The sequence below is a fragment of the Ipomoea nil genome, unplaced genomic scaffold (assembly GCF_001879475.1).
Source record: "Ipomoea nil cultivar Tokyo-kokei standard unplaced genomic scaffold, Asagao_1.1 scaffold1407, whole genome shotgun sequence".
In the NCBI taxonomy this organism is placed as follows: Eukaryota; Viridiplantae; Streptophyta; class Magnoliopsida; order Solanales; family Convolvulaceae; genus Ipomoea; species Ipomoea nil.
The window spans coordinates 5,784,741-5,922,155 of record NW_017617835.1 but is presented as its reverse complement, the minus strand read 5'-3'; the positions used below and the strand labels follow the sequence as shown (position 1 = coordinate 5,922,155).

General features: G+C 35.5%; 23 protein-coding genes across 35 annotated transcripts in view; 8 read left to right on the top strand and 15 right to left on the bottom strand.

The window, feature by feature from the left end:
* The window catches only part of LOC109186520 (60S ribosomal protein L15-like), a 19,064-nt gene extending 1,674 nt beyond the window's left edge, over nucleotides 1-17,390 (bottom strand). Inside the window, exons 1-3 of the mRNA XM_019336532.1 lie at nucleotides 17,382-17,390; nucleotides 609-641; nucleotides 333-499 (exon numbers count right to left, since the gene is read on the bottom strand). Coding sequence (XP_019192077.1) covers nucleotides 333-499; nucleotides 609-612 — 171 coding nt within the window. The 5' untranslated portion in view covers nucleotides 613-641; nucleotides 17,382-17,390. The remainder of the gene's footprint in view (nucleotides 1-332; nucleotides 500-608; nucleotides 642-17,381) is intronic.
* Nucleotides 4,415-6,279, top strand: LOC109186517. 2 transcript variants are annotated; one of them, XM_019336527.1, is made up of 4 exons: nucleotides 4,415-4,952; nucleotides 5,359-5,590; nucleotides 5,680-5,773; nucleotides 5,899-6,279. In XM_019336527.1, exons 1-4 carry the CDS (start codon nucleotides 4,543-4,545, stop codon nucleotides 6,162-6,164), a joined length of 1,002 nt encoding a protein of 333 aa, XP_019192072.1. In that variant the 5' UTR covers nucleotides 4,415-4,542; the 3' UTR covers nucleotides 6,165-6,279. The 2 variants fall into 2 exon arrangements, with proteins under 2 accessions (XP_019192072.1, XP_019192071.1); XM_019336526.1 differs by having other exon boundaries at nucleotides 5,872-6,279.
* LOC109186516 lies at nucleotides 6,375-9,939 on the bottom strand. 2 transcript variants are annotated; one of them, XM_019336523.1, is made up of 10 exons: nucleotides 9,816-9,939; nucleotides 9,668-9,741; nucleotides 9,504-9,562; nucleotides 9,319-9,385; nucleotides 8,157-8,196; nucleotides 7,679-7,905; nucleotides 7,526-7,589; nucleotides 7,166-7,257; nucleotides 6,768-7,073; nucleotides 6,375-6,692 (listed from the first exon to the last, which is right to left on the bottom strand). In XM_019336523.1, exons 2-10 carry the CDS (start codon nucleotides 9,707-9,709, stop codon nucleotides 6,546-6,548), a joined length of 1,044 nt encoding a protein of 347 aa, XP_019192068.1. In that variant the 5' UTR covers nucleotides 9,710-9,741; nucleotides 9,816-9,939; the 3' UTR covers nucleotides 6,375-6,545. The 2 variants fall into 2 exon arrangements, with proteins under 2 accessions (XP_019192068.1, XP_019192069.1); XM_019336524.1 differs by having other exon boundaries at nucleotides 9,668-9,939.
* On the bottom strand, nucleotides 10,927-11,927 carry LOC109186521 (PLAT domain-containing protein 3-like). Its single transcript, XM_019336533.1, has 2 exons — nucleotides 11,639-11,927; nucleotides 10,927-11,517 (listed from the first exon to the last, which is right to left on the bottom strand). The coding sequence occupies exons 1-2, from the start codon at nucleotides 11,708-11,710 to the stop codon at nucleotides 11,074-11,076; spliced, it is 516 nt and encodes a 171-aa protein (XP_019192078.1). The 5' UTR covers nucleotides 11,711-11,927; the 3' UTR covers nucleotides 10,927-11,073.
* LOC109186518 (autophagy-related protein 3) lies at nucleotides 12,489-16,020 on the bottom strand. 3 transcript variants are annotated; one of them, XM_019336530.1, is made up of 10 exons: nucleotides 15,691-16,020; nucleotides 14,667-14,737; nucleotides 14,441-14,557; nucleotides 14,185-14,351; nucleotides 13,925-14,010; nucleotides 13,793-13,844; nucleotides 13,509-13,574; nucleotides 13,068-13,195; nucleotides 12,796-12,906; nucleotides 12,489-12,719 (listed from the first exon to the last, which is right to left on the bottom strand). In XM_019336530.1, the coding sequence occupies exons 1-9, from the start codon at nucleotides 15,849-15,851 to the stop codon at nucleotides 12,810-12,812; spliced, it is 945 nt and encodes a 314-aa protein (XP_019192075.1). In that variant the 5' UTR covers nucleotides 15,852-16,020; the 3' UTR covers nucleotides 12,489-12,719; nucleotides 12,796-12,809. The 3 variants fall into 3 exon arrangements, with proteins under 3 accessions (XP_019192075.1, XP_019192074.1, XP_019192073.1); XM_019336529.1 differs by having other exon boundaries at nucleotides 12,489-12,715; nucleotides 12,803-12,906; nucleotides 15,691-16,019; XM_019336528.1 differs by having other exon boundaries at nucleotides 12,489-12,685; nucleotides 12,803-12,906; nucleotides 15,691-16,019.
* LOC109186515 (8-amino-7-oxononanoate synthase) lies at nucleotides 16,973-20,594 on the top strand. The gene is made up of 11 exons (XM_019336522.1): nucleotides 16,973-17,358; nucleotides 17,572-17,714; nucleotides 17,812-17,919; nucleotides 18,077-18,315; nucleotides 18,402-18,443; nucleotides 18,573-18,660; nucleotides 18,787-18,920; nucleotides 19,309-19,397; nucleotides 19,581-19,731; nucleotides 19,821-19,889; nucleotides 20,330-20,594. Exons 1-11 carry the CDS (start codon nucleotides 17,103-17,105, stop codon nucleotides 20,460-20,462), a joined length of 1,452 nt encoding a protein of 483 aa, XP_019192067.1. The 5' UTR covers nucleotides 16,973-17,102; the 3' UTR covers nucleotides 20,463-20,594.
* A 1,308-nt stretch (nucleotides 20,595-21,902) lies between these two features.
* On the bottom strand, nucleotides 21,903-22,654 carry LOC109186522 (oleosin 1-like). Its single transcript, XM_019336534.1, has one exon. The coding sequence runs from the start codon at nucleotides 22,583-22,585 to the stop codon at nucleotides 22,133-22,135; it is 453 nt and encodes a 150-aa protein (XP_019192079.1). The 5' UTR covers nucleotides 22,586-22,654; the 3' UTR covers nucleotides 21,903-22,132.
* A 4,759-nt stretch (nucleotides 22,655-27,413) lies between these two features.
* Nucleotides 27,414-28,550, bottom strand: LOC109186519 (ethylene-responsive transcription factor 2-like). Its single transcript, XM_019336531.1, has one exon. The coding sequence runs from the start codon at nucleotides 28,404-28,406 to the stop codon at nucleotides 27,633-27,635; it is 774 nt and encodes a 257-aa protein (XP_019192076.1). The 5' UTR covers nucleotides 28,407-28,550; the 3' UTR covers nucleotides 27,414-27,632.
* Nucleotides 28,551-53,025: 24,475 nt separating this feature from the next.
* On the top strand, nucleotides 53,026-54,094 carry LOC109186932 (ethylene-responsive transcription factor 5-like). Its single transcript, XM_019337129.1, has one exon. The coding sequence runs from the start codon at nucleotides 53,111-53,113 to the stop codon at nucleotides 53,936-53,938; it is 828 nt and encodes a 275-aa protein (XP_019192674.1). The 5' UTR covers nucleotides 53,026-53,110; the 3' UTR covers nucleotides 53,939-54,094.
* A 7,748-nt stretch (nucleotides 54,095-61,842) lies between these two features.
* On the bottom strand, nucleotides 61,843-65,302 carry LOC109186272 (protein FAR-RED IMPAIRED RESPONSE 1-like). The gene is made up of 6 exons (XM_019336198.1): nucleotides 65,245-65,302; nucleotides 64,859-64,942; nucleotides 63,789-64,387; nucleotides 63,316-63,416; nucleotides 62,638-62,950; nucleotides 61,843-62,544 (listed from the first exon to the last, which is right to left on the bottom strand). The coding sequence occupies exons 1-6, from the start codon at nucleotides 65,300-65,302 to the stop codon at nucleotides 61,843-61,845; spliced, it is 1,857 nt and encodes a 618-aa protein (XP_019191743.1).
* A 7,518-nt stretch (nucleotides 65,303-72,820) lies between these two features.
* Nucleotides 72,821-73,846, top strand: LOC109186934 (ethylene-responsive transcription factor 5-like). The gene has a single exon (XM_019337130.1). It carries the CDS (start codon nucleotides 72,868-72,870, stop codon nucleotides 73,621-73,623), a length of 756 nt encoding a protein of 251 aa, XP_019192675.1. The 5' UTR covers nucleotides 72,821-72,867; the 3' UTR covers nucleotides 73,624-73,846.
* A 631-nt stretch (nucleotides 73,847-74,477) lies between these two features.
* Nucleotides 74,478-78,035, bottom strand: LOC109186081 (WD repeat-containing protein WRAP73). Its single transcript, XM_019335979.1, has 6 exons — nucleotides 77,687-78,035; nucleotides 76,236-76,724; nucleotides 75,746-75,967; nucleotides 75,590-75,662; nucleotides 75,326-75,436; nucleotides 74,478-75,204 (listed from the first exon to the last, which is right to left on the bottom strand). Exons 1-6 carry the CDS (start codon nucleotides 77,801-77,803, stop codon nucleotides 74,837-74,839), a joined length of 1,380 nt encoding a protein of 459 aa, XP_019191524.1. The 5' UTR covers nucleotides 77,804-78,035; the 3' UTR covers nucleotides 74,478-74,836.
* Nucleotides 78,036-78,867: 832 nt separating this feature from the next.
* On the top strand, nucleotides 78,868-82,704 carry LOC109186102 (ubiquinol-cytochrome-c reductase complex assembly factor 1). 2 transcript variants are annotated; one of them, XM_019336009.1, is made up of 8 exons: nucleotides 78,868-78,993; nucleotides 79,109-79,279; nucleotides 80,000-80,213; nucleotides 80,646-80,812; nucleotides 81,042-81,166; nucleotides 81,430-81,490; nucleotides 81,806-81,854; nucleotides 82,268-82,704. In XM_019336009.1, the coding sequence occupies exons 2-8, from the start codon at nucleotides 79,112-79,114 to the stop codon at nucleotides 82,327-82,329; spliced, it is 846 nt and encodes a 281-aa protein (XP_019191554.1). In that variant the 5' UTR covers nucleotides 78,868-78,993; nucleotides 79,109-79,111; the 3' UTR covers nucleotides 82,330-82,704. The 2 variants fall into 2 exon arrangements, with proteins under 2 accessions (XP_019191554.1, XP_019191553.1); XM_019336008.1 differs by having other exon boundaries at nucleotides 79,102-79,279.
* Nucleotides 82,705-83,179: 475 nt separating this feature from the next.
* On the top strand, nucleotides 83,180-84,566 carry LOC109186346 (F-box protein At5g07610). Its single transcript, XM_019336294.1, has one exon. It carries the CDS (start codon nucleotides 83,272-83,274, stop codon nucleotides 84,508-84,510), a length of 1,239 nt encoding a protein of 412 aa, XP_019191839.1. The 5' UTR covers nucleotides 83,180-83,271; the 3' UTR covers nucleotides 84,511-84,566.
* A 686-nt stretch (nucleotides 84,567-85,252) lies between these two features.
* On the top strand, nucleotides 85,253-87,614 carry LOC109186106 (acid phosphatase 1). Its single transcript, XM_019336011.1, has 3 exons — nucleotides 85,253-86,006; nucleotides 86,211-86,420; nucleotides 87,321-87,614. The coding sequence occupies exons 1-3, from the start codon at nucleotides 85,603-85,605 to the stop codon at nucleotides 87,496-87,498; spliced, it is 792 nt and encodes a 263-aa protein (XP_019191556.1). The 5' UTR covers nucleotides 85,253-85,602; the 3' UTR covers nucleotides 87,499-87,614.
* Nucleotides 87,615-92,911: 5,297 nt separating this feature from the next.
* Nucleotides 92,912-95,672, top strand: LOC109186649 (putative kinase-like protein TMKL1). Its single transcript, XM_019336728.1, has 2 exons — nucleotides 92,912-93,838; nucleotides 94,501-95,672. Exons 1-2 carry the CDS (start codon nucleotides 93,349-93,351, stop codon nucleotides 95,088-95,090), a joined length of 1,080 nt encoding a protein of 359 aa, XP_019192273.1. The 5' UTR covers nucleotides 92,912-93,348; the 3' UTR covers nucleotides 95,091-95,672.
* Nucleotides 95,673-96,192: 520 nt separating this feature from the next.
* Nucleotides 96,193-100,857, bottom strand: LOC109186647 (U-box domain-containing protein 35-like). Of its 3 annotated transcripts, XM_019336726.1 has the most exons (10): nucleotides 100,563-100,854; nucleotides 99,819-100,036; nucleotides 99,571-99,692; nucleotides 99,189-99,504; nucleotides 98,587-98,903; nucleotides 98,417-98,518; nucleotides 97,907-98,335; nucleotides 96,929-97,678; nucleotides 96,517-96,688; nucleotides 96,193-96,333 (listed from the first exon to the last, which is right to left on the bottom strand). In XM_019336726.1, the coding sequence occupies exons 2-10, from the start codon at nucleotides 99,994-99,996 to the stop codon at nucleotides 96,326-96,328; spliced, it is 2,394 nt and encodes a 797-aa protein (XP_019192271.1). In that variant the 5' UTR covers nucleotides 99,997-100,036; nucleotides 100,563-100,854; the 3' UTR covers nucleotides 96,193-96,325. The 3 variants fall into 3 exon arrangements, with proteins under 3 accessions (XP_019192271.1, XP_019192270.1, XP_019192269.1); XM_019336725.1 differs by having other exon boundaries at nucleotides 96,256-96,688; nucleotides 100,778-100,857; XM_019336724.1 differs by having other exon boundaries at nucleotides 96,256-96,688.
* Nucleotides 100,858-104,273: 3,416 nt separating this feature from the next.
* LOC109186648 (probable isoaspartyl peptidase/L-asparaginase 3) lies at nucleotides 104,274-106,721 on the bottom strand. The gene is made up of 7 exons (XM_019336727.1): nucleotides 106,549-106,721; nucleotides 105,846-106,017; nucleotides 105,596-105,660; nucleotides 105,112-105,492; nucleotides 104,966-105,024; nucleotides 104,784-104,888; nucleotides 104,274-104,647 (listed from the first exon to the last, which is right to left on the bottom strand). The coding sequence occupies exons 1-7, from the start codon at nucleotides 106,612-106,614 to the stop codon at nucleotides 104,410-104,412; spliced, it is 1,086 nt and encodes a 361-aa protein (XP_019192272.1). The 5' UTR covers nucleotides 106,615-106,721; the 3' UTR covers nucleotides 104,274-104,409.
* Nucleotides 106,722-108,780: 2,059 nt separating this feature from the next.
* LOC109186091 (hexose carrier protein HEX6-like) lies at nucleotides 108,781-112,932 on the bottom strand. Of its 3 annotated transcripts, none has more exons than XM_019335993.1 (4): nucleotides 111,079-111,155; nucleotides 110,222-110,544; nucleotides 108,971-110,043; nucleotides 108,781-108,936 (listed from the first exon to the last, which is right to left on the bottom strand). In XM_019335993.1, exons 2-4 carry the CDS (start codon nucleotides 110,528-110,530, stop codon nucleotides 108,879-108,881), a joined length of 1,440 nt encoding a protein of 479 aa, XP_019191538.1. In that variant the 5' UTR covers nucleotides 110,531-110,544; nucleotides 111,079-111,155; the 3' UTR covers nucleotides 108,781-108,878. The 3 variants fall into 3 exon arrangements, with proteins under 3 accessions (XP_019191538.1, XP_019191537.1, XP_019191536.1); XM_019335992.1 differs by lacking the exon at nucleotides 111,079-111,155 and adding an exon at nucleotides 110,667-111,066; XM_019335991.1 differs by lacking the exons at nucleotides 108,781-108,936; nucleotides 108,971-110,043 and adding an exon at nucleotides 112,617-112,932 and having other exon boundaries at nucleotides 110,430-110,544; nucleotides 111,079-112,442.
* A 2,248-nt stretch (nucleotides 112,933-115,180) lies between these two features.
* LOC109186135 (hexose carrier protein HEX6) lies at nucleotides 115,181-117,148 on the bottom strand. 2 transcript variants are annotated; one of them, XM_019336051.1, is made up of 3 exons: nucleotides 116,920-117,148; nucleotides 116,096-116,789; nucleotides 115,181-115,933 (listed from the first exon to the last, which is right to left on the bottom strand). In XM_019336051.1, the coding sequence occupies exons 1-3, from the start codon at nucleotides 117,047-117,049 to the stop codon at nucleotides 115,261-115,263; spliced, it is 1,497 nt and encodes a 498-aa protein (XP_019191596.1). In that variant the 5' UTR covers nucleotides 117,050-117,148; the 3' UTR covers nucleotides 115,181-115,260. The 2 variants fall into 2 exon arrangements, with proteins under 2 accessions (XP_019191596.1, XP_019191595.1); XM_019336050.1 differs by having other exon boundaries at nucleotides 115,181-115,923; nucleotides 116,086-116,789; nucleotides 116,920-117,146.
* A 1,597-nt stretch (nucleotides 117,149-118,745) lies between these two features.
* On the bottom strand, nucleotides 118,746-120,728 carry LOC109186486 (cytosolic sulfotransferase 7-like). 2 transcript variants are annotated; one of them, XM_019336483.1, is made up of 2 exons: nucleotides 120,522-120,728; nucleotides 118,746-120,000 (listed from the first exon to the last, which is right to left on the bottom strand). In XM_019336483.1, exon 2 carries the CDS (start codon nucleotides 119,961-119,963, stop codon nucleotides 119,019-119,021), a length of 945 nt encoding a protein of 314 aa, XP_019192028.1. In that variant the 5' UTR covers nucleotides 119,964-120,000; nucleotides 120,522-120,728; the 3' UTR covers nucleotides 118,746-119,018. The 2 variants fall into 2 exon arrangements, with proteins under 2 accessions (XP_019192028.1, XP_019192027.1); XM_019336482.1 differs by having other exon boundaries at nucleotides 120,453-120,528.
* Nucleotides 120,618-122,692, bottom strand: LOC109186484 (pentatricopeptide repeat-containing protein At4g21065-like). The gene has a single exon (XM_019336479.1). The coding sequence runs from the start codon at nucleotides 122,583-122,585 to the stop codon at nucleotides 120,762-120,764; it is 1,824 nt and encodes a 607-aa protein (XP_019192024.1). The 5' UTR covers nucleotides 122,586-122,692; the 3' UTR covers nucleotides 120,618-120,761.
* An 842-nt stretch (nucleotides 122,693-123,534) lies between these two features.
* Nucleotides 123,535-131,950, bottom strand: LOC109186483 (polycomb group protein EMBRYONIC FLOWER 2). Of its 2 annotated transcripts, none has more exons than XM_019336477.1 (22): nucleotides 131,821-131,950; nucleotides 131,436-131,540; nucleotides 131,137-131,284; nucleotides 130,805-130,860; nucleotides 130,088-130,202; nucleotides 129,855-130,011; nucleotides 129,716-129,757; nucleotides 129,309-129,448; nucleotides 128,576-128,638; nucleotides 128,324-128,445; nucleotides 127,891-127,955; nucleotides 127,596-127,648; nucleotides 127,443-127,496; nucleotides 127,301-127,360; nucleotides 126,949-126,995; nucleotides 126,745-126,866; nucleotides 126,221-126,401; nucleotides 125,444-125,492; nucleotides 125,120-125,203; nucleotides 124,701-124,780; nucleotides 124,188-124,277; nucleotides 123,535-124,018 (listed from the first exon to the last, which is right to left on the bottom strand). In XM_019336477.1, the coding sequence occupies exons 2-22, from the start codon at nucleotides 131,468-131,470 to the stop codon at nucleotides 123,895-123,897; spliced, it is 1,887 nt and encodes a 628-aa protein (XP_019192022.1). In that variant the 5' UTR covers nucleotides 131,471-131,540; nucleotides 131,821-131,950; the 3' UTR covers nucleotides 123,535-123,894. The 2 variants fall into 2 exon arrangements, with proteins under 2 accessions (XP_019192022.1, XP_019192023.1); XM_019336478.1 differs by having other exon boundaries at nucleotides 126,221-126,398; nucleotides 131,821-131,948.
* Between the last annotated feature and the right edge of the window lie 5,465 nt (nucleotides 131,951-137,415).

The window sequence follows — 137,415 nt, the reverse complement described above, 5'->3', positions numbered from 1 at the left end:
TCAGTAAGCATGAATTAAACAACACACAATATCAAAATGTATACATAAGCAAGTAAGCAAAAGTTATACTACACTCTACCTTTAAGTTGAGGTCATCCAATTATACACAGCAAGCAAAAATGACATACACATAAGGATTAAGAATGAAGTAAGCAAAAATTAAACGATACACAATATCAAAACAGATATATAATCAACAATATTACATTGCACTCAACCTCACCCACTTTAGATCGCGACATACATAAACATAGAAACTCAACAAAACCGTGCATCACAAATTACATCAAAAAGCCATCACTCAAAATCAACTTCAATCAGTCTAGATATACCTGCTTAGCCTTGTAGCCAAGGCGACGAGCCTTGTCGGGACGAGTGGACCTGGTGACGCGAACTATGGAAGGAAGCTGGCGGTACTCCCAGCACCTCACCCTCAGCAAAAACCTCATCACATCCGATTGCTTCTTCCTCCATAGCTCCGATACGTATGTGTACGCACCTGAAACATTTCAATCGGAACAATACACACTAAGAATGCAGCTCTACCTCATCTCGAAACTCAAAGAACAATCGATTCACGAGCTCAACAAGAGAGAAGCAACACTTACCCATCGCAAATTGCGGAGACGATCTGCTCCCTGCTGGTATCCTCGGCTAGTCGGCTGAAGGAAAGAGCTGTGAGCGCATAAATAAGTTGAGAAGGTGCCGCTGCTAGGTTAGATCAAACAATCAGATTATGGGCTCCAAATGTTGGGCTCGTCATCTTTACGGCCCATTTTCATTTTCTGGGTACTTTAGTCCATTTACACTTCGCTAGCCCATTTATACAAATAAATTTTTATTTTTTATTCTCTCAAAAGGTTAAATCCCCAATCCCGGCCCGATAGAACATTTGAAATGATTTAAATCACGGTCACTCAATTGTTAAGCAGGTAGAGCCAAATGCTGGTGCGTACAAGGGATCTGCATAATTAGGCATAATCCCCAAATATTGTCTATTGAACCAATAAGCTAAACCGGTGCAGACAATAAATTTTTATTTGAGAAAATTTCAATTTTGGTAATATTACTATAGGGGCTTTGTTAATTTCAGCACCTAACTTTCAAAAGTGTCAATTTAGTACCTTGAGTATGTAATTTTTGTCAATTTTGGTCACTCCGGCCAAATTTGACCGAAAAATTTTAATCCAACATTTAGTCTAAAATTTTGGGGGCAAAATAGTTTTTTCTATCATTTTTCCTAATTGCCAGCTACCACAAAGATTTTAGACTAAATGTTGGATTAAATTTTTCCGGCCAAATTTGGCCGGCAATTTGGCTGGAGTGACCAAAATTGACAAAAATTACATAATCAAGGTACTAAATTGACACTTTTGAAAGTTAGGTGCTGAAATTAACAAAGCCCCTATAATCGTATGACTAAAATTAAAATTTTCTCATTTTTATTTCTAAATAGTCGCATCATTTATTTATCGGTGCCCTTACGTAACAAAAAATAACTCTCAACAACAGATATCTCGACTCTTTTACTATATAGTATATACTTTTGTGCATAAAGAATCTAACTTGCGACAACATTGAAAATTTTGTAGAGAAACTAATATTCATAATTTATGTGCATGTGATCTAACGTTTATGGAATTATTTGGAGTTGTTGAGTTAGATGATGGATGAGATTGTAAATTGTTAGGTAATTATTTTGTTACGATTAAGCTTGTGAAATTATGAGTAAATTGATTTTTCAAATAAATCGATAAATGATTTAGTGTCGGAATATTAGAATAATGAAACGTTGAAGTTTATAGCATTTGGTGTATATGTATATGCATGTACAAGTAATTAGTCCAAGTTGGACCTACTAATTGAACCAAATTTAGGACATTCGAAATTGGACAAATTATGTCTTAAACACAATAAACTCCATGCTGCACTTGTTTGAAGGATGAGATTTATGCTTTGAAGTTTGAAGTTTGATTTTTATTTTTTATTTTTAAATTCAAATGGTTGAAATTAAATTTCTTATCTAAATGAAGCTGGCAATTTAACTTCTTCAAACTATGTTAATTTGCCTATAAATAGGCATGCTTACATGCAAAGGTGGACACGACAGAAGTGAGGAAATGATTAAATGATATATTTTCCTTATTTAAGGAAGGAAATGATTAAAGAAAATTATTTTCTTAAACATAATAAACTCCTTGCTGCAATTCAAAAAACTCCCTGCTGCAATTGTTTAAAGGATGAGATTTAATCTTTGAATTAAAGTTTGAATTTGTTTTTCAAATGGTTAAAATTTCTTATCCAAATGAAGTTGGCAATTTAACTTCTTCAAATTGCCATGTTAATTTGGCTATAAATAGGCATGTTTAATGCAAAGGTGGACACGGCAGAAGTGAGGAAATGATTTTCTATTTTTTAACTTCTACCGCCAGTTTGGTTCACAGAAAATATCTATTTGAGGAATGAAATTATGAGAATATTTATTCTATTATTTTGTTAAGTTTAAAATTGTAAGAAAAAATGAATATAAGATAAATATATCCGTACACAACAACAACAATAATAATGATAATTAATAAAGTTTGGTGAAGATAAATTGTCCTACTAATTTTCTATGGAAAACAAAATATCAAGGGTGAACTAAGGAAAAAGTTATCATCATTCTTGAAGAAAATTTTTTTTGATGGAAAATATTTTCCATGAACCAAACAGGGGAAAATTCAATTTTCTTCAATTGTAAGGAAGATTTTTTTCAAAGAATTTTTTTTTTTTTCATCCAACTAAACACCCCTTATTTCATACTTTTGCCAAGCTTGTTATAATCGAAGTCTTAATACTTCTTTGTAAAACACATATTGACAAATATTTTTCTCGTATTTACTATCGTGATTGAATGTGTCAAGCAACCAAATTCAAGTGTTATACCTTCATTGTGCCCCAACAATTTTTTATACGGTTATCATGGTGATTTGGTAAATGATGATACCAAACTGATGGTTTTATTGGGATCAGGTCCACCATAAACCGAGTATAGAAATACGACGGTCCAAGTACAAAAAATAAGGCCTAGAGGGTGGACTATTGCTAACTTAGCACTAATAGGAATTGAACCCAAGTATAAGAGTTAAAAGTATGAGATCAAGACCATCGAACCATAATACTTGTCATGTTTGAGTTGCCCTGCTAAGAATCTAGGGCCCCAATTGATAGCCTGCCTCCTCCCCTCTCCTGACACCCACGTGTCCCACGTACTCAGACGCCACTCCCCGATTTATCGCACGCCAGTCCGCACGTTCACCGCGCCTCCGACACCCCCGCATTCTCTCCCGGGAACCTCACGCACCCCGGGCGGACCGCCACCCCAGTGTCGGTGACCGCACGCCGCCACGCCCAGCCGTGCATCGGGCGCACCATTGCCGGCTGGGCCCAACCGGCGACCTCCCTCGGTCGGCCGCCACCCCGTGGCCTCGCACGGGGGCACTATGTCCGCGCCCAGCGCCCCAACCAGCGATCCCCTCCGACCACCTTCGCCGACCATCCCTCCGGTCCCTCACCGTCGTACCCTCGACCATACCCCCAAGATCCGTCTGGTCGAACCACGTCAGCCCAATAAGTCCTCAGCTCATATCCAATATTCCCATCACAAACTTTTTAGAAAAATGAACCGAGTTCATTCATGGTTTAAAAGTGTTATTCGATTTTTATCATCTTAGTTCTTGTTTTTACTTTTTACCATCCAAATTAATATATCCAATGGATTAATGGTTTAGATGTTGCCTTGTACTCGTATGATTGCTCTATCTTGATTGCTGCTCTTGATGTAAATTTAATTACTCCATCAATTTTTGTATTGTGTGCTTGTTAATGCAGCAAAAAGTTGCTTGGAGAACAGCCCCTAGTGTGACGTATCATTATTTTTGTTTGCAAGGTTTTACAACTTAAACATCCATATAAAATTGTTGAACATTAACAAGCACACAATACATAAATTGATGGAGTCATTATTTTTGTTTGCAAGGTTTTACAACTTAAACATCCATATAAAATTGTTGAACATTAACAAGCACACAATACATAAATTGATGGAGCCCCTAGTGTGACGTATCATTATTGTCAATGTTCATATTCCCAATTGTTGAACTCTGTACTCACAAATCAACAAATCACTGAACTATATGTTCATAATTTGATAACTATACAGTTTAGAAATTATGAATCTATAGTTTAAAAATTATGAATCTACAATATAGAAATTATGAATTTATAGTATAAAAAGTATGAATTTATTGTATATAAGTTATGGACTTATAGTATAGAAATTATGGATGCACATCTGCTTAACGCTTCATTGCTGAATCACTCTAATTTATTTATTTATAATCCTGTTGGGCCGAGCTGCGGTCAAGAATATAAATATGACGTTTCAATCTGCGAAGAAGTTCTAAAGTCCATATTCTCTCGGGAAAACAACGAATCAAAAAATATCTGCTAAATAAATAAACACATAACATAACAGAAGCACAAAAAAGCGATAAGGAGAAGATGCGGAGGTCTCTGAGCGGTGGCAGCGGAGGAGCCGGCGGGAGCATGCTAAAGAACGTTCACAGAGCCGTCAGGGCTGGCGTTGGGAGCGGCGGCGCTGCTCAAGAGCAACCCGTCTCTCCGTTCAAAACACCGAGAAAACACACTCTGAATAATAATCTGCAGCCCCATGCTTCAAACATCTTAACGCTCTCTACCGCCGCTCCTTCATCGCCGCGTTTTCCTCCGTCCGCCGCCGGGCCTTCCCGCTCTTCGTCGCCGGCGTGCAGTGAGGAATTGGAATCTGAGTGGGAATGCTTGGACGGACGTGAAGATGATGAAGAAATGGGGAACTACTTTTACGATGAATATGTTTTTGGTGCTGTTCCTTCGTTGGACGAGGTTCACCATGCATTCTCCTCTCTTCAACAGTGAGTTCTTTCCAAAAATCTTATGATAATAATGTCTTTAGATATAGACAATTGTAGCTATAATGAAATCCTATGTAACAAATTACATATATTATGTCTATGCAATCTATGATGCACAAAAATTTCAATCATTATAAACTCTTAAAGCTAGGATGCACTATAAGAAAACAGTAAAATACTCTTGATCTTGGTGTTTCTCAATCTTACATATTGTATGTTAGATTTGTTGTTTCTCCATATTTTGGGAACATTACCAAACAGAACTTATAGTTTATTAGTAGCTTAAAACAAGCTATAAGCTCCTAAATAAGTTTTGCCAAACAGAGCCATATTGTATGTATGCAATCTATGTTACAGGAAAACTCTCACAGGAAGAGTGTTTTTGTGTTGGTTGTGGTTTTGTTAGGGTGTTTGAGCCTGCAGCCTCCTCACATTCCAGGAACAGTAATACTGCCGCCACCGGGGCACCCAAAGACACGGCGGAGGAAGTTGGTATTCAGGCTAGCTCGACGCCATCAGGGTCGTCGGATTGGATGGAACCATCTTTACATATCTGTAATTCAAGAATGGTGAGGCCTTATGTCCCAAACAGAGTATATGAAGCTTTTCATCTGATGCAGACTGAGCCTGCCATCAAGGTACCATTCAATAATGCCTAAATTTCAATTGCAATTTAAGCCAGGAAATGTTGTAAAGCTCATGTTTTAATCTCCCTTTATCTCCATAGAGAATGGTTGTTTCACTGTCATCTGATAAAGCTGTTTGGGATGCTGTTTTGAACAACGAGGCAGTGCAAGAGCTCCGAGATTCACTCAAGCAAGGTTTATATTGTTTCCAGAAATGCGGCATACATGTTTGCATACATGTTTAAACTGATAGCGAAACTGCATATTTATTATCGTTAGTTGTGTTATGGCAGTGACTGTACCTGACCGGGCTTTCCCAGGGAGCACGTACGAGGAATCTGTGGCGTCGAATGGGGAACCATTCGACATTTGGAGCTGGATTTTCAGCAATGCCAAGGCAAAAATGATGGAGATGATTGACAAGGTGATGACGTTTATAAACGACTTGTTTCAGCCTTCTGAGAGGGAGAAAAAAGCATCAGAAGGCAACACAGCTCCCTTAGATCAACACTTCAGGACTTCTTTCTTCCTCTCGATCCTAGTTTTACTGATAGTAGTTGTGTCTCGAGCCCACAAGGCATCATAATCATCAAAATCTGTCGAAACTACATGAAAAGGCTATTCTTTTCAACAACATTGGATGCTTCTATTTTTTTGTACACAGAATAAAAGAAGTAATGACAGAACATATTTGCGCCTTCTACTTGTGTCTGTTGAGCATATAACCATTAATGTGCAATCCAACTACTACTACTATCAACTTAGGCTTTTAGTTGAGATGGAGCACATGCTTCAATTGTGTCCAAAGCATTCATTCTGCAGATAGAGGGACATTGTTACATAGAAGTTAAATGTATGAAATGATTCTAGGTACAATTAGGCTTCAATATCCAGTGACCATAGGCCATTGTTTTCATGTTATATCCATAGCATAATGGCGGTGATCTCGTACTAGTCTCTACCTTGGTTAGTTAGAATCCGAATCCAGGAGTGAATCGATGTCAGGAAGGACGACAGCATGTTTGTAAATACCTCCCAGCTTACAGCAGTTTTTATCGACGGTGTTGATTGCAACAACTTCCTGAGCTGATGAGAAACCTACCCCAGGCGAGACCTGCAATTTGTTCGCCATTATTACAAAAAGAAGCTTATGTGGAAGTCTAAGACTAGGTAAGGATGTTTTACTTACATCGTACAAGATGTTTCCTAGCTTCAATTTAACTCCTCCACTCTTGTAAACCAGCATCTTCCCCATGTAACCCCCGGGCAATTCTTCCAAACTGCATCCCTTCTTTGGACTGCTTCTCCTTCTCAAAACTGTCGGGGGGTTCTCGACTTTTTCTTTTCCTTTTGCACTAGTTGGAACCTCAATTACCTCTTTTCCCTTCGTCGATGCAGCAGGCAATGTTGTCTGATCTCCGATACTCTTGCACGAAGGCAAATTATTAGGAATCTGAATAAAAAACATTCTTCGTTCATCTTCATCCTGTTCATCCTGTTCATCAAGGGTAACGAGTGGATTAAATTTAAACTGCTTACTCTTATTTTAAGAAACAAAAAGTTCAAGAAAATTGCTAGTTGTGTTACCAGCAAACCAAGCTCAGAAGAAGGATGTATTTTGGTCTCATCATACTCGGCATTTCTTGCTGCCTCTCCGAATTCTGCTTCATCAAGGATTTCTGCAGGGCAGGTAGGCAGGAATAGATGGAATTACAAAGGTTTGAATGCCATTTCCATTGCCAAATAATCCTTTAAACCAATGGCATTATATAGAAATACAGCAAACCACTAATTAAATGCAACTGTTCGGCTCTGTTTGACAGAGCTTATTTAGGAGCTTATAACTTATTTTAAGTTACTAATAAGCTATAAGTTCTGTTTGGTAATGTTCTCAATATAAGCTAGTAGCTTTAAAGAAATGTTATTTAATCACATCTTTGAGAATACCTGGGTCTCCAGAATTAGGCTTCCTTAGAGGAAGAGTGATAGGATAGTAGCTATTCTTGTAATCCTGCCAAGGCATCAAGAAGATCAAAGTCGAGTTGCGACAACCAAGGCTTAGGCATTTACATGTTAGAAAGACGAGAAAAAAATTATTACCCAAGGTTCTCGATACTCTCTTTTTTTCTTCTTTATGCTTTCAGCTTTCGCCAAACTATCTTCATCTACATCAACATTAGTATTTGAAGGTGAGGGCACAAGGTCTCGCGGGTCACCATAACCAGAACCTTTCAATCCTGTACTATCAGCCGTCCCTTCCCTAGGATTTCCATATGTCCTTATAGGAGCTGATGATGCCACTCCATGAGAAAATACAACTTGAACCGCTGATTTATTAGAGAATTTCAAGAATAAGTAGATTGTTGATCCACTTATATATGGTTGACAATGGTCAATTAGGCATTACTTTCAGTTACTAGATCCAAAGATTCATGAACTCAGAGCAGGGGTTAGTAGTAATAGTAGAAAATAGAAATTACTGTGGTATATAATCATACAATAATAGGCACTAAGAAACAAGTGTAATGACAGAACATTGAATTCTTGAATTAAGGAATGCAGTAGAGATGGAAATTACCCTTCTTCTCAGCTTTAGCTTTCCCTCTAGTCAGATGCTCCTGTAAGGAACAAATCCAAGCATATAAGTTTTAAGATGAGAAAGGAAACTAAAGATTATGCATGAATCTTGCAGTTTCTTGATCTGCCCTAGTTTCTTACTTCTTTTTTTTTTTTGGGGTGCAAAGTTTCTTACTTCAATAACAAGCTAGCAAAGCATGGAAAGCAAATTAAAGCATTTTATGTTTAAGAAGAGCTATCTTGAAAGGACCGATCAAGACTCAACTGGATTAGTCTCATCTCATGCAATTTAGATAAAAGAAAATGATAACTATGTTTTCTCATGCTGTTCTTGCAATAAAAGTTGAAAAAAAAACTATCAAAATTGCCCATCCCTTTTTGTCCTTTTATTTTTATTGAAGTAGCTTATAAATATTTCGGTCCAGCTCATGCAGCATTCAAACTTCAAAGAAATATAACAGTTAATAACATCTGGGCCCTCCGACTACAGTGATTTCGTCACATTTAATCCTAAATTTTCAAATTGATCACCCGTGATCCATCGACTTTCAAATCATTACTATTCATGGTCTAAGTACCCATGGTTCTTCAACTATCAAATTTTAACCATGGTCCTTGCAGGAGGACTATAGCTGGTTAAATTTTGAAAATTAAAGGACCATGAATGATTATTAGATACAAATAATAACAATTTTAAAATTAAAGGACCACGAGTTCACTTTAAAAGTTTATAACTAAACATGACATAATCACTATACGCGGAGGACCTTATATTAAATTAACTCTATAAAAATAAGAATTCTACTACATGTACTCCCTAATCTTACTCCCTAAATTTTACTCTCGACAGATTCTGGTAAGTTATTTTTTTTTATGTGAGTCTCAATACAAGTGTCTATATTAAAATTTTGTATTTGGAAGTAGAAGTTGAAAGTACAAAATAGGAGTACATGTAACATTTTCCTAAAAACAAAGACAATACAGTAAAAAAGTGCAGGAGGATAATTCTCTCAAATAAATAGACGGTAAATATTCTTAGTAACCCAGCAAAAATAATTAAATAATCCATATTGGGATGCTCTATCTTAACACATATCGCAGTTGCAACTTCGGAACTTCTAGAGTATGATATACACTGCCAAATCACAGTTCCGGTAACTTACATTGGCTCGCCGGAGAAGACGAGTGTCGGGAGCTTCATCATCAGAAGCATCGTGTCTGTTTGATTCTCTGCAATTTATACATCCAAAACTATAATTAATCATATTATTCACAGAAAAACAGTAACATCAAAAGGAAAACACTAAAAGGAGTTGATAATTCGAGTAAAAATGAAAAGGTCGAGTACGTTTTGAGTTCGACTTTCTTCTTAGCTCTGCGAGGAGGTGGCTTTGGAGCAAACCTAAACTATAAATCATGAAAATTTATATCGAATTAAATTAATTCGTAATTACTGAGTCAGGAATTGAACGGAGAAATGAAGTGGAGCAGAGGAATTTCAGAGCTCAAGACCTTTCTTGACGACGTAGGAGAAGAAGGTAAATTTGGATCCATGGTGTTTGAGAAAAGCTTTCAAATCCGAAATTCTGTTAAGTCAATGAGATATGAGCAACAAAGTATCTGCATAGGAGTGGGAGAGTTCAGCAAAACAGAGACTTACAGGTTGAAGACGATGGAGATGGAGATAGAGCTCACAAAAAACGCAGGGAGGAGAAGTTAGGGGCGGGTTCGACCTGCAGACGTCAAGTTAGAAGAGAAGACAGAATTCCAACTCGACAACACGAGAGTTTTGTTTGGTCTTGGAATAAATTGTACATATACCCAAATATATATATGCGGGTTTCCGTGCAATTGGCTACGTGAGGTGCGATTGTGGGGTGAGATGAGAGCCGTTAATCTTGACAAGATTAACGTCAGGATTAACATGAATTTAAAAAAAAATGTTGTGGTAATTTGGTCTTGTTGCATCTAGGTCAAATTTAAGGTGTGTGGTTTTCCTTCTTAAGGTGCGTGATTTTTGTGTTGTGTTTAACGTCATTTGTTGAAACTTAAGTGTGTCGATTTAAAACTTTAGGTGCATGGTTTTCCTTAGGTATTAGTTTGTGTGCTTAAGGTGTGTCAACTCCTAAGGTTTTTTCATTCTTAAAGTGCGCGATTTGTGTGCTTAAGGTGCGTAAGTTGGTGCGTCTGCCACTTTAGGTGCGTTGTTGCGTCGGTTTAAAGCTTTATGTGCGTAGTTTTCGTTCTTAAAGAGTTAAAGTGAATTTTTCTTTTTTAATTAAGGTGATTTGTTTTCCTTCTTAAGGTGCGTCAACAACCAATATTCTTTATAAGATTTTCTCTACACAATATTAAGTCATATTTATGTTAGTCCATAGCATTGATCACCGCACTTCCGCATAGGAAGTTATTTCCACACCTGAATCATGTGGATGTGCGGATAAACCAGAGAATCGTTAGAGGAGTACCAGAAAAATAATAAAAAGGAAAAATGTGATGATATGTTGGTGCATTTAAACATATTTGATGGTGCTTTAAGTCTAATACACCGTCAAACATTTTCGTGTACACCACAGACCAACACTTAATTAGTACACTACAAAAATAAACTTGATGTAAAAAAATTACAAAAATATCACAACGTTGTCCGCACAATCGAACATGAGTCATGCGCAACAATTTCCTAAATAGCTTGGATAAGGGTGCCAAAGTATGCATGAAGATGGAAGAAGTGGTTTCAACTCTCAAGTGCATATAATTTTAACCACAAGTTGAGCACCGCAACATGAAATGGATTCCTTGGTAAAATAAATAGAAGTCGGTTGTATGGTAGTTAAGCAATAACTTATTTTTCATCAATAAGAGGCCAGGGGAAGATTTACATGCAGAATCCAAATTAATGAATAAAACAACCAAATTCACTGAGAAGGCACAGTGGGTTTCCGCACAACAAGAGGGCGGCCAGGCTTGAGCACCCACTCACACACATCAAAAACCACCGTCAAGTCATCGCCGCTGAGCCAGCGGTTGACATGGAAGATGGACTGGCTACACCCCTGATGCGGCCCCGTCGACGTCACCTCAATAAACTCACAGAACCAGCCGGGGTAGTGGCCGGAGCCGTCGGAGGTGACGTTCAGCCTGCAAAGCGGCTGCTGGAGACACGCACCACTCACCGAGAAAATGTCCAGCTTCCCACCTTCAAAGTAATCGTGATCTCGGTTCATCAATCCCCAGTCCCGGAGCTCCGGGACCCACACTCTATTTCCGGGCTTGTCCCCCATCTCCACGCTGATTTTCGAGTCCGTTCCGGCGGTCACAAACGCGCCCGTCTGGATGTACAGGCTGTACACACACTCATCCTGCACCCAATATGGATCGAAGTTTCAAAAAAGAAAATAATTTTATTATAAGCAAATGCAAGAAATTTATATATATATATATATACAAAGGTGGAAGATCAGATCAGAGATGATGAGTTACAGAGGAGTCTGCCGCGGAGAAGATGAAACTGAAAGCAATGACTAGGAGGAAGTGGCGACTCGTCGCTGTCATTTCCGGCCAGTTTTAATTTTGGGACAGCAGTAGTTTGGTAAGGGTTCGATTCGTAGACACGATTTTACAAAACTATATATAGATCAGAGATGAATGTCCTGTTTTTTGATTCCAGAAAAATGGCGAATGCATGCAACCTTAGCTCTCGTTCGCGCGTGTCTACCTTGTTCCTCATTTTTTGGCTTGTTGGTCGGTTTGATTGTTGCTCCTTTGGACTAATTCTCTCACTGATATGATGCATATATATAAATAATAAGATATTAAGACTTAAAAGAAGGCGTTTGGTAAACATTTTTCCATAACTAATTAGCTATTATTCTCTTCAAACATATTCTTGAAAATATTTTCTCAAAAATTAAGAAAAATTGCACTTTTCATTTCTAAGTTTAGAATAATAGTAAAATTCAGCAGTGTTAATTATACTCACTTTTCATCCCAAAGTTTTTTGGCTTGTTGGTCATGCTTGCACTTATAAATACTTTCGTCCCCTACATAAATGGTATACGTCACTTAATAGACAAAGTTTTTTAAATAATCACTGTCTAATATATTTTATTATATTATGTCACTTAATAACAACAATTTTCTAATAGACAAAATTTTTTAAATAATCACTGTCTAATATATTTTATTATATTATGTCACTTAATAACAATTTTCTAAATATCCGCCATATATACCTTAATTAATTTTTGCCTTGCATGAGCAATTGAACTTCATTCTCTTGGTTTAGTTAAATAGAGTTTTCCCACACAAAGCAATACGAAAATAATGAACAGGAGCGGACAGAGCTAGTAAACATCAAACTGATCATTGCAATTTACACACCAAAAGTCACATTAATTAAGAATTCTTTGTTCAAACCATTTCCTTGTTCCATCTAATAAAAAACTTAAGAATGCTTTTTACAACAATTAGATAAACGGATGAATGCCACACAATCACAAGCTTTGCTATATGCAACATCGACCTGATCTGAAATAGCAAACTCCCCTGCCACCGCTTCTATCAAAATGAAAACAAAAACAAAAATTAAACCACGTCTTTGTGCTTTACTCAGGATTTGGCGAGAATATAGGTCGAGAGAATTACTTCTGAATTAGGAGCTAGAGCTGCCAAGATCAAAGTCCATGGTGTAATCATACTCGATTGTTGGAATCACGGAGGCCATAAATTTCAAGAATAAGAAGAGGTACCTGAAAAATTATCAATAGTGACAATTTTATTAGCCAATTGGAGAGAAATGATCGAGTGATATAGTGAGGCATCGATTCCAATTTCCACACACATATATACAAGGCATGCTCACCCTTCATGACCAATTTAGATGGATAGTAAATAAAAAAAATAAAATTACTTGTCAACTTCAGGTTCAACTCCTCTTGACATCAGAACATCGATAATTTTCTTCATAACAGCTCCATGTCGACATGGATGTATGGAAGCATGTTTCCCAGGTAAATGGGGATGATCTTCAATGGTCACCTGAGTTTAGCAATGTCGAGCAAAAAGATGTACAACACCATTAAGCGAAATGGTAACATTAAGTAGTGTGTGACTGCCAAGCACCTTGTGCTCAAATGGCATGTAATGACCTCTCCCATGTGAGAGGTCATGAGATTGAGCCTCAGTGGAGCCGTTATTGACTCTGTGTGCTTCATTATGTTGAGAAAGTATGTTTGAACAGATACTACAATGTAATAGAGTCAGTAGCATTCAAAAAAAAAAAAAAAAATAGTGTGTGACTAGATTTTCTATGTGTGCCACTAAATCAAAATAACTAGCAATCATGTCTCACCGTCTTGCGAGCATGGTCTTGGCTGACATCTTCAAGTACAAGCTCCGGCTGTAGTAGCATCCTTGACTGTCATATAAAACAAAATGCATATCCTTATGTGGATCAAGATAATAAAAGAAGTAATGCCACCAACTTCATATGCATCGATTAGCTCAAATAAAAAGAGAATATGTAGAATTTATCCATATGAACAATAGGCTAGTGTCCCTGTCATGAGTGTATTATTCTATATATATCACATACAAATCAAGTTCCACAAGCAACAGAACATACGACAAACTCACCTCATCATATCCAGTAAGCCAAACACGAGGAGTCTGATAGTACTTGTCATACCTGAAATTAAGGAAAACTTATGACCACATATATATATACATAGCAAGAGTATGCAGAACCTTCAACTGAATTTGACTTACGTGATGCTGACATCATATGTCCGAGTTCTTAAAATATTATCGTCCTCAGGTTCATTAGCCACAAGATATGTATTTTGAAGTGTACCCTGTGAGACCATATGAAATGACAATCAACATGATATGGGTTGAGATAATTGTTTACAAATAAAGCAAATTAATCCTTTCCCTACAGAATGTGAGAGTTCAAGATATGGGTAGCTGCAAACCAAGAACATAGCAAGTTCAAAAACTTATTGTAAGGATATAAGACAGATTCTTACGGGATCTGATTCAATAAGATTGTCAGCATCCTCAAAGTCTCCCATGTCCGGTATGTCTTCCTCCTCATCACCCCCAAAGTATGAAGGAATTGATTGGATGGCATTCTTCTTACTTATTTCTAATGTCTCTATTGAGGGTAAGTCGTCATCCTCCTCCTTTTTGTTTTCTTGATATAAACAAGGAAAGGAAAATGTCAGACTGGATAAAAGATGAAGCTGCTCCTAAGCAGAAGCAGTGAATGATAATATGATATACCTCTCGGTTTCCCGTGTGTTGCCAGCCAACCGTCATTATCCTCATTATCAAGAAGAACTTCTCCTCCAGCAGCTTCGTATTCTTCCTCTACTGATGCTGCTCTCCTCAGACAAGGAACTGCATAGAGTATTATTATTAATATAAGTTATTGTAGTATACATCATTAGTTGACCAGCATATACAGACAAGAAATCGTTCAGTGTTATAGACCACCAAGACTAATTACCATTTCGAGTGATCAAGTATTGCTTGTCGGCAGGTAAATATGACTTTCTCTTGCTAGGCTCACCTGATTCCCTGCAAGTGAAATGAACCCTAAACTGAGAAAGAGTAGTATTAAGTATTAACAGCAAGTCAGCAATGATCATTGATCACAGCAGTGGTGGCATGTAATAGTATTGGCTAAACAATTTTTTTTAATGGAAAAAATAGAAAACAATTCCAGCAGAGATAGAGAACTCTAAAACCCAACCCACCCACTTTTTCTTTTTTTTTGAAAGATAAAATTATAGAAACTAAATTAGTTAAAGAGCATATTTTACATTCAGTCAAAGTAGGTAAACTAATGTGCAGACTTCAACTACATCTTATCAGCATGCATCCATATGAAGAAGAAGATGATGTAGATTAATCTAAAGAGAATTCCTAGATATCAGATTCTACAGGTAAGCAAAAGTTCAGAACTTGCAACTGATTTTTGAGTCCATAGATCCTAAATGACTAATTTCAAGAAACACACAAAATTTGAAATTCTTAATTCCTATTCTGTTATAATGTATAATTCAAATTTCTGTTGAACACGCCTACAATTCATGACAAAATTTACAGCTACAACTGGCTACACACAATTTAATTTTCAACAAAAATCCACAACCTTGCTCCTAAAAACAAACCAAAACCTACCAATAAAGTCCTACGAATTCTAAAACCCCAAATACTATCAAGTATCAAAGTTCCACTCCACAAGCTTCTCCTGGCTCCATAATCAAAATTCCAATTTTCTAACATTAAATTTGATCAAGATGTGACATTTATGCAAAAAATTACAGCTTGAAACTATACTATCTACCCCAATAAAGGGCACCTTAAAATTTCCACTCCTCGAGCTTATGTTAGCTTCATAACCACAATTATAAATCTCTAACACCAAATTTCATCAAGAAGTAGTATTTATACATAAAAATTATAGCTTTATTGAAAAAACTAACAGCTAATGATATTTGATCAATTGAGGACAAAAAAAGAATTACCAAGACCAGGTGGCGCATTTAGAAACGAGGTTATCGCCGGCGATGATGAACTCGCTGACGCTGAGGACGCCTTTCTCTTTGAACGCAGAGACGGTGCGAGGATTGGTGATTCTCTCCACCGTGCCCTTGAATGCTTCGTGAAGCTTCTGAGAGAGTACCATTCTTCGCAATCCAAATGCCAAGAAGGAATATAGTTAGGCGATTACGATCGGATTTTGGTTCCTTTCCTTGCTCCAACTCCAATTGTGTATTAACCCCCGATTACGTAACCAAACTAACAAAAACCTAAAATCAGGATATATCATATAAATAAAGAGAACTAATAAGAATCTAATGTTAAGAGTCCACCGATTACTAAAACACCGACAAATATGCTGAGAATCCTTGGGGAAAAAGTGTTTTACTTTAATGACAAGTTATTTTTATTATGTAAATGTAAATTTTAAGGAAAATATCAACATTATAGTTTTGAGAAAATAAAAGTTAGGGGAAAAAATTTAAATAGGTCATTGAATTTTACTTGATGTGGTATATACGAGAGATATCACTATGAGATACACTTCTAGACTCTCCGCTTCCGTTTGTTGATTTAAGTTCTAGAACTCGAAAAACGTGACAGTACGTTAGAGATTTCCGAATAAAATAGATAGTATATAGAAATAGCTAAAAATTCCTTCTTCAGTCATAAAATGCGGTACTTATAAGAAAGATGATGAGATAAGTTCCGGTCTAATAGCATGTGCGAGACGTGGAATCTATGCACAGGCTCAGACCGAGGCTCAAGGAGGGCCGACCATGTGCACTAATAGGTCGCAGTGCAAATATCATAAGGGCGTCTGTGTGCACGCCTTTAACGGAGCTCGACAAGCTAGATGGTCGGGAACGTGTAAATACAAGTTTGACGCGGATCGGATCGGATTGTGCTCGCGTAAAGTGTCCGATACTGACCACTGTATAGCACGATTAACTGGGAATAACCTCTATCATTCTCAAAAAGACAATTAAGTTCTAAACTTTCAACCGTTATAATTAAACCTAAAAACAATTGTTGAAAAGTATGAAGTCCAAGAAATTCATTAGTAATCTGTAATTACAAATTACTTAAAATTCGAGTAAAATTTTTCAATCATTTAGAGAAGGCGGCCAACTGATCTATCTTCTCCTTAGGTTGAAAAGGAAATCAATAGACTAATGTCAAGGACCAAACTAGCCATTTTTTCTCTAATTCAATTTACTATAAATACAATGTCCAACTATAACTCTATATAAGTATGTATGACGACGGCGCTACAATGTGCAGCACGCAGGGCTGATAATTGCTCTTCAGTCTATTACAGTTGAACAACACAGGACGCTCAACTCTCCAATCGCTATCTCTTCTCGCCCACCATTCTGGGCTCCAAACCAGGAAGATGAACTCTTGGGATTTATGGGTGGAGCAAGCGCTATCTAGACTGGATTCTCTGAAACTCCTCCGATCTCTCAGGCCCATTCTTCCTTCCAAAGCTAACCAGCCCGGTTCGCAAGAAACTTGCCCTTCAAACGCCTCCTTTTCTGGCGATGACCTCCAAGTTTTCGACGGTTTGCGCCAGTGGGACAGAGCCTCCGTGGAAGTCATGATTTCTGAAACCACGTATCAGAAATGGCTAAAAGACGTCCCCAGTTCCGGTAATTGCTTTTTTCTTTTCCACCCTTTGCCTTCTCGTCACTAAATGTTGCATCTTTCTGGGATTTGCTCTTCATGCATTGTTAAAGTTTGCATTTTTGTTCTCTTGGTTTTGCAATAAAATGCACGGTGTAGTAATGAGCTTTTCCTGGATAATTCACATTTGAGTGGATTTGGACATTGAATTATGTGTTGAGTATTTATGTTGTTGACAGGAGATGACAATGAATGTGACAAAGTTTGGACTGATAATGAAGTGGGGGCTTGTGGTGGAAAATTCAGAAAGTTAATTTTATTCTCCAGTAATGATTACTTGGGTTTGAGTTCTCATCCAACTATTATCAAGGCTGCAACAGAGGTAAGATGGTTACTATACCATAAACTAGTAATTTTTTGTGGACTTTTCATGTGATTGGCTAGAAACTTGGCTAACTTGTTATGGTTTGCATGATTAGGCAGTGCAAAGGCATGGAATGGGTCCAAGAGGATCTGCCTTAATTTGTGGGTATACATATTATCATAGATTACTGGAAACCTCATTGGCAGCCCTAAAAAAGAAGGAGGTAAGGATTTCTAACACACCTGTATCTGGATGTACTTTCACTTATTTCTTGTGTTGCTAGTAGTCTAGTATATATAATTAGATATAAAAGTAACACTTCAATGAGGGAATCGATGTTTTAAAACTGATGTGTTTGTCTTGTAATGTTTACATACTAGGATTGCCTTCTTTGTCCCACAGGCTTTGCAGCCAATATGGCATTTGTCACCGCTGTAGGCAGTATCAGTCTTCTCTTAGCTGCAGGTGGCAAACCATCATTGGATGACAGAATAGCCATATTTTCCGATGCTCTCAACCATGCATCAATTATTGATGGTATACGCCTTGCTGAGAAACAAAAAGGTGTAGCAGTTTATGTCTACCGACACTGTGACATGTTCCACCTTAACGAACTACTGTAGGTTATGGCTTTCGATTTTTTCTCTTTCTGATTGTGTTGAGCAAATTCCGTATCTCACTACCTCTGTACTCGTGTTTTAACAGAACAAATTGCAGAATGAAGAAAAAGGTTGTCATTACAGATAGGTTAGTCATGTTATTGAGTATTATCTGTCATTATCAGCTACATTTTGCACCCCTTATCCCGAAATAAAGAAGGAAACAAGAAAGTTTTCTGTATCTTACAGGGTGTTTAATTTTTTTCCCCTTTACCAGCTTATTTAGTATGGATGGGGACTTTGCACCAATGGTCGAGCTTGTCAAGCTTCGTAAGAAGCATGGATTTTTGTTGGCAATTGATGATGTAAGTTCGAGATTGCAATGGCTTTTCACTCCATATTTTGGCTACAAACCTACCATTATTAAACATGAATTTCCTATTGTTTGTTACTAGAAACTTTATTTTAACCTTTTTCACTTGTTCTTATAGGCTCATGGAACTTTCGTATGTGGTGCAACTGGAGGGGGTGTGGCTGAGAAGTTCAACTGTGAAAAAGATGTGGACATATGTGTAGGCACTCTAAGTAAGGCTGCAGGTTGCCATGGCGGGTTCATAGCATGCAGGTCTTCTTTTCTTCCCATTGTTATCGTGCATTATTACTCTTATCGTTGCCATTTATGCCCTATTTATCCATTCTATTCCTTGCATAATATCGTTATTTCCTATTTTAGCTCTTTTGTAAACCTTAAGTAGCAGCATGCTCTGCAATGAGAGAGAGGTAAGTTGGAATCTGAATAAAATCAAAAGGGAAGTTTCTTCCTCCAACTCTCTTTTCTCATGTTCTGTTTCCCCTTATTCACAATTGGGAAGAACAGAACCGATCGTTCAAACTCTGTCTCTCATAGGCCCATAACGAGGAGTATAACTCGTGATCATATCACATTTGTTGTTGCATTGTATCACGAATTCATTATACATACAAGAATTTTCATTTAAATGCTAAATTATCAGCAAGAAATGGAAGCAGCTTATACAATCAAGGGGGCGCTCCTTCATATTTTCTACATCTACACCAGTGCCCGTCGCTGCTGCTGCACATGGTACATTACTGATCGATCAATCACATTCTTTTCTCGTTTGTCTCAAACTAAAAAGCTTGTGTGTAAAAACCGACGTTCCATATGCATGTGTATGTATATAAAGATGCCATTATCAAGGTAACACGAAGAAAATGTGGAGATTTTTACATTGCTGTAAGTATAATTGTAGTGTAACTTATGCAGCTGCTACTGTTGTGGCTAAAAAGGAGACATGGCGTAGAAGAGCTATCTGGAACAGGGTGCAAGACTTCCGCGATCTGACTGGGATTCCAATCACAAGTAACATCATCTCCTTAATAGTTGGGAGTGAAGCCATGGCATTGCAAGCTAGCCGGTTTGTTTTTCTCGTTTTGTCATCATCTATCTTTCTCTGTTATCTCTCTCTCTCTCAGTGCTCATCAATGTCTCAGTTGTAAACTGCAGGCATCTTCTGGATTTGGGCTTCCACATTAGTGCCATTAGACCCCCAACAGTGCCCCACAACTCCTGCAGGTGTGTAAACTCTGGAGTTTCAAGAGTTTCTCCGGTTAGTTTAAATATAAACAAAAGGAATAATGGTCAAATAAACTATCGAACTGCACACAATAATGTAATTAAGCCACTGAACCTAAAAAATCTACAATTGAGTCCCTAAACTAACCAATAAAAAAAAAAACAGAACTTCTGGCCGAAGACGAAGGCCGGAAGTTCTTTTTATTTTTTTTTAATAATTATTTTTAAAATTTTATTTTTTTAAAATAATTTAATTTGGAATGACCTGTTGGAAACCTGCATTGAAGGAATTGGTTAGTTGAGGAACTCAATTGTAAGTTTTTTAGGTTCAGTGTCCTAATCGCATTATCGTGTGCAGTTCAATGGCCTATTTGACCCTTATTCCTAAACAAAACCTTGAGATTGTTGTGTTGTCTGAGGTTTGGTTTTTGTACTTGTAGGTTAAGGATAACACTAAGTGCAGCTCACACATTGGAAGATATAAGAAAGCTTACAGAAGCACTATCCCAGTGCATCAGTTTCAGGGAGATTGGGTTCTATAGCAGCAGCAGCAGTTGCAGTGCTAAACTATAACTCTATCTTATGTTATTTCTTAGCACATATATGTTTAATTTGTTCTAAAACCTGAAGATAGATCAGATTGGTATTAATTATAATATAAAAATATTATTGATAATGTATTTAGAAGAGATGTTTAATTTGTGATGTGGATCTTGATAATAGAGTTTAATGAAAGCTTGTTTGGTCTTACGTTGTCTGTCGGTGTAGCGTTGTTAGTTATTACTCCCTACATATTTACATTCACTTCACTGCTCCTCCTACCACCAAACTCCATTATCTTTTAATTATGTTCATTAAATATACTTCTTCTCCATTTCCCCATGCCAACATCTTTGCGCAATTACAGAAATCAAAATTGACATTTGGCCTTGTTTCTTTATTATATTATTAAATCACTTCGATTTAATCTTTCCAAATGTTCTGTCGGGTTAAGTCAGGCAAAATATAATGACTCTTGAGCATCCTCTCAATTATACTGTTATCTTTCTAAATATTCTGTCGAGAGCTAAATATAAATTAAAGACTCTTGAGCATCCTCTCAAGTACACTATTGGTTTGAATGTGAAGACTCTTGAGTCATTGAGTCATCGTAATTTATATCTTATCAAATATACTGACATATTTCCAAATGTTCTGTGTAGCTAAATATAAAGACTCTTAAGCATCCTCTGAATGCGAAGACTAGACTCTTGAATCATTGAGTTATCGTAATTTACATCTTCTCAAATATACAGTCACCTTTCTAAATGTTCTGTCGAGCTAAATATAAAAACTCTTGAACATCCTCTCAAATACATTGTTGGACTGAATGTGAAGATTCTTGAGTCATTAAATCATTGTAATTTACATTTTAGATGATCAAGAACCTTAAGATGTGATCAAGAACCTTTTAGTTATAAATCATCGTGATTTGTATCCTCTCAAATAGTAATATACTATTAGACTAAAATGTGCTTAATATAAAGACTCTTGAACATCCTCTCAAATACAATGTTAGACTGAATGTAAAGATTCTTGAGTCATTAACTCATTGTAATTTACATTTTTTGAACTAAGATATGATCAAGAACCTTAAGATGTGATCAAGAACCTTTTAGTCATAAGTCATCGTGATTTATATCCTCTTAAATATATTATTCGACTAAAATGTGCTTATATCGTCTTACATTATCGAGCTAAGGTGTAAAAACTCTTGACTTATTGAGTCATCATAATTTACATCTCTTAATCATGTTTTAAATCCCCTTAAATGTATTATTTGACTAAGGGTACTATTTGACTAAGAGCCCTTGACTCTTTGAGTCACTTTAATTTACTTTAATTTAAATCCTCCAAATGCCCGCCGTCGGGGGTCACCTTAATTTACCTCCTCCAAATGGTCTTTGTCGGGAGGGAGTGTAATATGAAATGTGAGTGCAGGGAGGGTTCTGAACTTTATTTTCAAAGCATGCATTAAGGAAAAGATTATATTACAGATCTGACCAACAACACAAATGATAACGACAAACTTAAACAAAGATGAAAAACATGCATTATTACATTAAATTAAGGTTTTACCATAAAAGAGAAAGAAAGAAAAAGAAACAGATACAACATTAACTTTGAATGCATGATAAACCAATCATGGCTGTAATAAACGAACTGCAGATAGATCTGGCCGGCCGCCGGCAGCGACGGAGAACTTAGCTAGGCGGTGGCACCACCGCCTGCTGCGGCTGAGCATTATAGTTGTCTCCCTTGTCTCTCATCATCTCCCTCGCTCTCATCCCGAGTCTCCCTTTTGCATACTCCAGCTGCTCCGCCCCCGGCGGCCGCTTTCCGGTCATGTACTGGTACATCCACGACAGCACGCTTACCGCCGCCAGCCCGAACCCGCCGGAGGACAGGAACCCGGTGACCAACAGGAACGCCGTGATCGCCGCCGGCAGGAGAACGGGACTGAAGATCACGAACAGCGGAGTCGCCACCGTGAGCGCAATCACCGTCCCGGCCAACGTCAGCCCGGAGAGCACCAACAGCGAGCCCCCAACCGTCACCGCCGTCGCCGTCTTCACGGCGCCGTACGATTTCGGATGCTGCTGCTGTTGCAGCTGCAGGGCGTCGTCTCTGTTCTGCCCGTAACGCTCGGCCGCCATTGATGCAAATTAAAGCTCAGCTCGCGAGATTATAGCTCAGCTCCGCAGTTAGTTGTGTGTATGTATTCCTTGGAGGCGGGGTTGGTGGGGGTTATATAGGCGGAGGAGTGACGCGCCGCGGTGGCACGTGGTGACGGTGAAAGTGTAACGTGTTGAAGAGCTTAGCATGCAGCGGGTGCATGAAAAGGGCAAAGCTTTCTGTGAGGACACGTTGCACTTTTATCTCGTCACGCCAGCTCAACCTCATTTTGGGCCTATTCAATTCGGCCCATTCTTCCTTCATGGGCCATGTTAGAAACAAACATGGGCCGTACACTCATAATCAAACTTGAGTTTAAACAAAAAATGTTTACAAATACAGTTAGGCGTTTTGTTTCTTGAGTTTCCCATTTTCATGCAACCTAGCTAGAAACAAATTTAGGGTGTTTTTGGTTCGCACATGAAAATTGAAATGAGTATCAAATACTTAGTAATGATAATAGGTTTTGGTGAAAGTATTTTGCATGCTTGGTAATAGGGTGGAATGAGAATGATTATCAATAATACTGTTTGGTTATGTATGATCCTATAATAGGAATAAATATTTTAAAAATACAAGAACACAAAATCAAGACAATTGATTCTAATATAAAGACATCCAAAACATCAATATGAACAAAAAAAAATAAAAAAAAAAATCTAAAAGCACTAATCAAAGTAGATAAGAAGGAATAATGGAATGAAAGGGGATGATACCCTTATTTTATTTAGGTATGAGTTTTTCAATTAAGGGGGTATTTGAAACCCATAGTAGTGTTCTAAAGATCTATCAACCAAACAATACCAATCATTTTGATACCCATTCCTTAGAGCTAAACATGTCAACCAAACACACCCTTAGTCTACCTAATATTATAAGTCAGAGCAAATACTAATTTTGGTCCCACGAGTATTAACAAAATGACAGTCTTGGTCCACATGTTTAATTCCTACCAATTTTCATCCACGACTAGTGTTTTAGTACCGATTTTCGTCCACAACTATTGTTTTAGTGCCAAAGTTCATCACGCCAGTCACCCTTTCGTTTAAGACATGCTGATATATGAAATTATTAAGGGTATTTGAGTCCTTTTCAAATTAATTAAGATCACAATTTGAGTATAAATAAAGTGATTTAAGCTCTAAATTCGATCTCAATTCGCAGTTCTCCTCCTCAAATTAAGGTAGGATGATGTGGAGAACTACGAATTGAGATTGATAATAAGGCTTAAATCCCTTTATTTATGCTCAAATTGGGATCTTAAGTTGAAAAGGACGAAAATACTCTTAAATTTTTATTTTTTATTTATTTCAACATGTCTTTAAAAGGTGGAGTGACCATTGTGATGAATTTTGACACTAAAACAATAGTCGTGGATGAAAATTAGTTCTAAATCAATAATCGTGGATAAAAATTGATAAGAATTAAACATGTGGATCAAAACTGTTATTTTGCTAATACTCGTGGGACTAAAGTTGAGATTTGCTCTTATAAGTCATGGCAATTCATGGGTGGTTCATGGTTGTTAGATTTTGTTCAAGGCTATCTTAGTCCACTACTGGAAATTCTGAAATTTCCGACCACCTGAAAGTGATCTTAAATCAAGTCGAAAGCCTTGTTCCGACCACTTTTGGTATCCGAAAAAACTCTTGTTGCTATTTCCGACCACTTTTTACTTTCAACTTGATTTAAGATCACTTTCAGGTGGTCGGAAATTCAATAATTTCCAGTAGTGGTCAAGCTTTATAGGACCTTCTTTTTTTTTTTTTCACTTTTAATTGTTTGGTACAAGTCAAATCATGAATCATGTTTACAATTTTGTTGAGTAAGAGATGAAAAATGAAAATCATGATTTTTAGATAATTTGAGATGTATCACATGGTGACTAAAAGATAAAGATTAAAACGATTATAGTTATACAATTGAGACCAAGAATGCATTTCCCATAATATGATAGTAAAATTGGTTGTTTGTAGTCTGAATCAATAAAGTTATAGAAGATTTTTAGAAGGATCCTATAGATGGTTGTTAAATTTTGTTCATACAATTGACTTTTGTAGTCAACGTTTTTTACCAGAGTTTTTCATCACATTTTCTTTTAATTATTTGATTCAACGTAACTTAGGTTTACCAACCATATAAACACAATTTTTATTTACGAAAAAGTCGGTATCTGCTACCAATTAAAATGTACATTCTAGGTGATGAAAGCTGCTTTGCGACAAGCAACCTAGGTTGCATGTAACATGTCAACTCAAATTAAGAAGGTTAATAGACAGTTTCCTTAGGAGTCGAACTTAAAACGTTGTGGTTACCAAGCTAATTGTTTGAAATCCACCTAGGTACACTCTAGGTGAAGCTAGCCTGCGTTACGACAAGTAGCTTTTGTTGCATATAACTAACAAATTCAAACTAAGAATTCAATGCCAATAGATTGTTCACCAAGGAGTTAAACTTGAAACGTTGTAGTTACCAAGCTAACTCTTTAAAGTTCATCTAAGTGCGCTTTAGGTGAAATCCGTATTGTGACCCTAGCCGACAAAGGATCACTAGAAAATAGAATTACCTAGTTAGGTTACCTATAACTAACCAACTCAAATAATATAAAGACGACCAATAGATATCTCAGTAAATAATTAAATTTAGAATATTTTGATTACCAAGTTAACTGTGTAGGAGTAGCAAATCATATAAACAAAGTTGTGGATACCAATAGTTGTATCTATATTTTCCAATTTGACTTGTATACATAGATGACTTCCTCAATAATTATAGTCATCTTCCAAACAAACATTATTCAGGACTTCCAAACAAAGATGGTGTGTGGACACAAGTCTTTTCATGTCTTTTTAGGGTTTCCATTTTTCCACGGATGAGTCAATGGGGAGTTGAAAGAAACAGCGAGGATTGGAAATTTCTTCCCTCATGCGCATAAGTATCTTGACCATTGTGCAATTTTTCATTCTTCCAAAAAACTTGAATCTCCAACTCCAATCCGATAGAATATTTGAAAGGATGTAAATTACGGCAACTCAATAACTCAACAGACAGTCAAATGCCGGTACATATAAGGAATTTGTCCACTTTGAATATAATTCTTACACTGTTACTATTAAGGTTCGAATATTAGTCTCTTCTTTTAAAAATTGCATAATAAATTAGTGAGCTGGTTGTGTAATTTTTACTTTGATGGAGGGGTGTGAAAGGAATATTACTGCGACAAGGAGGGGCCTATGTGAAAAATGTTTTTGTTTCTGGAAGAACCAACTAACATCCTTCGCTTTCCCAACTAACATTACGTTTTTATGCCACAACGTTTGATAAACTTGGAATTAGGGTCGGAATCTCTTGTCCAACTTGAAGACTTTGGTTTCAGTCCCCTCCAACAAGTTGCAGTTTTAGATATCACCTTAAAATTAATTCCGATTTGGTTTCGATTTCATTTGAATAATAAGTAGAGTTTAACTTTTATTCGAAAAAAGATTGACATCAATTTTTTGGGTTAGATAACGAGAAAAAAAATTTATAATTACTACTTAAAGGTATACACATGGTAAATCTTGTTCATATATATATAACGATCTGCAAATCATACAAGAGAGGTAAATCGTATTAGAAAATTTTATGCGAGTATGCGACAAGTTTGATCGAAAATGTTAGCAAGAATAAAACTTGTGATATTTAGGTACAAGAAGATCTATAACTTTTTAATGTGGCACATCATGCAATTACGTACATTAACATTTTGCTTATCAATTGCCAAAATTGGAAAATAATTACTTGTATAATTTTTTTATTTTTTATTTTGTTAAAAAAAGACCTCTAAAAGAGATAGTCGAGTGGATATATGGAACATGTTTTTCATACCTAAAAATCACGAATTTAATACTTGCAAAACTCTTTTAGTCGAGCCACACTTTTAAAATTTACTTGAATAAACCCAATCTTTTATCATAAATTGTTAATTTTACCTGAATAATCCTAATCTTGTATCATAAATTATTAATTTTATTAGAGAAATACATTTTAATGTTATGAGTGTAATATGATGCCAAGTAGTTCGTTGATGCAGTATATTCACTTTTTTATTTTCACTTTCTTTTACTATATATTACTCCCACCCTCCTAATAGTCTTGTATGTATATCTTCAAGGACTTCCACGCAAATAAAATTTTAGAAAAAAAAATGTTTTTATCGTTTTATGTGTAGGAAATGAAATGTCAAAAGCTTGTTTAGTAATCTTTTATTTTAGAGTGGTAGTTAGGTAAAATAGAAAAGTATTATGAATACAAAAATAACATAAAATTATAATGCACAGTATAACACGGCATCATATACTCAAAAACAAATTAAACTAAGCTAAGTAAACCTTTCAAAAAAAAAAAAAAAAAAACTAAGCTAAGTAAAATGTTTTTATCCTTTTTATTATGCTCTATCACGTAGTTATTTGTAGGAAGAAGTTTGTCCTTAACTTCTAATATAATTGGTACTAAACCGTCCATAGACATCTCTATTACTTTGCAAATAAACAATGACCAATTATTTGAAAAAAATAGGATGATACAATATATACTTAATAAATTTCAAGTTCTTAGACTAAAGATTTTGACCTTAAAATTCTTTTTTTAACGCCATTTTTTTAAAAGACGAAAAGTGTTCACACGTGATATATATACTTTTTTTAAAAAAAAAATTTAAAAATATTATTAAATTTGACTAATTAAAAATTAATTGTTATTAAACTGGTTTAGAGAATTACGTTCCGTTGATATTATCGGTTTCGGTTTAATAATATATAATTTACATATCCAACAACCTAGAATATCTCATAATCTCATATCATAATGTACAAATGTTGTTTTGTAGTTGTAGAAGTGGAAAGACAATAGACAAGGGGGAAAAGTTATCTAGATAGTGCATCATCAAATTAGTTCATTTCTCCACTTGTCATGAATTTTTGTGTGCATTCCTATCCAAACACGCCTTATCATCTCCTAGGTTGACGGCTCAGCAAATAATCTAAAAGCCTAAAACGCCAATTGGCTAACGATTAACTGCTCGCCAATTGGCAATATATTGGCGTGGCACTCGGCTGGAAGGGGATTTGATCGGCTCTCCACATCCGAATCGGCGGCTTGCTCAGCCGCAGCTACTTTTCGTCTTCGCTTCGGCGAGCCACTTTCCGAAGCTGATGACGTGGACAATGCTTCCGGCTCCGGTGACCTTCTCTTGGCCGTCACTCTAACCGGGTCCGGCTCGTTCGACCCGATCCGGTGCGGGAAATTCAACAAAGCCTTGGAGCCGCGCATCCTGTAAGCCGCTTTGTCGTAAGCGATCGCGGCTTCCTCGGCTGTCTCGTATGTCCCGAGCCAAACCCGCGCGCCGTTCTTAGCCGGGTCTCTTATCTCCGCCGCGAACTTCCCCCACGGCCGCTGCCTCACCCCCCTATAGTGCCTCCCTTTCGGCCGCACCGCCGGCGCCGGCGCCGCCGCAGTCTCCACTGGCGCCGCCAGAAACGTCGGCGCCACCGCGGCCACACAAGCCGGCGTCACAGCTGCCTCCTCAATTAATTCCCATGGCTCGGCTTTAACCTCCCCCGCCGTGAAGTTAAACGGCGTCCATCCATCACTAACGGCGTCATGCAACACCCCGTAAATTACCATGTCTTCCGAATCATCCACCTTAAGCGGCAAGTCACCCCACGTCTCCGTTAAACATGACATAAGACTACTAAAGCTTGAACTCCGGTGATACACCGGAAAATTCACCGGCGGCAACTCTGCCGGTACTGGTTGATACATTTTTTCTGGAAATTAAAACTTTTTAAAAATATTTTGGGTTTTTAGAGTGAAGAGCTGAGAGAGCAGAAAGAAGAGGAAGGTTTTGAATTTTTGGAAGAGGAGATTGGAAGGGAGAATATATAGTGGAGAGAGTTAGGGGAGATTCATTGAACCTTGGAATTTAAATTCAGGTTTCAGGTTTCCTTGAAAGTTCATAGTGGGCAAGTGGACAAGTTGGTGGAAATACTTTTATTTTTTCTATGTATCACGTGGAAAAATTAAGGATAAATTTGAAGATTTAATGTGAAGCAATGATGCCACAAATCCTTAACCTTGCTTTTGTCTTTATTATCATTACTGATTAACTTAAACATTTTTTCCCCTTAACAAACGTACAACACTAAGCTAGCTAATATCTGTATTTTGCAAGATATAAATCACATTTACAAATAATAAAAATATATGTTGATATTATATATCACACGTCGACTTCATGTACGTGACATTATTAGTGTCAAACTTTAACTCTTGAACTACTTGTACGATAAAATTAGGGCATTAGTTAAAGTGCCATATTATTGGTACTTGTTAAGGAAACTAATTAGCATTTGTTGCTTCCTATTTTCATCTAACTACATGCTTTAGAAGATGACCTATTCTTTGTAACTATACACTCCTTTATTTGCTATATATGATGTACTATTTATACATTATATTGTTGCTTAATAATAATGTGTACTTCTTTCAGTTTTATATATACTTCACAAGACTTTCATTAAGAGGTCATTGCATTGTGAGAAAGGACTATCCAATGCTTGATAAAGTTAAAAGAAAATCGAGAAGATTTTAAACTGAAAGTCATTTGATGACAACATAGTGAAGGAGACGACCTAAGAAGTGGTAACTTGATGTTGGTGGTGTCAAGAAAAGTTTAAAGTATGAGTCGCGGTGCTAAAAACATGACATGAGATAAGTTAATCGAGAAGCTTTAATATAGGATAAAAGATGTCAGAGAAACATAATAATAATAATAATAATAATAATAATAATAATAATAATAATATATATTTGTAAATAATTTTTATTAAATATAATAAATATTAATTATTTATTAGTAACTAAAAGCAGTACATTATGTCAAGCAATTTGTACTCAATTGCTTAGGAAATGTCACATGATCGAACTCGATGATAGAGTATTGTCTCTTTAGACTGTATGCAACAAACAAATAGAGAAAGTATAATAAAAAAATAATGACCCACCCGTATGCATTAATACGACAAAAAAAAATAGATAAAAGTTCAAATAGTAATGAGAATAGTTTAGTGTTAACATATACAATTCAAAGATTGTGTCTATCCAATGGCATAGTGAGACTACTGTGATGATGCATATCGCGAAAGGTCAAGACAATTTTTTTAAAATAATAATAATTAAAAAATAATTGTCTAACCATCGTGTTTTATAATTAAATATAAAGTGATTAGTTGCTTAACGTTGTACGGCTCTACATATTTAAATGAGGAAATAATATTAATTAAGCAAATCTTTTGTTTTATTTCATAAAATAATCGCAGGTGGTTTGAGTTGCCTCGATTAATGCCGCTTTCACAAATAACGAAGAGCATTGGATTGAATTGCCAGAAGCTAGGAAGAAACATCCCTTATTATTATTATTATTATTATTTTTTTTTTTTGAAAGGAAACATCCCTTATTATCAATTCTATAATAATTTATTTTTTATTTTAATATATAACTGTACAATAAATTTCTTAATGTTTTTAATAAAAACAACAAATATGTTTGTCGTAAATATCGAAAGCTTAATTATTTGAATGAAATAAACAATTCTGACCAAACCGATTAATAGTTAAAATATTCTTTGGCTATTTTCATGACTTAGAGGAAGTTGGTTTAGCTAGATTTCTCTTATATGATTATTTCATATTGTATTACTTTATTGCATTCTTTTAATAATGTGTATTATCAACCAAAGTCTATCTTGTTTGACCAATTTTAGATTATTTGAATGGTCAAACAACTAATATATATGAGTGTTTGGTAAATAATTCTTTCGCTTAGTTTATCACTTTATTGATGTGATGTTAATAAGTTACAAATGAAAAAGTTACTTTGAGTAGCTTATTAACATTAACTTATTGCGTTTTCATTTTAGAAGTCTAATTACCCTTAATAATTGTTGGTTAATGGTTATTGTAATGTTTATATTTAGTCAATTTTTATTTAAATTTACATTTTTAATATCATCAAAATCGCGTAAAACTTGACATTTGAGTTGACTTTTTGCCCACAACACACATAAACAATTGTGTTAACCGTTATTTTGAATTATTAGTAACAACATATGTTTATCATATTTTTATTTGAAATTATATTTTTCATATTGAATTATTATTAATTACTGAATATTTATTTATAATTATAATTATATTAATAGTAAAACAAAAAATAATAGTTAAAAAAAATACTCTGTAATTAAAAATAATACAATGATAACAATAAATTTAAAAATATTTTAAGAGTAAAGTAAATAGTACAATACACTCGTACCCTTATATATAGGTCATTTTACACATAATCATATAAGAGTAAACAACTAATTTATCAAACACGTACTTTTCTATAACAAGTTAATACTATCAGAATATTAATTGGTCAAACCAACTAACACAATTAACTATTAGCTAACAATTAAACTAATCAACTATCAGTTAACAACTAATTGCCAAACACCCCATATATTTGTGGGACAACATGCAATATTATTGATTTTACTCAATTATAAAAAAGTTATACTACAACAATGACCTCTTTCATTTGGTAATTTATCACTATATTTGTGGGCCGAAAATATTGGTGATTGTATGTAATTTTATAAAGAAGTTATACTACAACAAATGACTTCTTTCATTTGCCAAATTATCACTACAGTTGTGAGCAACAAAATTGCTGATTTTATGCACTTTTTAAAAAGAAGTTACACTACAACAAATGTCAACTGTTTTGTTTAATAGCTTACAAATTACACTAGCAATACATTGTGTAATGGACTCTAACTTTAAAGTTCCCATGGTCATTCTTCTGAATGTAATAGATCATAATCTAATCTTCGATCTTTATGGGTTCATAGTCCTTTCTTCAGACTTTTTTTTTTCTTTTACAAGGAGACTTTTTCTCCTGTATCAAAGAAAGATTCACTTCGTGTCATTCTGGCATTAGTTGCACATTTTAATCTTGAGTTGCAACAAATGGATGTGAAAACCGCTTTCCTAAATGGTGATCTAGAAGAGGAGGTTTATATGAAACAACCTGAAGGTTTCTCTTCTAGGGGTGGTGAGCATTTAGTATGTAAGCTTAAGAAATCCATATACGGTTTAAAACAAGCCTCCCGTCAATGGTACATCAAGTTCGATGGGGTAATTTCTTCATTTGGTTTTGTTGAAAATCCCTCAGATAACTGTATATACCAGAAGGTGAGTGGGAGTGAAATTTGCTTCCTTGTTTTATATGTGGATGACATCTTACTTGCCACCAATGATAAGGGGATGCTTCGTGATGTGAAACAATTTCTTTCTAAAAACTTTGATATGAAGGATATGGGTGATGCCTCTTATGTTATTGGCATTAAAATTCAGAGAGATAGGTCCCGAGGTATACTGGGTTTATCTCAAGAAACCTATATAAACAAAGTTTTAGAGAGATTTCATATGCAAAATTGTTCACCGAACGCTGCTCCCATATCTAAGGGGGATAGATTCAGTTTGGACCAATGTCCGAAAAATGATTTGGAGAAGGAATCCATGGAGAACATCCCTTATGCTGCAGCAGTTGGATGTCTTGGATATATCCAAGTCTGTACGAGGCCGGATATTGCTTTTGCGGTTGGAATGCTAGGGCGTTACCAACACAATCCGGGGTTGGACCATTGGAGAGCTGTAAAGAAGGTTCTAAGGTATCTCAAAGGAACCAAAGGTTACAAGCTTGGGTTTAGGCAGACGGACAATTTAGATCTTGTCGGTTATTCAGACGCGGACTTTGCTGGCTGTGTTGATTCTCGAAAATCAACTTCAGGGTGCGTCTTCATTATGGCCGGTGGGGCTATCTCATGGAGAAGTGTTAAACAGTCCTTAATAGCTACTTCTACCATGGAAGCCGAGTTCGTTTCCTGTTTCGAGGCTACTTCACAGGGTGTTTGGCTAAAGAATTTTATCTCTGAGCTTAGAATTATGGATTCTATATCTAAGCCATTGAAAGTCTACTGTGACAACTCAGCTGCAGTCTTCCTAGCTAAGAACGACAAAAGTGGAAGTCGAACTAAGCACATCGACATCAAGTTCTTAGCAATTAGGGAGCGTGTCAAAAATAAAGTTGTATTCATTGAACACATTCATACTGAGTTGATGTTAGTAGATCCCTTGACTAAAGGCATGCCACCATTTAAGTTCAAGGATCTGATTCAGAAAATGGGACTTTCGCCCAATTTGTAATTTGTATATATACATTCAGTTTTAATAAAATTCTTTAGCATTCAGACATTTTCTCAAGAACAAATTGCACTTTTGGTCCTGTGAGTATTAGGGTACTGGCAATTTGAGTACGTGACTTTCAAAACTCCCAATTTAAACCTTTAACTATGCATTTTTTGGCAGATTTGGTCCTCCGGACCAAATTGCCGGCCAATTTTGGCCGGAAAATGATTTAATGGTTCGAATTATTTTGTGATGAGGGTAAAAACGTCATTTCACTCCCTTCTTCTTCATTCTCCCTTTCTTCTTCGTTCTTCTTCTTCTTCTTCACCTAACAAAACCTCTGAGAAATGTAAGGATTTACAGTTATCTCTTCTTCTTTTTAGAAGACTTACCATTACAAAACAAAGAACCTAAGCCAAAAAAAGTAGTTTTTGAGATGTAATTAGGTGGGATGTTTAATACTGGGCTGATTCTCACGCCATGGCCGCCGGAAGATCTACAGCTACTGCTCTTCTTTAATGGCGAACTGTTAGTATTGTTTTTCTTTGAAGAATTCAAATGGCTATGGCTTTGGGTGTTGAATAGTAATGACGAGAGTGAGCGTGATATGAATGGCTCCGACTTTGATCTCTGTTTCCGGCTGGCCCGCGGCGGCGCGTTGGGTTTGGGGTTCGGGGCGGAGCCGGTGGAATTGCTGCGGGATAGGAATTGGAGGGAGCGGACTAGGGTGTTGCCGCTGTTCAGGCTGCTGCTCCGGCGGAACTGCCAGAAGTGTTTCGCCGGCGGCGAGTCGTCGTCGTCGGATTCTGGGTTTGTTGACAGGAACTCCTTCAGCATCTTTCGGTTCTCGTCGGCATTGGAGAGCCTCTGGGGCGTTTTGGGCTCCGGCGAGGCCGCCGGGATTTTCTGATTTCCACCGGGAGGATCTGGCCGTTGGCGAAGAGCTCGTCGGCGGAAAGGGTGTGGTGGGCGGCGGCGGCGGTGGTGCAGAAGTGGAAGTCGAAGTCGATTGTGGGTTCGAAGAGGAAGGGATCGGCGGCTTGGAATTGGATGGGGACGATGTCGTCGGAATCTTGGAGATCATGGGAGAAGGAGATTCTTGGGCTCGCCGTGGAGCTTGAGGCCTCGGAGCACACATCCACGGCCATGGCGGGGGGGGGGGGGGTGGGTGCTTCAAGAAGATTGTTAGGTGAAGAAGAAGAAGAAGAACGAAGAAGAAAGGGAGAATGAAGAAGAAGGGAGTGAAATGACGTTTTTACCCTCGTCACAAAATAATTCGAACCATTAAATCATTCTCCGGCCAAAATTGGCCGGCAATTTGGTCCGGAGGACCAAATCTGCCAAAAAATGCATAGTTAAAGGTTTAAATTGGGAGTTTTGAAAGTCACGTACTCAAATTGCCAGTACCCTAATACTCACAGGACCAAAAGTGCAATTTGTTCTTTTCTCAATTAAGTGTGTACACCTTCATTTACTTTATATTGATGAGAAAATGTACTTCAGGGACTTGGAATAAACATAGGGTTTATTTCGTTGGGTTTTGTTTCCTAATTAAGTGCTCAATGGCAGTTTGCATTTGATCATAATGGGTACTAGTCGTGCTAATGAGAACATATCATTATGGTTGGTGTTTTTCTGTTATTGAGTGGTAGTGCTTGCACCAAGTGGGAGAATGTAACGTTTATCCGTTACTATTATTATAACATTAGGATAAGTTATGATAATATTCAGTATTTGATATGTGGTGCAACACTAATAACCTAATAGCTAGACTACCATTATGATTAGGAGTCTAGTTAGGGTTTAGGAGACCTAAAGACAATCAACCACAATGATGGCCAGTGGTTATATAAGGTCACTAGTCCTCTCACTGCTCACATTACATACCTCATACACCATCTAGAGAGAACTGAGTAAAGTGAGAGACAAAGCACTTATCATCTCTGCAGCAGTCCGGATCGCTCAACCGTAAGAAGAACTATGGCTGGAGGTTAGTACGATCCTATTATCACATATAAGATTATGCATGTGATATTTTAGTCTAACATAGGGTGCTCTTACCATCTTCACTCACAATTCTTTATGCAAATCTTCACAAACAACAACTGTTAAGTTCGATTTCTCTGCAGAGTTTGAAATTGTGATCGATGGCTATGGAGTTTTGAAGCTTTCTTAGAGCTGAGGAGAGATTATTGTACTTACAAAATACTCTTGGATTTAAAAGTAAATTATGGAAATGCAAACGAAGGACTACCTTGAACAAAGACATAAAAATTTGAGACTAATTAATTAGGTCACAAAAGTCAAATAAGATAAAATCAATAAAAATCACCATAATCAAAGATGATTTTGGATATTAACTTATACTATATAGCAATAGTGCACGGGTGGAATATATAATTTGTGATACTTCAAGATTCGAGTAAGTTAGTGATTGTGAGGAAAAATCACAAAGCATTTTAGCACTATCATACTTTACAATAAATGTCGACGGACCAAATTATATATAATAATATCTCGTTTTGTGTTGCTATTACGGCCAGCTATATATGGCGCCGCCTTTCCCTTTCATGCATCTCAATGTTCATTGCTATCAAGAAGTTCATAATATCGGTTCAATCTTAAACTTCAATATTTAAATGAGAAAATAATTTATAAGGTTTTAATTACTTTATCAGTTCAAAGGAAGATTTGATTGTAAAAAAAATTACAAGTTATGATTATAAATTCATAATAATTTTTGATTAAGGCAGAAATTTATGTGAGACCGTCTCATAGATCTTTGTCCATAAGACAGGTCGGGTCAAGATAAAATGTAATACTTATACTAATTCATTACTTGAAAATATAATATTTTTAATAAAAAATGTAATACTTTTACATCAAAATGATTATGTTCTTCCTTATAAGTAATAAATATTTTATTCTTAATTGGTATTATATTTGTTAGTATAAATATTACATTTGCATATTGGCATGATCCGACCCGTCTCACGGATAATAATCCGTGAGACGGTTTCACACATATGTGACCCTTATATTAAAGGTGTAATATATAATTTAGGGACCCACATACTCCCAGACGAGCTTGCGGCTTGCGGCCTCCGCCCTCACTCATTCGCTGAGCACAAGAATCCTAGAGTTCCCGCCTACACAGCTCAGGCCGTTGCTCTGGGAAGACAAAATTGGCGTTAGAGTTCAACGTGGAAGCAGTAAATTATGCTGTGCATCCGTATGCACCATGCATGGTGCATACGGATGCAAAAACAACGTCGTTTTATTAAAAACGTGCGTCTCACCTTAAAAAAAAAAAATTCAGGTTCGATTCCCAGCAACAACATATGAACTAAAATTCCAGAATCGATGAACTATAATTCCATAATCGATGAACTATAATTCCAGAATCTATGAACTAAAATTTCAGAATCTAATCTATGAACTAAAAATTCCAGAATGAATGAACTAAAATTCCAAAATCTATGAATTAAAATTTCAGAATCGATGAACTACAATTCCATAATCGATGAACTATAATTCCAGAATCAATGAACTAAAATTTCATAATCTATGAACTAAAATTCCAGAATGAATGAACGAACATAATGTTATTGCTGGGAATCGAACCTGAATTTTTTTTAAGGGGAGACGTGCGTTTTTAATAAAACGACGTCGTTTTTGCATCCGTATGCACCTTGCATGGTGCATACGGATGCACAACATAACTACTCAAATTGGGCAAATTATGATGTGCATCCGTATGCACCATGCATGGTGCATACGGATGCAAAAACGACGTCGTTTTATTAAAAACGCGCGTCTCACTTAAAAAAAAAAATCACTTTTGATTTTCAGTAACAACATTATGTTCTGAATACACAGCATAACAATATTATGGTGCATACGGATGCACAGCATAACGATCCGCAAAATTGACTATATGCTGTGGAGAGTTTTATTATATGGATTTCCAAATTTTATTCTCTAAATTTTACTTCTCGATATAACGGGTATTGATATTTTTTTTTTTTTAATATATGGATCTGAATATAAGTGTTTACATTAAAATTATGTGTATGAGAATAAAATTGGAAGTAAAATTTGAGAGTAAATATTCGTGTACCGAGCCCCATAATTACTTTTACTTTGACTGAACATGCCAAAGTATGTGTAATGAATAACATAGTTGACAATTGGGGATATAGGCAATCTAGACCGAACGTTAGAAGCTGGCTACCTAGGCTAACTAAAGACTGCTGCTACCTGCTGACATTTGCACTTTCAAAGGTCATTTTTAACATTTAATTGTTCTTTCTATTCACACTTCTTTTCTTACTATACAACCTAACGTGAATGCATCTATCTTTTAATGTTCAATGACACTTATTTGGCAAAAGGATTACCTCATACTTATTTAACATGGTTCACATATAAAATCGGTTATACAACTTTAAAACTATACTGTAGTGTTTGATAAATAGCTTTAGCTAATTGGGTTAATGAGTTTGACTAGTTGATAGCATTAGCTGATTGTAGAAAAATGTTTGGTAAATTAACTATTAGCTATCAGTTGATAGTTGATTACATGTAAAATGACTTTCTCAAAAAGCTAATTTGAGAAGCTTTTTAAATGTTAACATTTTGAATAAGCTAAGTTGTTACAAAGAGCTAATCAATCAAACACTCATAGTGATCAAATAAGTCAAAATTGACTGATATGCTAACTATGATATCAAGCAGTGTCAATACTATCTATTTAGCACGTACTATACAAAAATGATAACTAATAGCGAAGACGTAAATTTTTTTTTTTTTAATACTTGTGTAACAGCCAACATCATGTATATTTTAATAGGAGCCAACTCAGCTGGCCTTTCCAACTGCCGCCCAATAAAATCTATTTATCAATTGCCTAAATTGATGGGTTTAATCTTTTCAATACGGTGTATTAAAAGTTAATAAATAATTGACTAATATTAATGAAGGTTCTAATTACATGGGAAAAAATGATGATCATACCCAATTACAGAAATTTGACAATTTCTAAAGGCATCTGATCTCCAATTAAGTCATGCCAACCCAATTTTGAAGATGTCTTTGGCCGATATATCTAGGGTTTCAATGGATACCGAATACGCAATGCAACATAATCAATTTATTTGAAAAATTGGGACGATTACCTCAAGTTTAGACAATTAATAAGAACAATACTAATGGCTACATTTCAAATTAATAATTAATTTAAAAACCGAAAGCATAATATATTATTTTTGAAATACGCATGATTCTTTACAAGATATAGTATCTGTTCTATTCTATACTTTCTCAATATTTTTCAGCCAAAAGAATCAATGTCCTACCACCGGGATTTGATCTTGTGACGATCCATTTAAAATGTTAATAAATGTATCATCACATTACATAGTATTCTTAATTAATAATTAAGTTGGGGAATAGTACCAAAAAAAAAAAAAAAAGAAGAAGTTAGGAATGAACCTAGATGAAATAGGTAGCATATATAGACGGGTATATGCATGCCTTCAATTTTATTTTAAAATTGAAGGAAGAATTCGCAACCACTACTTAAAGATGTACTTTAATTTGGATAAAATTTGTCTTATGACTTTAGCTCGTAAATGACTACAATGAGATAAACGGACCAATTTAGATTATCCATATAGTTGGCCAGTTGAAACCGAGAATGCCAATAGACATGCATCTTACACGGAAAGTTGAACTTGAAATATTGTGGTTACCAAGACAATTGTTCGACTAATTCGGTTGGGGTTGCTCTAAAAGGTGAACCCCAACCAAATTAATTGGTCGGATAGTTGGTTTGGTAATCATAAATAAAGTTTCAAGTTCAACTCTAAAAGGAGCTGTCTACTAGCCTTCTTAGTTTAAACTGGTCAACTATGAGAAACGAAGTGTGGTTTACCTCCTTGTAGACCTTTGTTGACTAGGGTCACGAGACGAATTTCACTTAAACGACACTTTCAGATAATGATGATGAACTTTCCCATAAATCAAAGGTGAAAACTTTGCAAATAAACAAGGACCAACTATATATCATGTAAAAAAAAATGATCCAATACATACTTAATAAATTAAAGTTCAAGTTCATGACCAAAAATCGAAATAATGCAAATGATTTTTTTTTTTTTTCAAAACTAAAAATTGTGAAGATAGTAAAGTTAAACGACATCATACAAATATTATAAGAAAAAAGTATCAAAGTCGTACATAAATTACTTATGTTGCTTAGCTTGTATATTTTAAAAGAAATGCATTGCACCATGCCACCATATGCAGCCTTGTATCTCGATCTTCTTTCATTATTATATATTTTTCGTTCTACGTTATAATATAATATTGGTGCCAAAAATTCAAAACTCCATGAATATTCAAATATAATTGAGTAAAATATACAGAAGCAATTATAGATTTGTCTTCAAAACTTGTTTTCAAAGTCAAGATTCTACAAACCCTTTATTTAAAAAAAAAAATTATTTTAATTTCACAATAAAAATTAATCTGGAGAATTTTAAGATTAAACACGTGTTAAAAAACAAAATGTTAATCAAACAGTAATCATTAACATGACCTAATCAAATTGACCAAATAATTGACTTCCAATCGCAAGGTTTCAAGTTTTAATTTTCTTCTCCCAAAAAGTTGAATAATATCCAATTCATTAAGGGCTCCTCACACTCCGGCTCGACAGAAACCAAAGCTGCCTATTGATCATTTTAATTTGAGTTTGTCTGTTATGAACTAATTTATCTTATTGTGATCATTTATTAGTCAGAGTAAAAATACGACGACTTTGACCTGAAATACACATTTAAGTAGGGATTGCGAACTTTTCATAAATTAATCATTGCTGGGAGCTAAGAAATCAAAAGGAACGAATTTAAATACTAAGAAAAAACACAAAAGTCGTCGAATATAATGTATTGCATCGGATCAGATGAGAGAGGGAAGAAATGTTTTCAAAGTTCAACGTTTGAAGATTGACGTTAGACCGATTGTCACTGTCGACATGGGTGTTTTTTTTCTCTCTGACGAAGTTTTCTTTTATTTACTTATATGCGCTGCGTGTCTTGTGGTCACACTAGCCAATTCAAACTGGTCTCCGCCTCGTGCCGCCGTGCGCCACCATTTTTACTGCAACGCAACCGTAAAGAGTTGAAAATACTGGCTAGCATGGTTGAATTTTTCTTACTTACCCTTCTGGAAGCTAGCAGTAATTTAATAAGTGACTGCATTTTGCATTGCACTGAAACTTGGAGCGTGTGGTTGAATGGAAGGATTTATCCATCCTTAACTAAAGATTAAGGGTTAGATCTTTGACTTTGTGTATGGAACAACCTCAAATCTTTAGGTCAGTTGTCACATCCAAAAGACGTGTCTATAATTCAGCGAGGGAATTAATCATTGTATCCGACGGTATAAATCCTGGGTACACCCCAAACAAATTGTACATAAACTAAGCTAGCAAATTTAATTCGAGTGCGAGCTTTGAAGACATACAAGTGCTCTCTACTATAATGCAATTTTAACATTTATTATTTTCTAGTAACATATAACACACGTACAAGTGTTCTCTACTATACTACACTTCTAACATTTATTATTTTCCAGTAACATATAACACATATGTAACAACAACTAATTTCCATAGGATTTTTTTTTAAAAAAAATCACATTATGTGTCATATGTTTGGCGAGAAAATTAAGTAATAAACAAAAAAAACGTTTTTGTTCAAGGAAATTCGCAACTGCGGGTCTTGAAAAATTGGAGTTTGTTTCAACGTCGGCGCAATCGATATTCTTACCTTGGCATCACTTCCATCAATGCCAGATTAAAGTCTGAATTCATTCATATATAATTTCGAAATGAAAACATTTCTTTGATTCTTTTATTTATTTAATAATGGGATTAATGCAACCTTATCTCTCACACACACATATAGGGGACACACACACATATAAGGGCACGATCAGGTGCGAAGGACCGCCCATGAGAGAACTGAGAACTATCTAGCGCGTGTCATGTATCCTTCGATGCATGTAAATGTGTTATATATGCAAGTAATTGGTGCATCTATACAAGTAAAAAGTGCAAGTAAAATCACTTACAAGTGCACATACTTTCAACTACAAGTGCATGTAATTTTGTCATCTGTTTGGTTTCGCTTTTGTTCTTGCGGGGGAGTTTAGCGGGTAGTTAGTACCCGTGAAAACCACCCGCAAACATTCTTGCACCTAGGTGCAACTACTTATAAGTTATAACTATAGGTGCACCTAGTTATAACGTCAGGTGCACTTAGTTTTTATGCTTAGTATAAATTTTACTTATACCTGTAATACATTTTACTTGCACTTGCAAGACATTTTACCTTCACTTCGATGTTCAATTATTTACGATAATGTCACCACGTTTTAAAAAAAAAAAATCAGTGTTTCTCATCCCTTAGATCTGAACACGTGGCGCACGCGGATGGGTTCTCAGTTCTCTCCTGGACAAGCCGTTCGCACCTGATCCCAATCATATATATATATATATATATAAAGGAGAGACCGTGTGAGTAGAACATGATTTTTTTCTTTTTTTTTTTTTTTAATTTGAAAGTCGCCCGTTTGATTATTGACAACACTCTCTCAGAGAAGTGAAGCGTGTTGCATAAGGTCTTCTTATTGTGATTTATCTATATTGTGTGTTTTAAAGATTGTATATATCCGTAATAGATATGCAAAATTTAACCTATATATATACAAAATCATTGAGTAGTGATTGCAAATGAATATATGATGATTTACGAGCTATAATATAAAAGTAAAGTTTACTTAATTAATACACACTCTATGATGACCATGAGTATGAATTAAAGTGTAACATTTTTATTTGCCCTTTAATTTAAAGCTTTAACAAATTATATTATATTATATACAAAAGACTTTCTATATACCGACACTGAATTGAAATTGCGAAATAACTTTTTGAAACTGCACTAACAATTTGGTTGATTTAAATATTTAGGAACTAATTAACCTATTAACATTACACAACGTAAATGCTTTTATTATTATAGTCTAAAAAGTGAAACCTCGTATACCAGCTGCACGTATGAATTGAAATTGAAAATTATTATATTTTGAAATTCCATTAGTATATTGAATGATACGCTATTTTGCAATAGAAATTACGAAAAGTTAGGTTTTTGTTGACTTTAGGCACATATTCCAAAGCACATCGAATACGGGAGAGAAATATCACATTCCAAACAGTGATATCTTGGACAAAAACACACAACATGAAAATGACAAATTGGAATATAACGTTGTTAACCTCAAATGACGTTCAAGCTGCTTACAGGTTAGCTTGTTCCAATCACTATTCCACATTCATTACCTCTAGTGGGAGATGAAATTTGTGTGAGATGGTCTCGCAAATTTTTATTCGTCAGATTAATGTGAAATGTAATATTTAATATTGCATTTGTCAGTATAAATATTACATTTGCATATTGACTCGACCCGTCTCACAAATAAAGATATTTGAAACGGTCTCACACAAGTATTACCCTGGTGGTTTTATTTTCCACCACAATTACGTCTTCAGTTTTAATTCCACTTTTAAGTCGAACCATGCATACATACATTATTTGTTTTAATTTGTAGCTATCAAATACAATAGTATAGGTAGTTTCAACCAAATTGATTGAAGAGGAAGTTTCGTGTAAATCGATCAATCAATTAATGTAAGTTATGATTCTTTTAGTATAATTGATTTATGTTATTAGTGTTAGATATAAATGTAACGAGGAACCTGACCTCGTAGTAGCGGAAGATTCAGGATCGTCTGAATATCCCTCGTCATAGTTGTTGGTATTGTCACTGGGATGGTAAACATACAGAATATTGTTATCGTTTTCTCTACCCCTTCTCTCTTGAATACCAGAAGGAGTGTGTATGCTGAATAGGGAGCCGTGGGAGGACTGTTTTGCATAGAAGTCTACATGTCATCAATATTGGCAGATATTCAGTTTAAACTTATAAACTGAATATCCTTAGTTACTTAACATATTAAATCTGACTTAATCACCTACTTGCACCACAGCCACCCAATAATAATACAATATAATATAATATATTATATTGGGAAAAATACTTACAATTAGTTTTTTTTTTTTTTTTTTTTTTTTTTTTTTTTTTTTTTTTAAAAACATCTGCATTTACTATCTAAGGCCGGAGACTCTGAGAGTGTATACATTAGGTAAACTCTGCTCATGAACAATGGTATATACACCACACATGGGAGGTTTGAATTTTGAAATATATATAATACATAATGTAAAAGTTAATAAATCTAGAGTGAAGATATTATGAATCAAATTAATGACGGGTATATATCCTCTACCTAACTGTTCTTCAACTTTCAACTAAAAATTCTGATTTCACTATTTTTCGCAAGTTATTTATAGATCAGACTATATAACCAACAAAATCATCCATTGCAAAAAAGGGCATCAGTCAATATACTAATAATGGAGGTGCATTATACATACGTCACAATATTATATTTCTACAACTCAATAGAAATTAATGGGAAAAATGTCTTATCCAAAATATATTATTTTCAATAACAATTGTAAGTTTTTCTGTAAATCAAATAAATATATTTATCCACCAACTATTATTTAATGTGATAATATCCCGATCACCATTCTAAACAAGTAGTCATAAGTTCAAACCATGATGGTGAGATTTAAATTAACTTTTTTTGACAAAAAAATATTTTTTTAAAATAATATAAAACAGATTGTATCTCGTAAAGAATTATGAATACTTCAAAAAATAAATTTATTCATCCGAAAAATAAAAAATCAGGAATCAATGGCTAATAAACCATCTTAAATAGTTAAATATCTTACCGGACAATAGCAAATCAAATCAAATACAGTAAACGAGAAGAAAAAAACAATTAATTTGCGGCTAGATTAGATACGCTGTTGTCTTGTTAATAATCTTCTTTAGTAAAAAGGTTATCCTGATGTGTACCTCGCTGCACTTTTGTCAAACCTCGTGCTGCATGAGTAAAAAGGAAGAAACACCCAAGAGGTGGTTGAGTGAAAGTATAAATTATATATATATTGTATTATAAAGTTACAAATTTAATTGTTATTTTAATATTTTTTTTGTTCGTTTAATTTAATTGTTGTTATATAAAGTTTGATTTGTGCAGTATTATACAAAAATAAAAATAAAATTTATTTTATATATGCACTTTCATAGTTATTGTGAGTTTATGAAAAAGAAATAAATTTTTAAAAAGAGAATGGTTATACGTTATCAGTGTCAAATTTGCTAGGAAGTCGGTTAAACTTGGCTGCATATACTCATTACTAGAGTGTCGGAGAGTTATATATGCTATAATTGTTTTACTTTTTACTTATTACTCACATAATGTGTTTTATTTTCTTATACTTGTAATAGAATCAATCCAGTGACATGCAATTAGTAAACCCTATGATAGGTAAATCACACATTGCTTCCGTGCAAACCCACATACACGTACGAGAGAGGTAATTAACACGCATTAGAAAGACCATTTGTGGCAAGATCGACAGAGAGAGTGTTGACAAGAATGAAACATGTAACATTTTAATGCAAGAATTATGTTCTACTCACTCAAAATGAGATATTATTATGTATAATAATAAAAGCTTTTAGACTTCTTTCAGTAACGAAAGAAATCCATAATAATTACTTGTAAGTATACACTAGGTAAATCATACTTTTTTGCATTTGGTAAAGATTTTGGACTTTGTTTAGCAATTCAAGTTGATCAACAACTCTTGGTATTTTGTCCCCAAAGTTCTTTGAATCAAAAGTAGATATTGATTAGTTGGCATGACCTTAAAACAATGTCGGCTTAACATTCTGTCAAGGTTAACTTGCGGCTTTCTCCATATAATAATTCAACTTTAATTTAATTTATTCATCAACAATAACAATTATTTTAATACTAATATATGTAGACATCAAACCAATTGATCGATTCATTCCCCCATCCGATCATCCCCAAGCCACCAACCATCACACACACACACACAACATAAAGAAGGAATTAATTTATGAGAATTTATGGTAAGAATAATATAATGTTTAATAAAAAAAATATATAATATAATGTTGTAACTAAAATAGTGGCATTTCAAAATTTGTTATTTTTTTTTTAAAAAAAAGTGACAAGATATATGTTGAATTTTTTAGCATAAAATGGAATAGAAAGTGACTATTATGTGGTACAAATATATGTGGGATTTATTTCTGATTTCTGGGTTGTGTCAAAGTGGATTGCACTCTTCGTAATGAGACGAAGAAATTAATATATAGTAAGCTCAAAATGGATAATAGGTGAATGCATGAGAAGTTGATAATCAAAAAAGACTCATTTGAGTTGGAAAATGAAGGTCGAAATACTTTGATAAAACACTTGTCCAACATTAGTTTGAGAGGTGGGTTTGCACCACTATATATACAAGAGTCTTCTATAAAAAGGTTGAATTGTCTAGCATATAAGTTTTTTTCTCGAAAATATTCTGCCAACAATTTCATAAATTGTACGAAATGCTCACCTGGTGTCGAGTACTTAAATTAACTATTAAAACTTACGATATATACTAAAATTAACTATTTAAATATCCCATATATACAACATAGCGAATATACTACTATCTAAATATCCCATCACTATTAGACACATTACATCAATGTCGACTCATTCCTTTGAAGAACGCAAATGCAAGTTGCATATGAAGATAACTATAAGATATAATTATTAGTGCAAGCACACTATCACAACTATTACATACTCATATATACTTAGCCTATTATAGAGATAGGGAGATTATTGAAAGATGTTGGATTCATTTGATTGGCCTCCGCCATCATCATCAATAGAACATAATGAGTTCTAATAAAAAAAAATCTATTTATTTTATTAGGGTGCGGCGGTTAAATTCTATCAAGATTTTTTTTTTTTAAAGGTGAATTTAGCTTTATTTTGAATGGAAGGAGAGAATAGAAGAAACAGACAAATGATTAAATTGCCCTCAAGATTTTATCCTTTAAAATTTATTGAATCACTTTTTATCGATAATTTGACTGGATAGACTGAAATTGAGAAAATTTGAATAATTACAATACTAAATTAATAATTTTAAAATTTATGGATTGAAATTAATAATACCTTAATAGTCATAAGACCAACAGTGAAATTAACTCTATAATCATTATCGATCCAAAAAAAAAAACTCTATAATTATTATGCAAGTTGACGAGTGGGTAGGGGATGCATGGAAGTCAAGTATTCACGTAAGCGATAGAGACAGCATTAAAAAACACTGAATATTATAGTCTTATAATAATACAAAACCGTTGAAAAGTATTGTCCAGAGAGACAATAAGTCCGTCTGATTGTCCATTTGGTCTTCTCACGTGACGAGGAACCAACATGGAACCACACAAGTACTATACACTCCATTTATTATCTTGTCTATGACAATTTTGATTTTATGGTTCCCAAAAGGCTGAATTCTAATCTTAAGGCTCTTTATGTCCCAACTCAATAGAGTATTAGAGTATATAGAAGGATGTAAATCATGGTAACTTAGTTGAACACAGATACTAGACATTTGCTTACTGCGCATATCACCCCCTAACTTTGAAATGTTGCTCCACACAACTATCAGCTGAATACAGAGGCTAGATTTTTGTTTACTGCGCACAAGGAGCTCCCCCTCACTTTGATAGGTTACTCCCACACTGTAGTTGGTGAGACTCGATTCCGAGTCATTGTTCTTAAACTTCACACATGTGAACAACTGAGCTGCCCATGCGAGTGACAATTTTGATTTACATGCTATTATGGGAATGCAAGATTTGTACTAATTACAATGGTAGATACTAATATCAAAATTAATATAAATTCTTTTAAAAAATATTTGAGAGCAAGAATTTAGATATAATATTTGTATCAAAGAATTCTTATCACTTATATTATTGACCGATTAAAATAAGAAACTATTGTATAAAAAGTAACACATTATACATGTAAGAAAAAACTAACAAAATTCGTAACTTATCACATGCACAGAGCGTTCTTAGTACAGTTTACCTCTCTTATGTGATTTGTAAGTTATTAACAAATGCAATGTATATTTACATAGCTAGTGTTTTTGAGTTGTGACTACAGATTTTCCTCGTCACCTAAAAAACTAATAAAAGAAAGTGCAATATTAGTGTAATTAAGGTATGTGAGATACATGTGCAAGTGCAATATTAGTGTAATTAAGGTATGTAAGATACATGTGCAACTAACATATATACATGCAATAATCATACAACACATTGCATTAAATTAAAGTACAATAATGCTCACACGTTTGATACGTTCAAATCTCAAATGCAAATGGTTCAACTTGTGCTTTTTTTTTTTTTTTTTTTTTTTTTTTTTTTTTTTTTTTTTTAATTTAGACTTTAATTGATGTGAATATGTTATTAATTAGTACTAGTGTATACTAACATACATGCAATATTAGTGTATGTTATTAATTAAATTAATACTAGTGTATACTAACATACATGCACAGTTTGAAAAACTTAATATTTTTTATCAAAAAAATGGTTCAAGACTTACAATTTGTACTTGGAAATTGGGTTTTCCACCAATTTTCCAACTATGGTGGGGGTATTTCCTGCTTGACTGCAGAAATCGTGATTTCACCTAGAGATTATGAGAGAAACCAAGATTTTCTTTTATTTCGAAGAAAAACTTGTAGTTGCTATTTAAAAATACAGTTGGGATGAATAATATTTTATGACTCTACCGACAAAGGACCGCAATAAGCTAATTAAAATAACTAGGTTGCTTATGGTTGATCTGCTCAAATCAAGAAGAGCAATGAATGCCTACCACAGATAGTCAAACTTTAAACTTTATGATTACTAATCGAATTCTTAACTACTACAAACAATGACAAGAAAGTGAATATATATATGTCCGTACAAGCTTAGCTCAATGGTTCATTAAGCAGTATTTGAGAGAAGAGATCAATATTCAAATTTCGATGGCGATAGTGTGGGAATTATGCTCAAAGTAGGTGGATCCCTTGTGCGCACTAGCAGTTGACCTTATCTGTTGAACCATTGAATCACCGTAATTTACATCCTCCCTTATTTTGAGTGGTCAGAAAGCCATGATGCATGTAGTATATACAACGTTGTACTGCTTTTTCTTAGTTATAATATACACATTGGCACACTGCTTGGAGTTTTTTTGTCAAATTAAGAATATTTTTTTCAACTAAAAATTAAATAATTTTTTGCAGCACGTTTGCAAATATGTAAGCTTCCTGGAAAAACCATATATGTAATTAATTGGTTTGGGTCAAAGAAGCAATCATATACGGAGTATTCAGTAAACATAGAAGACGTGCGAAAGTATCGAGTTGAAATTTCTATGAGAAAGTTATTTTAAATAATATTATAATCTAACAATAATAATTTTGTTTAAATTATTAGTTTTAAAAATAATGCTATTTTGCTATTCTCATTTTATCTCACAACGCTCACCATTTGACTGCTTGACAATACAATTCTTTTTTTCTTTTGTCAGATCGCAAGTTTTTTTTTTTTTTTTTTTTTTTTTTTTTTTTTTTTTTAACTAGAGTACACTAAGATTATTAGGATAATATTCACAGAAACTAATAATGTTCATGTCAAGTAAGATCTTAAAGAGTGTCAAAACACTCCATTATGGATTTTAAGGGTGTTAAAACATTTCATTACATCGTGTACCATGATGCACCATGTGCATTGTGAATCTTGACAAATTATATCGTGCACCATGGCGTCCAATGCATTGTGCTCCTTAGCTCAAAACGACGTCATTTTGTTTTTTGTTTTTTTTTTTTTTGAAAATTTCATTTCCTGTTTCTGCGGTTAACTTCTATTAAAAAAAAAAAAATCTCATGTTTCAAACGTACATAATAGAATACACATAAACCCCTAACATAATACACATAATCTTTTTTGAAAGGATATTACACATAATCTAACATAATACATAATACACAATACACATAAACTCTTAACACTTAAAAAACATCTCCTGTTTCGAATGTACATAATTGTATTATAAAATGTATATAATTGTATTATAGAATGTACATAATTGTATAACAGAATACACATAAACTCTTAATATAATACACACAATCTTTTTTGAAAGGATAATATACATAATCTAACATAATACATCTACTATACTAATAAGAGCCCAAGAGACTTAGGCCTATAATGGGTAGAAAAAATGGCGGTCACAGATTTTAATCAAATGAATGGCTCAGATTGATTAAAAGATTGATAAGATTTAAATTTTACACTAAAATTTTCTAAAATACCCACACACCGTTACTAATTCCGTTAAAATTTTAAGAATTGCCGTTAGTTCACCGTTAACTTACTCATTGATTTCAATAAAAAAAAAAAAAAAAAAAGTCTTAGGTTCGAACCTCATCCCAATCAAAGTTGACATAATTAGTACTCTATTTTACTCTTATTAAATTATATAAATAATAATTTAGTAGCTACAACAAAAAATTATAGATATGCATTTCTTTAATTTAGAATTATGTGTCCACAATGCCTTTATTCAAAAAAAAATTATTCATTATCAATAAATTAAATAAGAGAAATAATTGTATTAGTTATATTGTCTTTATTTTTCTACAATATAAAAATTCTTTATATTCAAATTTATTAATTGATTATATTCGCTACATTGTCCTTACAATGTCTTAATTCAGTGAAAAAAAATTATTCATTATTAATAAATTAATTAAGAGAAATATTTTCATTAGTTATATTGTCTTTATTTTTCTCAAATGTAAAAAATTTTATATTTAAATTCATCAATTGATTATATTCACTACATTGTCTATTATCTTTTTTTTGCACTATTTTTCTAATTAAATATCAAAGTTATAATACAAAATAATGTTATATATTTATTTACCAAGTATTTTATTAATACCATGAAAAAATTAAAAAATATATATATAATTAATTAAAGCCAACCATATTAACTACTTGAGAGATTTTGTGACAAAGAGAGTATTCAAATCACACAACAAATTGAAGTGAGAACTACCTCGCAATGTCCTTGTTTGACAATCAGTACTTAGCGGTTAACGTTAGCGGATTATACTAGCGGATTTGACCAGCGAATTTATTTAATTATTAACATTGGGTAGAAAAAATGACCGCCAAATTATTAAATCAAATGAATGGTTCATATTGTTCAGGATTTAATTTTTTTCTTTTAAGATTTTCTAATTTATCCTTAATTATATGATTATCCATTTAACTTTTCCGTTAATTCACCGTTAGTCTAATTCTAATATTAAAGTCTAATATAGAATTATAACTACACCATTAATCTAATTCTAATATTAAAGTCTTAATAGAACTTAACCACAAATCCTAATGTCGGAATCTCCTCAAACAATATTAGTATATATTTAATATTTTATGCCCTAATTTTTATTTGTTCTCCCTTTATGTCCCGTATTTGGTTTCAACTATACCTATACAATTATTTTTATTGACAATTATAATCAATCTTGCCTATATTATCTTGCATTTGTAAACTTAGAATTACCTATTTAACCCGCACGGGCTTAGCTCAATGGTTTAGTGGGTAGTATTTGGGAGAAGAGACCAAGGTTTGAACCTCGGCGGCGGCAGTGCGGGAATTATGTCCAAAGTGGGCAGATTCCTTGTGCGTATCAGCATTTGGTCCTGTCTGCTGAACCATTGAGTCACCGTGATTTACAACTTCCCACAATGCTCTGTCGGGTCAGAGTGTGGGGGCCCTTGGGGTTGGGGACTCAACCTTTGGGAGAAGAATTACCTATTTAAATACGCAAATTCAACCTTCAATTATTTATGCATGAACAATTTCAATATAATCTTGCCTTAATATACTTTAAAGTACTTATTAAAAAAAAAAAAAAAACATTGGGCATTATCCCAATCGCGCAATGCGCGTAAAAAACTAGTAATATATATAAACTCTTAACATAAACACATAATACACATTAACTCTTAACATAATACACATTAACTCTTAACATAATAGACATAAAACGGTGTTTGTCGCGTCAACTCCCGACACAACTTAATAAAACGATGTCATTTTGGGCAAGGCAGGGCGCACAATGCATTGTGACTCCTGGTGCACGATATAACGGTTGGTGAATCTTGCTCCAGATTAAACGTTTGTAGTTGACATATTATGTATAGGGAAAATCAACTGTCAATGTTTAATCTTGGTCCATATTAAACATTTTGATTCCTTAAATGTTTCTCAACTGTCAATGTAGTTTATAGTTTTCAATTTCAGCCAATTTGATTATTGAATTGTTTAAAATTTTGTCAATTAAACCATTTCAGGGAACAAATTGACGAAATTTTAAAATGTAGAAATCACCATTTTGATCCATAAAAAGATTTAATTGACAAAATTTTAAACAATTCGATAATCAAATTGATTAAAATTGAAAAATATAATATACACTACAATTAAGGGACCAAAATAGTAATTAACGCTTATGTATATTTCATTTATTTACTATCAATTCAAATATTATAAACATAGAACAATATTAAAATATGTATATAATTTGTTCACTAAAAATATATACTATATATATTAACTACATATACATAGTTTAGATTAAAATTCACAATACATGATGAGCAACTCAGCATCAACCATCATCATTCCTATAAAGAATGAAAAAAATAAGCAAAAAATAAAAGACCAGCAAAACGACAGCAGACGTAACATCTATATATCATCCATTCGTGGCCACTTATACAATTATATTTGTATAATTAAATCCGCCAATCTTTTTAAATTCTCAACTCCACTACTACTATATATTATAATCCTATCCTTTTTAATGGTATATAAAGGGTATATAAATATATATAATCCTTTTTCAAGGAGTTTTTTTTTACTACTTTTACATCTATCCAGTATTTCTCATCACTGATGCAAAATTAATCTAATCTACGATCTTGACTAATATATACTACGTGTTTATATATATATATATATATATATATATATATATATATATATATATATATATATATATATATATATATATATATATATATATATATAGGTCCAAGACGAGTGAGAATGAGCTCCCATTTGAATTGCTCTCTTAAAAAAAAAAAAAAAAAAAAAAGATTGTAACACTTCTATTTTACAAAAAAGTGCAGTCTAAGGCCTAAAAATTGTGCATTCAGCAGTCAAATTTGTGCACTCGAAGATACAAAGATGTGCAATCAATTAAAATAATTATGGTACCAAAAAGGAATCAGAGTTATTCAACTTCAGTGTTATTAAGTAGTTACCCTCATAAATTCTTTGTACATTTTGATTTTTTCAACACACAAAATTCATATGAAATTTAGTTATTGAAAAGACTAAATTCGATCAACAAATTAAAAGCAAAAGATATGGTAAACACTTCTTATTTTGGTCTACACTTCTTCACCTTTGAGTTGGTATATGAACAGGCCAGTTTGGTGAAAATCATGTTTTATGTGAAATTTGTAAACATGCAATATGCAATAGCTACAATGGCAATCTTTGATATGGTTACATATTAGCAATTGACGATTACTTTAATATCGTTGATCATCCCAATTTAATAATTATAATTGATATGCAATTCTTATTATCTAAGAAATAATTCTCATTTAACCGTAATTGTATTGTATATATATAAAAGTCTATTTATTCTCAAAAATTCCAACCACAACTCGAACTGATGAATTAACTTAAAATAAATTTATAAATTTTGCTTTTTATCAACCACAATCTTTTTAAATTTGAGGTTGTCACTTATAAACTATTATTTCATTCCATTACTCCAAACCCCAATTGTTGAATGATCCTTTCGAGGATACTTCCTCCTTCCACAAAGAAGCCTCGTGCGAATCCTCCTCCGGGTCCCACTGCAATAACTTTTCCAAACTCTTATATAAACCTTATCCCACACTCCCTTTCTTCCACACAAAATTCACTTCAACCTCTAATTCAAATTCCCTTAGCTTCTCTATTGATTTTCATTCTCCATTTGAAAAAAATGGGCTCACCTGCAGAAGTCTCCGCACTTGAGTTCATAAAGCATCATCTTTTCGACGATGGGTTTCCAGAAATTTTCTGTGATAATCAATCCCCATCTAGCTCTGAATCTTGTGTTTCTGAGCTGAAAAACGATGGATTCTTCACTGAATGTGATCAGTTCCTGTTTCCCGCCCCTGCAAACACGACAGCCAGTGATATCACTGGTGAATTTGAGTTTGAATCGAAGCCGCAGGTTGTCAGCAGCCCTCCGAGGAAGTTTAAAGACCGGAAACCGAATCTTAACATCTCCGTTCCTCAGCCGCAGGTGAAGAGCGTTAAAGTGAAGGTGGTTCAGGATTCCGGCGACGAGAACCGGCACTACAGGGGGGTCCGGCAGCGGCCGTGGGGGAAGTTCGCGGCGGAGATCCGCGACCCGAACAAAAAGGGAGCTCGGGTTTGGCTGGGAACGTTCGACACGGCGGTGGAGGCGGCCAAGGCCTATGACAGGGCGGCGTTTAAGCTGAGAGGGAGCAAGGCTATTCTCAACTTCCCTTTGGAAGTTGAGAACTTCCGGCAGGGAAGTGAGTTGCCGTCGGTGAACTCTGACCGGAAAAGGAGAAGAGATTCCGACGCCGACGATGAGGTGGTGATCACAAAGGAGGTGAAAAGGGAATTGTCGGAAGAATCCGATAGCCAAGAAAGACTTTACGCCGCCGTGGCAGCCACCCCATTAACGCCGTCAAGCTGGATGACCGTTTGGGATTATAATGATATAAATGGTATTTTTGAAATGCCGCCGTTATCGCCGTTATCTCCAAATCTGTTTAGTTATGGAATTAAAGTTTAAGAAACTGTATTAATTAATTAGATTTAGATGACTACGGTGCACCTGACTATAATATGTCTGAGGTGAAAATGTTTCTTAATTTCAATCTTTAATATCTTTTATTATTTAAGCTTTAGTTTGTGTAAATATATTATTCCTACTATAAACTTCACTTTTTTAAATCTTAATTTCAAAAAAAAAAATTATTAATCCAATAAATTATCTACTAGTATTAATAAGATAATAATTAAGATAAGTAATTTAAAAACTTCATAATTTCTTGAAACTTATCAAAAATAATGTCAATGATAAGTAACACTCTTTATTAGTACTAAACTTTTTATGGACCACTAGGATGCCTTTCTTTTAAAATGATGGGGTGGTAGGCCTGCTATATATTAATTTGCCTCAATATTGATAGGTCCAAAATATTGTTTGTGTAGCAACTTTAGTAATAGTTATGCTGTGCAATCGTGTGTAAAACGACGTTATTTTGATTAAAAACGCGTGTCTCATTTAAAAAAAAAAAATCAGTTTTGATTTCCCTCAACAGCATTATGTTGTTCATTCATTGTGGATATTTAGTTTATTTGTTGTGGATATTTAGTTCAATCATTGTGGATATTTAGTTCATTCATTGTGGGTATTTAATTCATTCATTGTGGATATTTAGTTCATTCATTCTGAATTTTGTGTCATTCATTCACTGTGGATATATAGTTATGAATTTGTGAATATATAATTCAAATTATGCACAAAAAAATGTTATTACCGAAAATCGAACCTGAATTTTATTTTTTTTAAGTGGGACGCACGTTTTTAATCGAAACCACGTATAGCATAATTTGCGCAACTTTAGGAGTATGAGAATTTTAGTGGGGCTTGCTTTTAAAATTCAGTATAAGTGTTGATTGCGAATACATTAGTAGAGACGTAGAGCAGTTGTTATGCCATGGAACCGTGTTCACCATGGTTGGTGAACACGGTTCCATACGACGCCGTTTTGAGTGAGTGGGACTAACGGTGCCCGTAAGTGGCACCGTTAACTCCCACCACTCATTTTTTTTTTTTTTTTTAAATTAAACGCGCCAATAGCATTTGCAGTTCCCACTACACCATTTCACTTCCTCTCCACGCAACGTCCATCACTCTGCTCTCTGAACTCCACTCTCGAGCTCTCTTCTCTCACTTCGTCTTCCACGGCCATTTCCTTCGATCACTCTCAAACACTCTGCTCCACAGCCATTCCTCTCTGCTCTCGCATTTCTCGTTCTCGCATCTCTCGAACAAAACTTCGCGTTCTCCCATAGCTATCAAAAGAGACAGCCTCTCCATCGCTCATTCTCAACGTTGATTCACTTGTCTTACAGGTATTTTGTATATGGTGTGTTTATGATTTAGGGTTTTTGTATTCCGTGTACATATTTTGAAATTTTAAAATGGGGTTTTGAATGTAATGTTATGAGCTTATGAATGTATATCTGTAGCATTATATATGTGTAGATTAACCATTATGAATTGATTCGTATATGGTTTTTACTGCTGTTTATTCACTTTCTATGCAAGCTTTGAATGTCCATAACGTTTATTCACTTATGTATTTTATGTCATGCAAATATGTATTTTATGTCATGCAAATATGTATTTTATGTCATGCAAATATGTATTTTCTGTGTGAGATTATGAATTTTCTATTGTGCCTATGAAATTACGGTTTTGCTGTTATGAACTTTCTTATATGTGGTTATCTATTTTCTGTTAGAGATTATGAATTTTCTCGTAGGAGAGTATGAATTCTGTATTGTGAGTTGTGAATTTTCTGTTCTGTAGTTATGAATTTTCTGTGTTGCAGTTATGAACTTTCTGTTCTGGGGTTATGAATTTTCTGTTCTGAAGTTATGAATTTTCTTTGTGGGATATTATGAATTGTATGTTACTATACTATGAATTATATGTGACTGTTATTGATGGACAATATGGAATTATGGATTTTCTCATATGAGATTATGAATTCTACAATGTGAGTTGTGAATTTTCTGTTCTGTATTGTAGTTATGAATTTTCTGTGTTGCAGTTATGAACTTTCTGTTCTGGGGTTATGAATTTTCTGTTCTGAGGTTATGAATTTTCTTTGTGGGATATTATGAATTGTATGTTACTATACTATGAATTATATGTGACTGTTATTGATGGACAATATGGAATTATGGATTTTCTCATATGAGATTATGAATTCTACAATGTGAGTTGTGAATTTTCTGTTCTGTATTGTAGTTATGAACTTTCTGTTCTAAGGTTATGAATTTTCTGTTATGATATTATGAATTTTCTTTGTGATATTATGAATTTTATGTTACTATATTATCAATTATGTGTAACTGTTATTTTGATGGACAATATATTCTTTTCGGTAGAGCATGGCTGGATTTATTCGGCACTCCCCATCCCCCCTCTACTGAAATAAGGAATATATTTTCCATCAATCTATATTATATGTTGTATATGAGTTACTTGCTTTCTAACGTTTTTAATAAAAGCAATGGACACTGCTCAACGAAGGAGAACACGCTCACAAACAAAGGCAGTCTTGAGCTCTCAAGCTGCAGAACCATCACAACCCTCACAGACGACAGCTGAACAAAACACTGCAGTCAAACCTACAACAAAAAACAAGAGAAAACGAACAACAAGGGCTGTACTTGACTCACAGGCTGCTCAACCATCCCAGCAGCAGTCTGATGACCTGCTCGAGCAAGAAGTTATTAAAGAAAAGAGATCAAAGCAGATAAATGACAGACATAGGGGCAAAACAGCCATTGGAGGTGATTGTGTAGAAGGGAGTTCTACTCCCTACTTCAGCACACGGATGGGACCAAAGACCATGTTTAGGCTTGTACAACAACTACTGCCAGAACAAAAACAATCTGTCCGTGATATTGGTTTTGGAGCCCTGTTGGACCTTCAATTGTGTGCAAATGAGTCACAATTAGTCCAGTATTTGATAGCCAACTTTGAGGTTTTCCAAACACATTTCAAGTTGGAGAACGACAAGCTCACAGTTGATGAAGAAGACGTTGAGTACACTCTTGGCATTCCAAGAGGAGAAAAGAAGGTTGTTGAGGCCCCAAAATATGATGAACAGGGGACACCGGAATACAGGGCTCTCTTGAAAAGCTGGAGGGAGAGGTGGAATATTAAGCTTGGTTCCCCAATCACTACCCAGATGGGAGATGTCATAGTTCAAAGGGGAGATTCTGGAGATGACTTTAAGAGAGACTTCATGGTCTTGACTGTTTCGTGCATGATGAGGGGATTTCAGACACGCTACTGCAACAACAGAATCCTCAACTCCTTGATTAATGTTGATGAGATAAAGGAGTACAACTGGTGTGGCTACACCTACAACCCTCTGATCAAGTCCATCGAGCAGTACAGGAAGAAAAGTAATAGCTTCTTTACTGGACCAATGACATTCATATTGGTAAGGTCTAGCTCCACTTATGAATCTTATGATATTCAGATTGTAAATTATATGTGTTAGATTATGAATTTTCTTCTATGTGATTATGAATTTTTCTCTATGTGATTAAGAATTTTCCTCTATATGATTATGAATTTTCCTTTATGTCATTATGCATCTTCCTCTATGTGATTATGAATTTAGAGTATGTACTTATGAATCTTATGCTGTTTAGATTTTATGAGAATTATATGTGTCATATTATGAATTTTCCTTTATGTGCTTATGAATTTTCCTTTATGTGCTTATGAATTTTCCTGTATGTGATTATGAATTTACAGTATGTACTTATGAATTTTATGCTATTTAGATTTTGTGAGAATTGTATTTGTCAGGTTATGAATTTTCCTTTATTTGATTATGAATGTTCCTTTATGTAATTATGAATTTTCCTTGTTGTCATTATGAATGTTCTTTTAATATTATGCAATAATGAATCTCATAATAGAAAGTTCATAATTGCATAACATAAAATCCATAATACGATAGTTGAATATAATGTTCATATGGATTATGAATTTTCTATTATGATATTATGAATTTTCTGTAGTGTAATTATGAATTTTGTGATTATAACTTTTTTATTTTACCTTTTTCTTCAACATTGTAGCTATTCTACTTTGATCGGGTCCAATTCAAAGGAATGAGCGTTCAAAGAACATATCCAAGCATTACTGCATGGACAAATAAACTTGCACGGCAAAGGGTTTCCGCTGAGAAAAGGTCGGGCGGATATGGTAAAGGGAAAGTTATCCCTCGTATTGCAAAGCCTACTGCTGATTGTATCGCTTCTACTTCCGCCCAACCAGTCCCAACCATCTCTGTGCCGCCATCTAGTGTTGATAGGGTCACACGGGTTCTACAACGCCTTGCTGCTGATGTCTTGGAATTCGGTGAGGCTATGGCTGAAGTTGGCAAACAAAACGCCCCAGTGGATGTTATGAAGGCTGCATTTTCTGGGATTTCCACCATGATTGGCGTTGCAAGCACGATAGAAAGACCACCATCTCCAACCTCCTCTCAACTTGATGACATCTTCTTTGGCCAAGAGTCTTTCACAAAGGCTGTTGATGCCTTGGTTGAAGCCTTCCAAAAGACCAATCGGCAAATGGAGATTGACCCTCCCTCATTTGATTTAGGGATTTCTTATACCCCGGCACCATTGGTTGATGAACCACGTGAGCAAAGTGCAATGGATGACGATGAATTGGATGCCCTTGTTGAGAACATTGTGAAAGACACTCCTGGTGCTGCTGATGCTGCTACACTCTCTACTACTCCTACCGCTATCCCTGCTACAACCCCTGCTGCTACGCATGGTGCTACGGCTGTTTCTTCCCCTGCTGCTTTCCCTGCTCCTACACATGTTCCTACCACTGCTGCTACCCCTACTGCTTCATCTTCTGAAACATATACTGCTACCCCTGCTACATCAAGTTCTGAAAGACGAGAAATAACTCCATTGATCAAGGTTCCATTCGCCAGAGATGTCCCTGATGCTGCTAATACTTCTACGCCTGCTGCTACACTACCTGCTACCCTCGACGATATTGATAGGTAAACTAATTAGAATATGAAATTGTGTTATGAACTTTCTGATATTATAATATGACTTTTCTTCTGAAATATTATTAATTTTCACATATGAGATTATGAGTTTTCTATTATGAGTATTAAATTACAGTTTTGATATTATGAACTTTCTGATATGCAATTATGTATTTTCTGTTCTGTATTTATGAATTTTCTGTACTGCAGTTATGAACTTTCTGACCTGAAATTGTGCAACTATGATGATATTAACTAGCTTCGTGTGTTTACAGTGCATTTCTGGACAGTGAATCTGATGTCGAGGATGTCACCAAGCGAAAGAGACCAGTCCGGAAATACAAAAACATCCCGTTAAACTTGAGGTCACCTTTTTGGACAAAGAATGTGCCATTTGACCATAATGCCAGTGTGACCGAGAGGGCCGTATCAAACTACGCCTTCATGGATGCTTCTACGGATCATCCAGTGGAGTATGTTTGACTCTAACCATTTAGAAAACTTTTTATTTTCATGAATATTTCACATTTATAACCATATGTTAATTTATTTACCTATTTATCAAAATTTTTTGTTCATGTAGTGAAACTCTGTTTATCTTTGATGATTTCTCAATGACAAGAGGAGATTTCCACACCCTCCGCAGCGGTGAAATTTTTAACACATTCATAGATGTATGGGCGTTGAGGCTTACACTCCTCAACACAAAACGGGCGTTGGGGAAGCCAAAGTGCATCTATTTTAGCACGTTGGTACATGTAAGTTAATAACAACAATTTTTACTCTGCTCACTTCTGAATTTCATGTTAAACCATTCTGTATTTTATGTCATGTAAATATGTATTTTCTGTTTGTGATTATGAATTTTCTATTATGAGTTTATAAAGATACATTTTTGATATTATGAACTTTCTGATGTGAGATTATGTATTTTCTGTGTGAGATTATGAATTTTCCCATATGGCATTATGAATTTTCTATTTGTGAGTTATGAAATTACAACTTTGATATTATGAATTTTCTGTTCTGTGGTTATGTATTTTCTTTGTAATATTATGGATTTTAAGTATTTTCTGTGTGTGATTATGAATTTTCTCATATCATATTATGAATTTTCTATTGTGAGTTTATGAAGTTACATTTTTGATATTATGAACTTTCTAATGTGAGATTATGAATTTTCCCATATGGCATTATGAATTTTCTATTGTGAGTCATGAAATTACAACTTTGATATTATGAATTTTCTGTTTTGTTGTTATGTATTTCCTTTGTAATATTATGGATTTTATGTTATGATATCATGAATTACGTATGACTGCCATAACATATTGCACAACTTATCATTGATACGTATTTTTTTCCCCTTAGCTTCAACTCGACCCATCTGAACAGTGGATGAAGAATCTTCCGCTTCAAAAGCGGAAGGATAATTTCAATGAGCGATTACAGTATGAGATTTCAAAATTTGAAAATCTTGATGTCAATGATGCTGATTTGGTAATTTATAATTACCCACCTTCAACATTTATTCATTAATTACATATTTCTTCTCTATTCTAACTACTTCTTCTTTTGATGTTAGCTATTTTTCCCCGTGCTTCGACACGAACACTACTTTGTTGTCTGCATCAACACCATCTCAAAAAGTGTTGAAATCATTGACAACAAGATGTTGCCTAAGGGTGTTACTGAAGCTGACAAGTATGAAGATTGCCCAAATCTACTGGTAACTTAACCTTAAACTTGACCTTTCAAACGTTTGTTATACATTTCATGTGAATCATTATCACACTAGTTTCATTTTTGTCCAGATGAATGCTTTGAAAGAGTACTTGACTGCAGAAAAATCCCCCCTACTCCGTAAGATACAAAACCTTCCTGTATCATACTTGGCCATTCCTTGGAAGGAGCTTGACAATGTCATTGATTGTGGCATATATGTCATGCGACACATGGAGTCCTACAAGGGGAATGTTCAAGATTGGGACAGTGGATTCAAGATAGGCACCCATGTAAATGTAAGAGTATAAGATATATTAATTTCAACTTAGATTTGTTTTTTTTTTTTTTTTTTGTTTTTTAACATCTTTTTTTTTTGAAGGCTGACTTCATTTGGGAGCTTAGAGCTAAATACGCATCAAACATTATCACATGGGGTAGGAACACTGAAAGATTGCGAGTTATGAAGGCAGCCAAGGATCTTTCAAAAAAGAAATGAAACTATACCGCTTTTTGGTGTTTGAATATGTTGTGAACATGAAGCAAATCTTGACTGTTGGTACCCTAGATTGTGAATCTCTCATTTTGTAATGTGCACAGATATTTTGCACCTATGAATATACAATCTATTGCTCTTAATTCAGATTACATGTGGATCATGTAGAGTTTATGAATTTTCAACTACCATATTATGAATTTTCTATTATGCAATTATGAACTTTCTTTTATGAGATTATGAATGTATACGTGTTAGCTATAACTGAAATTCATTATTACATAACATTAAAATAACATTCATAATGACAACAAGGAAAATTCATAATCACATAAAGTAACATTCATAATCAAATAAAGGAAAATTCATAATCTGAGACATAATTCTCATAAAATCTTAATAGCATAAAATTCATAAGCACATACTCTAAATTCATAATCACATAAAGGAAAATTCATAATCAGATAACTGTAAATTCATAATCACATAGAGGAAAAATCATAAACTGGTAAAGGAAAGTTCATAAACTGGTAAATGAAAGTTCATAAACTGGTAAAGGAAAATTCATAATCTGACACATAATTCTCATCCTATATCTAAAAATCATAAAATTCATAAGTACATACTGTTAACACGATCTCAATCTATAGCTACATCATGGTCTACATTCTTATTAAAATGAACAAATTGTGAACCCCCGGTGCTTGGATGTACAAGATATCCATCACGAGCAATCTCTGAAATATTTTCCAAGACCAATGATTGGACAGAGCCCTTTGTAATTGAAGCAAGCTTGTTTGCAGCACTCTTTTTTCCCCTTGCTGCATTGTACTTCTTCTCAATAACACTACTACTCCTTTTATTTCTCACACCTTTACCCCTCCGGCTTGAGGGGTCTTGGACAATACCACTTGACGAAGACACAGCACCCTCCTCAGTGTTCACATCCCCAATCTCAGCTTCAATGTTTTTCCTTGCATTCTCAACGGCTTCATCACAGAATTGTCTAGCAACACTGTTACCTTGGCTAGAAACAATAAGCCTTTGAAATTTCCTACTAATCTCAACAGCCCAAATTGAAGAAGGGACACCACCATTATAAAACACAGATGCAATGTCCACGTTTCTACCCTCAACAACCTTTTTAGTCCATCTTTTTAGAATGTATTTATCGGGAATACTGGAAACACAGTGCACATGAAGTATACGTAAGCAGTGACAGCAAAGTATTCCCAATTCTGAAAACAGCTTGCAACTACAGCATATATCCAAATTGATTGCCTTAAAGGTTACTTCATGCCTTATGATATCTATGTCTGGTCGCCACACGTGATACTTGCACTTACAACCATCGTTCAACACCATTTCTTGATAACAAGAGCTACCTTTCATAAATTGTTCCTCGAACAAAAAATAAATCTCAATTGTATAAACCTCTCTAGCATGTGAAAGGAGTTTCACATGATCCATCATCATGGCGGGTACTCCTTGAGAACACCGGAAATCCTCGCCATTTTCCTTACTTCTCCATTCAGATATAACACTCACAAAGGATGAATAAAAATCACATAAACCAGCAGTCTTGGACAGCCTCCTAGAAATTGCATGATTTGTGCTTTCACTCCTTTGCGAAGATAAAATACCCCCGGAGAAATAATCCTTGTTGAACGCTGGACACCACTTCTCCCTACAGTCATAAAGCTTCTCTAGCCATGTATTCTTATGACAATTATATTTTGTAACCATCCTGAAAAGGTTAAAACACATGTTTATTACTCATATTCTGAAAATTCATAATCTCATATTAGAAAGTTCATAATCATATAACAGAAAATACATAATGACATAACAGAAAATACATCATTGTATACTGTGAATTCATTATCTCATATTACAAAGTTCATAATCATATAACACAAAATACATAATGACATAACAGAAAATACATAATGACATAACATAAAATCCAGAATTGTATAACTGTGAATTCATAATCTCATATTAGAAAATTCATAAATCATATAACAGAAAATACATAATGACATAACAGAAAATCCATAATGACATAACAGAAAATTCAGAATTATATAATGTAAATTCATAATAACATACCTTGTCCAGTAAACCTCAAATTCAGCTTCAGTCTCGGTGTATTTCAACACACAATTGAACATATCCAGAAAATCCTTATGATTCCTCAATGCCTTGATATGCTTCTTCGAATTCTCACCAATATGCCATATGCAAAGACGGTGGCGTGATGTAGGAAACACCATGGAAATGCCAGCAGCCATAGCTGAACATTGATCCGTCATGATAGTCTGTGGACACTTGCCATCCATGGATCTTAAAAACACTCTAAACAACCACGCAAATGACTCTATCCTCTCATTCATCAAAAAACCACAACCAAACATTACATTCATGCAATGATGGTTCATCCCTACAAAAGGACCACAAATCATATCATATTTGTTAGTGCGGTATGTTGTATCATGCACTAACAGATCACCAAACACCTCATAATCCCTTCTCATTTGACCATCCCTCCAAAAAAAACTACACAATCTTCCATCCAAATCAACTTCGAAATCAAAAAAGAAATCAGCCTCATTAGATTGCCTCCTCCTGAATATCTCAATCAAAGAATTGGAATTAGATCCATCCAAACACTTCAAACTCACAGAAGCCATCGAATTGTAAGCATCGCGGTTGGTAAAGCCAACCAATGGAGAACCCCCTGACTGATGTTTCAAAAACCTCATACCATCCGCCAATGCAACACCACTACTCTTCATGTCTTTTAAATATTCAAGCTGATTGTTTCCCACTCTTCTATGCGACCGAAGCAGATGACTCTTGCCAAATGAACATAACTCGTGATTGTGCTCTTTCAAGTGTTTTGTAACTGTCCACATCCCATCACCCCCCACATCAAATTGAACAAATGCACCACATCCAGTCCTCATATCAATCTTTGAATAAAGCTTAACACCACTGTTTGGTTTCTGCTTATACCCAGCCTTAGCACAGAAGAACCTCTTCATCTGAATTGACTTAGTAGATGCCTTATAACATTGTTGGCCTTTCCTCACACTAAAACCAACTCTGTATGCATATCCATTATATAACTCAAAAGCTTCATCAACATTTCTTACTACAACACCCACCAAGTCTTCATCAACTGCAATTGCAACAAAAATATAACCACACCTATACCAACTACTAAAATATGAATGTGGATTTCACCTATAATGAATATAATATGCTACACTATAGAATTCATAATCTCATGTGAGAACATTCATAATCACAAAGAATAAAATTCATAACATCATATAAGAAAGTTCATAACAAAGACCGGGTATCAATAACATTTGTGACATTATGAGCATTCAAAGTTGCATAGATACTCATGGCATGAAATGCATAAACTCATAACATAAAATTCATAACCTCATATGGAAAATTCATAATCTCATATAGAAAATTCATAATAACATAACGGAAAATTCATAACCTCAAAACTGTAAATTCATAACGTGAACAAATTATTAATACCAATCACAACATTCAATTTGCATATAATCACCATGAATCAGTACCTACACCTACCAGAAACAACATTCATGATACACCAACTAATAAAAAGAACCTGGACTTGAAGACGAGCCATCAATGTCAATGTTTAACTCTGCTTGATCATTGCTTATTGAATCACCAACACAATCTTCATTCACTGAGTATATGCAAGCAGTGTAACATACCAGTTAATATGTTATGGACATAGTACTATTACATTATGAATATTCATATCACATGCATGAACAGAGTATCAAAATTCATAACTCTGTAACAGAAAATACATAATTGCATTATGTAAAATTCATAACAGAAACATGGAACTAATACACATTTACGGCCATTATGAACATTCAAACTGCATAGATACTGAACAAATACCAATAAAAATAACTAAATCTTCAACAATCCATGATCTCATAAATCAAACGAAATCAAACGCATAAAATCGAACGCAACCTGGAATCGCAGAAATCATATCGGTTGAATCTTCTCCTCGAACCGTCGTCTCCTCCATCGCGAATAGGAAAGAATCGCGAATGTCGGATTACAATTGCCTTCAGAGATTTGCGAATAGGAAAGAATCAAACGCAAAGAGTTGTCTGATCATAACTGCCTTCCTAACGCCGTTAATAGAACAATGTTTTTTTTTTTTTTTTTTTTTTTCAAAAACGACGCCAAAAACGACGTCGTTTGGAAGCGTGTTCACCAAGCATGGTGAGCACGTTTCCACGGCATAATTTGCGGACGTAGAGTAACGTTGTGAATACGAGAGATTGACTCTCTAGTTGGGTGTCAAGCCCATCTAACTCGGCAGACTCGGTAAACTTAACTCGTCTAATTCAACCGGCTCGACCTTGCTAATTTTTTTTCATTATATATATAACACACATGCGCGATAAATTTTTTTTTCTAGTTAGCCGCTAGACAATATTTTACCGCCCAACTAACATCTAACTCCTACTGCAACCATGCTAATAAATAATACTACACATAGTCACACTTTTTACTCCATGTTTACATTTTACACTTTGATTCATTAAAAAAATGTAGGTCACATCTTTTATTACTTTCATTTCTTCTTCCTCCATAAAATCAAGACATGTGACATGAAGAGTTTTATTCCCTTGAAATCTATTTATCATTTTCATTTCCTAATATAATTAACCTGAATCTCTTATGAGTCGTTGGACTAGATTCATATACAATAACTCCACCAGTAATATATCTAACAAGACTTTATTATTGACCCTTAGGGTTGGGGTTCAGCCTTGGAAGAACAAGACTTTATTATTATTATTATTATTATTGGGAAAAAAATTTAAATGATAATAAGAAGGTAATGATTCGAAATGGAATTTGTTACTTTTTTTTTTAGTACTAGAAATTTGTTACTTTCAAAATGCATACTTTATCATCAATGCCACACCGGCATTATATCAACCAACCTAAAGTCCAAGCTAAGGCATTTTGGTAAGCTCAGCAATAACCACTGTGGTCAAAGTTGGCTAGAATATTGTGGAAACGGGTGGTCAAGTAGGTGGAGCATAATTCTCGTACTTAAAAATCACGAATGTAATGTTTACAAACACCCTCTTAATTGAATCCCGTCGCAAAAGGCCTTTCTAGTGCATTTAACATCCCTTATGTCATTTGACGACTATTATATATTACAATAATTTGGGTTTACTCAATGTATATTATTGGATGATTAAAATTGACTGAACTAGATGCTTCAACTATGATTGTTTTCGCATTAAATGGCCATACTATATATACCAAACAACCATATACTATAAAATTCTTTTCTTCTTATTATTATTATTTTATTGAATTATGGGATAATATATACGGAGTAATAGTTGTAGAAGTTCAACTATTTGAAAAACGTCAGCGTAATTGACCAACAAGCATTATTAGTGTCATAGTGTGGTTGATAATAGTTTTAACATTAATTTCATTGACATAATTCTTACTGTTAATAGTACCTCTCATTGACATATTTTTTCAATAACTAAAGAGTAATCGATGCTCTCCAATCCCATAATCTTCCAATAACAAAAATTTCTTCATTCATTAATTACATCATTTTTTAAAGAGTAAATATCCAAAATGGTCCCTCAACTATAGCTAAATTTACAAATTGGTCCCCGACGTTCAATTTTAACCAATTAAGTCCTTAACTTTGCAATTTTAAACACGATTTGGTCCTTCGTCTATTTGACCATTTGTTGACCGTGATCTCTGAGGATATATATGTAATTTCACTGCCGCCCGCCCTCATCCGCTGCCGTGACACAGTCTATCGCCCATGTAACACCCCACTTTTCTTAACTCTTCGCTCTGATACGAACTCAACTACATTGAATCCAAAGAGGGGATGAAGAAAGGCGACAGGATTTGGCAGATTGCTTTCAACAGTGGGTTCAAATGTAACAGTGCAGTTTGGAAATGCAACCGGAACCTTAAAAAACCGACGATGGACCTTGAAATTACATATATATTCTCAAAAATCACAGTCAACAAACGATCAAATAGACGGAGGACCAAATCGTGTTAAAATTATAAAGTTAAGGACTTAATTGATTAAAATTAAAAGTCGAGGACCAATTTGTGAATTTAGCTATAGTCAAGGGACCATTTTAGGTATTTACTCTTTTCTAAAAAATAACGAGGCAAATTTGTCATCGTACTATCCGATAGTGTGCACTAGATAAACATCACTGCTAGTAATGGTACGCAAACCTTGTGCAGCAGTCTTGATCGAGAGAGTGTTGACAAGAATTAAACTCGTAATCTTCAATACTAGAATCATGCTTCACACACTCAACCGCCCCTTTGAAAGCATTACATCTTTTTAATTTGTTGGTCATATGGTATTTAATATCTCCAGTATTATGAAACTAATTCAAATTCATTTCAAGTCGCGCTCGTAGATTATTACTCAGAAGGAATAATGATGAAAAACTTTTAATATGATATACAAGTCTTCATCCAACATCACAGTTGCAATAATCCTTTTTTTTATCAATTGTCCCGAACTATTAGGTTAATTACATCATGTACTTATGTCCTTAACAAGTTAAATGACTTTTTTTTTCAATTATATATATATATATATATATATATATAGAGAGAGAGAGAGAGAGAGAGAGAGAGAGAGAGGAAGTGTTCTTACATCTATCTCTTATTTTACTCCAAGAGCCCTTACCTTGCAAGAAAAAGCAACACATTAACTCCATCATCAACTTCCGTACATCTTACATTGATTTGAAAAATCAAAGAGAAAAATATATATGTTTATAAGCTTATCTCAATTACTTAATTGGTTATATTTGTTGTAAATAATTAGATTTGGACATTATTAGAGGTGTTATAGTATGATAATACATCTTCATCTTTTTAATAGTCTTATAGTCATATTAAAATTTTATGTATCTTGTATATATTGGACAGAAAAATGATTAATAAGATGATTGATTAATTCTCTTCGTATTTTTCTGTCTTTCTCTTTATATCATTACTTTTCCGCAATCAAAACCATACAACTATTCCATATATATATATATATATATATATATATATATATATATATATATATATATATATATATATATATCTTTGCCTTTGAATTTGAAATCGTAAATTCTAACAATAGGTTACCATATAGTATGTATATATACACATTATATTCATATATGCATACACTGCACAAACATATATTATTCAAATTTAATTTTTCTTGTCCTGAAATGAGTAGCTGAGTAAAGCTTGAATCTCGTACTAGAAAGTTATTACGACTTCAATTCTTACTAAAATTTTCTCATATGAACTCGTTGCACATTGTGTTCCTAATGAATGTAGTGCACACTTTCAAGTAATGTAATTATAAGTTTCTCCCGTCAATTAAAAAATTATTTTATAGACCAGAAATTCTTCCACTTAATTAAAAGTGCAAGCTGGTTATTATAATGTTTTTTTTTTTGAAGGGCCGGTTATTATAATGATATATACAAAAAAGTCAATTGATAAAATGTATGCATCTTACTTTAGAAGATTTGTTCAATTCATTCGTTAAAGTCTCCAATTGATTGTGAAAATCAAGGAAAAGATATGATCTAGGTTGTCATATTTTCATCTTGGTTGTGAAAATCCAGAAATTTAAAAGATATTATACTTGAAATAGGAAAATATTATGTGTGCCTCCACTTTATATACACTTTCAACTTTTATCTTCATACACAAAATTTTGATGTAGATATTTGTATTAGAATCACAAGGAAAAAATAGCCTAAAATTGAGAGAGTAAGATTTGGAAGTACATGTAATATAACTCCTTCAACTAAATATACATATTCTTTCAATGATCCATCAATGAACATTGGTCTATTATCTTAAATACTGCCTACTGAACAATTGAGTTAAGATCATACAGGCAACTAATATCAAAATTGAAAGCAAACAAAGGTGACATACATGAGAACCTAGCCAATTGTTTTACGTACGATTTAACACAGACGGATGAAAATTATGAAATTTCCGACCACCTGAAAATGATCTTAAATTTAGTCGAAAGTCTTGTTCTGATCACTTTTGGTATCCGAAAAAACCTTTGTTGCTATTTTCGATCACTTTTTGCTTTCAACTTGATATAAGATTATTTTCAGATGGTCGAAAATTCCATAATTTCCAAGAGGGACAAGATTTATTTTTAAAGAAATATGCAATGTTGCATAAAATCCTCAAACTGCCACCTAATACATAATTAAGTCATTAAGTGTGCCATTGAATTATCCTAAAACTATCATCATTTCAATCCATGTATCATGAATTATGAATATATAGTAACGTCATGTTGTTGTATAGGAACAGATTATCTCTATAGGAAACAAAGAAAAATTATCATCGTACATTCAACATGTGATCTCACGCGAAACGAAGTACGAAGAAAATGGACATATATACGTTAGTTTCCTTTAAAAAAAAAAAAAAAATTAATTGGTTGCGCCTACAAATCACAAAATCACACAAGAAAGGTAAATCATTTCAAGAAGATCTTGTGTGACGAGTTCAATCGTGGGCAAGAATCAAACTCATTTCTAGTATAACAATCATATTCCACCCACTCCATCACCGTTTTTCATGGCATATATGTTAGTTTCTTGCTTGAATTAATTCCTGTGTTGAATATATCGGTTTATGATATTTAATATTGTAATGAAAGAAATATTTTGTCATTATTATTACTAGTATGATACCTGTGCGATGCACATGATGAATATTGTTCATCTTATTGTGTAACTGTGTGAAAAATTTAAGAGATGATGTAATATATAAAAAGTTGGATCAGGAATATAAAATGGAAAATAGAAATAATAAAGAAATTACTTTAACATACAATATAGAAAAATAAGAGTGACAAAATTATAAATTATTGAAAACTTCGTGGTATATCACGTTGGTTGTTGATGTAATAGAGGAATTTGAGTTCTTGGCAATCAATATTTTAAGACCACCTGGGTTGTTTACTCGAGAATACATAATAGTAACTTGCTGTTGTACATTTTTGCACGACAAAACTGAATGAGTAGAACAACTGGATTAGGGTTGTCATAGTTGACATGCTGTAATAGTTGATCAACATATTGCTCCCAAAATGTGCAAGGTAAACGTCTCTATCTAAGAAGAGAGAAAAAAAAAAAAAAAAAAGATTGTTATAAGGCGTACACACATTATAAAACACATATGATCCATGATTAAGTGTAAAGTTGATTAATATAACATGACTTACTCATGATCTTGAAGAACAAAGTGGATGAACTTGGTGTCCCGTCCATTAATTATGGTTGTACGTGGAGATTTAATCGAGACAATAGAACCAACCAAATCTATAGAGATTTATCATCATAACAATAACAACTACATTAAATAAATAAATAAATAAATAAATAAATATATATATATATATATATATATATATATATATATATATATATATATATATATATATATATATATATATAATACTTGAAATGGTAAACGAAATGAGGACCGTAAATAAGTATTACCAAATAGTTCGGAAGCATTAATTTGGGTAGGACCAAGTTGATCTAAAGCTTTCAACATGTACTGTCATGTTTGGAAAGTCGTTATTGTTATACTCAAAGACTTTTGTAGAATGCATGAACATGATCTTGTATTTGTGGTGCGTAGTTTTGTATCTCATGTCATTTGTTGCAACGATAAAATTTTGAATGGAGTACAAATGACCCTCAAAAAAGATTTTTTTAAATTCATCAACTTTAGCCTTTTTTTTTATTATTATTATTAAATATTGGACTTTTTTGTAAAGATAGAAAAGATCATGCACACAAATTTCAAACCTGTAGCTATTGCAAATTGAAACCACACCCACCAGTCCAAGGCCAATTAGGTCAAAACAAGACTTACCATTCATGATGTTGAAAATATAGAAAAATCCATCTTACACTGTACAATCCATATACAAATAAAACACTCCTAGGAGACAATAACTTTCCCGGGATCTAAAAAAATAAACAATAATCCTACGACCTTACAACTATATTCGCAACTTGTTTATTACTAAGTAATTACATAGACTTTGCAATTCTTATAATGCCCTCATTTTCAAAATGCAAGTAAATGCATGTCACACATGATGTTCGTTAGTAGGTGGTAGATATATACATGTATTCCATATCCTTAATTAATATATAGGAACGTTTATTGATTTTGAGAATAAATATACAAATATTAAGGAATTGAAGCAACAAAAATGTCTTTTTCCATAGTCACGAGACCAAATTGTACATCCTAACCCAACCCTCCATTGGCTCATATCTCTCGAGGAAAACAACCACTAACCTATTCATTAATTGGAAAATGAGTTGCTCCAAAAGGGTAAACAATTGAGTAAAATATGTCACACATATTAGTATTCTTAGTGTGATCGATTTACTTACAAGACCGAATTGTTTTTTAAATGCAACTTAATTGATTGATGAATTCAAATAAATTAATAAATTAATTTACCAGTAAATAGATGACGCGCACATACACACATATAGGAAAAAGTTCAAATGTGACGACACTCTCCTGTGCGGTCGTGCGGCGATTTTCAGAATACACCAATAGTTTTAACAATATGCACCAATAGTGTAAGAAAAACACACAACAATGAAATGTAAAAATACACCAAAGAATATACAACACACCCAAAAAAAATACACCATATACCTCCCTACCACTAATATAATGGTGTATTTTCAAACATTGTGTGGTGCTTTTAGTCATACCTAATGGTGTGTTGTTGGTGATGCATACCTAATTTGTGTGTGTTTTTGTAGTGCATTTCCTAACGTTGATGGTGTATATTTTGCTTAACTATTGGTGTATTCTGAAAACCGCCACACGACCTCATGGGAAGGGGTCGACGCACCTAAACTCGACTATATATATATATATATATATATATATATATATATATATATATATATATATATATATATATATATATATATATATATATAAGAGATGGTACATATTTTTAGGAAAACTACGGTTAATTGGCTTGTTAACTACAAAGTTTTAAGTTCAATTTTTTGTGGAAGTTGTTTATTGACTTTCTCAATTTGAACCAGTAAGTTATGGACAATGTAGCTTATACTGGTTTATCCGAGAGCAATCCAAACCGATCGAGTTAATCAAACAATTGACCTAGTAACTACAAAGTTCTTAGGACAACTTCAACCGAGTTGATTGATGAACACTTGATAAGTATAAAGTCGTTCCAAGTTCAACTTCTCGTGTTACCTATTAATCTTCTCAATTTAAACTAATCATCTATAGACAATTTATACTAATCACCTTATTAATCATATTTTCAGACAGTTGCTACGGATTTTCACAATTGGGATCCAAAGGCTGCGCTAACATATGTTATTTTCATTCTCCATGTACATAGCCAGCCGCCACCTATAAATATATATATGTCATATCTCTCATTTCTATAGCTACATATACATACAAAGTTACAAACACACATACATACATATATCATATATGCATGAAGGCATGATGATGGGCACTCAAGACGAGGGTATAACGTTGGAGCTGATACGCCAACACCTTCTCGGAGACTTTGCTACCTCGACGGCGACGACGGCGGAGGCCTTCATCGACAACCTTAACTTCTGCTTCCCAGATAATAATGTCTTCACCAATCAACAAACGGTAACGGAATTTTCAACGGAATTTGTTCCATTACAATTTTCTGTTACAGATCAAGATTTTTTTAGTGGGACGAATTTCTTCTCTGTAAAGTTCGAATTTTCTAATTCGGACTTATATCAACCCGACTTGCCTAGTGTCGGTTATTTCAACCCGCAACCCGATTTCCCCCAGTTTTATGAAACCAAACCCGGCATTTTTCTTGACCCGCAAACACCACCGGCTCCGAATCCAATCGCGACGGAACATGTCTCTTCGATTCCCGGCGGCCGGAGAGAATACGGGGCTGGTTTGACGCGTGTTAATCGCGCCGGAAAAGGGAGGTATTACAGAGGGGTTAGGAGGCGGCCGTGGGGGAAATACGCGGCGGAAATCCGAGATCCGAACCGGAAAGGATACCGGATATGGCTCGGGACTTACGATAACGAAGTCGACGCGGCACGCGCTTACGACTGCGCTGCATTCAAGATGAGAGGTAGCAAGGCGATTCTGAACTTCCCGATGGACGCCGGAAAGTCGCTGCCGCCGGCCAAAGTTAACCGGAAACGGAGGAAGGAAAGCAAGAGCAAAATGGCGCTAAAAGATTGACAGTTGATGTTGGAAATACAGTTAATTATGTTCTATCTACGGCCAGAAACTGTAATCTAAAAATGTGAAAACTGTTTAATTTCTTTTACTTTTTTTTTTTTTTTTTTACAACTCGAATGTTTTACTTTCTTTTTATTTTTAGAATATAATTTAACGTCATGGCATTGCAAAGGTTGTATCTATGTGGTTATATATGTTTATATTTAAAGGAAAATGCGTTAATGTATCCAGTATGTTTTTCACACTATGTTTTATATTCATTGAATATCTATAAATTGACTGTCATATTAGAACAAAAAATTTATGACAGATATCTAGTATTACTTTATATATATATATATATATATATATATATATATATATATATATTTATAATAATACACTTGTCACTCATTTATAAATTGACTTATGATAGGATCAGTTTGGTTTTGCAATCCTATAACCTAATTAATAATTATTCTTTAGTCACCTTAGCCCGCAGCCACTAAATCCAAAATGAGTGACTTCATCCAACCAAGATATTTTATCTTTCAACCTCAAAAGATTTTGTCCTAGGATATGGTGATATTTTTTTTATGTTACCCTCCAATAATGACCCATAAAATGGCAGGATTGAATCCCGATAGTGAGATACTTTTTTTTTGTTTTTCTTAGTACTACTTACTCTGTTACAATATAGTATCTGTTCATAATAACTTTCTCACCATAGTATTTGTTCATAATAACTTTCTCACCATTCCTACTGGATTAAACCTATGACCTCCCATTTGAGAGAGTCACTACATCACAATGGGGACAGTGCCCCCCACCCCCAAATACTATCACTCCATTCCATTATACTTCATCGCATGTCATTTTCAAAGTACACATATAAGACATACACAACAACTATAGTCAAAATCAAAGGTATTAATTAGAAAACATAACTTTGGGAATAGCCAATAATTTGTTATGTCATGATAGGACACAGATGTATAAAACATTCCCCATGAAAACTACAGTACATAATAAGCTGCATTTTCACAGGCTAAACATATATCATACAGGTCCTTGCAACATCTGTGCTATAGAGCTTGTACATAAGTTACAGAAGCATAAAATGCATAATACAAATACAATCAGTTTGAAGCCTGGCAAAGAAGCTCTTGATACATCCCTCCTCACCATCCCCGAGAAGAACGAAAATCTCGTAATCCCATTGGTCATTAATACTTTAGTCCTCTGAGCTGTAGTCACTGGATTCTTGTAATAACGGTACAGCAGCACAGCAAAACAGCTCCTTGTCTTTTAGGAGAAGGCAGCTCCCATCCGAACTCCATTTCAGATCGAGGACAGAAAATTGAGGTAGAGGGACGTTAATGCAATAAGCGCCCGAGGGTGTCCACATGTAGAAATGGGGGCTTCCGGTACATAAAACTAGGCGTGTGCAACAAGGGTCCCAAGCTACTGCTCTAACGGGATCTTTTTGTATCAAGATGGCAGCTAGCTCGAGATGATGTATGTCCCATATCCACAGGACGGTTGGCATGCTGTCATTGCGAGTGCATATATATTGACTGTCGTTGCTCCACGACATCAGGCCTGCCCAAAAGAAGAGAAGACTATAGATCCTGCTTAACGGTATAACAAACTTAAATAACTTGAAACAGGATTTGTATGGGTTCGTGACTGAATAAGATATTTGCATCAGAAACAGCCTTACCGATTCCCTGTTTGGGGTTTGGTTTATCCCCAGCAGGTTTTTGAGTAGGGAGTGTAATAGGCACTTCCATAACATCATACCTGACTTGAATTTGTCTTTCGGGAGCATTATCTGGAAAAAAAAATGTTAATGAATTTGTAATTAAATATGTTAATCGGGCAGCAATGTATTTTGCCTTCAAAGGCTTGAGTTGAAATTCGAGATGACAGAAAGGAGTGGAAAAAATAGAGAATATTATATTTTTCTACGGACCCTAATGTTTACCATTATTGTGATGGGAAAAATCATCGCCCAATGATAATTCTGACATATCAAGTTGCAATGGCTCATCTACTTCCTGAAACGTAAAAGAGAACTTTAGAATGCCTTCCAAAACAAAAAATGTCCCGTATCTGCACCAGTAAATGAGAAGGTATTCACCTTAAAAACGGCAGCACAGCAAGGACCTCGAACAGCTGACAAGTGCACAAATTCTGCAAATACTTTCCATGTCAAGTGATTCAAAACTCGTAGCATTTGGTCATAACTACCTACAGCTAAATACTGGCTGCAAGGTGACCATGAAAGACTTTTCACACCCAGACCACTCTCATATGCTTGATATTTGGCCAGACACCGCCCATCTGGTGAATATATCAAAACCTAAAGGAAAGCAGAAGCAGCATACTTATGAAACCCCATACAATAACTGTACTAAATCAGCCACATGTCTAATGGTCAACTTCACTAATAAAAATTAGAAGAATAAAATGAAGCCCTTATAAAGATAATTAGCACAGCAGTCCCACTCTCAGGAAATACGAGGGAAATTATTCTCATAATTCATTTATCAAATCAGTTAAATAATTAGAATGCAAAGTCTTGACAGAAGGAGAATCCATGATCATAAAAAGAGCATTGAAGGTAGCACCTTATATTCAAGAGGAGAATCCCAGATTACTATGGCACTATCATCGGGTGACCATTGTATATCAGCCAAATCCAATGTATCTACAGCGAAAACACCCATTATCTCCCATGTATGGCAAGACAGCAGATTGACATAGTCCTTGCAATCACGTCTTGTGCAAATTGCAGCAAATTTTCCATCCTTGGTGAAGGATACTCCCTTAGAACCATGCTTTGGCCATTGCACATGTATGCATGCAGTGTTGAGTAGTGACCAAACAGTTAACCGTAGTTGGAATTCAGATGTAGTCAATATGTGTCGACTGTCAGGGCTCCACCTAGCATAGGAAATACCAGCAGGACCTTCATCTATCTTACATGTCCATTCAGGTTGCGTCAGTGACCATGCTTGGATCATCGGTCTCTTGTAAAGACCACAAAGGATGTACTGTGAATCAAGTGCCCATTCAATGTATGTAATCTTATCCAAGCATGAAAATAGTTGCACCACCTATTGCACAAACAGAGATAACAACAGCATTTTTTCAGTTCCTAAACCGTAAAACCACATGCAACTTAATAATAGCTTCCTGAAATTTCATTTTTACTTCATTATTATGTCCCTCTCAGAATAGATATTGAAATGTTCTCTAACTTTCAAAAATCACTCCCAAGCAAGACTTTTTACTGATAAAACTCCACCGTGTTTTCTCATTTACTGGATTACAGAAACTGCAGGTAGTTCACAACCAAAATGTGTGCGCGCGCACCCATGTAGTGGCTTGGCTGCGGGTTTACCTCGTCATCCAAATATATATATATATATATATATATATATATATATATATATATATATATATATATGGGCAGGATCAAATGAGAACCAATGTTTACGTGTGAACTGCACAATCAGGCATTACAAAATGCACAATCTTAAAATTATGTATTCCATGATGCATAATAGGTAGTTGAGTAGTTCACACGGGAGAGAACAGCTCAAAAAAAAAAAAAAAAAAAAAACGCTTCAAGGCAAAATGGATGTCAATGATCTTTAAGTGTCTCGAACTGATAAACCTTAAGTGTCGAACTTATGCACTTAAGTCCCGAACTGATGCATTTAAGTGTCAAAAGTATGCACCTTAAGTACTGAACTGATGCAACTTCATTGTCACAGTACAAACCTCTTACCTCAAACCTCAAGGATGTAAAAATTTCTAAAGGTGCCAAATAAAAAGAGCTAGCTTATAATTATTTTTTTTCCAATACATTCTAGCTATACAGTATACATTTTAGTATCAACCCACTGAGCTTAGAACCAATAGTTTCCATACAATTAAACCTTTTTTGCAGAACTCTACTGCCCTTGATACCGAGATAAAATAGTTTATTCAAACGGCAAGCTATGGCTACCAGGAAAAATAAACAAAATGTAAAAGATCAGCATTTTTTATCTTGGGCAGAGAAAGGTCGTACCTTGAGTGAGAGAGCTTCCCGAATTACAAGGCGGTAATCAACGGCGACGGCGAGAAATCGAGCATTTGGGGAGAAAGCACACGGGCCAGATTGTTTAAACGCTTCTGTAAAGTCCATTGAAGCTCAAACCTAAAGGATTGTTTGCTTCAGATGTCTGGGGAATTCACATTGCTAACTCTCTCTTGCTTTCTAAAGGTTTCCAAAGATTTATGATTCGGAACAGTGGATCTGAAGAGGCTTGTGGGATGTGTGATGGGGTTCAAATCATCTTTGGATCTCTGTAAATCTGTAATGGAGAAGTGGACAGTGAAGAGTAAAAAAAATGTGCCCCTATTCAATTTTTGAATTTTACAGTTGCGCTACACTGAACCGGGTCGATTCAAACCCGGAACATTGATACGACATCGGTTTTGAATCGGCCCAAATGTGCTCCAATTCCGGTCATGTAGTACGGAAATGAAAAATGAGAAAATATAAAACCAAAGATGTAAAGAAATGTTTTATGAGATTTTATAAATTTAAGGAGAAACATTTTTGAAACATTAACTTTTAAAATTTTTATGCATTCTATTTGTTTTAAACTAGTTTACTCCATATTGATAAGAGATATATAGAGCATATAATGGTCGTTAGTTTGATCTTGGCTAGATGGTGTGAGTTAAGAAATTGACATTTTCGATTAAGCACTTACATATATTTAGTTATAGTATTAGTCCAAGTCACGTCAGAGTCAACACGTGTTATGACTGACTTGACAACATATTGCATAAGCGCCACATTACATAGACGACGTTATTCACGGACCGTTTAACAAATAAAAAGCTGAATACCAAAGTCTCTAGCTATTTCCTTAATATCATACATAAGAAGATTATAAAATATGTCACCAATTGACTAATTATGTATTTGACTTATTTTTAATATCAAGCCCGTATTATACTCAGGATAATCTTCATTTGCACCAAGTTCGAACTCCCGAATCCCGACGTCCACTCACACCAACCAAGCTCGTTATATTTGACTGTTTTTAAAACTCAATTCAAACTATTTATAAGTAATTTTTTTGTAATATTTTATTTAGTATTAATGCAAGAAAAATATTTTCTATATTCTTAGACATTATTATATTAAAAATATTATTAAATATAAAATTTATAAGGATGGTTAGTTAATTAAACGAATTAATAAGCCGGAGCACGGGATCTCCATTCTTCAGTTAACGGATTTTAGGGTTTAAGATTCTCGCAGTTCACCAAAATCTCAATACTGAAACAACGAGGGAATCTTCCAATAGCTCGAGCCTAAAGGTACGATTTTTAGTGTATATAAACTGAATTAAGCTTCATTAGTTTTTTTTTTTTGTTGTTTTTTATTTATTTATTTTTTAATGTACTAAGCAATGTTGTTTCTGATAGCTTGCAGAAAATGCTGCAGAGATGGAGCAGAGCTGTTACTCATTTGAGTAGGATTAACTCACAGAGGAGCATGGAATTGGGAAAAAATTTATGTGCTTTATCGAGCCGAGGGCATTCGAAGGTTGCAGCGGCGGATGAGCCGGATGCTGTGGATTCCACTCAGAGAAGTAAAAATGAGGTTTTAATTCTAAAAGATCAATACTTTATGAGTTTATGTGGTTGTTGGGTAGATGTATGCATGGTATCGAGGAACTGTTATTTATATGATCTGTTTCAAGAAGTTTGATAATCAATAGGTTTGACAAATTGGCTGTGAAGTGTGTTTAGGTATACCATTGGTTGGATTGTTGATGGGGAGTTAATATTTTGAGTATTTGAGGTCTAATTTTACAATAATAAGTGAAATAAAAAGCTAATTGTTTTGGTTCGCAATAGAATCAAAGGATTTCACTTTGCAGCTTGAGGGTATGAAATCCTTGAAAATATAAGTCGAGGTCTTGTCTACTCTGTCCTCGTCATGCAACTTGAAATGTGAATTTTGAAGTGTGTATCAATTATGTGTCCCTCTGTTGTGAAGAAAGAAGAGAAACAACTCCACGGGCAAGAAGAAGAATGGCGTGTTTGTAAAAAAATTATCATGTGTTTGGCATTTGAATAGGATCGTGGGCATAATCTTCTCTTCAGCAACCTAAACTGTTTCTGGATGATTTTAACAAATTCTGTTTTTTTATGGTTATACCCACGTCAAAACTGACAAGTCATAGAAGTCCTCCAGTGTTGAAATAAGACTTACATGCATTCACATGTACGTGTTTCTTGGGGAATTGGTGATCATTTGCATTGCATCTCTATTGTCCAACTTGCTTGCTAATGCTAATACATAATGTCATTTACGCAGGTAAATTTGAATAAGATGTTTTGGTCTAAACCTTCTTCACTAGCCTTGCCCCTTGATTCGCCACAAAGGATAGAAGAGCCGCAATATGAGGGTATCAAGCATTTTATCCTGAAATTGATGCTGTTTTACAGTAAACAAAGCACAGCCATTCGAGGGGCAAATGTTATTTATCGCCGCGTTACTCATCAAGTTGATAGACCTGCTATATATGATGGTCAGTCTATCTCTGCTCTATTCCCAAACATGAAGCCTTTCATAAAAAGTTGTAATCTTTTGAGTATGGCAACATAGAGAGAAACCAACTTCATGATTTTTTTTTTTTTTCTAAATATTTTCCACATAGCCCTCTTATGGAATTCAGCAACAAGGAGAGTCTGTTACTAGTAAAACTTTATGTAGCTTTGTTCTAATAAAAATCATAAGTGCCAAAGCACCGCAAAAAATCCGTGTCACTTAGTTATGCATAGAATGTGTGCAGTATAGGTAGCCCAACAATTTTCTAACAACCTTTCAATGACTTGATTACCTCTTCATATTTCACAATCAAACAAGTGTTATGAATTGTTTGGTCTGAAAAGGTAAACTCTCTCTTTCTATGCTTTCTTCCTCCATAACCAAAAAACTAACTTGAACCTATATATTGCAGTATTTAGCTTGGAAAAAACATTTAAAACAACATTCTCCTTGCTTGTTCTTCATATGTGGCTATGCTTGCGACGCTTAAAAGAAGAAGGAAAGGATGGTTCTGAGCTGGGACAATATTTGTATGAGATGTACAATCATGATCTGGAGTTGAGAGTTTCTAAAGCTGGGGTAGTTATTGAACTTCTATCCTCTTGGCATTCTATTGTCAATGGTTCTTGTTCTAGATTGATTTTGTTTGTTTGCATGCCAATAGTTTCAAAGGATACTCAGCTTTGAAATAAACTATTCACATTACAAATTTAAGGGCAAAACCTTCATCAGAATGGACATACTCATTCCAAATAAAAACCTTTTCAAGCATCTTTGTTCATGTCCTTTATCCTACTTGAAATTGCAGGTCAACTTATTATTGAGTAAATGGATGAAGGAATTAGAGAAGATATTTTATGGCAACATTGTAGCTTATGATGCTGCCATTCTTCCTGAGGCAAAGCTAGATGAGTTGCAAAATGTGATTTGGAGGTAAAGCATCAGGGTGTTAGTTCAATAAAATATGATCTCTCTCATGTATTTTTGTAATCAACACGCCTTTTTTTGGAACATCAAATTCATATGCACACATCTGAATTATTCCTTCATACTTTAGCAATTTGACTGTTTTCAACAGTTGAGAATTATGACTGTTAAATTTTAGCAAGAAGCATTGATATTTGAGGTTTAGTGTAGATTTCATATATATTATAGTTTAATAATGTTGCCTGAACTAGTTATTATTTTATTTATAGGAATGTATTCTCTGATGATGGCACATTAACACCCGATGGTCCTGCCTTGCTTCCTGTCCAGGCAAGTTCTCATTTTTTGCCACATTCTATGTTACTATCACTATCCCTCAACTTGTATTTGTTATAGTAAGAAATATGCTACTCTTGATCTTAGCTGAAGGTAGAAATGGACTAATTATGTATACCCTGCTTATAATTGTGTACATTTCTTAAGATTCAGAAGATTTTCTTTTCTACTTTTTTTTTTTTTTTTTGTCTTAATACTTTCTTTTTTACCCCCCCCCCCTCCCCCCCCTCCCCCCCCCCCCCCCGCCCCCCCCGGGTATGATTGGAATTTTTTCCGTTTGATTTATTTTCCATTAAATATAAATTGCAGGCTATGTCAAGATATGTTCGTCGAGAAGCCAACTGTCTGTCATTGACAGGTATGTCATGTAATCACATATGTAATGGTGTCTAATTCATTTTTTCGATAAGTAGCAATAGCTTCTGTGGATTTTCTACTTCTTGTCCTTGAGTCCCTGCCTAGGAAGGAAAATATTGAGTGAGGACCTTTTGTGTTTGCATGAATTAGTCTTCCACCATTGATAACACATTAATTTAAACAAGAACCCCACCCACTCAACCACCAAAATGTAGTAGATAAACTATTGAGCAATCATGTAGGGGCAATACGAAGGAAATAAAATAATAAATCTCTTGAAAGACGTTCACATCCCAAGGTGAAACCCTACTTTATTATTCAACGAGGAATGGAAGTTGTCTGTCATTGATTGTTGGATGTGCAAATCTTAAGAAATCTCCCCTTATTTTACTAACGAGGCTCTTGGATGGACAGATAAAGCTGCTGTGTTTTCTGGGAACTTCATGTTCACCCCATTGGAAGGAATAAAAATTTGATTTCGCAAGCAGTTAGCGTTGAAAATGAGATCAGCGTCCAATGAAATGATGCAGCTTAGCCATTGATTCACAGTACATTTCAAGATCCTGTTTACAGCCTATTGAAGTAGGTTACTGAATACATAGGCAAGTAATATAAGGTTCCCTATCCCATATTTTACCTGAAAGATATTTCTCAGTTTTCATTATTTGTGTTGATGGGAATAATCTGTTGGCTTCTTTAACCCAACTCGCAAAGTTTAGCAGAAAATGTAAGACGTTTTTGACAAATATTCATTGTAACGATTCTGCGCGTATACGCCATGAACAATTATACCTATTTGATGTAAATTCTTTACCAGTTTGAGAATGGGAAATGGTCATTCCTTCTGTTGAGCTTTTCTGGGAAAATTATTCCTTGCAATTTTAAGGATGCAACTTTCAAGAAAATCTTTGGTTTTTTTACATTGAATCTATCTGATGTGTTTGATTATATGGTTTCTTGCCTTCTCTTTATATGTAGATACTGTTTTTATGCTTTTTGCAACCAAATTATTTTTATCAAAATCTGATGGGAGGAAACTTCTTGCTCTGCAAGCTGACCCTGAAGCCAAATAGGATGTTAGGGCTCCGAAAGGGGTGACTAAGTGAGTGGAGCATAATTCTTGTACAGGGAGTTACAAGTTCAAATTTTGCCAACACCCTCTTGGTTGAGCCTGTCTGATTTCTCGTGTGTGTGTGTGTGTGTGTGTGTGTGTATATATATATATATATAGAGAGAGAGAGAGAGAGAGAGAGAGAGAGAGAGAGGATGGTAGGTGAAACAAAAGTTCTTCAAATGAATGAAGTCAACTCAACCATTTCACAAGCTTGCAAAGCAATCTTAATACAAAACCATAGCTTAAATAGCCTCCTTTCCCTCAACACAGAATCCAAACCATCTTCTCCTCTTCTACTATTGAAATGAAACTCAGAATCAAGATAACCAAATCAGCCAAGCAAACTGCATCGGCTGAACGAGTTTCCTCCATAGATGACCTCTTACTCGAGATATTGCTACGTCTACCTATCAGATCTCTCATCCGTTTCAAGTGTGTATCTAAACGTTGGCTCTCTCTCATAACCAACCCGAGATTTTCAATACTCAGAAATCCCAATCCTAACCCGGCAGTAGGCTTGTTCTTGCCTCTCCCAACTTTTGGCACCAAACCGGATTATGATTACATCCATTTGGGCACTCATAGCCACACAAATCCTCCATTCAAGAAGCTTAGATTCACTGAGGAGCCTTCTGGCATTTACATTCTCCAGTCCTGCAATGGACTGCTGCTTTGCAGAAGCTTTCTTGCTTCCCAAAGTAAACGCAAGTACTATGTTTACAACCCCACCACAAAACATTTCTCCACTCTCCCAAAAACATGTCCTGTTACTAAAACATCCAACACTGTCCATGAAACGAGCCTGTCTTTTGGATGGTCTCCCCACTACAAGGTTGTCTGTGTTTCCAAGATCATTCGCGGGATGAGCTTAGCTTTTGACCCTGCAAGCTCACCTCACTACAAAGTTGTCTGCATTCGCGATTCTGAGTCTGCTCATGATCATTATGAGATCGAGGTTTTTTCATCAGAAACCAGCCACTGGAGAGCAGTGGGCGATCCATTCCTCTCCAACGTCAATTTCAGAAACAGCGTGTACTGGAATGGCGCGATACATTGGATTAGTACTTGGGAAAATCTTACCATTTTGTCTTTTAACGTTTATCAGGAAACGAGGGGAACAATGCCTGTTCCACCTTCTCGCGAAGGGGGACATGTTGGCTATTTCGGGGAGTCCTGTGGACACTTGCATCTCGTCGCGGTTTATGAGCGTGCAGGAGATAGGTTTGATGTGCATGAGATGAAGAGTGACTGCTCTGAGTGGTTTGTGAAGTACAGAGTTGATGCTAAACAGTTTTTTGCTGACCTTCCTGAGATGATAGACTGGTATTCTTATTATGCATTCTCCATTTTTTGTCTGGTAAGAGGTAAGACAGAAGAAGATGATTCTTTCCTCGTACTGCAAACCCCAGGAAAGGCCATAAGGTTCAATCTTGTGGATGGGAGTTTTGACAAGCTTTGCGATTTGGAGGATTCCCAGGAACATGGCTCTTTAAGATACCTTGAACATGCTTTCCAATATGTTGAGTCTCTTTGTTGTGTTTGAATCCATGACATCTCCTAGTACCTGCAAGAATTGTAATATAAATACTCGTCATTTTTTGTTCTGGATTCGATCGCTTGTGTGCACATAAAGACTAAAATCTGACCAGTGAGCTGATTGCGTAACTCACAGTGGCTCTAGAAAGGTCCTATGGGCTTAAGATTAATCCGACAAAGCTGGGATAGATCACCTAAGTTTTAAAAAAAAAATGTAATATAAATACTCGTCCTTCTTCTATGGAGGGGATCCAATTGGGTCAACTAATTTACCAAAAAGTAAGATATAGTTTAAGAATTATCAAAACGGGTTAAAATTATTAGCCCAACCCACTCGCCATGCTTTGATTACATGGCATTCTTTGTTTTTTTGCCGTCCATCAAAGTGGGGGCCTTGGTAAGTATGAGCATTGCAGGTTGAGTCTTTTTAAACCGAAAAAGTTGGCGGGCTTTAGCGGACCGATGACCCGCTTTAACGGCTTATATTGTTGATTTTTAAAATTTTATTTAATTATGATTAAGAATTTGGTATATAAAGGATAAGACCATAAGACTAATTCCACCAAATATTGTATATTTTGAGTAATTTGTATTTATTTATTATTCTATAAAAATAGTGAATTAGTCGTAGGAGACAAGTGGAGCATTCTTATTGGGTCCAAACCGTTGTTGTGTCTTCTTGTTCAAATGTTCAATCTTAACCAATAAGGCAACAGATATATACGCATAACGTTTTGCATACAAAGGTATATTACAGACTTATTCTGCAAGGTCTCCATTTTCATTTCTCATAAGCGCGGTTAGGTTTCACGGTTTTCTTCTTCTCCCACCAAACTCGACGCCCTTTGCAATAGAAAACCGCAAAAAAGGTTTCCTGTTCAAAGGGTTTCATAATCCAACCAAGAAAAGCATCTGATCTGATCGCTGCAAAAAGGTGGGGAAAGAAAAGAAAAGAAAAAAAAAAGGAATTCCCATTTGACGATTCATTTCTTATTCCTCCTCTTCCTGTACGTATATACGCGGTCTTCTGTGTATATATATATATCTGTACACGATCGGTATACGTACATTCCAAAGGGATTTTCTTGATTCCCGGAAAATGAGTGCTTTGAGAATTTCCCTTTTCTTGATTCTGTTTTCCTTCGCTTTGGCAAATGAAAATCCGGATGCCCATGCTTTTCCGAGGCCTCTGGTTATTGAATACCCGGAGAATATTGAATCCCGTTTTGACGATGAGGTTCGATTGAAGTGTGCGAGCTGGAGATTTGCCGGTGAGGCTAATAATTTGAACCCATGGAAGACCATCCCGGCGGAATGCGCTGGGTATGTGAAGGATTACATGACCGGAAAAGGCTACGAAAGCGATCTTCTGAGAGCCTCAGAGGAGTCTGGAGTTTATGCAAAGAATTTGGAATTGGGAGGGGATGGAAAAGATGTGTGGGTGTTTGATGTGGATGAGACTCTGATTTCAAATCTCCCTTATTATTGTGAGCATGGTTTTGGGTATGTCTCTGATGAACATTGATTCTTTAATTTGATTCCATTTGATTTAATGTTGATTAGATAATTGTGATGGTTTTGTTGATAACATTTGATTTACTGTTCTTATATACTGTTAAAGTTTCGATTTTGTTTGAGGTGGTTGGATGGATTGCTGTTTCAGAATGTTTTGTTGAGCATTTGATCATTGATATGTTCTGTTTTTAGGTTGGAGGTCTTTAATAGTGTGGAGTTCGATAAATGGGTTGAGAAGGGGGCAGCTCCAGCAATAAAGTCAAGTTTGAAGCTTTATCATGAGATTAAGAGGTTGGGGTTCAAAGCTTTCTTGCTGACAGGGCGAAGTGAAAGACACAGAGAAGTTACAGTGGAGAATTTGAAGAATGCTGGATTCCAGGACTGGGATAAGCTCGTTCTGAGGTGAGTTTGAGGTGGTTTTCTCTAACTACTCTTGATAATGTCTGTTAAATGAATGATGTTTGTGTATATTGTTGAAATATGTTGAAGTGTTTGGGCCATAAGATTACGCCCTTAGCCTGTTCCTTGTATTTCATAGCGAGCATGATTCTGAATTTATTTGAGGTTAAACCGATGTGCAAAACATAAGATCAACTAATGAAGAATCTTTTCATGAAATGACTATAAGAGAGAACTTGGTTTCTTTAAACATGTGACTTTTGCGGTTTTGCCCTTCTGTGTTCATAGAATCTGGATACCTTATCGCTATGTAGATTTGCTGATTTGGTTAGATGGATTGTATTGATTCTTCAACCTAGTGACTCTTTGTACTTCAGTAGGTTGAGAAAGTAGTTATGAACAGATATTGCATTGTAACAGAGTCAGTAGTACTCAAAAAATCGAATAATTTTTTTTTAAAAAGAAAACTATTTGCTTTTCAGCAGTCATATAAGCTTTTTTTAAACACCATTCAAGTTAGATTTTTTTTGCTACCGATAGAAAGATTGGCGATAATGTGATATTGAAACTTGATAAACTAGAAAGGGCCATTGCCATTCATCTTTGGGAAGTGGGAAGTACATAGCACAAAAAGCCTTTGATCCACTTATTTACCCATGTGAGCATTTTGCTGCTTTTCATTGTAGCGATCCAGATCTATGATGATGTTTTCTGCTTTATGATTTTGTGAATGATGGCAAGAAATTCCTATCTTTTTGAGCCTTTCAAGTAGGAAATCTTGCCAAAGTTTGGAGTTTTTTTTTAATGTATTCTTAGTACGATGAAAGATGATCCTACATTACCATTGTATTCTTAGCATTCTAGAGCTAGTGACTAAATGTTTTTTTGTCCCGAAACCTACAGGCAACCGGAGGACCATGTTAAATCAGCAACGACCTATAAATCTGAGAAACGGAGTCAGATGGTGGAAGAAGGTTTCAGGATCGTGGGCAACTCAGGCGACCAATGGAGTGATCTTCTAGGTTCATCATTGTCTCAACGGTCTTTTAAACTTCCAAATCCCATGTATTTCATCCCTTGACACTTGCTAATTCGATATTTTTTGAGTAAATTCTTGTAAAAACGTTAGCAATGAAATGGATGTACTGTTGACCGCTTGTAAGAATGGAATGAATTCAAAGATTCATTGACTTGGCTCATTTATGATACAGTTTATACTTCTGTCTTGTATTGCATGCTCGAGTCTCGATTTCCACTTCAGATTTCCTGTTACATAGGAAAAGACAAAACCTTTTTCATGTCAGGTACTTGAAGTTTGTAATTTAAGGTTGCAAATATGAAATAGCTTTCAAGAATTGCTGATCAACTTAAATGCAGTTGAGGTGGTGCTGTTGTCTGTCACAGATCAAAGGTTGTTGTACCAAAATGTCAGTGCTTTCAGTGTGAAAACTGTCAGTAGTTGAATAAAGAAATCTTGAAATCTTTGTGATTTGCAGCTTCCTAAGATGTCTGCTTCTGAAAGTCAACTGTAATCTTGAAATTCTGCAGATTTTACTAAAAAGACATCATTTCCCTAATTGCTCTGTGATCTGATTGTGCTCAAATTCATATCATCCTGATACTGTTTATTCATAGGGGATTGCTTTTGTTGTCGGCACGGGCAACTCCAGGTAGTAGATTGAGGGTAAGGACTTGAAATCGAGTATTTACAGTTGCAGTGTTGAAGTTCATCCAATATGGAATCCATCAGACATTGATCCTCTTATTTAACAGGTCGTTGAGTTATCGTGATTTACCCTTCTACAATTCTGTCGAGTGGAATGTAAGGATCCTGAGAGTGAGAGACTTCGCCTTTTGAGGGTGGGGATTGCTTTTGTTTGAGGTTGTTTTATAGTATAATCTACATGTCAGATCTTCCTTTGTTTATGGGGGTTGGGTGGTTGGGAGTTGACTGGTGTTAGAACAAACTAACCATTACTTTAGGATGGCTGTCTGTCCAATCCATGGCTCAATGAGGAATAAAATAAATAAATAACCACCTAATTAGGTTTCATCTTAAGAGATACTTTCTCCGTCTCCTTTCACATGGTTCGGTTAACGAGACATGACTAAAGTAATTTTAAATTTAATTTTTTATAATATTAAGTTTAGTACACTAAAAGTACTATTGAACATGAAAAATCAAATTTAAAAATAAGTAAACAATACTAAAGAAAATAAACAAAGAATAAATAGTTGGTTTGACCAATAAATAGTAAGTATGACTGATAAAATGGGACAGAGGAAGTATAAATGACTGATAGCACGTTAGGTAACTCCATAAGAATTTGCGGACTAATATCATCTAAGATCATTAATGACTAGAAATTTAAAAAAGAACACAATAGTATTTCCATAATTGACAGTGCACTAAGGATCTATATTAATGCATTCGCTTGTGTATGCCCTATTAGTTATGCGCGAATGTCCTATCATATATTTTTAAATATGATATGGTAATTACAAAAATATCATCAATTAGAACTTTTTATAAATTTATATATTAATTTTATTTGTACAAAAATGAAAAGAAAAAAACTAAATTTAAGTTGATTTTTTTTTTTTTTTTTTTTTTTTGTGACAAGAGAAATATACTTAAGGGTTTGAACTCTACTCATATGTAGTAGTCTGTAAATTATACAAATAAAATAAATTACACTAAGACGACCATATGTGACAAATTCAATCAAAGGATATTTGCATGATTATTTTTATTACAAGGAGTGGTTGCTGTCAATTATGCACTAGTGAAAAGGTAGAATGAAATGCCTTGGATACAAGGGAAAGTCAACCAAAATGATAATAATAATAAAAAATCCATTATGATTTGTTTTTTCTTTTTTCATTTTTCTTTACACAACATCAATTAAGTGGTACATGAAAGAGATGGGCTAATAATTGTATTTCTTGTAATGCAAGTATAGGCAGTAAATTTCATTGAAGATTTTAGTTGATTAATTAATTGAATAAGAGCAAATGGGCCAATCAAAACAAGGGCAATGGTCCATTATTTGGCTGGGCATTTTGGCAAACAATCATTTTCACTTGCCTAAGTGCACTAGTAAAAATCTCCATAGAGAGATTAGACAAATCAGCTTTAATTGTAGGGGCCCCTCTTTCACTACCATTAATAATTATAACACAACCACCACCTTATGCCACATGAAAATGATGTTACTTTGGGTAATAGCACGATTATTATACTTAAAACGTTATGAATTTAATTTTTGTCAATATTTTCTTGGTTAATCTCGTTACATGATCTTCAGACAATAATTGTTGTAATTAATGTATCTTCACAAGGAAAATATACAACCAATACTCAAGGGTGTGTAATAAGTAAACCCTACTCCTATGCTTAGTCCTATGCAAAATATGATTACTTCTATGTACCATTATCCATGTATCTTGTGCTAGCTGTGACACTTCATCTTCGCTCATATTCACTAACTTGTTAGCAGATATTAACGGTGAAAAAGAACTCTTTTACCCTGGTTGGTAACATAGTTAGCTTATTAGTTAATTTTGGCTTATTTGATCACTATTAGCTATTTTGACTTGGTTAAACAATCAATATGAGTGTTTGATTAATTAGTTTTTTTTAACAACTTATTCTTCTAAAATGTTAAAATTCAAAAAGCTGCTCAAAGTAATTTTTTCGATAAGCTTTTTGAGAAAGTCATTTTGCATATGTAATCAGCTATCAATTCAACTAATTAAGAACTAATTTACAAAACACTTTTATACAATCAGCTAATATTATCAGTTAATCAAACCAACTAACAACTATTTACCAAACACACCTTAGTAAAATTTAACCAAGTGCCAAAGTATAGGATTTGTTGCATAATGTAGATGCAACTATTAGTAAATAGTAATAACTATACATGCGCTATCATTGGGAAACAGATAGTCAAACACACAAAGATCAAAACAATTTCTTTTTGGTTTCCAAAGAAAAGGTATATGGTGACATTACCTTCATGTTTCCTTGACTCTTTTTATTATTATTATTATTATTATTATTATTATTATTATTATTACATAATACTTTTTGCATAAACTTTTAAAGTGTCAATTGACACGATAACACTTAATTTATATGCAGTACCATATCAAAATAAATGGTAAAGTTATTGAGTTTGCATCCGGTGAGAAAACAAAAAAAGAAAGAAAAAAATGTGACAAAAATACATTTTATTTTATTTTTTTAACCAAAAAGAAAAAAAAGAAAAAAAAAAAAAAAGAACATTATAGTAAGAGATTATAGAAACCCTACTATCATATTACATGTGCAATTTTTATATTGTTCTTTACCTAATTTTGAAGAAAGTAGACAGAGACAAATATATCCATATCAATCTTCTGGTCCATGCACTGCACATACATCACACTTCCCATTTTCATTATTCATCTATCATTTATTTTGTTTTGTAGAATAATAAGGTTGAGATACATAAAAATCAATAATTATCCCATATTTGAGTGTCACTTATACTTCTAATATTAGTCATTTTAGAGGCAACACACCCGAATTGACTAGACACTTGACTTAGTAATCACAAGGCTCAAAGTTCGACTTTATATATGAGGGAGATGTCTATAAGTCTTCTCGGTTTGAGTTTTGGTCAATTATAAGCATGGTTGCAGTAGGCGCTAGGCGCTAGGCGAGCGCAAAAAAAAAAAAAAAATAGTGGTAGACTTGCCGTTTGACAATTTTAATGAGGTTGTTTTCAACATTCAATCAAATAACACAGCCAAATAAATGAAATAATGATAATTTATAAGTCATAACATCATAATAATATTAAAATCAATAATTAATGAAAGACGACATCAGACAAAATCGGTCAAAAACAGACGAAAATGGTCAAAATCTGATGACTTAGCCGAGTTGGCTGACTCGGCCGATTTTGGCCGCCTAGGCGGCCGGCCCAGGAATGGCCACCTACACACAAAAACGGCAAGGCTTGGTGCCGCCTAACTCCTAGGCGGCCGAATTTTGCGACACTGATTATAAGCAATTTAAATTGATTTACATATTTGTGCCACGCTCATTAATAAATGCACCCATAATACCTAGTATAACTCTAAGAAAAGTTGTTTGAGTTGTACAGAATGTAAGAAGTATCAGCGTCGATTGATACATTACAATTTTAATTTCATAATTTTACATTATAATTTAGCATTGTAATATATATTACAATGCTAAATATAATTTTTTAAAAATTTCTTTCACATTTTTTCCTTTTTAATTTTCAAGATATTATTTATTTCAATAAATAATATTTGGCTAGCATGTATCTAAAAGTGCTGTTATAAATCATTTTCAATTGTACCTAATTTGTCAAATTTTATTATGGGATATATTTTCATATTTATCTATCGATTAAATTATTTTATTGTATCTCAAAAATGGTACAAAAGCCCACAGATTGACCTTTCCTGTCCTCCACTACTTTGTGGGGTCTTCTACTAGTGGCACACCTCCAAGAAAAATGCATTTGGTTTGTTGTTTCAAAGGGATAGAAGTTTCTTCCTTGATTTTCTCTCTTTTTTTTACAATAAAAAAAAATGTCAAAATAATAAATTCCTATATTTTATATAAAAGCTTTTGATTAATATTTTATTTAATTAATTAAATAAACTGTAAGCATAGTTTGTAAAATATAATTAAAAATAAATACAAAAAAAAAAATAAAAGAAAGCTGCACTTAGTTTTTTTTTTTTATTTTTTTTTTTATTTTTAAAAATTATATAGATATCATAATTTGGGTGATTCTTGACAAAATACTTGTCAATTTTTAAACAAAATGCCCTAATCTATCTTTAGCCTATTGGTGAACAGTCCATCTCATTGTTTACTATATGAATGAGAATTCTAACTTTGAATTGAAAAGGCAACAAACTTAAAATAAATCTATGTATAGATACATCCGTAATATGTGTAGATAGAATTAAGCCTAAATTTTTTAAAAGATGCTTCAAAATTTGTAAACCTAATTAATAATGATCATAATGAATTGTCATTTCATCTACGCATAAGTTCAATTAAGGTTATACGTCAAATATTTTGTATCAAATTTTATTATTTACGCAACTCACTTGATTAAATTGTAATAATATCAATTAATCCACACATAGTAAGTATTATAAAAGATGTAATAATGCTTAAAAGCTTGTGGTTGACTGACAACCGCATTGGCGAATTATAACTTTATATTATAATGGTTTGATCCCGACCCTTTCATATTGTAAAATTATAAGTTTGATTTCAATCTACACCTTTCTGCTAGTACTCATTGCACATGATCTTCTTAGTGCGTTTTATCTCTCATGTGTGATTTGTGAACTATTACATATAAATAAGATTGAGGGTTTGATAATAATAATGAAAGATGCCACAATATGTAGGTTATATATGTTAATGATATAAGATTAAGTACATAAATTGATATCAAAAAAATGTACAAACAGTTTATGAATGGAGTTTAATGTTTTCCCAGGAATTCAGTACTACATTAACTTCCAACCTTCCATACCTTAAATACTTAAATTCGTCCCATTCCCCTCTCAACTTTCCCAACTGGCCAACGTCTTCTCTCTGTCTCTCTCTGCGCTACAGTTTTGCTCCATTTCCTTGCTTCCAAACAAAAGCCATCTTCCACCATTTCATCTCCCACCAACTCTCTTTAGATTTTGCTTTTAGAATGGTTTCAGAAATCCCTTGACAGGGTTCCCCCAGAAATCTCTTTAACCCGGAAACATTGAACCCATTTGGTCACATTTCCAGTTCAGCTTCGCATTCTTGAACAATACCCAGATTTGGATCCTCGGTTTCAGCTCAGAACTCGTGTAAAGATTGGAGCTTTACTAGGAAGACACATGAAAAATGGAGCACACGCATTTGGTGATTCTAATCATAGGACTGACCTCGTTTTGTGTTGCAGCTTTGGCGGTTTACATGTGGTGTTACTGTCGGAGGAGGGGAGCTGAGGATGTTCCAAGGGATGTAGAAGGTGGTTTTGAGGTTAAGGAAAGAGATGGGGTGGTGGGTAAGGAGATTTTGATGAGGTTTGAGGGTGGGGAAGATCTGACTGTGCTTGATATCCTTGATGCTCCTGGGGAGGTGATAGGGAAATCTGGGTATGGGACTTTGTATAGGGCTGCTTTGTTGAGGTCTAATAGGCCTGCACTGTTGAGATTCTTCAGGCCACCTTGCACTTTGAGCCTGAAAGAAGTGGTGCCAATCATTGAGCTTCTGGGGTCAATTAGGCATCCCAATTTGGTACCTTTGTATGCATTCTATGCAGGGCCCAGAGGGGAGAAGCTGCTGGTTCATTCCTTTTACCGCAGAGGCAATCTGGCTCAATTTATTAGAGGTAAATTTTTCATTTTTTGCATCTGCCTAGTTTTCTCTACTCTGATTGTGGACACAAAGTTCTATTCTGGTGTGTATAGCTTCTCATATTTTCTCCACAAATCTCAAAGATTTGATATTGGGAATTGGGATTCTTGGATTGGGTCTCAATTATATGATCTGAAATATGGTTGTTTGATCTGTCAAACCTGTCCCTCAAATTAATGTCATGTTTGTCAGCTTTTTTTGTTGTTTTGCTTCTGAACCCGCATCCACTACCCGAGGGTGTCCACGGGCTAAACACTGTCTTGTGAGTCCACGGGCTAAACCCCGTCTTGTGAATTAGCCGTAAAAAGACCACAACTAGGTAAACCAGTTAAACCAGCTTAGGTTGCCCAGTTCAAACCAAGAAGGGAATTTGATGTTTTTAATATCATTTAAGGGTCTTGAGTATAGTTGGGTGTGATTGGGTAGGGGTCAGAAAGAGTTGCTTAAAAGTATTCTTCTGGATTTGGAAGAAATTTGTTTTCTTATGCTTAAGTACTATGTATAACTTTCCCATCTACCTAATAGTTAAGTTACTGCTAGCAAGTTTTAGTCTTTGACAATTTGATTTCTTGTCGTTCTAGTTTTGAATGTTTCATTGTGTAGAACAGTAATGCCCTATTGCCTTGAATGAAACAGATGGCGTTGGCGAGGTTCACAAATGGCCCATCATATGTAGGATCTCGATGGGGATTGCTCGAGGTTTAGATTATCTTCATACAGCCTTTGAGATCCCCATAGTCCATGGAAACCTGAAGTCGAAGAACGTACTTTTGGATGGGCATTTTCGTCCACGAGTGTCAGATTTTGGCCTCCACCTCCTCCTGACTCCAACGGCTGGACAGGAGATGCTTGAAACCGCTGCAGTTCAGGGGTACAAGGTGCCGGAGTTGATTAAGATGAAAGATGCTAGTGAAGAAAGTGATATTTACAGCCTCGGAGTAATCTTGTTAGAGTTGCTTACGGGGAAGGAACCGATTGATGAGTACACATACCCTGCTAAAGACGACATTTTTTTGCCGAATGTGGTCAAGAATGCCATCATTGAGGATCGGATTACAGACTTGTTTCATCCGATGGTTCTTGGCCAAAGCAATGGTAAAAAAGAGGCGGTTGAAGATCATATTCTTGAATTGCTTCGACTTGCAATGGATTGCTGTTCCCCGTCGCCTTCTCTTCGGCCTACCGTTAAGGAGTTCCTCACTAGACTCGAAGAAATTGAAAGGTAACAATAAACGATAATTTTCTGCTGAAATGTGAACCCAGTTTTCTCGACAATCACTCGATCAACTTGTGACACACATTGAGGCAGCCTAGTACAGCAATGACGATGTTGATTAATCTAACATTTGGGGTATACCGTGCTTTGGGGAATCAATCTTGAAACGCCACATTTCACATTTCAATCTGTTCAGTCACTATATTGCAAGATTGAAAGGGAAGCTACAAGAATTATGAAGCTGGCCCTTGATCTTTTCCTGCTCGAAATGAATACCAGATTTCTTTATCATAGGGAGTTTGCTTGCTTGCAAGAAAATTCACGGGGTTATTAGAATGGAGAGGCCGAAAGATTCTTTAGCCAAATTCTTGTAATCTAATGACATTCGATTTTATCAGAATATCTCAGAACTGAAGATGATGACACTCATATCTTGAATCTGCAGGCCATCCTACAGTTCAGAACTACACGGAGTTTGTCAAACTTATAAGAGATTAGATCTTACTGTATACATTTGATGATTATATATAAATCATATGCTAATTTCTTTTCATTCTGGTTGTCCTCTTGAAACTATGGAAAATTTATGACAGTGCATTCCAGTTATTTGCCTTGAATTTTCAGCTGGCAGGCAATGCATTCATGTTCTTTGTCTGGTGGGACCCAATTCTTGTATGAGCCTATGAGAATTTTCCCAATACCATGCTCCAACTCCAAGTTGCTTGCAGGCATGGATTCCATTGCTTCTTGTTAAACAACCACCATTTATCCTACCTTTTCTTGCCCACTTTGCATTGGCATTCCCAGCTTTTGTGATTCCTTATAATAAAACGCCTTTTGGGGTAACCCTAGCCAAATTGATCAGACTGTTGACTTGGTAATCATAAGGTACAAATTCGACTCCCAACGGGAGTGGTCTACCGCCCTACTGGCATTCTTGGTTTGAGCTGATCAGCTATGGGCAACTTATGTTGGTTTACCTTCTTGTTGTTCTTTGCTGGTTAGGGTTACAAGGCGGGGTTTACCCGGTGCACACCATTGGGTAGTGGTTCCGGGTTTCTCTCGTCACCCAAAAAAATGTCTTTGCCCCACAGAAAAAGATGGGACTTTTCTTAAGAACCAGGAAACCAGAAGATCTGGGTAAGTGGTGATTGTTGATTAAAGATAGCTAAATGGAGAAGAAAATCTAGATGCCCAGCATCTAATAGATTGGAGAGTGAGTTGTGTTGATGCAAGAAAGAAACTTTAATGCCCTATACAAAAATGAGGAATACAATCTGTCAACTTTACAGTTCATCAGCATTTGACATTGATGGATCTGAAAATCTAATGGCAAAAACAAATGTCTGCAAGGCACAGCAGTCCCTAAAAGTCACTATCTAGAACTAGAAGAGACACCTATATAGACAATCTGAGAGATCTGAGTTATTGCTTACCAGACTTCCACACTGTAATTGCAGAAAGAATCGTGTAGTTTGGTAGAAGGTTCTTGTGAGGTAATGGTAGGTTTGTCATTGGTGAATTCTCGTTCTCGTTTAGCCAACTTTCTATCGCCTTCCGGTCATAGGTATACCCATCGGCTGCAACACAAGGATCCTCCATTACATCCTGCAATAAGAAGGCAACATCTGTCATTCATCAAGAAACGATTGATCTAAAGAGAATATTAAGTGTTGTATCAAGGTGAGCATCCTATCTAGCGTATCAAGGAAACAATGTTGAAAAAAACACTCGGCGCCTGGAGACCGCCTAGGGCGCCTGGAGGCCGACCGCCTAACACCTAGGCGCGATTTTTGCAACACTGCCAGGAAATACCGAGTGTTACACCTGACAGAAAGGGAAGTGTACCTTGAGAATGGGGCACATGAAGTAGTTAGGTGGAGGGGGCGGGGCGATTGATGCCATTTCTTTAGCTTGATTTGCTACATCTTTCAGCTTCTCGAGAACCGGGAGTATATGATCCTTCAGGTCGGGTCTATCCTTTCGCTTAAGCTCTGTGCATCTTAGAGCTAGTACTGCCAATTCCTTTGTCTCTTCTCGTGGCCATTTACCAGCCTCGGTGTCAAGTATCTCCTCGAGGGTATCAATGTCAATAGCAGTTTCGACAATGTGTGTTAGTCCGATGGCCTGTTTTGCTGTCAACAGCTGCAGAATAACCATTCCGAGTGCATAAACATCGGACTTTGGAGAGATCAAGCCAGTCCTTGTATACTCGGGATCTATATAGCAGACCGTTCCAACGGGGCCCGTTTCCTTGTGTAATGTGGACATTGAAGAGCCCGAATGAATCACAGTTGACAGCCCAACATCGCCGATTTTGCTTACAAGGTTACGGTCAAGCAATATGTTCCCCGGTTTGAGATCACGATGGACAATCGTTTCGGGTTTTGAGTTGTGGAGAAAGACGAGGGCAGATGCCACTTCCCAGGCTATTCGATATCTGTCAAACCATGGAATGGGAGGAGTGCCGTTTTTCCTGAACAATCTGTCGTCCAAGCTCCCGTTCTCCATGAACTCGTAGACTAGGCAACCATGATCGGGGCATGCACCGAGAAGAATTAGCAAGTGTGGATGGCGAATTCTGCTCAATACTTCAATCTGAAAACCGAAAAAAAAAGTGCAGTTTAACCATATAACCATAATGTGCAATTCAACTATCAGCTTAGACTTTTAGTTGAGATGGAGCACATGCTTCAATTTGGTATAGCCATGACAAAGGTCATGGTTTGAATCTCCGCTTCATGAGCATATAACCATAATGTGCAATCCAACTATCACATGCTTCAATTTGATGAATTTAGATTCTCATTCATAAAGTTGCCTTACCTCCTGCTGAAATTGCTTGGTTCTCTGGGCTTCCATGGAGCGGAGAACTTTCACTGCAACAGTCGTGTGATGAAGATTGCATTTATAAACTGTTCCATATGCTCCCATCCCGATTTTAAGATCCTCGGAGAAAGAAGATGTTGCAGACACGATTTCTTCCCACGTAAATTCCTGGTAATGATGCACTCTCCCCATAAACGCGTTCTCGAGCTTCTCTTTTTCTTTGGCTTCTCGAAGCGCATTCATCTCCGCTTCTTTTCTCACAGAAGCCTCTCTTTCAGCACAGTTCTTCACATAATCAGCTTCTGTCCTTGCAGCCTCGTATTTCTCTCTCTCTTTTTCTGCCATGGCTCTTGCTTCCTCCTCGTTAGAGAGGATCTTCTTGAGCCTAATCTCTTCCTCTAATTGCTGTTTTCGAAGATCACTTATCTGATTAAAGTTCAAAATATGAGCATACTAGCAGAAAAACGAACGAGAATCAGTAGTTAATCAGAATGCTTCTAAAAATACCTTCCTCGAAGCATCAACTGCTTCGGTTTGTGCCATTGCATACATTCCTCGAACATGTCTGAGCTCAATTCTTAACTTTTCTAGCTCGAAATTTATGTTCACCTGCATATAAACGTGTTAAAATCGCACAATCTTCACTGCCCGGGAAGCAGAAGTAGATTACCATTTACCTGCTCTCCAGATGAAAAATCCCGAGGCACATCTGAAGTGGAAGCTTGGTCATTCGTCCATGACGAATCGTCTGTCACCATGCTCGGGGTAGACTCGTGCTTCGTTACATTGATAATATCTTCTGGACTTCCATTGTTCTTTCGTTTTTCAGGTTCCACATAAAATTCTGTGGTGGAGGCTACAGAGGCGATTGTTTCAACCGAACCTGATCTTTTATGCAGAAGCGTCTGATTAATATTTGAAAGAGCTTGAAACCGTTGCAGTGGGAGCGAAGGAGAGCAGAACTGTGAGTACGAAGCAGTTGAGTCTGACCGCTCTAAAGAAGAAGAAGATGCAAACGAACAAATCAAGAATGATGACAAGTGAAAAAATGAGCATAGTGTTTGGTAAAACATCATATGACAGCAACAACATAGTACTAAATTGCAGAGAAAAGAAAGAATCATATCTCTACAGGCTCCGTTTGGCAGTGCTTATAGCTTATTTTAAGATACTAATAAGCTATATGCTCTGTTTGGTACTGTTCCTAAAATAAGCTAGTAGCTTAAAATAAGAGCTTATTTTGAAGAGCTACCTTACAGTAAAAACAAGGAACTCATACCAGTTAGCGATCTGGAACCACGGCCCGAGGAAATACTAGTTGAGCAGCTCGTTTCGCTATCTTCAACTGTTGCGACGCTGCCAGTCCTATCCGAGCTAGACGGGCGTATAGAAGACAGTTTCCCTTTAGAAATGGCATACACCGTGCAGAAGCTCGGGATGCCTTCTGAGATTCGTGCAGATAAGGTCTGTCGCCTCGAGAACATGCGACGAGAGGATGCACCTATCACGAGCTTGTCAATGTTGCAGTTCACAACCTCGTTTGCTATTGCATTTACGATGTTGTCTGATTCGATCTGTTGAACTTCAACCTCAACCTGCCACAGGAATCTGTACTTTAGTATCTACAAGGAATCTCTCCAGTTCCAAAGCAAAGCTCATACCTTTCTCCTAGTACACAATGCCTTGTATGGAAGAAGCTTTTGAGAAGTTTGCCATTCGATTTCTTTTATGAAAGCAGCTGCAACATCATCGCGTACTTGTGAAATAGGAATCGAATTCCCCACTGAATGTAAAGACAGATTACAACATTAATTCTCCCAACATTACATAAAACCATGTTTCTTGATCAAGTTTGCAGTCTTTTTATGGTTATGAACTTATGATTACAGATTGCTATGCTACTACTTACTGGGAGTTGGAACTGCAGAAATCACAGGTCGAACGTGTAAGAGCTTGAAGAGAATCTTCCCTTCTGGAACAAATTTGTCCAGTGCCCAGTTCACTGCATATTTGCTTTTCGATTTCCCATTGATAGCTACTGCAACAACCAAAGAGGGCGAAGGGGGCATCGCGTTTAGACCATCCATCTCAGACTGCAAAAACTTCTTCTCTGCAAAACTTTATCCTCTGCAGAAAAGAAAAATGACAGAAAACTAACATTGGATGGAGAATCTAAGGAATAGATCTTATAAACCAAACACAACATACAAAGCCTATGCAGTCCTAGAATGGTTAAGAATATGCTGTCCTAGAATGGTTAAGAATGTTCTTTACTATGATTACCAAGAACTTGCCTAGTTGACAAAAAAGCATGAAAAGATCAAACCTTTTTGTAATTCTGAAGTGAAGCCATGCTAAAAGTCAGATATAGATGCAAACAAGTGAACAACCAAGTAAATTCACAGAACCAAAACAAAGACATCCTTTTTCCTAAAACCTGCTACCCCAATTTAGTATTAAGAAACAAGAATAAAATATAAGGTGAAAAAGGCACATTACATCAAAATTCAAACACCCCCACTACTGCAACAACCCAAAAAGGAAAAAAAATCAAATCTTTAAGCTCTAACCTTTCCTTAAACCTTAAAATGTCCAAGAAAATCATGAAATTACAAACACCCAGAAAAGGATAAATAAAACCAGAAGCTCTTACCAGGTTTTTATGGATGAAAAATGTCAAGAACCAAGGAATTGCCTGGGTTCTACCAGAGGCATTCAAGCAAGAAATGAAGAACACAACATTTTCTCTCTCTAAAAAACAATTCAATGGCAAAAGAACATGAATTCACACAGTACTATGACTCTATGAGTATATTTAAGGTTGGGTAGCTTCCCAGAAAAGGAGTAAATGTGAGACACACCCCCTATCTTAACTCCCCCAAAGGCTTCACTCTTTCAGCTCTCTGAATTCTGATTGGTCTGGAAGGCAAAAACCGTGGCGTAAGACGATTAACTACTTCAGAATATTCCGGGGTTTTATATTTTCATTTGATTTAATCAATTCAGCTGATCATATATTAAATTATTATGAAATAACCAATTTGCTTTAAAATATGTATTTAAAAAAAATAAAGTAATTGTTTGTTTGGTATCTTCTTTTGTTATCTTAGTAATTCAGCATGTCTTTTCTGTGTCAGCAATTCAGCATGTCTTTTCTTTCATTTGGTTTATACGGAATTTTATTCTTATCTTAGTATAAAAATGATTTTTTTTTTTTTAATGTTTTACAGTTGACATAAAACATTGTAAGTCTAACTGTCAGTTTGTTGTGGAAGACCGTTAATCTTGAAAAGCCCCAAGAGATTGAGGACAAACTGTAATGATTTACCCAATCATCATGATGAAACCTAAAGTCCCGTATTGATTTACTCTGTACAATACGAAATAAATAAATAAATATAAATGTACATCATATTATCTTTGATTTACGGAAAAATCAGTCATCGCTACATGTGTACATGCTATTATTGATATTATAAAGTAAAATAAAAAGAAAAAAAAAACAGCTGGTACATTTAGTAGGTGATATTTAATTTCTTCACCAGACACAAACTTCATGAGTAAATGGCTGACTCTGTTGACTTTGACTAGTATACAATTGCAAGTTGGACTAGTTGATTAATTAATTAATGAATAAATAAGAATAAAAAGATTTCTTCATTTGATGCATTGAAGATTACGGGTTTGATTCTTGTCGATCAATACTTTTTTAATTGAGTCAGTTAAGCTTATTGTACAAAATTTTTCTAGTGTAGTTTATTTGTATGGTGTGATTTACGGACTATTATACATGAATGAGTTTACTTTTCAACAACTTTTGTTAGTGGGCAGTGTTTCTGGCTACTTTTGACCGGTAGTTAGTGTTTCCGGCTACAATTGATAGGTGATTAGTAATAGTGACGAGTAATTTTTCACATTTTCAAAGTGGTTGCATTGGTTACAAGAAAGAATTTGGTCGTGTGGATTGGTCTAAACAAGTAGGGATGGCAATGGGGCGGGGCGGGGGCGGGGAGTATACTCCCCGTCCCCGTCCCCGCGACCCTGTCCCCATCCCCGTCCCCGTCCCCGTCCCCGGCGGGGAATTGAAAATATTCCCCATCCCCGTCCACACGGGGAATAGGCGGGGACGGGGATTCCCCATTCCCCGTCTACTATTAGTCAAAATGTTAAACAATTGTAATTTAAAAAATAATAATAATAATTTAAGTTCTAATTTTAAAAATTAAAGTACCAAGTCTACAATAAATATATATATATATATATATATATATATATATATATATATATATATAGCATTACTGTCACTTATATATACTATATACTATAATGGCAACATTAATTATATATATAGCTCATTACAGCATTAATGGTACATATACTACATATATATAGTTCATTACAGCACTGTACAGTACATATATATATATATATATATATATATATATATATATATATATATATATATATATATATATATAATTATTCGGGGACGGGGCGGGGCGGGGAGGGGTATCCCCGTCCCCGGCGGGGAATCACACGTATTCCCCGTCCCCGTCCCCGTTTCTCGAAAATTTTCCCCATCCCCATCTTTGTCGGGGCGGGGATCGGGGATCCCCGTCGGGAACGGGGCACATTACCATCCCTATAAACAAGTGTATGTATGTAGTGGAGTTAAATAGTGATTCCTAAGTTGTCATTAGAAAGATTAAAGAGAATATTGAGATCAGAGATGAGATCCTCATTTATTGGTCCTTAAACTAACTCATCAAAGAGATAACTAGTTAGGATCGTGATAGTTAGATTGTTGATATCCATTGAAATGATGAGATAATTGATGAATGATATATCTGTTGATCATATATATAGACACACACATGCATCATGCATGATGATGATGTGGGGAAGTACGTACAGTGCATGCATATTGCCGGATTTGCTACGCAAAGCTTAGTTTAATTTAAACCAATAAATTAACCATCAATATTGTAACAATAATCTTTTGTTTGTTTTCTTGTGTGATATGAACCTATATACCCTTAATCCTTCATCTAGTCAAACAACAAGTCTCACCCTGGCCTACAATTTCATGTTCAAGACTCAAGAGTCTAAGTCAATATTACTCTTTAATTTCGTGTGTTATCTAATTTTTTGTTTGGCAAAACCATGGGTACCGGTATAGGTATTTGATCGTCTTTTAGTCACTGCTATAAAAATCCCACCTAAGCATCGATTAATCGAAGCTTAGGCACTAAGCGATAACCAGGGTTGTAAAAATCCTACCTAGGCGCTAGGCGCCCCTTGGCCGTGGCGATTTTCCCTCTAGGCGCCCGCCTAGGAAACCGGCCGCCTAAGCGCCCGCCTAGCGCCTAACTCGGCCGGTTACACCGAGTTAACTCGTCAATTTCTGTCGAGTTAGCCGAGTTAACCCGGCCGACTCGACCTTGCTAATTTTTTTTTATTTATATGATATATATATATATATATATATATATATATATATATATATATATATATATATATATATATATATATATATATGTGTGTGTGTGTGTGTGTGTGTGTGTGTGTGTGTGTGTGTGTGTGTATGTATGTATAATATGACATATATGCACCTATACACGTGCATTGTTTCTCTTTTTTTTAGTTAGCCGCCTAGGTGACCACCTAGCCCGCTTAGGCCCCCCCCCCGCCTAGGCCGTCTAGGCGCTACTCTACCTCCTGACTAGCGCCTAGCGCCTATTGCAACCATGTCGATAACTGACCGCCTAACTATCATCATAATCAGTGGTTTAGGTGGTTGACCGGCTAGGCAACCAACTAGACCGCCTAAGCATCGTCTAGGCCTTCTAGGCACCCACTAGGCCGCCTAAGCATCGTCTAGGCCTTCTAGAGTTCTAGGCACCCACTAGGCCGCCTAGAGGCGAACCAACCCGTCTAAGCCTCCTAGCAGGCACCCACTAGGCTGCCTAGAGCCAGCCAGCCGATTAGGCCGCCTAAGTATCGTCTAAGCCTCCTAGGCGCCGGTTAGGCTTCCAGACACTGACTAAGCCGTCTAGTTAACCGATTAGCTATTATTCCCTTTTTTTTTAGGTAGAAGTTGAAGAATGAATGCTGACAACCATACTTTCGAAGGAGTTAATGTGTAAGTTCATGAGACTTTTCTTTGGGTATCGGACACAGCAAAGCCGCGTTTCCCTGGCGAAGACGTTGACGCCCAGAGAAAAGGATGAAACATCATTTGTCCCACATATGAACTCATCTTTTTCCACGACTTTTGGGGGGACCAAAAGGAGTCACTATTAAATTTCTTCCAAGTTTAACTATATCTAATTAAATTAAGTAATTTCAATGGAAAAGACACAAATATCAATCAATACCGTCACTTAATGATTAAGTTGGGAGGTGACAAGAAAATGTTCATCACATTTGTTCTATACTTTGATTTGCAGTAGACTTCACAGACATATACACCATGTTAAGGATACATGAAGCATCGATCTTCATCGAACAGACCTGGTTTCCGGGAGAACAGTGAAAACCTCGACGTCGTTCATCCCAGGTTTCATAACCGAGTACTGAAATGTCCATCCATAGCACGCGCCCGCATGATGGCCGCTCTTGTTGACAGCGAAAATGGCCCCAGTGAAGTCCGGGTATTTCCTTGCTATTCGCGAAATTGCATCCTGAGCAGCAGCTCTCGGTTCCAGGCCTAGCCTCATGCTCTCAACCACTTGATAGCTGTGAGAACAAACGAGTTTATAAGGACATAGGTTAGACTAGCTAATTGGTTGGATTCAATCTTTCATAACAGTAACATAATGAATATGTGAAGAAGTTATGCATTGTGTCATTAACAACGAAAACACTATAATACCATGGAAGGAAGCGCATCATGATGTCACCATCCCCGGTTGCACCACAAGCTCCGACTTCAGAAATGGCATATGCGGAAGACCCAGGGATAGGTCCATCGCCAACCCTGCAATTGCACAAATTCTCAGATAGATTCCTTCAAACATTTACGGGTCATTAAGAAAACCTCGTAAACATCATTACCTCCCAGGAATCTTAAATGTTGCCCCATTGGTAGAGGTGCCAGCTGCAATTTGTCCTTTCTAAAGAGACAAAAATATTTCGTATTTCGTGTTGAGTATACTTGTGGAGGAATTGAAAAACTAAACTACGGTGGAGCTCAAACTTACTTTATCAACAACAGCCATAGATATCGTGTCATGGTTGTTAGGACCTATATGAAACGATCCCGATCCATTAGGTCCAACCGAACATTTTGTCTCGTCCTGGTAGGTATAGCCCTTTGGACGATAAGGACCACAGTTGTCTGTAGGAATGACATTTTTCCTAAAATTAGGCTGGCAATTGTTTTCTTTCCATTTGGTCCATTTTTCTATCGATTCTGTCGAGCTTAGGTTCGTTGGACCTGGAAGCCCCATTGAAATGGCAAAAACCGAAGCTTTCTCCCCAACGAGCATCGTGTGTGTACTATACTCCATCACCAGCCTCGCAGCTTTTATGCCATCTTTCACATACCTCATACCCGCAACAGCTCCAACTTCCATCGTTACCTATGTATGTCTTAGCATATGCAAAATAGATTGTAATTCCGGTTTTCGCTTTTATCAGCAAGGACGAAAAATGCAGGAAATTAAATAGTCGAACAGTTTTTACCCCGTTCATGACCATAGCATCAATCGTGGTTTCTCCATTCTCGTCTGGACTTCCACCAGGCCCAACTGAGCATAGAAATGAAGAATTACACAACCAAAAATGCTGGGAAAGCCTTCACACGGGGAAATTAGAAAGGTCGTATTCTATTAGAAATGAGAATTTGATGTAAATAAACCATTTTCGTTTAAGAAATATGCTAGTACAGCAAGAAGGAACAACATAGAAATGGCAATTATGGGTCCAGTAATACCTGTACCATCACACCGCAATTCCTCGCAAGTTGAACAACCTTCCACCACTGCATCTATAGCTGATGAACCACTATCGGCAGCCCTCCAGGCAGCTCTAACAGCTTCCAGGAATGGCCAGGTGCTTATAACTAAAGGGTACTGTTCTGACTTCTCCAACTCACTTCCACCTGCCTATTTCCACACCCATAATGTTAATAGTATTCTAAAAAAGAACATAGAACATGGAACATCGTTGAGATTAATGAGAACAAGAAACGATATAACTATGGCAGAAAATAAAGAAGACAAGATTTATGTGGTTCGCAATCTGCCTAGCTGTTCTTTTATTAATTCTTGTGGTGATAAAACACCTAGAGATACAATCAACGTACTTATATCCATTCTTGTGGTGACCAAATTCCCCTTTTATTCAACCAAACGGGCAGAAATTTCACAAGGTTTTTTCTTTTACCATTTTTGGTCCCAGCTCCAAATTGATTTTTCAGACAAGCAGACACCAGAGAGACCTAAAGATTCAATCTTTTTCATCCCTACTTCTCAAGAACCAGGTTTGGGGAAAACCCAACAACGAAAATTAATTGCAAAACATTTCCATCACTATAAATCATCAGGAAATTGATGAATTGCATTACTGTAACTATATGCATATAGAGAGGTCAGAATTGTGCATACATAGTATGTAAGCAGAGAGATATGTATTACCAAGATGCAGAGGAGTGTGAAGAGGAGAAGACGAGTGATCGGAAGATGTTTGCCGACGGTCACCATTATCGTTGAAATCAGTCAGTGTCAGTGAGTGAACTTTCCGGAGTTTCAGACTACCCGACCGGAGATTACTAGAGCAACCCCAATAACGAGGTTGTGCACAGGTTTTGAGAGTAAAAGTGTGACATGGAGGAGAGAGGAGAGCAATCATTATACCAGGGTGCATATAGCAATGTGCGCCTCACGTCTTCCAAAACGACGTCGTTTTGATAAATTTTATACTTTCAAGTATAAAATTTTGTACATTCTATTATATAATTTTGTACATTCGAAACATAGCAATTTTCAGTTATAAAATTTGGTGTTTTCAGGTATATAATTCTGTACATTCGAAACATAGCAATTTATAAAATTTGGTGTTTTCAGGTATATAATTCTGTACATTCGAATCATGAGAATTTTCAGTTATAAAATTATGTATTTTTAGGTATAAAATTTTGTGTTTTCAGGTATAAAATTCTGTATTTTCTATTATACAATTCTGTACATTCGAAACATGAATTTTTTTTTTAAGAAGTTAACAGCAAAACGCGAAAAAATACAAAACAATGTCGTTTTGGGCCAGGACACACATTGTGCGCCCTTGTGCACAGTATAATTTGCAGATGGGAGAATGTGTTGCAGGAGTTGGGGCTCTTTGTCCCTTTGTGTGGACCCCACAAAGAAAAGAAGCAAGCAGAAAAGAGAAAGTGGGTTGCACATTCGCGCCCGACATGCAGTGGTTCAATTTTTTTTCTTTTTTATTTTGCTAACATTTTGTTTTTGTTTGTTTTTTTTTTTTCTCTCATTTTCTCTTTCTTAACGACACCTACAAAAACCGCAAATTATGCTGTGCAACCGAATGCACCTTGCAAGGTGCATACGGTTGCAAAACGGCGCCGTTTTGGTTAAAAAACGCGCGTCCCACTTAAAGAAGAAATCAGATTCGATTCCCGGCAATAACATTTTTATATATCCAGAAATTCATAACTATATATCCACAAATTCATAACTATATATCCACAGTGAATGAATGAAGTAAAAATTCACAATGAATGAATGAATGAATGAAGTAAAAATCCACAATGAATGAACTAAATATCCACAATGAATGAACTAAATATCCATAAATTCATAACTATATATCCAGAAATTCATAACTATATATCCATAAATTCATAACTATATATCCACAGTGAATGAATGAAGTAAATATCTACAATGAATGAACTAAATATCCACAATGAATGAACTAAATATCTATAAATTCATAACTATATATCCACAAATTTATAACTATATATCCACAAATTCATAACTATATATCCACAATAATGCTATTGCCGAGAATCGAACCTGAATTTTTTTTTTTTTAAGTGGACGCGCGTTTTTAGTCAAAACGACGTCGTTTTGCAACGTATGCACCATGCGCATGGTACATTCGGTTGCACAGCATAACTATTGTACAAAAACTACACCAAAATTCTCACTATTGAAGATGTCCAATCTGGAGATCAAGGCCCAATAAAGTGAATTTCCAGCCTAGACCACAGCCCAATTAGTCTTGTATACTTAAATTTTCATTTACTTGAAAGTCCACAATTTAAATTAAGCTCGTTATGATCTTAGTCTGTAAAGAATCATAATGTAAATTAACTTAGGTGTTCATAACTTACTAGCTCAAGGAAAAAAAGATCAATAAGTGATTCACTCAAAGAAAGCGTCAATCTCCTATACTAGGATAATCGAGGTCAAGAAAGCAATGATGGATTCAATACAGACAAGAAAGAAGCAAAGCTATGAAGGGAGTTCGGATCAGTGAACCCCGCTTTTAGATGTCAAGACTCCAGATTTCAGCCTATTTTGAGTTATCTTTCTCATCCTAAGTAAGGAAATGAGTTGAACTTAAAACTTTGTGGTTATCAAACTAATTATCTGACCAAATATGTTGCACTCAAATATTTATTCATCTACTCATTTCATACTTGCAACCATGAGGAGACCCTAGCTTTACCGTCATCTACTTTAACATTAATCTTAACTCCGCGAGTATTTAGTATCCCTTAAACCACCCAAGTTAGATTCCCTTAAGAATCATAGTTTTAATCATAGTGCATGTCCCCAACTAATCCTATTAACTCAAGGAATAAGTATATAGAGTGTTTGTTGTTGTAACTTGTAACATCACCATATCAAAATCAATTAACATGACATTGATGTCATACTTTAGACACTACAATTGTAATTTTCATACAAACATAATAAAGTAATGGTACATGGATTTAGGTTCAGCCGGTAATGCACCTAACCTCAAAATATTCGTCGTAGGATTCAACCTCCAACTTAGTATTAGAAGAAAGTTTTAAGTGCAGCTTTTCAATTATTAGACGGAGCAGTCGTCTTCTTGTTAGAACCTTGAAGGACTCTATTCCAAAACCTATGCTCCATCCAAATCTTATCCATTTTCTCCAAGGGAATATTCTTTGTCTCTGGCAATAGGAAGTACACAAAAGCAGTCATTACAGCAACCCAACCTCCATAAAAGAAGAAAATCCCAGATCTGAGGTGACACAACATGGCTAAGAAACTTTGAGCTACAAGAAAGATGAACAGAAAACCAACCCCCACTGTGATACTTTGTGCTGCTGATCTGATCTCCAAAGGGTAGATTTCACTTGGAACAAGGTATCCTAGTGGACCCCAAGATAGACTAAACCCCACAATATAAACACAAATGGCTATCAAAATTGTCACTCCAAACAACTTGGTCAACCCACCATGGTCCCCTAGTTTTGCTGCCATGATTGACCCAACCAACATGTGAGTCACAAACATTAGACCCCCTCCTATGTTAAACAATGTTCTCCTCCCAAGCCTGTCAACAACAAAAGATGAGACCAAGATTGTAACAGCCCCCACAACCCCAACCACCACAGCTGACAGAAGTGATGCGGTTTCGCCTAAGCCAATTGTTCTGAACAACAAAGGTGCATAGAAAGTGACCACATTTATGCCTGTCACTTGTTGGAACACGGGAATCGCGACCGACATTACTAGCTGAGGCCTATATTGTCTTCCTAGGATGTCTGAGAATGGGTGTTTCATTGTTCTGGCAGTCTCACTTGCTCTGATGAGATCAGATAGTTCCGCTTTGACATCAGCCACGCCCCGCAGCCTCTGCAGCAGTCTTTCTGCCTTTTCTTGATCATTTTCTTGGTGGATTACAAAGCCTGGTGTCTCTGCAAGGAAGATTGCCCCCAAAAGTATAACGGATCCCGGGGCGGCTGCCATGGCTAAGGACACTCTCCACCCCCACCCTCCTTTTATTCTTGCAGTGCCATAGTTGATCAAGTTGGCAAACAGAATGCCCAGAGCAACACAGAATTGGAAGGCAAGGTTGAATCCTCCTCTATACCTAGCTGGTGCCATTTCTGAGAGGTATAGTGGAATTGCCTGCAAGAACCCATAGTGGAATATATGGGTTTATAAGGCCATGAGTTAGACTAGCTAATTGGTTAGATTCAATCTTTTTAGTTTGGTTTGGACCAGGTGCATTATAGCCTAATTGAGTGACTCTAGCCCAATCTTAGTTTATAAAAACATCAGAAATCTGATCAAGAATAGGCACTACCTGGTTTGTAAAACCAATGCCAACTCCAAGCAAAACGCGACCAAAGATCAGCATGTAGACATTGTAGGCTGCGCCACCAAGCGCCGCTCCACCGAGATATGCAGCTCCGCCAACGAGGATCGAGAGTCTGTGCCCAAAGTTCCTCGTGATTGGTGAGGCCAAGAAAGTGGCAATTAGGCCTGCAATATAGAGTGAGGAAGTGAAAGCAGTAAGCAGTTGGCTGTCAAATATGCAGTAGTTGCTTGTGCTGGTGTCTTCCTTCATCTTTCTATACACTTTTGGGAAGAATTTCCTCAGAAATGGCTCCATAGATGAGACTCCACCTATATATACATCAAACATGACTTCATTTAGCCCAAAACAACAGGTAAAAACTAATATCTTTACAAATTTCTTGGAAACATCAGATCAGATGTACAGGAAGAAGTGAAAGAAAGAAAGAAACCTGAGATTCCAAGATCAAAGCCAAAGAGAAGCCCTCCCGAAGCGGCCACCATACAAGATAACACCAAAACACATGTAACCCTGCCATTATACTCACTGCCTTGGCCTACTTTTGCCAATCCAAAATCCATAAAAGCTCCCTAAGCTAAAGAAGAAACGGCGGTTGCCTATAAAAACAATGCCTTTCCCCCTAAGACACTATTTATCTTTTGTTCAATACTGTGAAAAAGACGGAAACTTTATAAATTCAGAGAATCGAATGGCTGAGGATTTTTTTTAGTAGTTAATGTTGGTCTTTGGCATTGAAATCAAACAGAAACAAAGAGACAATAACAGTACCATATGCAAACATGTCTTTATTAATCCAATGGATTGGAATAGATTATCATATATTATATTCCTCATCATAGTACTTCTGCAAATTTCTTCCAAAACCAGTGCTCTCTCCAAACTATATCCATTTTCTCGATTGGCATATTTTTGGTCTCGGGCAACAAGAAGTACACGAAGGTCGTCATAACAGAAACCCACCCTCCATAGAAGAAGAAAATCCCATACTTGAAGTGGCAAAGCATTGCCAAAAAGGTTTGGCCAACCAAAAAGGTGAAGAAAAAGTTCACTGCTACTGTGATGCTTTGTCCTGCTGATCTGATTTCGAGTGGAAAGATTTCACTTGGAATCAGCCACCCCAAAGGCCCCCACGAAAAGCCAAAACCGGCATCATAAATGCATATTAGCAGTAAAACCACAACCGCCCAACCTTTGGTTAGTCCTCCATGGTTCCCCAACTTAGCAGCCATCACTCCTCCTACTGCCATTTGGGTGACAAACATTAGTATTCCTCCTATGATTAACACCCGTCGTCTACCTAGTTTATCGACAATCAGCATTGAAACAAAAGTTGTAAATAGGCCTACTGCCCCGGTTACAACAGCTGACATGAGCGAGGCGCTTTCACCTAAGCCGATTGTCCTGAAAAGGACTGGGGCATAGGAAGCTATCACGTTGATTCCCGTGACCTGCTGGAAGAATGGGATAGCGATCGACATCACCAACTGAGGCCTGTACCTTCTCTGCAAGATGTTCTTGAAAGGGCGTTTGATAGTTCTTGAAGCCTCACTAGCAGCAACGAGATCATCCAGCTCTGCCTGCACATCATCAGTCCCGCGAACTCTCTGCAGCCTCCTCTTCGCTCTGTCGTGATCATTGCGACGCTGAATCAGACTGTTGGCTGTTTCGGGCAGAAAAATCCCGCCCAGCGTTAGCATTGCTGCTGGAACAGCAGCCAATCCCAGAGAGATTCTCCACCCCCATCCATCTCTGATCTTCTCAGTCCCATAGTTTATCAGGTTCGCAATTAGCACCCCACTGCCTACACACATTTGAAAGTTAATGTTGATTCCTCCTCTGTACTTAGCGGGCGCCATTTCTGACAGATACAATGGCACTGCCTGATTCGCAAAGCCAATCCCAATGCCAAGCAAAACTCTGCCCAAAATCAGCATGTAAACATTAATGGCTGCCCCACCAAGGGCTGCTCCAGCTAGGAAGGCCACTCCTCCTATAAGAATTGAGGGCGTTCGCCCACAAGCACGGGTCACAGATGAAGCCAACAAGGAAGCAAACAGACCAGACACATACAATGAAGATGTGAACAATGTTAACAGCTGACTGTCAAATTTGCAGTAGTTGCTAACTTCTGCACTGTCTTCCTTCATCTTAGTGTAGACATCATGGAAGAACCTTTTCAGGAATGGTTCCATTGAGGTCACACCTCCTGCAGACAACAGAATTTAGGATTTAATCTCATAAAGATCGAATCTTTTTTAAGGAAAAAGAACACACACTCAACTTCTGAGGTTGATACTGCTGCTTATCTATCTAAGAACTGTGGAAGAATAAATAAATAAATAAATAAGAGTCAAAAGTAAGTGCAGCAAGCAAACTAAACCTGAAATCCCAATATCATAGCCAAAGATAAGACCTCCCATGGCAGCCATCATACAAGACAGCACGACGAATGATGTCATCCTGCCATTATAGTTCCCAGGTTCATTTGTTATGGACATTCCCACTGCCATAGTTGTCTTCTGTTCTTGTATTTTTTCAGTGGATTTTAAAGGAGAGGACTTGAATAAGCAGCAAGGATTTTTATATTGTGGGTAGTAGAAAGCTAATAAGAGAAGTGTTACCATTTACCAACTAGTCTTAGCAGTCCAAAATGGCTGCATGGATCAACATCAGTATAGTCAAATGTTGCTAACAAATTGGACCAAATGTTACAAGTTCAACCCTCAGCCAGAGCGACCTATTGACCTACTTCGTTTGAGCCAGTCAGCTATTACAACTTAGGATGGTTTATCTCATGTGATCCTTTTTTTTTATTAAGATCACAAGACGAGATTTACTTAGTGCACATTCTGGGGCAGTGATTGTGGTTTCCATCGTGACTCAAGAAATTTCTATGATCAATTCCACTTGATAGTTATGAAGTTAACCACTACCAAACAAATTCTCTTCTTTTAAAGGAGCCAATCAGAAGAAATTTCTAGGAGAAAAATCATTGCTTACAGCAAGGAAAAACACACTATAACAGACTAGTCAAAGCTTATAACGAATGGTGCCTTAAGTATTGATTTTCAATTGTTTAACATGTTACATGCATTGCAGTCATGGTACTTGATGTATGGGTACTAGGAAATAGGAATAGGGATGACCACGGTTTGGTTCGAATCACGTGCATTATAGAAACTGAATCAAAATCAAAACTGAAACTGTATGGACAGTTAAAAAAGAGAGAGATAGTGTAACTTGTAAACACTAAGCAATCCAGTACTAAATACAATATTAAAAATGATGAAAAATTATAAAATTATATAGATAATAAAGTGAAAAATTATAAAATTATATTGTTATTTAATAAAATGTTTTGTATTAGAGTCTAAAAGATTTTATCATGAATTGATTTATCCAGCAATTAAGGCCAATAGGCCATACTATGATACTACTATATGAATTTCATTACATTTCATATTTATTACTCCGTATTTGTTAACTTTGTATAATATTAAAATATTTAAAACTAAATAAATATAAATATATTATACTAAATATATAGGCATTTTCAAAAATTGTAGAATGATATAATTGGGAAAATGGCACTTTTTCCCCCTGAATTATATATCTATAGCACTTTTCCCCCCTCAATTATTGAAGTGGCTGTTTTTCCCCCTGAAATGTTAAATGGACATATTTACCCTTAAAATAAATATTTTATTTATTTTTCTTCTCCAACAAATTATGACCATAATTTGATTCAAACCAAACAAACACTATAGCAACCAAACCGAAATATTCCAATTACAATTTAGAATCGAAACCCGATATTTAAAGTTTATTAAAATCGCGAACCAGAACGGACGGTTCATGTTCCGAACTAAAAAATAAAATACATTTATTGTTGAATTTAGGCTATTTTAAAATAAAAAATAAAAATTTAAAATAAAGACGGTTCAAAATCGCAAACCGGATCTAGAACCCCCGGTTCACGGTTCAGCCGTTCAGGATCCAATTTGTTTGATTCATAATTTTAATAAATTGAAATCCAAATGTTGGGTTATAGATCTGAATCATAACCGAAAATTTTTAATTCGATTGCTTTAGTGTCCGGTTCAGTTCGAACCAAACCGTGGTCATCCCTACGTATACGCAATAATTTGTTGGAGAAGTAAAATAAATAAAATATTTACTTTAAGGGTAGAAATGTCAATTTAATATATCAAGGGGAAAAACCACCACTTTTAGAATAATTGAGGGGACTAATGTGCTTACCTAAATAATTGAGGGGTCAAAAGTGCTATAAGTATGTAACTCAGGGGGAAAAAGTGCCATTTTCCCTATAATTAGTTGTAGAATTTGAACATTTTAAAATAGAACATAGAATTTTACCCAAATAATAAATAAAAAAAAAATTTAAAAATTTCCGTTGAATCCGACTGTTTAAATCGGAACCGCCGGTTCACGCATCAGAACCAAAACCTTTATTTAAGATTTCGGTTCTGGTTTGATCATTTCTAATTTTCTAGAACCGAAATCGGAACCTTGGCCATCTCTCTAGGAACTAGGTGGTCAGTCACCAGACCCTTAGAGGTGATGAAGTATAGCCCCTTAGAAAAGTTTCCAAACGTATTTAATGGAGATTTGGATGGTTCAAGGGCATTAATGTCCGAGATCGATGGAGATTTCTTGCCTTGAATCACTTTTCAAGTTTTCTAAATTAGGGTGGTGTTCTATCATTTTAGGTAGCTTGTTAGTCCCAACTCCAGACTATAATTGACTGGAGATTTGTAGCATTGATTATAAAAAAGTTCTTTGCAATGGTTGTCATATTTTAGCTTTTTCCATTGCTCTATTTATTCAAACGGTTGTGCTGACCAGCCAATGGTCGTTCGTAAAACTAACTGTAGTAAATTATATACTGTGTTTGGGATAAAGATGGAAACTTTATGCAAAGTGGAGGATCAAATGACAGAAATTTTTTCAGTGATTAATGTTTGGGTCTTTGAGATTTACAATTTTCATAAACTCCTCATATATCATACCACAATTTTCTTCCAAAACCAGTGCTCTCTCCAAACTAAATCCATTTTCTCAATTGGCAAGTTTTTGGTCTCTGGCAACAACAAGTACACAAAGGTGGTCATAACAGCAACCCACCCTCCAAAAAAGAAGAAAATCCCATACTTTAAGTGGCAAAGCATTGCCAAAAAGGTTTGCCCAACCAAAAATGTGAACAAAAAGTTCACTGCCACTGTGATGCTTTGCCCTGCAGATCTGATTTCCAGTGGAAATATTTCACTTGGAATTAGCCATCCCAAAGGCCCCCAAGACAACCCAAAACCAGCAACATAGCTTGATATTAGCAATAAAACCAAAACAGCCCAACCTTTGCTTAGCCCTCCTTGGTCCCCCAACTTAGCCCCCATCACCCCTCCCACTGCCATTTGTGTCACAAACATTAGTATTCCCCCTACGATCAAAAGCCGTCGTCTACCCACCTTATCCACAAGCAACATCGAGGCAAAGGTTGTCACGATGCCAACAGCCCCGGTCACGACTGCTGACATAAGCGCAGCGCTTTCTCCCAACCCGATCGTCCTGAACAGGACCGGGGCGTAGAAGGCTATCACGTTGATCCCCGTGACCTGCTGGAAGAACGGGACCGCAAACGCCATCACCAGCTGAGGCCTATACCTCCTCTGCAAGATTAGAGAATTGAATTCATTCAGTTGCGACAGAATTGAAAGTACAGAGTATATCTACAACTAAACACTAACTACTCCTGACAATCAGGTTACACTAAGTCAGCTAGTCTAGTACCACATAATTACAAGCATATAATATAACACAATAATACTAACATGCAAGATGTTCTTGAACGGGCGTTCGATGGTTCTTGAAATCTCGCTGGCTGCAACGAGATCGTCCAGCTCGGCCTGCACATCATCGGTCCCCCGAACCCTCTGCAGCCTCCTCTTTGCCCCGTCATGATCATTGCGACGCTGGATCAGACTGTTGGGCGTCTCGGGGAGCACAACCGCCCCGATTGTCAGCACTGTTGCTGGAACAGCAGCCAATCCCAGAGACACTCTCCACCCCCACCCATCTCTGATCTTCTCAGTCCCATAGTTTATTAAATTCGCAATCAAAACCCCAATGCCTACACACAATTGAAAGCTAACATTCATCCCACCTCTATACTTTGCAGGTGCCATTTCTGACAGATACAAAGGCACTGCCTGATTGGCAAACCCAACCCCAATGCCAAGCAAAACTCTGCCAAAGATCAGCATGTAAACATTAATGGCTGCCCCTCCAAGGGCTGCCCCAGCTAGGAAGGCCACTCCTCCTATGAGAATCGAGGGCGTTCGCCCACAGGCTCGGGTCACAGACGAGGCCAACAACGAAGCAAACAGACCCGCAATGTACAAGGAAGACGTGAACGAGGTTAACAGCTCACTGTCGAATTTGCAGTAGTTGCTAACTTTTCCACTGTCTTCCTTCATCTTAGTATAGACATCATGGAAGAACCTCTTCAGAAATGGCTCCATTGAGGTCACCCCCCCTACAGATAACAGAATTTAGGACTTAATCTCATAAAGATCGAATCTTTTTTAAGGTTCTGATCTTGATTATCCAAGAACTGGGAGGAAAAAATCAAGAAAAAAAAGAAAAGTGCAGCAATTAAACTAAACCTGAAATCCCAATATCATAGCCAAAGATGACACCTCCCATGGCAGCCATCATACAAGACAAAACCACGAATGATGTGATCTTGCCATTATAATACCCAGCTTCATTTGTAATGTATATTCCCACTGCCATTTTTTTTCCCTTTTTTAGTGGAATTATGCAGAAAGGAGAGGGCTTGAAGAAGCAGAAAGGAGGTTTAAGTGATGGATAATAGAAGCTAGTTAGTGTTAGAAGTCCAAAATGGCTGCAGGGATCAACATCAGTTTGGTCAAATGTTGCCAGACAACTGAGACAAGTTCTATGATACTTGTTGTTTGTCAGATAGTATGATCCGAATCTTTTTTTTGTGTGGATAAAACAATGAGATAATAAACTTCATTTGCATGTGCCCTTAATCTTGGAGCAATGGTAGCCATGTCACTAGGAACACCACAACCTCAAAAACAACTAGACATCCAATACAGTGAAGAACTAGCTAGCTACCACCCATATTCTTTCTGGGTCACGAGAAAAATTCGTAGCCACTACCGATATGATAGTGTGTACTAGTTAAACCACGCTCTTGCGTAATAGCTCGTAAATCACACATGAGAGGTAAACTGCACTATGTTGAACCTGTGCAAAGGGTCGACCAACAAGGCGTTCGCAATAATTGAACTCGTGAAAATCATGCTCCATCCCACTTGACCACTCCTTTCGGACCGATTATTCTTTTATTGAAACTCCTTGATTGATTTCTCAGGCAATCATCATAGTTCTAGTCGCAAATGGATGAATACAACTTTGATAGTTAACCATATCCAAATAAATGTTATTTAACATTATAGTTACATTAATAATTTGCTTATTCACTATTCAATTGATCAAATTACGAGTTCCATTTTTTTTTACGAAACCAACAAAGAACCTTACACGCAACATTAATTAATGCAATGAATCATTGGTCGGTAATAGCAATCTTTCTGTGTTTTTTTAATGATTGCTTGTTTTAGTATGAGTTGTCTTCTTTAATACGGAGTAATAAAAAAGCATCCATAATTCCAAAATTCAAACCTTTAAAGATCCTTCTTCCACATCTTATCTGATGATGTCTCCTCTTTTAATTTCTTATATTATTAGTGTACTTATAACTTGCTTGTGACAATTGTATTGTCCTTGACAGCTACCAAATATTTGGTCAGTCATTAAGTCACACCCTTTCATCAATCGTTATTATGTAGACCATGATCCATACATCTGTATAGATCATATTATCAAATAATGTATATTTAGTATATTAAAAATGTATTTTTTATTATAATCCACACAGCACTGTGTGGACCATAATTTGCCCCCTTTCATTAGGTAGACATGGTCATTATGGGCTTGTTTGGCAATCAGCAGTTAGCGATTTGTGTCAATGGATAACGAATAGCAGATTGTGTTAGCGAGTTTGACCAGCGAAATATATTAGCGGTTTGTTAAAAAGAAAAAAAAAAAAGGTTTGGTATAAATGTTTGACCAGCGGACCATGTCAAAACACTGAAACTTTTGTTTGGTAAATAACGGTTTGGAGCAGCAGATTTGCTCTATTTACAAGATTTACACTCAACACCTATTTCTTCATTTCATTCATTATGTAGATGTTCTTTACAAAGCAAACAATAATTTTCTGTATTGAAAGCTACATATATCATCCAATCACATTACCATTGATAAGCCACATTGCCAATGGAAAATCTGGATAGACTTCAGCATGTGGATAAAAATTATTGATAATAAAAATTAAATAATACAATTTTTTTGGAAGTTTGATGTATAATAATTGTAAATTATACAACACTTTTTAAACTTATATTCAAACATACAGAAGATGAAAGGTAATTTGGAGTTGAATATAAATTATTCAACCTACAATCTCCAGAATCAACAAACATATTGGGTTCCAAAGCAAATATTCATAAATCCTAATGAGATTTCACCAACAGATCACTTCCAAATGATCCATCAGAAAGAACAGAAAGGATAATTATATTTATTCTTGAACTTATATGCACTAATATGGACCAACCTGGTAGAAGAAACACAAGTTATAGCTGCAGACTGCATGAAAATCTTGAGTTTATGCATCAAAGTCGAGGCCAGATCCCTCGAACTTCTGGGCAGTAAGTTGATTGAGTCGCTCTTCCATCTCCGGTGTCAAGTAATTCTTTGAATCCCCGACAACCCCACGCCTAAAGAAGGAGTTGTTGGGTACACCAGTCCAAGGAATCGAGCCTTTTGAATTGACTTCCAAGCTCTTGAGCCTGTCAATGCTGCATCTCCAGACTATATCTGCAACTTCCTGCTCAGTAAGGGGCTGATCAAGAAAGCCAGCTAGTTTTTCGACCTGGCCTTTTGGGTCAGTTGTTAAGTCTTCGTATTTCAAAAACAGTACCTTATGGGGCGTCTTCAAGCTTTCGTTCCAATATTGTAGGACATGCTCAAAGTAAGGACCATAATGGAAAACTCCACTACAGAAGCATTCAAAAGCAAGGTCAATGGGAAAATGGTTGTGTTGGCTAATAGTGTTGGCGAAGTGCCACCAAGCCACAAATGTGTCTTTAGGATTCCGGGTTACATAAACAACTTTGCACTTTGAGTTCTTGGCTGCATCACGAAAGAAACTATACGGAAAATGAGTATGAAGAAGTCTAGGTGAGTTCATACCAGCAATAATACTGCAAGGGTTCCCCGAAAAAACCAAAGATTCAATCGTTGGAACATGGATATGAGGGCTGCCCTCTTCCAGAATATCCTTACTTCTCTGCCTATGCATAATAGACGCACAAATAGCCTTGAGCCATGTAGTGCCAGTTTTCGTAAAGGATGCCAGTATAATATCATCATCGCGTGCCTCAAATTGTGACTTGAAGGAAACTGCAGCATCCAGGAGATGGCGATCAAACCAGAAACCTTCCAACTGGTAGATATCAATCTTCCCCCCGAGTTTCACGTTTGGAAGCTGATCCACTAGAACATCCAAGGAATCTGATGAGCTGCACAGCGACTCCTTTTTACTCGACATTGTTGGATAGAGTTCACAATTACCAAGTCAATAGTACCTGTGAAAACAACCAATTGTATATAGCGTGAAGGAGTATGCAAAACCACAATGACATTTATAATATCAGTGTCAGGACGAGATGAGTTTCCTATTCAACTACCATGCCATTTTTATAGTTATATAAATAACCTACTCTAGATATTTATTAATTTATATTGAAAATCATGCACAGCAGAGATTATGGGCATATTAGGTGATGTTTTTCTAAGCCAAACAAGTTATGTGCCATATTATGTGAAGAACTCTCATTCACAATCATGTAATTAGCAGCGGTATGATCTCAAATCACATTAGAATGAAAAAAAAAAAAAACAAAAAAAAAACAAAAAAAACAAAAACAAAAAAAACAAAAAACAAAAACAAAAACAAAAACAAAAAACAAAAACAAAAACCAACAACAACCATCATCAAGTGTAGGAATATTCTAAATGCTAATGAGAATGATTATACCTTTCCTAATCACTGGCTTGCTGAATTCCTAACTGCTTGATAAAAAAATGCTGGTACGAATGGTTATACCTGTCCCAATTGCCAGCTTGCTGAATTCCCAACTACTTTACAAAAAACGTGAATGAGACGGCAAAGAATTGGACATCAGTACCCAATAATCAGTGGAAAAATCCCAGTGTCCTTTTCAACACCACCTACTTACTAAGATAAGGACAGTGTAACATCCAGAAATCTTCAAAAGAATTTCAATCTATTTGCTACATATTTTACTAAGCAATTATTTTCTAAACTCTCAATCTCCTGATCCTGTTACCAATAATCACCACAAGAACAGATCCCATCATTGAAATGATGATAGCGGTTCACATCTCTAATAGTAATTTCTCTCTGTGTGATTTTTGAAATAAATTTGATTGCAACATGGCAATCTTCACAAACCCGTAGGTTCTTAGTGATCAAGAGTTTGGTCCCTGGTGGTGTACTAATCAGTCCAAAGATGATTGCTAGCCGTTCGCTGTGGCTGGAAACCATTCTAGTCTTCTCGTCATCTTCCACGTCATGGAAAACAGGTGAAGTATTTGGAACATAACCAGCCTGCACCATCCGTGCTCCCAATCTTTCAAGCTCTGCATAAATCTCATCAGACATTGGATGAGATGTATCCCCAGAGAGAAAGGCATGAAGTTTATTTTTTACTTCAATCCAGCTACAAGCTGTGCTTTTCTTTAATCCTTTTTCAGTCATTAGTTTCCTTAGCTTCACAACCCCATCCCACCTACCTGCTTGGGCATAGATGTTTGATAATATCACATAATTTCCTGCATCATTTGGTTCAAGCTCAATTAACTTCTCTAATGCCAGTTCTGCTAACTCCACATGTCCATGAATTTTGCAAGAATTAAGCAATGCACCCCAGACACCAGCATCTGGCATGACATTCATCTGCATTATAAGTCCATAAGCTTCATCCAGCTGACCACACTGACCAAGGAGACCAACCATGCAAGTATAATGCTGAACAGTGGGTTCAATACCATAATCTCTAATCATCAAGTCAAAATACATCTTTGCTTCATCCAACATGCCTCCATGTTTACAAGCTGACAGAACCCCCACGAAAGTAATGTGATCTGGCTGGGCCTCACGGATCATCCACTTAAACATATCAAGTGCTGCATTAGCATGGCCATGCATTGCATATCCAGTGATAATAGCATTCCAAGAAACAACTCTTTTCTCTGCAAGTGCTTCGAATAACATCCTAGCAAGCTTCACATGACCACTCTTGGCATACATATCCACAAGGGCTGTCCTCACCTTGTCCTGAGAGCCAAACCCCTGTCTGCAGCAGTACCCATGTAGCTCCCTCCCTTGTGGAAGTGCAGCTATATCAGCAGAGGCTGAGATAGCAGTCACTAAAGTGGCATCAGTGGGCCTCACACCCGCATAAGCCATCTCACTGCATAACAATAGGCACTCGTCTGGGCACCCATTCTGAGAATAAGCAGCAAGCATTGAATTCCAGACCACAACATCCCTCTGAGCAACCTTATCAAACACTTCCCTAGAGCTATCAACACAACCACCTTTCGCATACATGTCAATGAGGGCAGCACCAACAAAGACATCTCTTTCCCACCCAGTTCGCACCACTTGCTCGTGAATGTTCCTCCCAACATCTACAGCCGAGAGGGCCGAGCACGCCTTGAGCACAAACGGAAATGTGAAGTTATCCGGAACAAGCCCATAATTGAACAATTGGAAATATAAAGAAATGGCAACCTCATATGGACCATTCCACGCGTACCCACGAATCAAAACGTTCCACAGGAAGAGATTCCCTTTGGGAATTTTATCAAACAGCCGGTGTGCAACACTTACATGGTCGCAAACACAGTAAAGATTGACAAGTTTCGTGGCCAATGCGGTATTATAGCTAAGCCCAGTAAGGCATAAACGAGCATGGAGTTGCCTTCCTGGCCCAATCGCCTTCCCGGCAATACAAGAGTTCAGAAGATATGCATAATGCCCCGGAGGGTTGGAAGCTAGTGAGTGCCGATTATAGCGGCAGCTCTGAATGAATGCAAAATAGCAAGGCGATAGACTCAGGAAAGTTCTAATCTTTGAGAGCATTTGAAGAAAATTCTGCAAAGGAAAAGCAGAATAGAAACCGTTTACATAAGCACTTCAGAATATTCGATCTTTCTTGGTAAATGGCGGGAGAAGCAAGAGAGTAACAACTACCGTTATTTCGGGTAAAATAAATTTTGAAAGCATTTTACAGCACATTTAGAGCTGTCAAATTTTAATAAAAATAAAATAAAAATGTTAAATAAACCTTAAACTTTACTCAAAAAGTTAATTAGACCTCTAAACTTTTAAAATGTACAATTAAATACAAAAATATGTTATTTTGGTATATTGAAATTTAAAAACTTATTAGTGACCTATAAGGTTATAATAACACGTTGACCTACTCTGAGGGTTAATACCGACAACTTCGAATGATCTCCGATCGCTTGCCTTCTCCAACGGAGAAAGTTAGGAGAAGGCTTTGGTGATCATTGGTTGCCTTCTAACATTGAGAAGGCGACCAACCCTTTCTCTATGGAGAAAGTGACAGTTGTTGTCTCTTCCAAAGAATGCGATTGACAACCATTCATGAGACCAGTCGCCAGTTTCTTTTCTAATGGCAATCAATGACAGCTAACGGCAGTCAACGGACAGTTAGTAACGATAAATTGAGTTTATTTGACCAATTTTAATACTCCGTAACTCTTTCATATAAAGTTGAAAGATCTATTTGACCATTTTCCCTAAAATAATGAATTTAAAACACTTAATATGGCCCTAGTTTTATTCTCATAAAGCGGCGAACATTATAGCTGGATTTACTTTGAGATCACAGACCTAGATATTTTTTAAGAGTCTCTACACCTTTAATGGATATCTTGCTTGAAAACAACTACAATATTATTATCGTATAATAGCCCACAAACAATATAAAAGAGATAAACTGTACTAAAAAGATCATGTACAACAAACTCAACCCAAAAGTTATTGACAAGAATTGAACTCGTCACCTTTTAATACAAGAATTATACTCCATTCACTCGGCCATCCTTTTCAGGTGGCTTAATCATTTTTCTTGTTTCATAATTTTCATCAACATGAAGATATGTTGGGCTTCATTTAGACCATTCAAATGGTTCAGTAATAAACAGAAGCAGGATTGAAATGACAGCTAATTCTTTTACCAATTAGGATGATGCATGAAAATGAATGTATTCACTGTATGTACTTTCATCAAAGTATAGCCTCATTTGTAAGATCAGAATGGAAGACTTGGAAGGCAGGGTAGAATATATATGGTTGGGAGTCTGAACTGGAGCTTAGTTACCAGCAGTACACCCCCCTCTCAAAAGAGAAAGATCGGACAAAATTAGCTTCTCGTTCTGTCCGCTTCTTGGTTTTGAAATTGCTCTAATATTACGTTACAACTGTTCATGGTGCGGGCGTCGAGGAGACCATGGTTCCATAATTTTATCATGAACAATCTCCAGCACCTGACAGGAAGAACATAATCATGGAAATCAGTACTTGTTGAAGAAATTGTCTATCAAATTATCTTATTTATTCATCTATTTGGTATCAGAGTCATGCCAAAAGTCATGGGTTTGAATCTCCACGTCACCCGATAAAAATATGACCATAACAGAGAAGGAGAATGGCTACCAGAGCAGTGCTGGAGTCCGGCAAAAATCTTGCCCATGCATCTTTGAGAAGGCCTCGCATGCCCAAGCAATATGGCCGTCTGCAAGCACCCTGCATAGTAACAAACAGAAGGCCTTAAAACAGAGAACACATACCAAGTTTCAACTTTATTCGTGCCAATGAGCTCAGAGTTAATTCTCCTTTTTGTCCATATAATGGCAATTTCACTTTAGTACTCCGAGTACAAAACTAGATAAAAGTGATCCCTCAAGGAGGCCTCAATTACTGAAAATTTGACAGAAATGGTCATTCTATTAAGGTTTCGTTGAGAATCCCATTGGAACACGCCCCCTCACGTGTGCGGTGGGTTCCAAGCAATATGTGATCCATCTCAACTAAAAGCCTAAGCTGATAGTTGGATTGCACATTAATGGTTATATGCTCAACAGGAAGGAAATAATTTCCTATACCACTGTATTGTTCCCTGCATCATTTGGAATCAGCAAAAAATGGTCTTTTGCACGAAGGTCTCACCTTTGCTTTCTCACGAATGAATTCCAAAGATGCATCATTTGCTTCTCATCTTTGGTTACATCAACGAAGTCATCAAGCATCTGCATTGTCATCAACTTATAAATAGCAAGAAAGAGAATCGAAACAAAAAATATTTTAAACAGTTTTGCATGCCAAAGGAAATGAAGTCATGACTGCTGCTACTTGTGGGTTCAGAAACAGAAGGCCTAATAAATTTTCAGTTCACAACAATTGAAAATTGCTAAGTGCGAGTAAGATAATTTCAGCCCAAGGATCCACATTTTTGCCTGACACTATTATAAATTTCCACAAACAATCAAGAAACTAAAATAGTAAGAAAACTCGTATTTTTGTATGGATTAATGGAATTAATTGTACTTGTGAAAAGTTTGACAACTATGATGAGAACTAAGGCATACCCTCCGGTCTTCGAGATCAGCAACATCATCGTCAACTTCATCCTCACTGTCCCGGTCTGATAAAACTTGTTCCATTGCCATAGGCTTCCCCAATTGGAAAAAGTGTAAAGAAAATATTTTAGTAGGTCAAGTTGCACTTGATCCCAAAAAAGTTAATAAGCATGAATCTTTTTTTGAAAGTTAATAAGCATGAATCTAAATGGTCTATATTTTAGTTATTTAACAATAAGTCATATTCAGCATAAACATTTTCGTCAAGGAGGACAAGAGGAATACAAAAAATGATTTCAGAAACCATGGGAACATGTATATTTCAATCATCACCTGGGCTCGGTGTGAGTGAAAGAATTGTCTCTTCTGCAGGAGTGTGCGGCTTTAAGTGGGAAAGGCAAGCCAAAGAAAGAAAAGTTAGTTAGGTATGATAAGTGATAAAACACTAAGCCTTATTAAAAATTCATGGCAAAGAACAAGGGCAAATACAATGAAGTTCCTGCTCTAGTACCAAAGCACTGTTCAAAGTTATGTGTAATAATCGCCAGCACATATAGTTGCATACTTCCATGTTTAACAACATCCTAGAAAAATTTCTTACAATGTTATACCATTTTTCCAAAAGTGAACCAAGTTTGAACTGCCACAAGGGAAAGAAGGTGTGTGTGTGTGTGTGTGTTGGGGGGGTGGGGGTGGTAGTGGGTGGAGGTGTGCACACACATATCTTGTTAAGTAACTAGTTCCCTGCTTAACCCTAAACAACAATCTAGAAAAAATTTCCTTCAATTTGTAGAATTACGGTAAACAAAGACATTATGGAGTGCGTCAATGCAAAGAGGGGGAAGAGGCTGATATATTGTTTTAAGAACCCCACAAAGGGGAAGCTGACTATGCTTTGAATTAGGCACCAGATATCTGCATAGACAATCAAATGCGTAAATGATTTATTTGAAGTTAAAAAATTGTCTCTCTTCAATCATAAGTAAATTTAGTGTCTGAACAAGCTCCTGAAATATTCAGGCCCATATGAAACAGATGTGATATAATCGTGAGCAAATGAAAGTAGCATTATGACAGAGAAATCTTGCACCAGGAGTCCAGGACACATACTTTCTTGGATCGGAGCGCTCAACTGATAACTTCCTGGTCTTTGCAAATTGAAGCATTGCTGGTGGTGCAAGACTGCTTCCAGGCAATGATTGCATACAATCGGGATCTGGATATGAATGTCCTGTGGCTGATGAAACACCTGTAGCATTGGGACTTGATGCGTCACAGTCCATGATACCTGCTAAAACCTCACAAATGAATCAACTTAAAATGAATAGCACACATATCACAAAATTATTGTATTTAAAGCCTGCCTGAGAAATGAAGCAAGTTAATTCTGAGTGACATAAATTCCAACTCTGAAGAAGGGAGAGGGGACTAATACTAAAAGCTAATAGATTAATGCAAGTCATCATAGGGAGATAATAGAAACATAAAGATATCCAGAAAAGTATTTTTCAAGTAATAGAGCTATTAAAGTGTGGGTCTGGCCGAACAACATAAGAATAATAACAACTGGAAAAGTTTAGTCATGAAATCCTATAATGCTCAGATTTTATTTTTCAAGCTTAAAGTGTTCATACCATCATTCTTGACCTGAAGCTCATTAACTGTTGTAGGGAAATCTGAATCAAAGACTAGTGGATGTACATGTTTTGCATTCTGAACTACACTTTGTGATTTTCTGCGTCGACAGGGCCTTGAACTGCATGCAAAGTGCGTAGCCATTCATTCACTTTGAGCACTCATGTCATCATAATGAAACAAAATTAGATACTATTACATACCACAAGAAAAATGTTTGTTGCTTGGGATCAACACCATCAGCAATTATCTGAGACATTAATCATACAAGTCTCAGTAACATTTGCAAAATCCTTAAAGGCACTATCAAAACTTCACATCTACCAATATATGAATTCAATAATGATAATATACAAAAACATTTCAAATTCACCTTACCACGTCCAATTTCTATACCACACCAGATGAGTTCATCTTAAAAATAAATAAATAAATAAATAAATAAGATAATTTGATAGATGAGGTGTAGGCAAGTAGGGAAGGCTACACATTATTCACAGCATGATATTCTTCAGTTACTTCTGGCAGAGAGTCCCTTTAATTTAGTTTTCTCACCTCAGATCTCCATGCATCAGTTTTAACAGACACATTTACGGCCTGATAATCTTCAGTAACCTACAATTTATAATGCAATTAGAATTATAGAGCTTGGAGAAAAAAATAGCAAAATGTGCTGGACTTGCTAAGTTTTACCAACCCAAAATTCAAAATTGAATAGATCATGACAGGAGGATAAGTGATATCTCAGACCCTAAAAAACACAAAAGAAAAATGCTTGTAAGAACAAATAGAAAACACCTCAATTTCATTAGTAGCCACATAACTAGGAAACGAAAACAGCATCTGTCACCTTAAAGCTTGCACATTTCACCAAGCAGAAAGGACAAGTGAAATCTTCTGTCACTGCCAGATTCAATAGAAATGAAGTCAATATTTTATATCATTCAAAGAACTCTTCTTTTTCTATTAAAAAAAATGCGCATTTAGATAAAACCATGAGAACCAATGCAATAACAAAAGTAATTGTGTACAGTTAGATATAGGTACCAAACAATAAAAATCTGTAGCATAAAATTAACAGAGAGTATGATACAGTAAAATGGAGTTCAAGAATGCGGGTTTAATCTCAAGAAAGAATTTATTACCTTCAGTCCGCTGACACTTATTGTTATAGTATCTATAGTTGAAAACAACATTTCCAGTCCTCAGCCTGGGAATTGCAGCAAAAAAGCAAAATGATTCACAATTTGTGTATTCATCAAACGAAATACAAGCCAAGAAAATTTCAATTGTGCAAAGGAAAAGGTTATGAAACAAAACTTTTCAGGAAAAAGGTTCAAAAGAACAAACCAAAGTATTGTCTGATTATTCAAGACAGTATGAAACATATATAAGCAAAAGCAGTATGGATCCATCATTTACATGTGTAAAGGATAAAACAATCTAATTCATGGGAAAACCACCGCTAAAATTTAAATCACTGACCTTGTCATATACACAGTAAAGTATTAGCAGTATGTAACTATGTATTAAGCAATAATACATTATAATTTTATACATAGGAACAGGAAATTTCACCTCATAATATGGTGCAACGATGTATTAGGAACATCATTATATGAGTATGAATCATAAGGTGTTCTCTCCTGTGCCCCAACTTCTTCTGCAGCAACATAAACTCCAATCGCTAGTGACGTATCCTTTGGAACCAAACCAGGAAAATAATCCAAAAGAAAATAATTATATGGAGAAGGGTCATATATATAAGAAAATAAGAGAGATTTCCACAGAAGACAGAACTGACAGAGTATAGAATAAAGTTGAAAGTACCACAGCTCCAAATTGTTGAGGAGACTGAAATGAAATATACCCATGCTTGTCCAAATAGCTTAGCTGAAAAAAGAAGACAAAAGATTCATGAGAAATTAAAGGGTTTTCACTTTTCTGACTTTCCCCTTCTTCACGGCATGAGCCATGAGGTCAGAGGAACAAAGTGAATCAAGACAAATAACCATCGCAGGAAAGGCAACAATATAACAAATAGAAATTGTAGAGATGCCATTCTATACCATTCCTTATTCGAAGATAAAACTCATCATCAGTTTTCTCCATAAGATGACTGTGGTCTCACAACAATAAGCAATAACCAACCGAGCAGAAGTAAGATCAGTGATAATTTACAATTTCCAGAACTTAATTGTTAACAACTGATAGATTTTAAAATATAATAAAGATAGGTATAGTAAGACCATATAAATATAAAATTACGCAGACTTCTGAATTGTCCCTTAACTGGAAATATTTCAGTCCATTCAATGCAGCCTATATAGGTAAGTTATTAATCTCATGTACATGCATAGTTCATAAAGTAAAACTAAGAAAGTAATGGCAAATCCTTTCTTAAGCAAAGAACAATGACATTTCAAGGAAAAACCAATAAAATTCATTTCTGAAGATAGTTTGTCGATACCCAGTTTCATGCTGAACAGGATTTCCTGTGCATTAATAAGCAAATTCAAACGAGTGATTACATATTTGCATCCAGTAACTTGAGTAAGAATACCTTCATGAAACGGGTGCACAAGTCAACATTTCGCCACATCTCTGTCCTCTCTCCAAGACTCAAGTTTGGAGACCCTTCCAAAGATAAATGAACTGTTTCCATAGACAACCTACCGAATAAGCAGCGCCCTTCAGCGTTTGCTATTACAACATAAGAATTAAATTAGTACAACAAATTGCAGGAAACTTGAAGAGACAATTTAAACAAAAATTTAAGGCAAAGCGTCGATGTGGGAAGGAACATCTTGCAATTAGTCCTCACCACCCTATAGTCCCCTCTTGTGCTTTATTTTAATAGTCATTTCTAATATGAACCTAAATTGTCAGCACCAGCCCCAACATTCTAACAATATAACATTACAAATGATGCAATTACAAAATGACTATGTATCCATGTACACAACTTACAAGGAAAATATGACATGTCCATATTGTCCTTGGCAAGCTCAGCTGAAAAAATCAAAAATCAAAAACCACAAAAATAATTACCATCTTCCACTGAACAGTTTTGGTGCAAAAAGCATTTGAAGGAACATATATGGCATACCACAACTAATAAAAAGAATTCCAAGTGAACTAGCCTCAACTGCTGATAGCTTATTCATTTCAGGAAGGATAAATTTTGCATAAGCTTGATTCACCCTGTCTACTCCAGTGCAAGAAGATATTATGGATGCCCGCTTAAAGCAATAGACTTCAGGGTCCTGCATGCAAATTGTACAATTTAAATAAAACACAATACTTTTGAAAATAGTGAGTTTGATAATTGAGCACAAATACCTTAGAAGCTACGGGAATTTGAACTTGTCTAGCCAACAATATACACAAAGGAAACAAACTTTGAATCTGTGAACCGTCATTTTTAGTTGCTGGAAGAGAAATTGCCATTTGTATCCTAGAAAAGCAAGCAAAAGTTTTAAACTAAGAAATGCTGTGCGATTAAGAAACACTACTATACACAGAACATGAATGTACTGAGCATTAACAGCACCAGGCACAATCCATCACCCAAACTCGAAAAGATTAAAGGATGGTTTGATTATAATTTAGCATAAAATGTTTGCCCTTTTTCATGCACATTAGTTCTTTGATATTTGTGCATGGTAGGTTGTACCGTAGTATTATCAACATGTTTTTCTTTCATACACTATCTTACAGAGTTATACATACAAAGGGTCACTCCATATACTTCACAACCGGCTTCAATTGCATAGTAAATAGGTATAATAGTCATTTGTTTTGCTTTCATATACTAAGTTACCCTCATGAAGGTTTAAACCATATACCTTCTAGCCAGATTGATTTGATATATAGGTAATACTACCAAACTCGTGGTTTTTCTGCAAAATACTAGTTTACCCTTATGAATCCATACCATCTATACTGACAGAAAGGAATCAGACGCTTAAACATATGACTATTGAGATACAAGTTCCAAAAGAACATCATTATTGACATTTAAAACAAAACATGCAGTATATGATTCCAAACTGTTACCTTTTTTTATGTTTTGCCTGTAGTTTGTACCGCAAACATCTTTGTATGAAAATTGGCTGCATAAGAGCCAGTCTTCGGTTAGACAGATGAAAAACAAGAATATAGATGAAGACTCGTATTCAATTGTTACCAATGATAACATATTGTCAAATTTATGGGCTTTTAGCTTTTTGAAGACTAAGATCCTTTTAAGTTTTAAAAATTAAAAAAGACATTCTTACAACCCTGTTCATCTAATTCATAAAATTCATAGAGAGCGCAGAAGTTAGCAGCAAATGGAATAGGGAGAAAACTTCCAACTTTATAAAAATAAAATAAAATAAATAAAATACATTTTTTGCTGCTCGGCGTTGAAGTATGTTGTATAACTCAACAGGTTTGCAGTAAATGGAAAGACTTTCTTCAGCTGCAGTTTCCTCTTCTGCAGACAAGTGCCCATGGGTATCGTGACGGCACATCTGATCCGCAGCTCTAGAGTACCTGCAATTGCAAACAAATTTCGTGTTTCATAAACTAGCCCAAATCGCATTCTCCAATAAATGCATACGGGTTCCTACTAACTAATCATGGTTAAACAAAAATGCCCCAGCTTTAGCAAATTTTAATCATACAAAAACTGAGAAAAGCTTACGAAGTTCCGCGAGGCGTTAAAGGTATGCCCGGCATCCTTTCTAAGCAGACTCAATATGTGCACTCATAGTCCTCGAGCTCGAGACCGAGTTCAGAAGATCCAAACCTAACACAAATGAAACAGGACATCCGAAACAACACAAAAACAAAAATGTTAAAAAGCGGACAGAAAAAACGATTCTTTAAACACACTTTTGAGCTCAATTTAAATGTTTCGTGAATCTAATTGAGCTCAATTTTTCAAATACACACGCACATGCATATATACATATCAAAACAGCATTTATGCATAAATTTGAGCTGAAATCTAATGCTGCAGTCACGATATTGCGATTAAAATTTGAATATTTCGATTCGAAAACAAAAAATAATTGAGAAAAATATACCTAAAATTGAAAATTGCAGACGCTAATTCCCGAAAGAGTTTCAAGTCTCAGACTCTCAGGTACGGAGCAATCGTGTTTATTTTGCGCTTTTATCCGACTTATATATACAGCCATGAACGCAAAACTTTGACCTCTAAAGCGACGGCGTTTTGGTGGACCGGATCCAAACGTAATCCGAGGTGTAATAACAATTAACAAGGGTGTTAAAACATTATTCCCAAAAGGTTGAATCTTCAATCCCAATTAGGGATGGCAACGGGGCGGGGCGGGGTGGGGAGTATACTCCCCGTTCCCGTCTCCGCTACCCCGACCCCATCCTCATCTTCGTCCCCGTCTCCGGCGGGGACTTGAAAAAATTTCCCATCTCCGTCCCCGCGGGAAATTTGGCGGGGACGGGGAATCCCCATCCCCGGTCAACTCATAATCAAAGTATGAAACTGGTAGAAATAAAAAGAAAAAAATTGAAATGACAATTACAATTTAACTATTTTTAATAAAATACGAACTAATGAAGTTCAAATTAAATTTTAATCCGAAAGAGCAAATATATACTAAAAATAGTTTAACATTCAAACATTATGAATTATATTGACTTATTGTTGTTATATACATAGTAATACAATGCACGTATTATTCCAATTATTTTTTTTTTTTTTGAATGCTACTAGCTCTATGAAAAAATTTCCCATCTCCGTCCCCGCGGGAAATTTGGCGGGGACGGGGAATCCCCATCCCCGGTCAACTCATAGTCAAAGTATGAAACTGGTAGAAATAAAAAGAAAAAAATTGAAATGACAATTACAATTTAACTATTTTTAATAAAATACGAACTAATGAAGTTCAAATTAAATTTTAATCCGAAAGAGCAAATATATACTAAAAATAGTTTAACATTATGAATTATATTGACTTATTGTTGTTATATTGCTACTAGCTCTATTACAATGTAGTATCTGTTCATATATTTTCTCAACCTACTGAGACACAAAGAGCTAATAACGCCTCCACTGAGGCTCGAACTCATAACCTTCCAAATGGAAGTCCAACCCGGGTACCATTGGACCACATAGTCCTGGTCTATATATATTATTTATTTATTTATTTATTTTAATTTTTTTTATTTTCGGGGACGGGGCGGGGCGGGAAGTGGTATCCCCGTCCCCGTCCCCGTCCCCGTCCCCGCCGGGGAGTTTGTGAAATTCCCCATCCCCGTCCCCGATCCCCGAAATTTTTCCCCGTCACCGTCCCCATCCCCTACGGGGGCGGGGATCCCCAATGGGGACGGGGCACATTGCCATCCCTAACCCCAATGGCTTCCCTAAATTGAATATATTACATTCTCATGTTTGGTTAAGTTATTTTATTTTCTCAAGATAATATAATTTTTCCCTAAGAATGAAACATGCTCTCCACGGCTCCACATAGGATTTTGAAGGTAATGTGATTCCCTCACATCTCTTACAGCACATTGGTTCACGGAATGAATTTTGAGGTAATAAGAATGTTATTCCATAAGGAATGGAATAGGCAAGGAATAGAATAAGAATTGTATTCTATTGTTTGATTCGCGGAATGAATAGACTTTAATAATTATATTATAGTGTTTGGTTGATTTAAGAATAGAAATGAAATATTTTTTAAAAGACATAAATACTCTTATAAAAATATGTAATGGTGGTGACAGTGGCGGCGGTGGCGGCGGCGGTGGCAGTTGTGGCGGTGGTGCTAATGGGATAGTGGATGGTGGTAGCGGTGGGGTGGTGGTGGAGATGGTGGCGGTGGTAGCGGCGATGGTGGTGGTGGTGACGATGAAATAAGAAATAAATTTAATTGGGGATAAAATATGAAACAGAAACTTTAGGTTGTTCCTGAGAACTCAGGAATAGCCTAATACCAGGCCCCCTCCCCCCCCCCCCCAGGAATCTCTATTCCCCTTGCAAGGGGAATAGGTCATTCCCGGAACATGTTCCTGGGAATACAAATAGTTACCAAACAGATGAATATACCTATTATTGGGAATGCTGTGCCATTTCAGGCCTATTCCGTGAATCAAACAGCCCATTAGGGCAACCACAAGTCTACAATAGTGGGTTTTGGGTAGTATTGAGATGAGAATGCTTATGTGGAAGAGATAGGGAGAGGAAAGAGAATAATTCAGCTCTCCTTGCAATGAGCTGGTTTTTTAGTATGTGAAGTGGGCCCCATCATGTGTAAATATTGGTCACATTTGATCGTGTGCAGCTCAACCATAGCGCCCAGTTGGATTTTTCTTTCTTAGTCACGCATGCAAAAACTTCTCAAAACTACAACTATTGATGATGATCTAGGAATTGTGAGATTTTCATGCATATTTACTACTTTTGCCATTTAATTATAATAATTATTATGAAATATATATTTTAAGTTGTGTTATTATACATATCATATTTAATTATTTTTAAAATTATATATATTATTTTATTTTATTTCTTATATGTCATGTTAGTTTATAAAGTAATTTTAATTTGTTTTTCAAGTTTAAGCTTTTAGTTAATTATTTTAAAATCATGTACTTATATATATATGTTACGATTGTCTTATTTATTTATTTTAAGAGTAAATACCCAAAATGGTCCCTCGACTATAGCTAAATTCACAAATTGGTCCTCGACTTTCAATTTCAACCAATTAAGTCCTTAACTTTGTAATTTTAACACAATTTGGTCCTCTGTTGACCGTTTGTTGATTGTGAATTTTGAGGATATTTATGTAATTTCATGGTCCATCGTTGGTTTTTTAAGGTTCTGGTTGCATTTTTGGACCGCACTGTTACATTTTAATCTACTGCCGAAAGCAATCTACCAAATCCGGTCGTCTTTCTTCATCCTCCCTTTGGATTCAATGTAGTTGAGTTCGTACCAAAGCGAAGAAGACGATGTGTTTCTGAACCAGTGCAACGTCATCCTGGAGGCTTCCAAGTGCGTGCTCCGACGAGAGCTGAAGGTTCTTCTGGAGATCGTCGATCACGGTCAACAAACGGTCAAATAGATGGAGGACCAAATCGTGTCAAAATTACAAAGTTAATGACTTAATTTGTTGAAATTGAAAGTCGAGGACCAATTTGTGAATTTAGCTATAGTCGAAGGACCATTTTGGGTATTTACTCTTATTTTAATTTTGGAAGTTATAAAATACATAAACATATGTTGAAGGTATTAAAGTACCCAAAAAAAAACATTATAACAGAAAAGATAATCTTTACCAAACATGTTTATATTACATACCTCAGTTTTAAGGAATCTAACATTCAATTAATTTAACATTTCCTAAGGTAATCTAATATTTTATGAATTGTTTCTTATTAGCGTTTTAATCCCTAATTTTTTTACCGTTGTAATATGCACTCCTAACTTTAAAAAAAATTGCAATTTTAACTCCTGAAATAACCAACATATGTTAAACCCCAGTTTTAAAGAATCTAACATTCCAGTAATTTAACATTCACAGCAATCTAACATTACATAAGGTAATCTAATATTCTGTGAATTGTTTCTTATTAGCGTTTTAATCCCTAATTTTTTTACTGTTGTAATATGCACTCCTAAGCTATTTTAAAAAAATTTGCAAATTTAACTCCTGATATAACAAAACTATTCAACTATATTAAAATTTTACTTATTGCATGGTATTTTAGTACATTTTTAGTGTTTGTACCTTAATTATATTTTTGTCTAGTCTTGATATTTCATTTGACAAAAAAAAAAATGATTTCAATAGAGTCAAGGAAAATAGGAACGACGTGTCACAATTAAAAATGAAGATTTGAAGGAAGAATATTATCAAATCTTCATTTGCATATGAAATACCAAAATTGACAATGTTATAAAGAACAAAGATAATTAAATTTTAAAATACTCATGTAATAAGTAAAATACTACAATTTTAATAAAATTTAATAGTTTGTTGTTACAAGGGTCAAAACTATAACTTTTTTGAAGAGTTATGGTGTATATTGTAACTGTAAAAAGTTAGGGATTAAAAGTAAAATTTGTAGTAAAGAAGAATTGAATGACTAAAATTACATTTTTTCTAGCAATTAAATTAAACCTTTGAGACCAGGACTATGTAATCTAATGGTACGCGGGTTGGACTTTCATTTGGAAGGTTGTAAGTTTGAGTCTCAATGGAGGCGTTATTAACTTTTTGTGTTTCAGTAAATTGAGAAAGCTCTTAGTATATGAACAGATACTACATTCTAATAGGAGCTAGTAACATTCAAAAAAAAAAAAAATGTTGGGGTCGTTTACTTCATTTCTCTGTTTTTCCATTTCCAGTTTTCCATTTTTCCGTTTCTCCAGTTTTCATTTTCCATTCCTCCAGTTTTCCATTTCTCCAGTTTTGTAATTTTCATTCCCCATTTCTCCAATTTTTCTTTTCTCTAATTTTCTGAATTTATTAAATACAATTATCTCATATAACATTTGTACACTTCTACAACAAAGATGATGATGATGATGATGATGATAATAATAATAATAATAATAATAATAAGCATTTGTACATTTCTAATAATAATAATAATAATAATAATAATATTAATAATAATAATAATAATAATAATAATAATAATAATAAGAAGAAGAATTTGTACATTTCTAATAATAATAATAATAATAATAATAATAATAATAATAATAATAATAATAATAATAATAATAATAATAATAAGCATTTGTACATTTCTAATAATAATAATAATAATAATAATAATAATAATAATAATAATAATAAGCATTTGTACATTTCTAATAATAATAATAATAATAACAATAATAATAATAATAATAATAATAATAATAATAATAATAATAATAATAATAATAATAATAATAATAATAAGCATTTGTACATTTCTAATAATAATAATAATAATAATAATAATAATAATAATAATAATAATAATAAATGGGGGAAGAATGAAAATATATGGGAAAAGAAAAGGAAGAAAGAACAAAGAAAGAGGGAGAGGGAGAGAGAAGAAGAAGGGAAAACGCAAGGGTGTGTAAAAGAAGTTGGCCCAAGGATTCGACCCTCAGACCTCAAACAAAGAAAGCACTATTCACCCACTTTTTCCATTTCTCCAAATGGAGAATGCTGATTTTGCTTTCTCCAAAAATCTACATAAACGGAAGAAACGGAGATAGAAAACAAAATTGGAGAAAGAAATTTAATAAACAACTTCTCCATTTTTCATTTTTCTACTTCTCAATTTCTCTAAATTTTTGGAAAATCCTCCATTTTTCCAAGTTGGTAAACGACCCCACCTTTGAGGTTTCCTACCGTTACTTTTCCAATCATTTTTACTTTAATTAATTACACCCCCAACTTTCAACAATTTTAATATCATTTTGATCCTCGATAATATCGTAATATTAAAATTTTCACCTTTTTTTCTTTTTGATAAAAATGAGAGAAACCTTCGAAAAACCATGATTACCCATAACAAAAAACACTTGATTTGAACAATAAATGTCTAGCTAATTATTCTAGAAGGATTTGATTTAAAAGTAACGAAGGAATCTCAAGAACTCACGACTATCAAGAATGCAAGATGGA

What these genes read in the sequence shown, in the direction of transcription:
- LOC109186517 (XM_019336526.1), top strand. Translation starts at nt 4,543, where the DNA reads ATGCGGAGGTCTCTGAGCGGTGGCAGCGGAGGAGCCGGCGGGAGCATG. An exon ending in AGACTGAGCCTGCCATCAAG is followed by an intron (nt 5,591 to 5,679) that starts GTACCATTCAAT and finishes TTATCTCCATAG; the next exon opens with AGAATGGTTGTTTCACTGTC. An exon ending in CCGAGATTCACTCAAGCAAG is followed by an intron (nt 5,774 to 5,871) that starts GTTTATATTGTT and finishes GTGTTATGGCAG; the next exon opens with TGACTGTACCTGACCGGGCT.
- LOC109186516 (XM_019336524.1), bottom strand. Translation starts at nt 9,709, where the DNA reads ATGGATCCAAATTTACCTTCTTCTCCTACGTCGTCAAGAAAG. An exon ending in AAGAAAGTCGAACTCAAAAC is followed by an intron (nt 9,386 to 9,503) that starts GTACTCGACCTT and finishes TATAAATTGCAG; the next exon opens with AGAATCAAACAGACACGATG. An exon ending in GAGAGTATCGAGAACCTTGG is followed by an intron (nt 7,590 to 7,678) that starts GTAATAATTTTT and finishes ATGCCTTGGCAG; the next exon opens with GATTACAAGAATAGCTACTA.
- LOC109186521 (XM_019336533.1), bottom strand. Translation starts at nt 11,710, where the DNA reads ATGACAGCGACGAGTCGCCACTTCCTCCTAGTCATTGCTTTCAGTTTC. An exon ending in TCTCCGCGGCAGACTCCTCT is followed by an intron (nt 11,518 to 11,638) that starts GTAACTCATCAT and finishes TATTGGGTGCAG; the next exon opens with GATGAGTGTGTGTACAGCCT.
- LOC109186518 (XM_019336530.1), bottom strand. Translation starts at nt 15,851, where the DNA reads ATGGTACTCTCTCAGAAGCTTCACGAAGCATTCAAGGGCACGGTGGAG. An exon ending in AAATGCGCCACCTGGTCTTG is followed by an intron (nt 14,738 to 15,690) that starts GTAATTCTTTTT and finishes TTTCACTTGCAG; the next exon opens with GGAATCAGGTGAGCCTAGCA. An exon ending in ATACTTGATCACTCGAAATG is followed by an intron (nt 14,558 to 14,666) that starts GTAATTAGTCTT and finishes TACTCTATGCAG; the next exon opens with TTCCTTGTCTGAGGAGAGCA.
- LOC109186515 (XM_019336522.1), top strand. Translation starts at nt 17,103, where the DNA reads ATGAACTCTTGGGATTTATGGGTGGAGCAAGCGCTATCTAGACTGGAT. An exon ending in CAGCCCTAAAAAAGAAGGAG is followed by an intron (nt 17,920 to 18,076) that starts GTAAGGATTTCT and finishes TTTACATACTAG; the next exon opens with GATTGCCTTCTTTGTCCCAC. An exon ending in GTGCCCCACAACTCCTGCAG is followed by an intron (nt 19,890 to 20,329) that starts GTGTGTAAACTC and finishes TTGTACTTGTAG; the next exon opens with GTTAAGGATAACACTAAGTG.
- LOC109186522 (XM_019336534.1), bottom strand. Translation starts at nt 22,585, where the DNA reads ATGGCGGCCGAGCGTTACGGGCAGAACAGAGACGACGCCCTGCAGCTG.
- LOC109186519 (XM_019336531.1), bottom strand. Translation starts at nt 28,406, where the DNA reads ATGTATCAACCAGTACCGGCAGAGTTGCCGCCGGTGAATTTTCCGGTG.
- LOC109186932 (XM_019337129.1), top strand. Translation starts at nt 53,111, where the DNA reads ATGGGCTCACCTGCAGAAGTCTCCGCACTTGAGTTCATAAAGCATCAT.
- LOC109186272 (XM_019336198.1), bottom strand. Translation starts at nt 65,302, where the DNA reads ATGGAGGAGACGACGGTTCGAGGAGAAGATTCAACCGATATGATTTCT. An exon ending in ATTTCTTTTTTGATTTCGAA is followed by an intron (nt 63,417 to 63,788) that starts GTTGATTTGGAT and finishes AATTCGAAGAAG; the next exon opens with CATATCAAGGCATTGAGGAA. An exon ending in TCCTTTCACATGCTAGAGAG is followed by an intron (nt 62,545 to 62,637) that starts GTTTATACAATT and finishes GATGGTTGTAAG; the next exon opens with TGCAAGTATCACGTGTGGCG.
- LOC109186934 (XM_019337130.1), top strand. Translation starts at nt 72,868, where the DNA reads ATGCATGAAGGCATGATGATGGGCACTCAAGACGAGGGTATAACGTTG.
- LOC109186081 (XM_019335979.1), bottom strand. Translation starts at nt 77,803, where the DNA reads ATGGACTTTACAGAAGCGTTTAAACAATCTGGCCCGTGTGCTTTCTCC. An exon ending in ATTCTCCTCTTGAATATAAG is followed by an intron (nt 75,968 to 76,235) that starts GTGCTACCTTCA and finishes GCTTTCCTTTAG; the next exon opens with GTTTTGATATATTCACCAGA. An exon ending in GCTGTGCTGCCGTTTTTAAG is followed by an intron (nt 75,663 to 75,745) that starts GTGAATACCTTC and finishes TTTACGTTTCAG; the next exon opens with GAAGTAGATGAGCCATTGCA.
- LOC109186102 (XM_019336009.1), top strand. Translation starts at nt 79,112, where the DNA reads ATGCTGCAGAGATGGAGCAGAGCTGTTACTCATTTGAGTAGGATTAAC. An exon ending in TGAGAGTTTCTAAAGCTGGG is followed by an intron (nt 80,813 to 81,041) that starts GTAGTTATTGAA and finishes TTGAAATTGCAG; the next exon opens with GTCAACTTATTATTGAGTAA. An exon ending in TTGCAAAATGTGATTTGGAG is followed by an intron (nt 81,167 to 81,429) that starts GTAAAGCATCAG and finishes TTTTATTTATAG; the next exon opens with GAATGTATTCTCTGATGATG.
- LOC109186346 (XM_019336294.1), top strand. Translation starts at nt 83,272, where the DNA reads ATGAAACTCAGAATCAAGATAACCAAATCAGCCAAGCAAACTGCATCG.
- LOC109186106 (XM_019336011.1), top strand. Translation starts at nt 85,603, where the DNA reads ATGAGTGCTTTGAGAATTTCCCTTTTCTTGATTCTGTTTTCCTTCGCT. An exon ending in TATTGTGAGCATGGTTTTGG is followed by an intron (nt 86,007 to 86,210) that starts GTATGTCTCTGA and finishes TTCTGTTTTTAG; the next exon opens with GTTGGAGGTCTTTAATAGTG. An exon ending in TGGGATAAGCTCGTTCTGAG is followed by an intron (nt 86,421 to 87,320) that starts GTGAGTTTGAGG and finishes CGAAACCTACAG; the next exon opens with GCAACCGGAGGACCATGTTA.
- LOC109186649 (XM_019336728.1), top strand. Translation starts at nt 93,349, where the DNA reads ATGGAGCACACGCATTTGGTGATTCTAATCATAGGACTGACCTCGTTT. An exon ending in TCTGGCTCAATTTATTAGAG is followed by an intron (nt 93,839 to 94,500) that starts GTAAATTTTTCA and finishes TGAATGAAACAG; the next exon opens with ATGGCGTTGGCGAGGTTCAC.
- LOC109186647 (XM_019336725.1), bottom strand. Translation starts at nt 99,996, where the DNA reads ATGGATGGTCTAAACGCGATGCCCCCTTCGCCCTCTTTGGTTGTTGCA. An exon ending in TTCTGCAGTTCCAACTCCCA is followed by an intron (nt 99,693 to 99,818) that starts GTAAGTAGTAGC and finishes CTTTACATTCAG; the next exon opens with TGGGGAATTCGATTCCTATT. An exon ending in CAGTTGATGCTTCGAGGAAG is followed by an intron (nt 98,336 to 98,416) that starts GTATTTTTAGAA and finishes AACTTTAATCAG; the next exon opens with ATAAGTGATCTTCGAAAACA.
- LOC109186648 (XM_019336727.1), bottom strand. Translation starts at nt 106,614, where the DNA reads ATGGTGACCGTCGGCAAACATCTTCCGATCACTCGTCTTCTCCTCTTC. An exon ending in ATTGCGGTGTGATGGTACAG is followed by an intron (nt 105,661 to 105,845) that starts GTATTACTGGAC and finishes TTCTATGCTCAG; the next exon opens with TTGGGCCTGGTGGAAGTCCA. An exon ending in ATGATGCGCTTCCTTCCATG is followed by an intron (nt 104,648 to 104,783) that starts GTATTATAGTGT and finishes TTGTTCTCACAG; the next exon opens with CTATCAAGTGGTTGAGAGCA.
- LOC109186091 (XM_019335991.1), bottom strand. Translation starts at nt 112,860, where the DNA reads ATGGTAACACTTCTCTTATTAGCTTTCTACTACCCACAATATAAAAAT. An exon ending in CTATGATATTGGGATTTCAG is followed by an intron (nt 112,443 to 112,616) that starts GTTTAGTTTGCT and finishes TGTTGTCTGCAG; the next exon opens with GAGGTGTGACCTCAATGGAA. An exon ending in TTTGGAAGAAATTTGCAGAA is followed by an intron (nt 110,545 to 111,078) that starts GTACTATGATGA and finishes ATGTATATATAG; the next exon opens with GTGGAGTCTCATCTATGGAG.
- LOC109186135 (XM_019336051.1), bottom strand. Translation starts at nt 117,049, where the DNA reads ATGGCAGTGGGAATATACATTACAAATGAAGCTGGGTATTATAATGGC. An exon ending in CTATGATATTGGGATTTCAG is followed by an intron (nt 116,790 to 116,919) that starts GTTTAGTTTAAT and finishes TGTTATCTGTAG; the next exon opens with GGGGGGTGACCTCAATGGAG. An exon ending in ATCGAACGCCCGTTCAAGAA is followed by an intron (nt 115,934 to 116,095) that starts CATCTTGCATGT and finishes ATTCAATTCTCT; the next exon opens with AATCTTGCAGAGGAGGTATA.
- LOC109186486 (XM_019336483.1), bottom strand. Translation starts at nt 119,963, where the DNA reads ATGTCGAGTAAAAAGGAGTCGCTGTGCAGCTCATCAGATTCCTTGGAT.
- LOC109186484 (XM_019336479.1), bottom strand. Translation starts at nt 122,585, where the DNA reads ATGCTCTCAAAGATTAGAACTTTCCTGAGTCTATCGCCTTGCTATTTT.
- LOC109186483 (XM_019336477.1), bottom strand. Translation starts at nt 131,470, where the DNA reads ATGCCGGGCATACCTTTAACGCCTCGCGGAACTTC. An exon ending in TGAAATGTGCAAGCTTTAAG is followed by an intron (nt 127,497 to 127,595) that starts GTGACAGATGCT and finishes TGTGTTTTTTAG; the next exon opens with GGTCTGAGATATCACTTATC. An exon ending in CTGATGCATGGAGATCTGAG is followed by an intron (nt 126,996 to 127,300) that starts GTGAGAAAACTA and finishes TTAATGTCTCAG; the next exon opens with ATAATTGCTGATGGTGTTGA.